The sequence below is a fragment of the Bos grunniens genome, chromosome 8 (assembly GCF_055505025.1).
Source record: "Bos grunniens cultivar Pamir isolate PY7600 chromosome 8, Bosgru_T2T1.0, whole genome shotgun sequence".
Classification (NCBI taxonomy): domain Eukaryota; kingdom Metazoa; phylum Chordata; class Mammalia; order Artiodactyla; family Bovidae; genus Bos; species Bos grunniens.
Genome location: NC_141172.1, coordinates 84,445,424 through 84,576,027, shown reverse-complemented (window position 1 = coordinate 84,576,027; position 130,604 = coordinate 84,445,424). Strand labels below are relative to the sequence as shown.

At 42.5% G+C, this 130,604-nt stretch overlaps 1 protein-coding gene across 3 annotated transcripts; it reads right to left on the bottom strand.

Moving 5' to 3' along the window:
- Positions 1–13,635: 13,635 nt before the first annotated feature.
- FAM120A (family with sequence similarity 120 member A) lies at positions 13,636–129,467 on the bottom strand. 3 transcript variants are annotated; one of them, XR_015131937.1, is made up of 19 exons: positions 128,773–129,466; positions 105,264–105,510; positions 101,979–102,061; positions 85,621–85,749; positions 84,779–84,875; positions 66,158–66,255; positions 65,641–65,918; positions 55,583–55,670; positions 52,145–52,372; positions 49,465–49,639; positions 39,692–39,941; positions 32,992–33,106; positions 31,595–31,649; positions 27,523–27,732; positions 25,310–25,493; positions 24,586–24,723; positions 22,312–22,453; positions 21,913–22,009; positions 13,636–15,550 (listed from the first exon to the last, which is right to left on the bottom strand). XR_015131937.1 is itself a non-coding variant. In XM_086315631.1 (18 exons), exons 1-18 carry the CDS (start codon positions 129,244–129,246, stop codon positions 15,239–15,241), a joined length of 3,345 nt encoding a protein of 1,114 aa, XP_086171757.1. In that variant the 5' UTR covers positions 129,247–129,464; the 3' UTR covers positions 13,636–15,238. The 3 variants fall into 3 exon arrangements, 1 of the variants encoding a protein (XP_086171757.1); XM_086315631.1 differs by lacking the exon at positions 31,595–31,649 and having other exon boundaries at positions 128,773–129,464; XR_015131938.1 differs by lacking the exons at positions 31,595–31,649; positions 49,465–49,639 and having other exon boundaries at positions 128,773–129,467.
- Between the last annotated feature and the right edge of the window lie 1,137 nt (positions 129,468–130,604).

Below are 130,604 nucleotides of genomic sequence, written 5' to 3'. Positions count from 1 at the left end.
CAGAAGCATGCCGGCACGAGTCAGCTCTGTGAAGAGGAAGAGGTTACCTGGTATTTGAGCTGCCCAGGAGCCCTGGTGGGAGCCCCCAGGCCTGGGAGACCTAACGCACAGGAAGGACATTAGGCCCCAGGCCTCCTGTCTGTGTCCCAAACTGCTGAGTTCTGCTGGTGGCAACAAGGATATAGGAAGACGAGAAACAAGGATATAGGAGGAGAGGACTGCCATGTTGCTCTGGGCTAGTGGTCATCCATCTCACCTATGATGGTCAGGGTCTTTGGCGGGTGGAGGGTGAGGGGTTCAGGCCCTGGCTCTGAGGAATCTTTTCCCAAGGCATTCTATAGCAGACTGTCCCCGGCCTGCTACCCAGCTGCTGTATACTTTGGGGATCCGAGATCATTTCAGGATGCTAGAGCAGAGCTGGCTCCTAATTCAAAGTAAGGAACCTGTCTGTGCTCCCTCACTCTCTTGGCCTTCCCCATCCTCTCTGTATGGTGCTAGGAGATGCAGGCTGCCACAAGCATAGAATTCCAGATTTGGGGCAGGAAACGGTCCAGCTCACTTCACAGAAGCATCCCTGACAGGTACCCTACCAAGGCCTACAGCTCCTAAGAGTCACTTACTCCACTTGTAGGCAGCTCAGTTGAAGCCCTCTCTTCTGTTGAGTCAAAATCTGCCTTCACATTGTTGCCCAGCTTCCCTCTACAGATGGCCCCTCAACTGCAGCCTGAGCAATGCCCAGAGCTGGGCCTTAGCTGGGAGGGACTAGGTGAGAGTGGGGAAAAGAAGCTGGAGAAAGGGGAAGTAAGGAGAAAGGAATTATCTCCCCCCCACACACATACACACACACTCTTACACATTGGTGAGCTGCCCAGGATCTGGACTACCTTCTTATCTGAATTCCAGCTGTTATCCTCCCTTCCAGAGTCCTTCCTTCTGATCCTTCTGATGACGGCCTGGATGGCCCTGGAAAGGGAGTAACTATTAAGCATTGTCCACAATTAACACCCTGATGTGAATTGGTGCAAGTAAACAGTGCTCAGCCAGTAGATCAAAGTCTGCAAGGAAGCCCGAAGAGCCTGGCCTGGGCACTGCTGAGTTACCTTCTCCCATGGCACTGAATGGGCTTCCCTGGTGGTTCAAGTGGTAAAGAATCTGCCTGCAATGCAGGAGACCTAGGTTTAATTCCTGGGTCAGGAAGATGCCCTGGAGAAGGGAATGGCTACTCACGCCAGTATTCTTGCCTGGAGAATCCCATGGACAGAGGAGCCTGGTGGGCTACAGTCTATGGGGTCACAAAGAGTCAGACACGACTGAAGGACGAACAGTTTCACTATTTTTCACTTTTCATGTCAGTACTGAAGCACTTAAACCAGCAATATCCCCATTCCCCCCACTTGTCATCTATTAGAGCCAGAAACTTCTGGAGACCAACTTGACTGTGGTCCAGGGGAAGCCAACCTGACTGTGGGCAGTCCTCATCTCTAACAGTTCCATTTCCTACTTTACAAATAATGATAATAGGTACCCAGCATTTATCAAATGCTTACCAGGTACAGTACACTGTGTTTAGTTCTTCAGACATGGACCAGAACTCACCCAGCTGCTTGTAAAGCACTTAGCATATCCCCTGGGTAGTGATTATTACAAACTCAGCACTCACATTGACACCTTAGGTGTGACTGCTGCCACTTTAGAGATAGGTATATAAACAGGTGTTGTAGAGAGGGTACAGGGCTTCCCTGGTGGCTCAGATGGTAAAGAATCTGCCTGCAATGCAGAAGACAGGGGTTTGATCCTTGGATTGGGAAGATCCTCTGGAGGAGAAAATGGCAACCCACTCCCATATGCTTGCCTGGAAAATCCCATGGACAGAGGAGCCTGGCAGGTTACAGTCCATGCAGTCGCAGAGTCAGACACAACTGAGCAACTAATAGACATGGTATAGTATTGATGCCATTTTCTGAAAGTGAAAACTGAGGCTCAGAGCAGTTGAATGGAGAAAGTCACCTGACTAGTGAGAGGAAGGAGCAAGCCAGGAGCCCAGACTTCTCCAGGGCTTGAGCCTGCACTGCCACCCCTTGGTCGCCTCCCAGGGCACCCCGAGCACATGCAGTAGGCGTGGGAGCCCGTCCTCCGCCCCCAATCATTCACCACCGACCTCTGGGATGGCTCTGGCCACCCCACCCCACCCATCTCCACCCCCTGCCCTCCAGCACTGCCCTGTCTACATCCATAACCTCTTGTATCTGGAAGTGTCTATTGAGATACTTTCCTATTACTCAAAGCACTTCCAAGGCTGCCTGCCAATTATGGGTCCCAGACTCTTCTTCTCTTTGGAAGAGACTTTCTCCCTATGACTTCTCTCTTATCCTCTGTCAGAAAGCCTGCCTTATCTTTGTGTCCTCCCTCTCTGTCATTTATTTCAAAATATATTTATGTCAACATATATTGAACACCTGCTGTATGCTGAGCAGTGTTGTAGCCATAGAGCACTTAGCAGCCCCAAGTGTTGTGAAGCTCATATGGCAGTAAAGGGAAACAGCAACACATATAGTGGGCTGGGCACCACAGTGCCCTATGGAAACTGGCACAGTGTCAGGGCTGGGCAGAGGCAGAGAGCTTCTGAGGTGACTTGAAAGCAGAGGCCTAGAAGTGGTGAGTTAGGGAAGGAAAACAAAGGGAACTTAGATGGAAGGACCTAGGAAAAAATGGGAGGTGACCTTGGTATTCTTCCACCCTAAGATCAGTGGCCCTCCATGTGGTCTGCCCCTTGCCTCAACACGCATTCCCCCAAGTTTGCCCCATTCCTCACGGCACATCACCCGTGAGTCTGTGCAAGCGTCCAAGACTTCACGACTCACCCCTGCCATACTGTAGGGGCGAGGGGGTGGGCTGCCAAACTACATGGCCCACGCACTGCCCCTCCACCCCGGCGCTCTGGTGAAGCACGACTGCAGTGCTGCATGCTCTGCAGAAAGCATCCGAGGACAAGACGTGCTTTATTCACCTTATTAGCCAGTGGAAAAGCAGCATCTTCCAGTATGTGTTTATTCATTCACCTACTACTCAACAAAGTGTACCGCATGCAGGTGCAGGATTTTCCACTGTGGTAATGTACATAACATAAAATTGACCATTTTAACCATTTTTCAGTGGACAGTTCTGTTGCATTAAGTATACTTACAATATTGTGCAGCCATCAACCTTATCCATCTCTACAACCATTCTCATCTTTCCAAAGTGAAATTCTGACCCTAACTCCCCAATACCCCTTACCTCCAGCCCCTGGTAACTACCATTCTACTTTCTGTCTTTATGAATTTAATTACTCTAGGGACTTCATATGTGGCATCATTATTTGTCCTTTTGTGATGCTTATTTCACTGAGCAGAATGTCCTCAAAGTTTATCCATGGCATAGCATATGTCAAAATTTCCTTCCTTTTTAAGACTTTAAGATACTTCGTTGTATGGATATGCCACATTTGGTTTATTTGCTCACTGTCGTTAGACACAGGTTGTCCCGACCGTTTGGCTAAGAGCACGGGTATACAAATATCTGTTCAAGTCCCTGCTTTCACTTCTGTTGTGTGTATACCCAGAAGTGAAATTGCTGAATCATGTGGTGATTCTATTTTTAACTTTTTAAGGAACCACCATACTGTTTTTTCACAGCAGCTACAGCATTTTAAATTTCCACCAACAGTGCACAAGTGTTCTAATTTCTCCACATCTTCATCAGCATATTGTTCCTGATTTGGGTTTTACTTGTTTGTTTGTTTCTATTTTTTATAGCCATCCTAATGTGTGGGAACTGGTGTCTCATTGTGGGTTTTTTTTTTTGAAGTACATTTTTTTCTATTTTGATTGATTTCTCAATGTATAGTCCAATATAATACCAATTTTTAATGGCAAAAATTTAGTTCCACTGAAACTCCATGATCACTGTGGTCTTGATTTACATTTCCCTAATGATTAGTGATATTGAGTATCTTTTTATGTGCTTAGTGGCTATATATATATATTATTTGGAAAAATGTCTATTCTAATCCTTCATTTTTGATTTGAGTTGGTTGCTTTTTGCTAAGTTGCAGAAGATTTTTTAATATATTCTGGATATTAATTGCCTATCAGATATATGATTTGCAATTATCTTCTCCCATCCTGTGCACTTTAAGTTTTTAATTTTGATGAAGCCCAATTCATCTATTTTTTGTTGTTCTGTTGCCTATGCATTTGATGTCATATCCAAAAAATCTTTGCTAAATTCAATATCATGAAGCTTTCCTCCATATGTTTTCATCTAAGAGTGTTGTAGTTTTACATGGATGGACCTTGAAAGAATTGTCCTTAGTAAAATAAGTCAGAGAAAGACAAACACTGTATGTTATTACTCACATATGCAATCTAAAAAATAAACTAAGAATATAAAAAAGAAAAAAAGTATTGTAGTTCTTAAGTATAGGACTTTGGTCCATTTTCAATTAATTTTTGTATAGGACATGTGAAGTAAGCGTTCATCTTAATTCTTTGATATGTGAATATCCAGTTTTCCCAGCACCATTTGTTGAAAGGGCTGTCCTTTCCCCGCTGAATGGTCATCACACCCTTGTCAAAAATCATTTGAGCATATGAACCAGGGTTTATTTCTGGGTTCTCTATTGTATTTCATTGGTTTGTGTATCTTTATGCCGGTACCACATTGTTTTGGTTAGTATGGCTCAGTATTAAGCTTTGAAATTTGGTAGGATGAGACCTCCAACTTGGCTTTTCTTTTTCAAGCTTGTTTTATCTTTTCTGGGCCCCATGCAATTCCATATTAATTTGAGGATTGTGTGTTAGTCACTCAGCTGTGTCCAACTCTTTGTGATCCCATTGACTGTAGCCTGCCTGGTTCCTCTGTCCATGGGATTCTCTAGGCAAGAATACTGGAGTGGATTGCCATTTTTCTTCTCCAGGGGACCTTCCCAACCCAGGGATTGAAGCCAGGTCTCCTACATTGCAGGCAGATTCTTTACCATCTGAGCCATGAGGATTGGCCTCTCCTTTCTGCACAAGGGCTATTGTAATTTTGACAAGGGTTACATTGCATCTGTAGAACACTTTGGGTAGTATTGACATCTTAACAACAGTAAGTCTTCTGATCCATGAACATGGGATGTCTTTTTAAATTGCTTTCAGCAATGTTTTATCATTTTCAGTGTATAAGTGTTTTGTCTCCTTGGCTAAGTTTATTCCTAGGTATTTTATTTGTTGGATGCTATTGTAAGTGGAGTTGTGTTTCCAATTTCCTTTTTGGATTGTGCTTTCTTAGTATATAGAAACAAACTAATTTTTGGTATTGATTCAGTATGTTCTGGAGAAGGCAATGGCACCCCACTCCAGTACTCTTGCCTGGAGAATCCCATAGACGGAGGAGCCTGGTAGGCTGCAGTCCATGAGGTCGCTGGGAGTCGGACACGACTGAGCGACTTCACTTTTACTTTTATGCATTGGAGAAGGAAATGGCAACCCACTCCAGTGTTCTTGCCTGGAGTATCCCAGGGATGGCGGAGCCTGGTGGGCTGCCTTCTATGGGGTCGCACAGAGTCAGACACGACTGAAGTGACGTAGCAGCAGTATGTTCTATGTTTGCTGAGTTTGTTTTTTAATTCTGTTATTTGTAGAATCCTCAGAGTTCTTAAATATTGATGATTTTACATGACATAAGATCATATTATCTATGAACAGAAATAATTTTACATCTTCCTTTCTAATTTGAATGCTTTTTATTTTTCTTTCTTTCTTTTTGCCCAGTTACTCTGGCTAAAACTTCCAATAGCACATTGGATAGAACTGATGAAAGTGGACATCTTTCCCTTGTTGCTGATCTCAGGGGAAAAGTTTTTTAATTTTTTAGTCTTTCACCATTTGTAGGTGAAAGTATGAGTATGATGTTTGGTTTGGGCTTTTCATGTATGGCCTTTACTATATTGAAGAAGTTTCTTTCTATTCTTAGTCTGTAGATTTTTTTGTGTGTTTGTTTATTTATTTATTTTTGTTTTGTTTTGTGTCAAATGCTTTTTCCTGGCATCAGTTGAGATCATCATATGGTTGTTTTTCTCCCCTTCATTCTGTTAATGTGGTCTGTATTACACTGATTTTTTAATATTGAGTTTAAGGATATTGAACCATCCTTACATCCTGGGAATAAATCCTATTTGGTTAGGGTGTATGATCCTTTTAACATGCTGTTGAGTTTGGTTTTCTAGTAGTTTGTTGAGGATTCTCCATCCTCAACATATGTTTATAAAGAATATTGTTTTGTAATCTTCTTGCAGAATCTTTGGCTTTTGTCAGGGTAATCCTGACTTCACAGAAAGGATTAGGAAATATTCCCTCCTCTTCAGTTTTTGGGAAGACTTTAAGAAGGATTGATGTTAATTTTCCTTAAATGTATGATAGAATTCAGTGAAGCTAAATTATGAGTTTTTCTTTAGTTCTATTCAGATGTTCTATTTCTTCATGATTCAATTTGGGTAGGCTGTGTGTTCCTAGGAATTTGTTCATTTAATCTAGATTATCCAATGTGTTGGCAAACAACTAGTGCATATGTTATAGTAATGGACAAGGCATACACCATCCCTACCTCCAAGGAGCTCATATGCCAGAGCAAGAAACAGACATGTAATAGATGTCATGGGGAGATGTCAGAAAGGAGACACTAATTCAAGGTTGGGTGTGTGCTTTTGTTAGTGGATGAGTTCATGTGATGAATGCAAAGAAAGTTCTAAGAGCAGGCTCTTCTTGGACTACCTAGACCTTGGTGATCTAAACGAAAAGCAGTTGAAATGAACAGTAAGCCATGGGAACTTTGGAAGCCTTCTGGGTTTTTCTGACAGGTATGAAAGTGTGCCTTTTCATACTGTTCATGGTGTTCTCAGATATGCAGATGACACCACCCTTATGGCAGAAAGTGAAGAAGAACTAAAGAGCCTCTTGATGAAAGTGAAAGAGGAGAGTGAAAAAGTTGGCTTAAAGTTCAACATTCAGAAAACTAAGATCCTGGCATCTGGCCCCATCACTTCATGGCAAATAAATGGGGAAACAGTGGAAACAGTGACAGACTTTATTTTGGGGGGCTCCAAAATCACTGCAGTGGTGACTGCAGCCATGAAATTAAAAGACGCTTACTCCTTGGAAGGAAAGTTGTGACCAACCTAGACAGCATATTAAAAAGCAGAAGCATTACTTTGTCAACAAAGGTCTGTCTAGTCAAGGCTATGGTTTTTCCAGTAGTCATGTATGGATGTGAGAGTGAGAATTGTAAAGAAAGCTGAGCACCAAAGAATTGATGCTTTTGAACTATGGTGTTGGAGAAGACTCTTGAGAGTCCCTTGGACAGCAAGGAGATCCAACCAGTCCATCCCAAAGGAGATCAGTCCTGAGTGTTCATTGGAAGGACTGATATTGAAGCTGAAACTCCAATACTTTGGCCACCTGATGCAAAGAGCTGACTTATTTGAAAAGACCCTGATGCTGGGGAAGATTGAAGGCGGGAGGAGAAGGGGATGACAGAGGATGAGATGGTTGGATGGCATCACTGACTCAATGGACATGAGTTTGGGTAAACTCCAGGAGTTGGTGATGGACAGGGAAGCCTGGCATGCTGCAGTCCCTGGGGTTGCAAAGAGTTGGACACAACTGAGCAACTGAACTGAACTAGTGAAAGAGTGGCCTTCTTTTTGTCCATCTCTAGGATGGTCCAGTGATGTTTGGAAGTTGTGAGTTTGTAGATCAAGGTCCCTCAGCTGGGTGACCATATAATTTACTATCCAAAAATGTGCTGGTAATAAAGCACCAGAACAGGCACAAACAAGGCTATTCTGGTCAAACTGGGACCAAGGTGGCCCTCCTATAGCCCACACTTGAGTTAGTCAGGTCTGCAGAAATGGACATGCAAAAATGCCAAGAGGTGGTGTGAACAGGTCTGGCCAGGTCTACCATGGGTGCCAGTGCCTGCCAGGCACAGTAGGCTAAGGCCAGCCAGGATACCCACCCTGAAGCAGCTCAAGCTCATCTGGGTAATTCCCACCTGGCTTCCACATCATTCCTCAGAGGACTCCCTGATACCCTCCTCCATCATAGTTAAGTTCCTACTTTCCTCTGCATTTTCCTTCATAGAGTGTATTATCATTGCTATTGCATTTCCACATGGGTTTAATTTTTCATTGCATTTCCATGTGATTGTCCACTCAGAGGAAGTGACAGAGCATGGAGATGTCTCTATTCTACTCATGGCTGAGCCTTCAAGCAGCCAGATGACCAACAGATGGATAAAGACTCCAGTAAAGATCCAGGAATCTCTCTAAGCAAGAAAGACCTAAGATCTTCAGCCTGAATTTAGCCTCTGCCTGCCTGAGAGGCAGGGCCATAGTTCTTGCTACCAGGCAGGTTCATTCCAAGTGGAACCATTTACACTCAGCTCTGACTGGGCCATTTCCCGTCACTGTTCTGGGTGTCAAGAAAAAAGAAATACATGCATCCAGAGCTAAGTCACACCCAGCTAAGGGTCTGGGATGGTGGTGTTCCCCCCATGGTTTCAGAGACCCTTGGACAGAGCACAGTTTGCACTTACCAGGACAGCAGCATGCAGAGTATATCAGCTTCCTGGGGCTTCCTTGTCAAGGTACAACACTGGGTGACTTAGGACCACTGAAATGTATTGTCTCAGGGTTCCAGAGGCCAGAAGTCTGGGATCAAGGTGCCAACAAGGCCATGCTGCCTCTGAAGGCCCCAGGAAGGGTCTGTTCTAGGCTTCCCTCCAGCTTCTGGTAGTTTCTTGGCTTTTGGTAGCATCAGTCCAGTCTTCATATCATCATTTTGTTCCTTTGTGGGTGTCAGTTTCTGTGTCCAAATTTCCCCTTTTTATAGAGACAACAGATTTGTTGGGTTAGGACCCACCCCACTCCAGGATGACATCATCCTAACCTAACTAATTACATTAACAACACCCCTATTTCCAAATAATGTCCCACTCCGAGGGACCGGGGTTTAGGGCTCCAACATATGAAACTTGGGGGGACACAGTCCAGCCCATAGCACAGGGTAAAGCATCTAGGGCAGAGCTATTTTAGCTTTGTGTACAGGTCCACTGGTCACCTGTGGCCCAGGCTGTCTACAGCAGCCAACAGGACAAGGAGCATAGAACAAGCATTCAATAGTCTGGGCCCACATGGGGAGGGCAAAGACAGGGCTCCAGGCAAAGTGGCCTCTGCAAGGGTCACTCTACCAAGTGGGGATGAAGGAGTAAATGACTACATAAATTTAGTAATTCTCAGGAAATTTTGAGGGTAGAATAAGTTCCCTGGAAGTGAGAGCTACATCAGGAAAGAACTGGCACCCAGTGTACACACAGACTCTCTCTGAGGCCAAGTATGAGAGGAAGAGTGAGGAGGGAGGTGTCTGAAACTCCCTTTGTCCTTACAGGTGATTGTATGGATAAGGTACAAAATAGTGAATTCTTAACATTCTTGCCTTGGCCTGGCATTTTAGAATCATAAAAGAGCCAGGACATTAGACATTCTTTTGCAATTAGAAAATGGTAAACTGAGGGCACAGTAAACCTAAGAAGGTATATATTACCCTTGCTGGCAATCAAAGCAATGCAGATGAAAACCAGAAACCCATCTTCTGCTTCATTCTAGCAAAGAGTCAGGGTCTGGCCAACACCAAGGACCAAGACAACCTGCCCTCACTTGCCACCTTAGGCAGTCCTTTTGGTAAAATGCTAATCACCTGTAGGGTTTGCATGCCTCCCAGGCTGTGACCACCTGGAGACTGGTCACAACCTCAGAAGGGCCACCAGCATGCCCAGAACCCTCACCCTGCAGCGCTGCTCTTCCCCCTCACTCATGGATCCTCTGCATCCATTACTTCCTTCCCTGGGCCCAAGCCTGACTGCATTCTCCACAAACCATTAACCTTCTCATTCCTCATCCCAGAGGTCCTCCCTGCCATATAACCATCACCCCATTTTATTTTCCTCATCTTCTCTATCATAATAATGTCATAATAATGTAAAAATCTGTACACATGTATACTTCCCCCAGTCCCCAGTTGTAAATGCTCTCAAAGGCAGGGCCCTTGCTGCCCTCTTTGAGCCTGCAGGCCTAGGGCAGTACCCAACACAGATCCTCCATCAATACTGGAGGATGCCAAAGTAGAGCCATGTCCAGCCACACTGGACAAACAGATACATCATGGAGCAGCCATCCATGGAACTGTGGGGCTATGGCAGAATATGAAACGTTAGAGAGCCATAAAATTTTTCTAGGTAGGGAGAAAATGTGACAAAATACGTATGATGATTTTATTATTTTCTGTAAAAAAAAATTATACATTGCATGGAAAAAGGAAAGGTAAAGGCTGAAAATTAACAGTTTAGTAATTAACATATTAACAGTATTTTGGCCACCTGATGCAAAGAACTGACTCTGGAAAAGACCCTGATGCTGGGAAAGATTAAAGGCAAAAGGAGAAGGGGGTGGCAGAGGATGAAATGGTTAGATGGCATCACTGACTCATTGGATATGAATCTGAGCAAACTCAGGGAGATAGTGGAGGACAGAGGAGCCTGGAGTGCTGCAGTGCATGGGGGTCGACTTAGCAACTGAAAAACAACAATAAACATATTACTTTGGAAACAAAAAAATCAGTAGAAGCTATTTTTTCAAAAAGAAAGAAAGGGAAAAGTAACCGTCAGTCCAGGAGATTGTGTGGATTGTCCAGGGGTCAATGCCAGGGTCAGAATCCAGCTGCCCAGAGTCCCAGCTTGGCCACCCACAGCTGTTGGCTCTTTGCATATATCCGGATGCCACGCAGGCCGTCCCTGTGACTCTTGATGTGGGACAGTCGGCCAGCCTATCCCCAAGAAAGCATGGGGTCTTCAGTGGCCCTTTGCTTCCTGCGCCTGCCCCTCTCCGTTTTCCAAAACACAGGGTTCTTCTTCAGCTGGGAGGACCTGCTCCAGAGAGGAGAAACGCGGCGCGGGTGGTGGGGAAGGAAGGGTTGCAGTTGTCATGGTGGGGAGCTACCGCTGGCATCTGGGGGCAGAGGCCAGTGGCACTAAGAATACAACCCTCCCCGAAGAGAACCTCGCCAGGCATTTGCAATGGACACTGTATTAAAAGTGCTCCGGGTACAAAGTCAGGGGAGCCGTATAGCGAGTCCTCCCTGGAACTGTCTTTCTGTAAAACGGAAGCCCTCCCTGCTCCCCAGTGTCTCTCTCAAAAAACGAGGACTAGCAAGGACGGGGGACCGGGAGAGGGGGTGGCGGGGGGGCTGTACAGTAGCCCTTGGTACTGTGGAACAGAGCACGATACGAACGCAGAGGAGCTCAAATCCAAGTCCCTGAGGAATTGTGGGGCCAGCACGACTGACCAGACAAGAGTCAGGGAGAAGTGTGGGTGTTTCCTTTATTTCCTCCAAATCTCAGAGCCACAGTCTGTAGGAGCAGAGGGTTAACGGTACACCCATCACGACCAGGGCTTGCCTGGAACAGATTAGCTGAGGACAGTGCCTGGTCAGCCCCGGGGATCGGGGACCAGGGACCGCGGTCCGTCTCACAGAAGCGCAGAGCCCCTGGCTATAGAGAACGCGGTGCCGGCGCCCAGCCCCAGGACAGGCGGGGTTTTCTGCGACCGATCGGGTTCCAGGAACGAACTTGAGTGCTGACCGTGTGTGGAACCCCGGCCCAACCCTCGCGGTCCCCGAGGATCCTGTCGGCGCTCTGAGCGCGGATTTCGGTCCCAGTGCACGCTGTGTAAATACCGAACCGGCCCTCGCAGGCTTCTAGCGGTCGCCTCGGGCCTCGCCTAGGGAGCTCCAAAGGCTCGCACCGGAACGTGGGCCTTAAACTCGGGCGAGGTGCGCGCGCAGTCAGCACAGGCCAAGAACCCGCCGACCCTGCCAAGGCCCCGCCCCGCCCCGCCCCACGCACGGCCCCGCCCCGCTGCACGCAAGGCCGGAAGCGCGCATCCCGGGATCGTCTTCCTCTGACTAGGAGGGCGGGCGGGGCCCTGAGGCGGCCCGCCCTTCTCCGCCCCGGGGTTCCGCGCGGTAGGTCCAGAGCGCGCGCCTGCAGTCCCTGTATTTTTGATACCGAGTCTTCTAACATCGCTCCTCCTCCCCACTGCTCCTACTCTCCCTTGCGGCTCCTCCCCTCGTGCCCACCCGGTGGAGACGGGGACGCAGCCCCACCTCCCCGCCAGGCCCGAAGAAAAGATTCCGGAGGAGCCGGGAAGAGGGGACTCAGACCACCGGGGTGTCTGCAAGGCTCCGAACATAGGCTCGGACGGGCACAGACTCAGATCCCTTTCCAGCGTTCACTAGCAGTGTGGCCTCCAATAAGTTAAAAATCGTCTTTGGTGGTGATAATGTCATACTGATAGCACTGTTGTGAACATTAAAGAATCTGGGAAGAAAAAAAAACACCCAAAAACCTAGAGTAGTGCTTCTAAAAAGCATGTCCTGTTTTAGTGTCATCATTTAAGATATAACCTGAGAGGTTTGCAATGGATGTTCACAAGGACCAATAATATGTATTAAATGCCTGCCATTCGGTGCTAAGCACTCAGAACTCGATGGTGTAAAAACATATGGAGAAATAAAAGAAGGGACAAATTTGCCACTCACAATTCCAAATGATTTACTAGATAACTCAAGCATGACTTCCCACTCTGAGGGTTGAAACACGGTGGCTCTTTCAAAGAGTACAGTACAGAAAGGAGTGCCTGCCTGCTCAGTCGCGTCTGACTCTTTGTGACCCCATGGACTGTAGCCCGCCGGGATCCTCTGTCCATGGGACTCTCCAGGCAAGAATACTGGAATGGGTTTGCCATGCCCTCCTTCCTCCAGGAGATCTTCCCCACCCAGGGATCGAACTGGCATTTCTTAAGTCTCCTGCATTGGCAGGCGGGTTCTTTACCCCCAGGGCCACCTGGGAAACCCATGGAAAGGAGATGGGGCTGGTCAACTTTACAGTGAGGAGACCTGACAACACTAACTCAGTCAGTTGATTAAGGTCACCATCAATGGTGATAAGGAATGCTAATTTTACATAGTCTAACCCCAGTCCATTCATGAAAAAAAAAAAATCAGACAAATAACAGTAAAGGTACATTTGACAAAATATCTTACTACTCCTCAAGGCTGTCACAAGGTCACCAAAAACAAAGTCTGAAACCCTGTCACAATGAAGAGCCTAAGGAGACATGGCAGCTAAATGTAATGTGGTAGAACAAAAAACGTGCATTAAGTAAAAACTAAACAAATACAGTATGGATTTGGCTTTTTAAAAAGTGGTTTAATCAAGATCAAATGTATTTCTTCCTTGGGCTTTTTAAAAAAAAACATTTAAATTTCTATTTCTAAGGCTGCTCTATCAAAGAATGTCTTTTTTGTAATTATGAAATTCAGGCATCAGCATCAACATAACTTGCACTTTGACAACACATGTTCCTTTAGAGCAAGACATGGAATGGGCAAAATACTTCTAAATTTTGGTTAATTGACTAAGCTCTTTAGTAGCTGTTTCAATTGGCATTAAACCTCAGTAAAATGGATGTTCTTACAAAGAATTTAAAGCCACACCATCTTTATACTAAAAGAATAAAGATTTTTATTAAGCAATTGTAAGTTGCATTCAATAGCCTTCAGATACACCACACCACAACCCATCTACAATCAGTCAAACCCAACAGCAGTTCATTCTTGCACAATCCATGAGTTAGGGCAAAACTCCCTTCAACTTACAGTAAGATCCTACTCAGGTCTTGCGGGCAGGGATTGGGGAATTACATCTCATTTCTGATCACTAATGTGTGATGAAGAGCATCAGGAGAATTATATGAAAACGAATAAGAAGTGATTCTGATTTCAAAGTACATTGTTTGGAAACATTAACAAAAACATCAAAATGATATAAGTATACCTGCTTCTACTAAATTCTTGATGGGAAAGTTCTCAAGAACAAGCAATTTGTTTCCTGCTACAGAAGGGGGGGTTGTTTTTTTTTGTGTTTTTTCTTTTAAAGATCAAAGGGATTTTTTTTGTTTTTCACAGAATTTCATATTTTGCTAATATGAAGGCATAAAACAGCAACAAAGAACAATAATGCATACAGCAGTGAATACACCAGGGTAATGTTGATATTTGAAACAGCTAGATAATTTGGGGGGTTTTAGAATAAATGCAACAGAGGTCAATAATCACAAAATTTTAAGGTTAGAGCAAGATCAGTCAATGACTAAACAGAGTTAACATCTTTTATAGGACTATTACTGATTATTAGCATTTTTGTTTTGCAAATGGGCACATACTGGTAAGAATGGAAGAAAGGACAATAACATGCATAATATTAACTACACACTTTAAAAATTATGAACCATGCAGAAGTTTAGCTCAAGTAAGTAGCACTAATGGTCTACATCCGATTCAAAACCACATAGTTCATTGATCACAGATGCATGGTATTAAGTCACGAAAAGTTTCAGAACACATTGTGTTGATTTTGAAAGGTCATTTGCATCTTCTATGATTTCAACTTTATCTCCATTTAACTTGCTTGTAAAGTATGTATGATGTACTGTATATTTAAAATCAGCAGAACGGCAATATTACTCTATAATTTTTTGTTTTGATAGTTGCACTTTTTTTCTTAACACAAAAGAACCACATCAACAGTGATGAATTTTAAGTAAGAAAGAAAAACTGTGGTTGTGCCTTATTTCTTTCATAATCATAAAATCAAAGCCTTAGACAAAGCTTTCTTGTGAACAGTAATGCAAAATCAAAGATAATGGCATACATATGGTGCCAAATGCTAAAAATGATATTTTAAGCTATATATACTTAAAGACTGCCAAAATTTGTTTTCTTTATAGTTCAAGAAACACAACTATAGGCTTTTGTCATTAACCAGTTTAAACTTTGTGTGTACTTCATTTTAAGTGTGGGAGTCAAATGCTCTTCATTTTCTTTCTCTCTTTTTGTTTTATTGTAGCATTTTGACTACAACTGGTTAAAACTAAAAATGTGTTGTTTAAATCTCTGATATCAAAGAGGGATCCGAATTTCCAAAGTCCTCATTTTTCTCTTACGGAAAGGAAAAAATGTACATAACTGTAGGCTCTCTTTCTCTCCAGATATTCCTAAATCCTTACCCTTCCAGCATCCTTCACCCTCTATAAAAAATAAGTTTACTCTTCTTTCTTTAAGACAGCTGCCTCCAGAGCATCAGCTCTACGGCAACCACTGTCTGTACTTAGTGCATTTAAGTGAGGATTTGTATTGCACGTCTTAGAGTCATTGTTCAAGGCACTTTCCGAGTGGCTGGGGGCCCTGGTGTCGCCCGCGCTCCCGTTCATCTGGGGAGCCGGCTTCTCCTCAGCCACCGCTCCGTTTTCAGCCAGGGACCCGTCTGAAGACATAGCGGAGGATTTAGATTCCCCGGATCTCGACTTCAGTTCTTTGGCCACTTCTTCTGCTGAAGCAGCATAGGGAGGCTTGCCCTATTAAAAATGAAAGACAGCAAGCAATAAGGCAGTGTTTGATAAACAGCGGGAGGGAGGAGACACCAACTGAGGCCTGGTAACTCACTGCAGATTCAAGAATAGAATGCAGTGAACGTGTGGCTGTGTCCCTCATTGTACGTACTCTCTACCCTATGCGTGTTATACACTATAATATACTCTATGCACTCTATTATATACTCCATATATTCTCTATACAGTTGACCCTTGATCAACATGGATTTGAACTGCCCAAGTCCACCATTATATGGATTTTTTTTCAGTTGATACGTACTATAGCCCTAAATGAATCTGCAAATGTGGAACTGTGGACATGGAAGAAAGGCTGACTATAAAGTTCTTTGAGGATTTTTGACTGCATGTTGTCCAAGGGTCAACTTCATAGTCCATATACACTCTGTAATACATATACATTCTATATTACATACTCTGTATCTGCTCTTCATTCTATTATATACTCTCTCCACTCTGCAGTCTATATACAGAGTAGAACTGGCGGTACCTATCACCCTTGCTTCTAGAGACACCCTCTTGTACACCAGGGTTATCATGTTTCCCAGCTGGGGCCATTTTCACACAGTGTCTTCTCATTTTAGTTTTGAATCCTGCAGTTCAGAAATACTCATGTAAACTTTTCTAGAAGTCAATACTTCTGTCATTCTCTAGGAACCTTGAGGAAAGTAATTAATATAAAAATACAGGAGGGCCAAAAGGGAAGAAAAATAATACTGACGATTTCAAGTACATGCTTTCAAATCTCAAAGCCCTCACTCTCTTAAGGAAAAAGTCCACTTCCCAGACTAAACACGTACGTGGTGCAGTATGCCAGTGGTGATGAAGCAGTTCCCTCACAGATGCCTGCTACAGGAAATGCTTCAAGGGGCCTGCTTATTAGGGAGCCGCCGTATAGTTATGAAGGATGCAGGAAGACTAAGAAGGAACGATAGCCTGTAGCTGTTTGGAAACAGACACTCCCTCTCTCTACAGCAAATTCTTCCCGTAAGCCCAGAACACCGCAAGGAGTCGCCCACCACTATAAGCACCACGAGCAGGGGGCAGCCCTGCCTCTTGTCCCACTGACACAGCCTCTCAGAACTGCCCCATCAGGATGGCAAGAACAGAGACAGGAAGGCCAGCGACTCAGGAAACAAGGTGCCAGTTATCATCTGTCCTTCTCAAGGGGCAAGAGTACTACTTTCACTTAAAAATGAGCAACAGGAAGTACCACAGTGAATTCACACATTATACCAATAAAAGATGGAACAGCATCCCCAAGGACAATGAAATACGTCAGAATGGCACGCCAGTAAATGATTCAGACTTCTTCCTCTGATTTTGAAACAGGCTATGACAGGACAGGATGAACAGGAACACATATTAACCCAGGAAAAGCCATCAAGTGAGGTGAAAACCTTAGGGAAGAATTAAAAATAAAAGAAAAAATAATTCCAGAAAGGAACACTAAACTAAAAGAAACACCACTAAGTAAACATCATATAATACCTGAAGGTTAAAGAAGAAAATTTTTAAAATCAGAGACAAAGAAAGGGAAATGCAGATCAAACTCACAATGAGATCCCATTTTACACCCACGAGGACGGCTAAACTCAGTAACAGAGAGTAGCAAGTGTTGCCATGGATGTATATAGTATTGGGATCTTCATACACTGGTAACAGGAATGGAAAATGCACTCACTTTGAAAATTTTGTGGCGCCTCAAATGCTTAAACACAGAGTTACCATATGACTAAGAAATTCACTTTTACATATATACTCAAGAGAACTGAAAATGTGTCCATACAAAAACTTGCACGTAAAGACTACAATTAACAGTGCTCTATTATATATTTAAAAGTTGCTGAGAATATCTTCAAGGATACATTCCCATCACAAGAAACGAAATCTGTAATTATGTGCAGTGATGGATGTTAACTAGACTTTGGTGATCATTTTGTAAATACAAGTATCAAATCATAATGTTGTATAAATGAAACTGATATAATATTGTGTCAATTATATCTCATTAAAACTTTGGGGGAGGACACAAAATATATGTGTTCTGTATATATGTGTTCATAGGACTGAAGCGACTTGGCAGCAGCAGCAGCAGCAGCATTATTCATAATAGCAAAAAAGTGGAAACAATCTAAACGTCCATCAACTGATGAACAAGTAAACAAAATGTAGTATTATCTAGACAGTGGCGCATCACTCACAATAATAAAGAATGGAGTCCTGGACTGGGGCACAGCAGGTGCATTTGTACAGAGGGCAAGTCCAGACAGAAAGCAGATCATCAGAGTCTATGAGGCTGGGGTGTGACTGCTCATGAGTAAAGTTTCTTTTGGGGTTCTTTTGGGGTGATAAATGTTCTGGAATTAGTGGTGATTGCTGTATGACCTCGAGAATACACTGAATTGTACACTTTAAACAGATGAACTGCATTAGTATATGAGTCACATCTTGAGACAAAAAGGAATCGAGAGTATGCCAAACAATGAAGACAGAGAACCAGAGATGAAAAGAAACCAAAGCAAAAGAACTGAAATGAAAAACAAGTAATTCAAGAAAATTTTCTGGGGAAAAAAAAAAAAAATTGAAATTATGCCTGGAAAGAAAGTATTGCATATTGAGTGCAATGACCCAAGAATGACCAGCACTAAACTTCAGCGAAAAAAAATGAAAACTGGGGTTGTGGCAGGGGTGGGGTGGGGGAGAAAACAATTTAGGCATTTAGGTCTAAACAGCAAATGACTTCAAAGGGAAAGACAATTCAATTATTATTAGTCTTTATTAGTCATAAAGCAAAGCTTTATGACAGAAGAAAATCATATAACATGTGTAAAGTCTCTTGAGAAGATGTAAACCAATATTTCTGATTACTGGGAAAATAAACTACTTTCAAATTACTGTTATCCTAAGTCCTCCCTAGGAACTCACTAAAGAAAAGAGCCTCAGAGGGACAAAATGGACCAGCAGCCTCAAGGCTTATGGGGCACAGGACATAGTTATCTACAGACCCTGGACAAATGTAGCTGAAAGGATAATGTACCCTGGACAATGTAGACAGTAGTAGCATAGCTTCTTTTTAAAATGTGAGAATGGTGGGGGAAAAGGGGAAAGCATATACCAACACTTTAACTGTCTCCTGTGATTGTGCTAGTGATAGAAGTATTAGCTATTCCTCAAGGTAAGAGAAACCCAAGTAAGACGGTAGGCACTGAGAGAGGGGATCAGAGGGCAGACTGACTGAAACCACAATCACAGACAACTAGCCAATCTGATCACATGGACCACAGCCTTGTCGAACTCAGTGAAACTAATCCATGCCCGTGGGGCCACCCAAAATGGATGGGTCATGGTGGAGAGGTCTGACAGAATGTGGTCCACTGGAGAAGGGAATGGCAAACCACTTCAGTATTCTTGCCTTGAGAACCCCATGAACAGTATGAAAGGCAAAAAGATAGAATACTGAAAGATGAACTCCCCAGGTCGGTAGGCGCCCAATATGCTACTGGAGATCAGTGGAGAAATAACTCCAGAAAGAATCAAGGGATGGAGCCAAAGAATTGTGGGCAGGAGGAGAAGGGGATGACGGAGGATGAGTTGGTTGGATGGCATCACCGACTCGATGGACATGGGTTTGGGTGGACTCCAGGAGTTGGTGATGGACAGAGAGGCCTGGCGTGCTGCGGTTCATGATGTAGCAAAGAGTGACACGACTGAGCAACTGAACTGAACTGAACAGACTGTGTATGCAATGTGGGATGAAATAAATGAGGAGCTACGGGATGTTCTAATTTAATCATTCTCTGGGTTCTTAGGAACCAAGATTCTCAGGAGGGAAGAAAGGACACACTGACATAAATAGTAAACGTTAAGTCAAATTCCTGAAATTCTGAATTTGCATTAGAAGAGTCAATTTAATTGGGGTGGGCAGGAACAGCAGATTATATGTATATATGTTTGCATGTGCATTATACATGAGTGTGCATGGGTACACCTCTTCCCTCTAGATCTGTTCATAGGAAAAGCCCAGAAATGGTGACTTGGTCTAGAAGAAAGAACATACAGATTTAACAGAGATGAGACTAAATACAAGCCTTATAGTCTTCAGTTTAAACTGAAAACATCAGTGTGAATTCAAGAGAATCCTACCTTTAAAAAATATAATAAAAAGCATATCGTTTGTGTGTGTGTTTATATATATAAAGAAATAGGACTGTGTGTGTCTATGTACACAGAACACTAGGAACTGTGACTGACACTATGGCCACTTATGTCCATCAGGGAGTGCTCTTACTGTGGTCTTGAAATGCTGTTTCTCACTAAAGAAACCAAGAAACAAAGAGAAATGACTGTCACTGGTTTGCTGGGCTGGGTGATACACCAGACAGGAAGTTACTGAAGACTAGAGGTCACAGCAAAGGGTCCCAGTGGCCAAGGACAGGTGAGTTGAGCTACAGAACCATGTGTTCATCTATAGCTTTCCTGAAGGGCTGTAACACTGAGGCACCAAATGGAAAGCGAAGGGAAGCATTTCTTTATAAAAATATCCCAATAAAGAAAAACAAATGATGGAATGAGAGTCTCTTCATTTTTCAATCTGCAGTACATAAATGGATCAACAGGTTCTAACACATAAAAAACGATAAGCAGACAGGAAAGCACGCGACTCCACTGCAGTCTTGCCACAGGGACAAACCGAAGGACAATGAAGCATCCAGATCCAGCTACGAGTGGGCAAGAAAGGTCAGAGTCACACAAGGAACAGCACCGTGAGTGTGCACTCAGCAAAAGCCAGGATTCTGAAGGTGACATAGCCTGAGTTGTGCTTCAGTTGATAAATGAAGGAAAAAGGGAGGGAGGGAAACCTGGGGATTCAGAGAGACTTAGAAGACATAGCAAACTAAAGAAAACGAATACAATTCATCAAGCGTCTAGGAAGGCACATACGAGTGGTAAAAAACCAGAAAGTGACAAGGGAGAAATAAGTGTAAAACTCCAAGGTCGTGGTTATGTTGTGCAGAGGGAGGCAGGAGGTTAGTGTTGTGACTGGGCCTGTGAGGCTCTTGGAAAGAGCTGGGAAAATGCTACTCATCACATGGGTGATGGCTCCATGGCTATTTGCCTTATATCTCATTTAACTACATTTTGATATAGTTTTTTTTTTATATCTAGGTGTGTGTGGTTTTTTTGGTATCTAGGTTTTATAATGAAAATGAAAGTGCTTAAGCATTATAGGGATACATATTTCCCACTACTAGCTCAGGAAAGGCCCTTGTACCCACCAAGGATGACTGTAATGAAAAACCAGAGGCATTTTATAGGACAAGCTCCAGGCTGGAGAAGTAAGAAAGAAGTTCTCCTCCTTCTCATCTACCCGCTAAGAGACTGAGAGTACCTCTGGCTCAAAAGAGCATTTTGATGAAGGCTGAGGACGGTCAGGGCGGGACAACAGGGGAGCCGGAATGAGCTGAGGACCTCCCCCTTGCTGGATGCTGCACGGCAAACAGGGGCTGCCTGGATCTGTTTTCAGGCAAGAGACTGTTTCTGTACTTGACTTATTTGATGTATTTCATCAAAATACAGAAGCTATCAAGATGCTAAGATCACCTGGCAAAGGCAGAAGTTTTATTTTCTCTTGGCCAACTATTTCCAAATAAGGATTATTAATTAATAAATGAGTCACACAAGTGTACTCCTCTTAATGTTTACAAGGATGCTATGAGAAAAAAATTGTGTACTTTAATTAAAGCCATAATTCAATAAATGAGACAACGTAATACAGTGTTAAGGTTGACTGGTCTTTTTAAAACATCATTCTCAAGGGGAAATGCATCAGAATCCAGGTCCTAAAATGGAGTATCCAAAGCGGAAGAAAGTTCTAGCTCTTTCATGAAGACAGACAGTCTGTGACTTTATTTTCTCATGAGCTGATCCTTTCATGGAAGAACTAGTCAAGATGGTGCAGGAGGAAAAAAAAATGCACTGTTCTAGCACTTACAAAGTCACAACTTCTTTTTAAATCCTAAATGTGATTCACCTAAATGATGGTTTATAATATAGATAGCATTAACAGCTTCTGGATTATTCTCAGCTAAATTCCCAGGTACAGCACGCGAACACGAGCTCACACGCTTTACCCAACACGATGCTAAAACGGTCTGGGTTTGCGGGAAGGTGGGTTTGAGGGAAGGTACATTTGAAAACCACCAGGTGCCACTATTGGGTCAGAAGCCTTCCAGCGCCCCCCTCTCTGGTCAGGGGCCCTGAAACACTGGCCGGGCAGAGCAGGCGCCCAGAACTGAGCTGGCACTAGCACTGCATGGTGCTATTACCTGAATCGCACCCTGGTTTTTATAGCCTCTGCCATAGTACCTTCCACCTCTTCCAAATGTTCGGATCACTGGAGTGGAAATAACGCCTCTTGGACGCCTAAACACATAAAAGAGAACAAAAGCAAACAGACTTGTATCTCTTAAAGATAACATTTAAAATAATATCAAATGGATTTAAAGGTGTCTAGTCTATGCTATAGGAAGCACAGACTTTAATTTCTGGATAATTCTTTAACAATGGTTTACATAATTACATACTGTTGTATATAATGGAATCCTACATAACCAATAAAAATATATTTAATGATATAAAGATGTTACCAGTAAGCTTATAATTAAAGTAACAGGTAAGAGGTTGGTTTTATTTACACAAATACATTTTCATGGTTCAGAACTCACCCTCTTGCTGGTCCTCCAACAGAAACTACCTGCAGGGGGAAAGGCCCACGGCCGCCTCGGCCCCGTCTGCTCCCAGCCCAGTGGCCAACCACGGTGCCAGCTATTTCTAGCTTCCCTCCCTGAGAAGGTATAGGTTGGATTCCTGCACAAAAGTAGATGAAAAAAATCTTGACAATCACAGAAATAGCAAAGAGAAACAAGTAAGCAATTTCTTTTCAAATGTGGTTTCTACTTCATATGAAGCCCTTTCTCTTCCTTTCTAAAGACTTCTTGTTTATTATGTGAACTATCTTTGCAGACAGTTTGATTTTAATGATTTTAAGTTGTCATTAAAAATATATCTGAAAGTAAGACAACTGTGTTGGCTACTGGAAGAAATCACAACTGAAATTAAGTTATGGCTGAAAAATGAGTACAGCTATTAGGAAGAAACAGATCCAATAAAGTACTGGGTATACATGGCACACCTTCCACATTATCAAGATAGAAATCTGCAAATTCAAATGTTTTTCTCTTTGGGTAATTACTTAGACTTTACTACCTTAACAAAACATTACAGAAATTAATCAGTAAAGCTAGCCTGTTAAGTCTCATTGTGTTATTAAATGATAATTTCCCTAGGCAGGGTTACAAATATTCCTTGTATTCACTAACTTCTATTAATTACTGGTAGCCTGAATATTCCAAAGTCTTCTAACTTACCTAAGAAAATGCTTAGACAATTAATTGATACCAAAATTTCTGATAAAAACAAAACAAAACAGAACCTCAAGCATCTTCTTTTTTGGGAGATGGAAAGGATTATAATAAATTCTCCATCATCCGGATGTTAGCCATGATCATTAACAGCTAGGTAGCGCTGTCCAACAAAACCTACAAATAAGTCTTACATTTTCTAGTAGCCACATTAAAAAAGTAAGAACACATAAAGTAAATATTAATAACATATTTTATTTAACCCAATATACCCAAAATAACATGTAATCAATATAAAAAACTACTAATGAGACATTATGCATTCTTTCTATGTTAAGTCTGTAAAATTAGGTGCGCGCTTAGGACACAGCTCAGTTTGGATGAGCCACAGTTCAAGTGCTTGAAGGCCACATGTGGCCAGCGGCTACCATACTGGACAGTGGAGATCTGAATTCCAGACACAATTTGGTAAAAGTTAGGAAGCACGTTCCTACTGTCATTTCAGACTAAACCACTGACAGAGCAGTGTTCACAGTCAGGACTCCTCCCCACCCCCCCAACAGTATTTTATCACAACTGCAGGCCAGCATGAGTTTCCAGGCAAGGGTTGCAAAAAGCTGAAGCTGATTGTAAAGCAGAGAACACACATTACTGCGCATTGTGTGATGCGCAGTAACAGGAGGAAAGCACCCTGGAAAGCCAGGAGAACTAAGGGGAGGCAGGAGCAGGCATGCAAGTACAGCAGAAGAAAAGTGGCTTCCACAGCTACAGAGAGAGGGCAGCGTTCACCCAGAAGAGTATTACTATTACAAAAGATGTCTCTAGTAGCTTCTGTAAGAACCCAAGTAACTCAACTGGAAAAATATTTCTGATCAAGAAAGGCTTGCCTATCCTAAAAGTTCTTCAAAACTGTATTTGAGTAATCCTGTAACACTGACTTGACAGTCAGGTTTAGATTTGCAGTCCCAAAATGTGGCATTTATGACAAAGTTACAAGTCATGGGCTTCAAAGTACAGCAAAATCACGAGATAATATTTCAAAACTCAATGTTCAGACTTTTTCTCACCCTCACAAGCCTAATATGAATGAGAAGAGAAGCAATGGAAATTTAAACCAGACTCTTTTATTAGACTTTTCTTCACTAATATTTCTCTGAAAAAAACTATGAAAAACTCTTTTATGCCAAGAACTGTACAATGCCCTTAGATTCTTCTATACAAGCATGATCCTCTTTAACTAGAGAGGGCTGTTAGAGAACACGAAAGCAAAAAAACGTCCCTGGGAATGAATGGGCAACCTGTCTATCACAGGAGGCAATGATTAGGAGGCAGGTGCACAGAAGGGCTGTGTGTGGACACACTGGTCCCGCTGGAAGACAGAGGTGGGTCAGAGCAAAGCTGCCGCAGAGACCCGGGGGGAGGCAGAGGCTGGCAGATGAGCAGCAGCAAATACCAGAGTGGGGGCCTATCAGAAAGGACTTGGTGCTGGAGTCAGGACAGACAAGGAGGAAGAAGAGCCAGAAGGAGCGGGAAGCTGCTGGTGGAAAAAAGCTCTAGGAGGAGTTGTGGCATAATTACCGCCCTGTGACTTGCTAGTCCTGCTGCTGTCACTGCCTGAGAAGGCTCCACAGTGTCCTGTTGCTGTCGCCACTCGGAAGGCACGGTAAGCGCCTGTCGCTACAGTTTCCCCATAGGGGCTTCCAAAGCCACAGACTCCTGTGGGACCCGGGTGGAGAGAGACGGGAGAAGCCATGAGGAACTGGGTTCAGGGAAAGCCACCAGTGGGCTTTCAGGCAGAGAGACCCCCGTGCCCTTCAGTTGTTCTTACACCATTAGCTGCCAGGGAAGAGCCTCCTGACTCTTCTGTTCACAAGCAACACAGGAAAGTCACCTTGCCTGCTCTTTGAGGAGCCTCTGGAGACCAAACACTATTGCTATGGGCTCTGCCACAGGCTTGGGAGGCAGCCTTAGTGGAGGACAGCTCCGCTGACCCCACAACATGAGAAAATCTTAAACCACAAATGTCAGCAGAGTTTTTGGCTACACTGACCAATTTAAAAATCATATCTCTGCAATAGCTTCTGCTCCCACTCCCTTTCCCATACGTAATCTCTTCCAGGATCAAGTTTATTCCTTTCTAATGTGAAGAGCTGTTGCTGCAAACTTCATAACTAAGGCTGAGAATTATTTACAAGGTCTCAACACAGCAGGATACAGCTCACTGAGAAGGCCTGCATGTTATGTATGTGTGTCTGTCTCCCCACACTAGCAAGTCCGTACCTACAGTGGTGGACACACTCACCTGCAAAGCCCCGCCCTCGGCCCTGGGCCGGGGGGACGGGCCCGAAGTGCCGTGGGTACACAGAGGTGGGGTAGAAAGGCAGCGCCGCTGGCGGTGGGAAGGGGAGTGGGTGGCTCTGCCGGGAGAAGTTCAGCCCTTCCAGGATGCTTTGTCGCATCTTTTCTACCTTGGCAGCTTGCTCGGCCTGGAAGTCAAGGACTGGCATGTGAAAACTTCATTCACAAATTCAATTCAATTGAATTGGAATGAACAGGAAGAAATAAGACATGCTGACCACTATGCTACGCCTACATGTGTGTTAACCACTTAGTCATGTCCTACTCTTTGTGACCTCATGGACTGTAGCCCGCCAGGCTCCTCTGTCTGTGCTTATTTACCCATAAATAACACAGCCACAATCTGCTCAGTGAATGCAATGTTACTGTTGTTGTTGTAGTATAGTCGGTAAGTCCTGTCTGACTCTGTGACCCCATGGACTATGGCCCACCAGGCTCCTCTGTGCGTGGGATTTTCCAGGCAAGAGTAACTGGAGTGGCTTGCCATTTCCTTCTCCAGAGGATCTTCCTGACCCAGAGATCAAACCTGTATCTCCTACATCTCCTGCATTGTCAGGCAGATTCTTTACCACTGAGCTACCAGGGAAGGCCACAGAATGCAAACATGACCACAAAAGCAAAAAAAAAAAAAAGATACTTTATCTCATAATCTTATAAAACAAGAATTTAAATTTCTACCTTCTCAACATATTTTTAGATGAGAACCACTTAGTATTAACTGAAAACAAATTTGGTTCTCAAAATCAATGACTAAGTCCAGACAAGTCATGCTCGCAGCCTTCCTTCCGCTCATGCACCAGGGAGTAGACGATGCCGAGTTCACGTCTTTAAATTTTACTTTCCTAACCAATTCAATTTTAGGTCAAACATTCACTTTACAGAAAAGGAACTGAGGCAAAGAGTAGTAGATGCTTCTTAAGAGATGCCTGGAGCTCTCTAATAGAGAAAGGACAATAGACCAATTGACCTGTCCATGGGGCTACCAGTGAGGTAGCCTGCACAAATGTGAGCAATACAACTTGTGTGTGTCAAATTATACTGCAAAAAAACACTGAGTGTCTTTTGTTGATAAATACATAAATATGTATGTGCTAAGTCGCTATACCAGCAACAAATCTTTAATCAGAGAACCTGAAAATCTGCTTACTCTGTAAATTTGTCTTTAAACTGAGCTGAACTTAAGCAGCATGTGGAAGAATACATGTTTTGTAGTCTAAGGTTAAAAAGCAAAAAGCTTGCAGCATATGTGAACTTCTTTTATATACAAAGGGACAAGATAACCCGATGACCTACTTCACTTTATTTTTAAATTAGAACTGTAACAAGTACAGTCAATCCTGACTATTCATGAGTTCCACATCTGTAAACTCAGCCACTTGCTAAAATTTATTTATAAACTCAAAATCAGTACTCCTAGCATTTTCACAGTCATCTGAAGACATTCACTGAGTGGAATAAAGCTTGAGTTGCCACCTAAGGTTAAAGAAAGCACAGCACTTCCTTCATGCTTCAGTCTTTATACTGTAAACATGTGTCCAGTCACCATCTCCTTAGTGCCACAATTTTGTGTTTTTGTGAATGATTTTGCTGTTAGAATAGCACAGTGCTGAGTATTGGCTAGTGTTCCCAAGTGCCAGGCTGTGATGTGCCGTACAGACAAAATGCGTGTGTTAGTTAAATGAGCTTTGTTGAAGCTGAGTTATAACGTTGCCAGTCATAAGTTCAATGTGAGTGAGTTAACAATGTATATGCATTAAGAAGTATTTAAACAGAAATATACATAAGACAAGGTTATTGTCTTATTGACTGACTGATGAAGACGATGCAACAGAAGGCTTGCAGGACCCTAACCCTGTATTTTCCCTAAGTGCAAAAATTCAGTATTTGCTAATTCAGTGTTCAAGGTGAATTCATACAGTACAATTACTGTGAATAATGAGAACCAAGTGTATGTTCTGGGCTCAGCTCATATGGGCACTGAATTGACATTTAGTTACACACTGGGCTGGCTCAATCTAAATTAAATTCTTGTTGCATGGGCTCATTACAAATTCAGTAGGAAAGACAACAGATTAGCTAGTGAACATTATTTCGTTCTGGTTAGAAGGGGCCACCCCCTCCTCCCTGCCCCACCCAGCCTGCTTTCCTGCAACTGACCTGACCATCACAGAGGTCGATGAGTGGGGTCTTTTCCCGGCTTGCTTTGAGGAGTTTGGACTGGAAGAGCTTCCCATCAAAATACATCCAAGGACAGCAGTGTTCCCAGGGTACTGGCTGGCCACATGCGTCGTTTGCAAACAGGGCCATGTCCACGCCACTCATGAAGAGAGCTGACAGCTGAATGCCTCGGGGGTCGAGGTTCTCAATCTTTAAATGGAAAAGAATTATTTCTATGGAGTAAGAGTACTACAGCATCCAACTCTTGCAATGTCTGACTATAACTCTCCATGGGTCATAAGGACACCCCTCAACCAAATGCCCCTAAGTAGCTCTATCACTATCTTACAGTGACTTAACACTGACCTGTCTGAACAGAAAGACTTTTTATGTTATTTAACAAATTTAAGTTTAAGAGGCTGTTTTATAAACATACTGAAATATTTCAATTTGAAATTTGTAAAGAGTTATACAAGTGTAAATCAATACTGTGTTTAAGGTGGACACATGACAAAGTAACAAATCATTAATGGTCTCCTTAGCAGTTAAGAAGCCCACAATTCATTTATGAAATAAAATTTTATACTGCAGATTCTAAACACTGGTAATATATTAACAGAAATGTGGTAAAAAGGAATATTCTATTAAGATTCTGCATTTTTAAAGTAGTTATCTTAAAAAAATTATTTGGAAAGAAATTACTTGGTATAATTTCATTCTAAAGCTTATATTTTATGTCTATTTTATATGTTAATGTTTTAGATAGCAACTTATTAATGAGACTGTCAAAATGTTTTAGGAGAAATGGATAGCTTATAAATGAAAGAACACAACAGCAAAAACACTGTATCTGAACCATGCAGACTATCAGAGTCTAGAGACTTGCATTTCTGGGTTCTTTTCCCTCAAGTCATTGGTGCTGTGAGCCTTCCTTTGTACACATAGCCCTTTCTTCTAGCATCTAATGCACAGGACAAGAACCACTGACAAATACAGTCAACTCTTGATTATCTGTGAAGGACCTAGTTTGTGGATTATCCAGGACTGAGTTTTAACTGTCCTGATGTCTGTCTTCCCACCATGCATGTTTATTTTCTAAGGTTATGGTATCTTGCGAATGCAGTCTTTATGCGTACCAAACTAAGCAATGCCTAACTGTGGCAGGTAAACGAGCTTTTCATTAAAGAGAAAAAAGATGACTCCGGTGCCAAACACTAATGAACTTAGGATTATCTGATGTTTTGTGCTGTCGTTGTCAACATTCCCCATTATCAGCTAACACCATATTTTTCAACTTAAAAAAAACCCAAAACAACACAAAAAACAAAACTTGAAGTCAATGCAGTGAAGAACTTCCTGAACCTGAAGAAGTCTGTCCCTCCCAGCCCACGCCTGCTGGCTTCTGCTTGTCCAATGTAGTGCTGGAAAGAGTAACTAATAAGCATATTCAGTTGAGGGCATGTGGGTTCGGGATGATAGATGAATTTTTACATTTATGAGCAGAAAGCGGGGCGGGCACAAAATGGAAATAAAAAAAGTCACCTAACTTACTTAGATCCCTACTGATCCTGCCTCTCTCTGCACTGCAGAAAGGAAGTGGAAATCCCTTTCTTCTGAGTCTCGAGGCAGAGAAAGAGTTTCTCCTTCCTAAACACTGACGCTGTGGGAAAGTGTCACAGCAGCGATGCCAGCCTGAGCTTGGGGGCTACCCGTGCAGCACCCATCTCCTGGCCTCTCTGCAGGGATGATGGCAACCAGGCCTCTAGCCACTCTCTTGCTGCCAGTCCACAGTCTTCTAGGCCGGGAAGGGAGGGCCTGGTCAAGGCGGAGGGGAAGGCAACGGTGATGCTGATGCTGCTCTGAAGAAAACAAAGTGGCAGCAGCGTCCTTCGGGGAAATTCGATGCTACCGTCATTTCTTAGTGACTGGTGGCGCGGGCCATATCTACCCTCAGGCCTCACTTAACTAACAGGGCTCAAACCCACTTTGGCAGATGCCCATCTGAGTGCTGAGGCTAAGAAATAAGAGCCAGAACACAGAGGCACCTCAGTTAAAACAAGTAACTTCCCAGTGAGCTGATGGGAGGAATGGCTAAGTCTACCTTATCCACACACATATATATTTATTTTAAATGACTTTATCATTACTTAATGAACTATGTTTTTATGGGTTTAAGAAATGATTTTCAAGTCAATTAGTTTTAGAAATAGCAGCTATTAATTTAATAAAGGAAAGTTCTTAGAAACTGTCTAAATAAAGTGAATAAAATCTCAATTACTCTATGATTTCACTTGATTCAAAAAAATTTTAGTTATTTTACATGGTACTTTATACTTCATTCCCTAAATGTTAATTGTACATATAACACTATCTAATATTTATGGGGCACTTACTAAATATGTATCTGATACCGCACTAAGTATTTTTTCATATATTATTTCATTAACATCTCAACAACTGTATGTGTGATACTGCTGTTAGAACTCCATTTCATGGATGGAGAAACTGAGTCACAGAGAGCTCAAGGTCACAAAATTGATAACTGGTAGCACCAGAATCTGAACTCTTGATCATAGAAATGGCTGTAATATTCACATTTTAACCTCATTCTCTTATACCACAGAAGATAAAATATTCACCATTATTCAAAGTTCCTTAACTAGAAAAATAGTGACAAGATTTTGTAATCTTATAGGAAACACAAATATGGAACGTATCTCCAGCCAATTAGTTGAAGAACCAAATTCCAGTGAGGTTTACTTTGTCCAACTTCTAATTACTGGGCAACAGACTCTTACTTTGATTTGGCATATTTACCTATATGCACAACAATTCTTACAGGTATCACAGACATGCTGCACGTCCCTAATACTGTCTTTAAAGCTCTTCATTTTCCATCTTTTAATGCTGCACTTGGCATGTGAAACTGTTAAAAGAATTTAAGGCAATTATAGGGATGTCAAGAGCAAGGGAGAAAGAAACTGGATAAATATTAAAACTGTACAAAGATCTTTCTCTTCATCCTTTACCCGCCCTCCTTCAAATACAGCATCAGTGCTGACTTTACCTTAGTCTTTATGTTTGTGCTGGTAACCTAGGAGAGGTGCCAAAAAATAAAAAATAACAGGGAAAAAGTGAGGGCTGTTAATCACTGAGCCACGCAGAACACTCATCAATTGTTCAGGGTTGTGGCGGGAGGACAGAGAATGGACAAGATGAAACTCTTGCAAATTCATTTAAACCAATGGTTTCAACATCTTTTCCCAAACCTCCCATCAGAATAGCCATCAAGAGGGCAAACTGTCAAAATTAGGTCTTTCCCTTCTGTTCTCCTCTTTATTCTCAAAGCACATGATGGGCAAAAATGGGAGAAGAAAAACAGGATCTGGGCAATCCACAAACTGGATAATGGCCTCTAAAACAACAACAAAAATCAAGAGTTGACTATATCCTAAGCAGGAAAACGGTGTTTTATAGAAAAGCACTGTCACTGCTTTTGAAATATCAAAACAACTTTAACGGTTAAGTGAAAAAGCCATTTTGAAATTTACTTTTCTATCACTGAATTTTGGGACTCTCAGTCTCTGCATAGGGATTTTTGTTCATTTAAATAATGATTAGTTCTCAATCTGATAACTGAGAGGATCACTGATCTTAAAAAACAAAACACCCCAACTATTTCTCCCCCCAATGAACACTGTTATTTTCCCTTCCAGCTCTCTCAGGATTTATGGTGCTCGTGAATGAAGCACTAATGATGCAGGCTGTCCTTGGTGAAAGGAGCACAGACCTCCAGACCAGCAAGACCCAAAGGGACAGTGGTGGGCTTGAAGTAACTGCACATAAAATGGGTCTTTCTAAACACAGCTCTAGAAATGCCTGGCTTTAGATGAAGAATCAGGAGAAAATCATGAAAGCACTAAGACCTCAAAAGAACCAAAATGAAAGCTTAGAGTGTGACTATCTTTCAAAAGTTATATCCTATGTGTTGATCCAAAAATGAAAAGGATATGGGAGAAGATGAACTTTGAGTAAAAGCAAGTTGATGGTGAATAAGGCTTGGTGGGCATACCTGATACCTGGCGGTCTGATTTTCAGAACTGGGATGTCAATACTGATGTAATAATCTAAATAAGAGAAACAGGAAGTAGAGGTAGAGGGATGGCACCACACTCTAGTCAAAGTATTTACCACACCCCTGAGCACAGTCTGCTGATGAAGACGGTGGTGATGGCACCACTCTAGGACACAGGACGAGGGGCCTGCACTTAGTGCCAGCCTCTCAGGGGACACCCGGCCAAATATTCTACAACGAAAACTTAAACTCAGAACCATTAAAAAAATTTCTCTCTAAACTACAAAGTAAAGAATATAATTTGAGGTAGACTCGCCTAAGTTTGGTTGTCTTTAGTTTAGCTTGTTTCAAAGTCATCAGAAGCCTAAGGTGATCACAAATGACATGGGGTCCACACGGTTGAGGGCCAACACTGGATTACTGAATTTAACTCAATAATTTAGGGGCAACCACAGATTTATTGAGCCCCAACAGTAGAATACTGAAAACCCATCAAATGAGCCTAAAATTCTTCTGCAGGGTAAGAACGCCTTCATAAAGAATGGTAAAAAGATCTAAAAGTGAAGGCAATTTTGTCAAAAGAGATTACTTGATTACAAATCAAATTTTGTAAAAAAACAAACAAAAAACACAAACCACAACAAAAAAAAATCAAACCAATGGCAAAGAAAAAACCAAAACCCTGTACATTAAAAAGAAAAGGCAGATCCACTAATTTAGCTAACTCTGAAGTCTTGAACTTTCTAAAATTTAGTGTAGAAATTAGAAAGCAAGTACAGCCATGTGGACATAGTGACTAATAAAAGTGCACTGAAAAGATAAGCACACCAAAAAACCAGGTGACAAAATGGACAAAATTAATACTGTCAAAACAATCAAAGGAAAAAAAAAAAGAATACTAGAAGGGAAAATTAAAAGGAATACGATGTTAAATGCTGACTAGAAGGGCACAGGAATGATGACATAATATTGTTCTTCAAGTGGTTTTTTAAAAGGGATTTATAATACCAGGAGGGCAAAGACTATTTTTTTTTTTTTTTTTTAGAGAAAACGAATGTTGTATTTAGGAATAATAGAACGAAATAAGAAAAAGACTCCTGGCCAGATGTTAGTAAACTCTTAGGACCAAGCCCTCCCAGGGTTTGGGATCCCCACCTGAAATAAAAGGCAAGTTTACTTCCTGATGTGAAAAACAAGAATAAATACCCACTGGTAAACAAGGGAAAAATCTTTATCACACAAAAGTAGACTTGACTGTTTCTATAACCCTTTTGCCCTGAGGCTCTTAAGTTCACGTCATTAGTATTACTAGTTTAGTGCACTGAGTGACTGCTTGGTGAGCCATGGCTCCAAAATAAGACCTCCCAAAACAAAGAATGAGGTTTGTAGATTACCTTGAGCTCCTGCAGCTGATCAGGCTCATAGAGTTTGGGGGACAGCGCCTGAGCCAGGAAGGCATCCAGCTCCTGGCGACGCAGTATCCGTGCTCCAGGCCACTGCACCATATACCTACAGGGGGTGGACAGAGAGGGTCTGGTGTCAGGATGGAGCAGTCACCAGTCACACGCACAACCTGGTGGTCGGCTTCTAGGGAGAGTCAGGATGACACAAACCAAGGAGGCCTCTACGGACTTCTTAGCCAGCTTCTCTAGTTTCACTGGATGATGCCAGTTACAAATGGAAACCTAATCATTAGCTGGGCTGATCAGAATGTTTGATTCTGCAATAATTAACAATAGCATACTAAATAAGAACACACTGCAAACCAGCTGGTAATTTTTTTTTTAGTATATAACTTATATATTTTTCTGAGGGGTTTAAACTCTGAAAATATATGTTAAGCACCAATTTATATGATTTATCTATTTTAATTCAATACACAGTACCTGGGAGGTAGGTCCTAAGTCCAAATAAGCAAGATTTACCTCCTGATAAAGAGTTAAGTCTTGTGTAAACTGTCTGCACGGAAGGGGCTCTGGTGGTGGCAGGTGAATGCCCTGCAGTGGAATAGGAAGTGACAGCAGGGGCAATAAAGCTTCAGGCTTCAGAACCGGCACCTGAAGAGCTAGTGCCAGCCATCCCTGGGGTCATGCAGGCGTACTGGGGCCACCCTGGTGTGAGCACCTAAAGGGAAATCAATTTCTAAATCTCCAAACTTCCATTTGTACTATCTGCCTGAGAACTGGCAGGTGTCCATAGTCCCTCTTCTCTACTGATCACTTCCCTTTACTCATCTTGCCGCTCAGCACTGGCCCAGTGACAACCTCCAAAGCACTAGGTAAAGGCACAACCCCAAACAGTATCTGGGTGTGAGAGCGAGGGGCTAGCCAGTAAGAACTTCATCATAAGCCTCACTGCATATCCAATGGTTCCTAAGTCTGTATTCAGCAAACTTGAAGGATGACCTAGTCAAATTGCCAGCTGATACCTCCAAATAACTCCTGGTCATCCCTATGTGATCTCTGGAAAATAGCTTAAGAGGAGTCTGGAGAACTGTGACATACCTAACAAAGCTCTTTTCCAGTACTGTCTGCTGAGAAAGGTTTCTCAGCGCTTAAAATTTAAGTTGACAAAATTAGAATCAGAGTTAGTGCAGAGCCTTCTCTCATTTCGGTAATAATTAATATTCATCCACAGGAATGTAAACATAAAAGGGGAAGGAGGAAGTTCTATCCAAATGATTAAGAGGGGTATTTTCAATAAAAATCCCAATAGAAAAATGAAAGTGCTCACTGGTGCCAGGTGCTAGTATTTGCACACAACCGATTCCTTAAGTGGTCACAGCCACTCTGAGGCAGGAACCATTACTGTCCCATTATAGAGATGGTGAAGTGGAGGCACAGAGCTTATGTACTTCACGGTCAAATTATGCAGTAGAAGCAAAAAGGAAGGTAAACAAACAAGGTAAACAAGGTGGGTGTTAAATCTCTATGGTATTTAGATTTGATCAGATATACTTAAAAGAGTGATGTAGAAGTTTTACTTTATTAAACTGCCAACACTTACAAAGATAAAAATAATACCCTATGTAACTGGTTGAGTGCCAAACATCTTAAACAAAAGTCTTACTGAGTTTTAACCACAATTTGATGCAAGAAACAGCAAATCTGAACAAAGTTTCCCTACTTTTCTCTGAAAAAAATTATTGTGGAAAGATTGTGCTCAATATAAAATGTTCCTTGCCTAAGTATCCATATTTTGCATCCCTTTTATTTTTATTTTTTAAAAACTGTGGTAAAATACACATAATATCTGAGCAGCTAACACTTCAAAATACACATAACAAAAAATCTAGCATTTTAATCACTTTTAGATTGACAGTGCAACGGCATTAGGTATAATCACTGTATTCCAACAGACATCCCCCACCATCCATCACTACAACTCTTTTCATCCCGCAAACACTAATTCCCCTCTTCATCCCCTAGCCCTAAGGCTAGATGTTTCTTTAAATATGACGATTCGGGGAAAGACTGTGTCGTGGACAGGGCGTTTTTCTCAAGTTCCTTCCTGGTTTTCCTGGCAGCAAAGACTCTCGGCACCCAGTTTAGCTGCAACAGAAAGTCTTTGGGGTTAGTGGTGGTTTAGTCGCTAAGCTGTGTCCGACTCTTTGCGACCCCATGCACTGTAGCCCGCCAGGCTCCTCTGTCCATGGGATTTCCCAGGCAAGAATATTGGATGGAGTGGGTGTCCATTTCCTTCCTCACAGGATCTCCCGACCCAGGAGATCAAACCTGGGTCTCCTGCATGGCAGTCAGATTCTTTACCAACTTAGCTACGAGAGAATCCCAATACCTACCATTTCCTCCATCTGACTTTCTATTTACATTTTAACAAAGTTAACCTTTATCTCTTTTTCAATTCAAGTCCTCAGAAGGAACTTCTGTATATAGAAAGAGCATGATGTGCGTTCCTAAAGATATGCATATATACAGACAAACAGCTTAAAGACCACAAAAATGGACGATACCACCGGCACTGCAGTAAACAAAAGCTGACCCTTCGATCTCCTGTGTCCACACTATCCTTATCTGTGCATGACAGTGTTTTCAATCCCTTTATGTTTCTCAGTTTTCTCCAGACACTTTTTCCCATGTCTTCCTCCTGGGCCAGGCTTTACGTTTTCTACCACTGGAGTCTGAGGGTATCTGAGTTCTCCGCTAGTCACCTCTCCTCACACTGCCCTTCAGAAGCACGGAAGCTGGACTAGAAGAGGTCTCCAAGTCACTTGGTGGACAGAACCAACGTGGTCTGCCTCCGACTGGCACAGCTGGGCAGCTGAACCCTGGCTATGTTCCTGGCTATGTTGCAACAACCTGCACTTGTTTGGGGGGCTCAAACCCTCTATCTAATTTATTCCCTCTATCTAATTTATTAAGTTCCTCCAGAAAGTAACTCAGTTTGTCTTCTCAGAAGCTCTCTTGGATAAGGACGTCATCGGTCTGGTCTCAGCTGTCCCCCAGGAAGGCTGCTTTCTGTTTCGTTCTGGATACATACTTGACCCTCACACTGAACCTCTGCTCAGATGCTAGTCCCTCCTTGGTGTCACTACAAGGATTCTAGAGATTTGGCTGTCATTCTTCCCCTTTCTGATTGCTCTATTCATTCATTCATTTATTTATGGCTATGCTGGGTCTTCCCTGCTGCGCACTGGCTCTCTCTAGTTGTGGCTCGCCAGCTTCTCACTGTGTCAGCTTCTCTCCTTGCGGAGTACTGGCTCCAGGGCGCGTAGGCTTCACAAGTTGTGGCACACAGTATCTGCTGTGAATGGGATTAGTTGCCCCAAGGCACGTGGGATCTTCCCAGACCAGGGATGGAATCTGTGTCCCTTGCACTGGCAGGGAATTCTTAACCACTGGATCACCAGTGAAGTCCTGACTGCTCTTGCAATGTCACATTTGGAACATATGTAACATATAGGTACTGACATCACTAGTGAAAGCATAGAGAAGATCACCACCTCCTGCCCCAAAGGCAGAAGTTGAACCTCATCACGAAAGAACATCAGCAAATCTTGACTGAGAAAAAGTCTACCCAGAGATTGACAAATTGCACCCAGGGGCTGGCTGGCTGTTTTTAAACACAATTTCCTAGAGCAGCCACACCCATTAGCTCACATGTTGTCTAAAAGACATAATCTCCAGATCCCTGATCTATAAAACACACCAGTGTTTACTCTTCAGAAACATCTCTGCATCAACCCAAAGAAACCTGAGAAATCTGGAGGAGACAAGGCACCTGAATGCAAGAACAAGGCAAGATTTTGTTGCTAATAAAGGATGTTACTGAGATAAAAAGAAAAATCTGAGTATCTGTAGATGAGATGTATCAGTATTTTTCTGATTTTGAGGATGTCTTTAAAAAAAAAAGAAAAGAAAGAAACAAAGAGCTTAGGGATAAGGGTGGTGTCATACTCACAGCTTCCATTCAAGGGATTCAGGACAAACAGCCAGGAGAAGAGAAAGCCACTGCAGTAAAAATTTAATATGTTGGGAAACTGGGTGAAAAATAGCCACCAAATCTTTGTACTAATTTTGCAATTTCAAGTTTAAAATTATGTTAAAGAAAAAAAAAGATTAAGGAAGGGAAGAGCCTTTGGGATGACAGCCTGGCCTTGTGGCTGCTGACATTTGCCCAGCTCAGCCATCAAGGCCAAGGGTCACGCTGTGTGGCCTCCAACAGGGCCTTACCATCTCGGGGACACAGAAGCTGCCCTTTGGTGCCTCTCCCCCAACCTCAGCAGACTGCTGTCACACAGCTGCAATTTCTCCAGAGAAAGACCACTGGGCCCATTGGCCCTAGACTATAGCCTGTCCTTGGCAAGCCCTTGGAGAGACACACCAACCCTCTTACTCATCTGCACCTGCCCCTGCCCCCACCCCCATGCCCTTCATCGCACATTCTTAGCAGGCCATACCCATCAATCAAACAGGCCGTACAGGGTATACTCCTTTACCTACTTGTCCCTGTGGCCCAAAACACTCACGAAGGTAGAACAAATTCTCTTCACAGAGATGGACCAACCCATTTACTGATGTCCTGACCCCAAATCCTGAGACTTGTGCCACAAGCCACTCTCTCTCATCTCTTCCCAACCAGGCCCTCCTCCTCAGGATCTGAAACTCTGTGAGTCTTACCAAGTGGGAAACTCCACGGCTTCAAGCCCACGCTGCACACAACAGTCTCTGCACAACCAAGCATGTCTTCTGGCTTCTACCCAAGTAGCAAGTATGAGGGAACCTGTGCTGTACTCATGGTACTCATGTACTCTTGACACCACAGAGATGAGCATGGGAGGAGGCTCAATCAAACTCAAGATTACTAGTTGCATTTGTTAACCTTTTCAAGTTCTAAAATGAGTATGATTTTTATAAACAACCACAAAACAAACAAATAAATGGGAGCCAGGACAATCCTGAAATCATGACTTTCCAAAGGCCATCTGAACAGTGCCTAAAAGAGGCACAGCTATTTCTGGAGTAATGGCCAAGGAAGTCATGAGGACTGAGCCAAAGACTGGGGTCTGATCACTGTCCAGTCTGCACTTGCTAGGTATCCCAGTACCCCATGAGGTCCAGTGAATGAACAGACAAGACGTGAAGGCACCACAATCCCAAGCATCATGAAACACTATGAGCACCGTGCAAGCATCAACAGAGGCTGTCCCCCAGTAACATATGGGTGCTTCTGGCCAAGGGGCAACCGAACAAGCCTCAAGTGCCACACACATCGTTCTTACTCAGGGCCCAATGGGACCTTCAAGTCAGGCATACAGTAGACAGTTAGCTGTCTACCCAACACATGAAATGCCACACATGATTTTAAACTTGGAAGAGAGAAACACAAAGTAACCAAATTCACTACTGCTATTTAATCTTCCAGTAACCCAAAGTCTTAATGTTTTGGCTAATATAAAATGAATTCCATAGAGGAAATCAGAAGATTCTAAAACCAAAATGAAAAAATTAGTCTCTCCCACTAGGCTAATCCTCAATGGAGATAAAGATAAGAAACTGATATACCACGCTATACTGTTGTTGTTGTTCAGTTGTTAAGCCATGTCTGACTTTTTTGCAACCCCACAGACCATATCCTGCCAAGGCGCCTCTGTCCAGGGAACTTTCCAGGCAAAAATACTGGTCTGGATTGAGATTTCCTACTCCAAGGGGTCCTCCTGACCCACGGACTGAACCTGCATTGTGGCTCCTGCACTGGCAGGGATTCTTTACCCCTGGCACCACCTGGGAAGCTCAACAGCATTGCTTTTGCACTGGCCGGGAGCTGAACCCGGGCCTCCCGTGCAGCAGAATTCTACCACTGAACTACTCCAAACACCAACAGTCTCCACACAGGCGTTTGTGGCCCACTGACTGATAAGAGTCTGGAAAAACACAGTGCACATATCTGGGTTTTTAACCTTCTCTTCAAGGCAGGAGTCAGCCCCTTAGAGACAGCAGGTTCCAGGGCAGGGCAGACACAGGACAAACCTGGGCATCCTGTGGTGCTAGAAAGCAAGGACATGCTGGAGGGTCAGGGGGGACAAAGGACATAGAAGCCACTTAACAAGCTCCCAAGGCCTGAGCTGGAACAAACTGAACAACCAAATAACAAGGCTGTATCAGGTTATAACCCTAGAAAGAGAGATAACCACAAGTCCATACTGATCTACATATGATTAAATAAATGAAGGAGGAAGAAGAGACACATTTTACCAAAGAAAAATTACTAATATATAAACATATAATACAGTCCCCCAATAGTCATCAAAAGCTTTAACATTTAAAGGATAAACTATGTTTAAAATCATTATGATATCTACATAAAATATAGGTTCATCAAATGTTACCTATTCTATAAACACACTATATAGCATCAACTCAAACTCATGTTGTATTTACATGACCTATATTTCTATAATATAGAAAATATTAGATGGGAACAAATTCAACTGACAACCTGATTCATCTGGAATAACCCCAGGTGAATCTGGGGTACTGAACTGTAACTTCATACAGTGCACTTCTTTGAGAGGCATTTGTACAAGCCCCTGCTGGAGAACGTGCAGTGGCTGAAGAGGCGGCCAGTGGCACCTACCGTAGGACGCAGCACAGCACCGTGAGATGAGTGGGCACACTGGCTGGGTTGAGCATGGCTGGTGTGTCTGACCTCATGCAGGCCAGGAAGGCCCTCATTCTGCGGTTCTTGTCCTCCACCGCCTTCCCCAGCCACAGCCTCTTCAGATTGGGGCAGGTCCATTCCCTGAAGGCAAGAGCTTCCACCAATTCCGGGGTTTGCGGCGATTTCCCTTTGTAAGCTGCCCACTCTTTAATGATCACTGGTGAAACTACAGAAAGGAAAATGAGAGAACCATTTATGCCCTATCTTAGCTACTTTAAGCCTAATTACAGTATGTTACACTTCTTGTGTAACAATGCATTCTCTCATTAGTAAGCCATCAGTCATCAATCCTCAACTCTAAAATATTTTGTTTTCTACTCTATGCACTTCAGAGACTCATTCAGAATTTCAGTCAGACCATCAATAAATTTCTTCTCAAAGATTCCCCATAAAACTAGTATGTATAAATCAAGGATGTTAGACAAAATTTGCTTTAATATTATAAATTCATTAATAGTTTTAGTAATAACAATGGGTACAACTTACACATATTTTGCGATCATCACAGAAATCAAGGAAAATCCAATTTAGATAGCTGATCTTTTTCTCCATGTTTTTACTAATTAGATCTGAGAAATAACTTGCACTTGGCAGCCACTTTACTTAAGCATCTCCTACTATATAACAAGTATAACTGTTAAACTCCATAAATAACCTTTTATCCACAGTAGTTTTACCACTATTAGCAGGAATTAACTCTGGAAACAGAAACATGCATATTTCCCCACAAAATTCCCAAATAATTTAAGGGAAAAACGGTGATGGGGAAAGGAGAGCAATAGAGATAAAGCACACTGCACAGAAGTATGTTAAAACTTCTCCCCAAAGTGGATTGATAGAAACAGTCAGATGGTAAAACGTGGGCGTGCATTTTGTAACAAATAGCTTACTCTGGTCAATAAACATGAGAGCTGAAGCAGGGCCACATGGAGACCCCATCCTCCCCTCACATGGCTGACAGCAGGTACAGAAGCCAGGATGGTGCTGATTCTAATGCAATCTTGGATACGTCAATTCTATCCAAATAACCATACCCCCTTCCTGGGCTCATTTTCCTTAAAGTAACACCTGAGGCAAACTGAAGACTATGAAGAAGCCAAATCCCGACAAAATTAAATGATTAACTGGCTCATCTCCAGCTCCACACCAAGTCTAGACAATCATCTCTTTCAAGGTCATGAAGAATTTTAGGAGTTAGATACGTGGATAGGCACGATTGTTAGCAACAGGAAAAGCAAGCTTTGCACAATCAACCCCAGTCAAGTCAGATGGTAGTGTGCTGCAGAGGAGCGCCATGACCAGCCATTCTGCAGGGACCCCAACTCCCAGAAGCAGGCTGCTTGAGCAGGGGTGCAAAATCAAGACAGTTTCTGAAAATTCTTTTACAAAAATGTAACTGTTTTGTCATTGAGGGAATCCCTTTAATTCACATTTGAATATCTTAGTGTTTAAATGTTTAAAAAAAATTCTAAACTTAAAAGGTTTAAAGTCCATCAAGTCAAAACAGAAAGACACATGTATATATAAATACACGCATCTTTAAATGTATCTATTTTAGGTACCAGCCACACACTCATATGGTCCCTGCTGTCCAGCAGACCCTGTCCTTGGACTCACAATCTAAGCCGCCCACCCCATTCCTGCTGAACTCCAGTGCACATAGCTCCACAGATTGCCACCTGTGTGCAGAGGGCAGGCGCCACCACCACAGTGGCCTCCTAGGGGCAGCACACCCCACCTCCCTTTGTTCCAACTACATTCACAGAGGCTGGCACACTGTCAGCCCCAAGAAAACAAGTGAAAGGAGGTAACAAGATAAGCCATTAACCAGTACACTGTGTTTCCATTAAGTCAGTCCACAAAGTTTATTTTCATGCCCCCCCCCCACAGTAAAAATGAATAAATCTATTTCTCCCATGTAGCATCTTCATTTTGGTGACAAAGATTTATTTAATGGGACTAATTATATTTTATCTTTGGTTTTTAATCTGGGTTAATAACCTAGTTATCTAAGGTCTCTCATGTTCTTTCCCCAAAATAGACACACACACACATGTGTGTGTGCAAACAAAGCTTAAGCTTACTGTATCTTAAAAAACTCAGTTTATAATGCCAGGGTCTCCTTTGAGTTTTCTCAACAGAAGCATTCTTATTAAAACTATCTTCATCTAGTTATATCTTTCCCCTTTGTCATCTCTGCTCTTGCTTCTCTTTAATAATTTTTAGCAATTGTTTTATTATATTGTTTTCATTCTAGAAATAAATTTTTGGTTGAGGATTTTCATTCTCAAGGTCAAAAGGCTTAGACCTGTATATGCTTTATGCTTCAAACCCTACACTAAAGTTAAGTGGAGGTCAGAGATGCCAACAGTCCCTTCACAAGTTCTCCTGAGTGTTCCCTGAAGCTGCCTTAGACAGCTGTTTACACTAGTTGGGGCTCCGGGTGTGCCTGAATTTACCTGGCCTGATGCTGTGTGCTCAGATCCTATTCAGCCTGCAAAGGCTGCAGATGAGCACACACCTGTGCCTGAGAACTGCCACCTCACGCTCACCTGACCATCCCTCCCACGTCCTGGTAAAAGGACTTCCCCAGTACAGGCAGGCGACACTGGAGCTGCAAAGAAGTATTAGATATAATAGCTTCCTCTTATATTCTAAGCATTTTTGTTGCTATCTGCACTATTCATGACTAGAATGTTCAAGTCTAATTTGGGAAATACATGTTCTCAGAGAAAATAAATGTGCAGTAACAAAAAAGCTTTGTTCCGAAAGCAAAGATGCCCTGATTTGCTTTATTTTTCACATGTATCTGTTTTTAAACTGAATACTTGGAGATCTTTTGTGTACACCACCACTTAAGCGCTGTGGAATCTTTGGCCAATCGCCCAACAGATATTTATTGAGCACCTACTATGTAGTGGGTGGGGCAGGAAAGGCATCCAGGGCTCAGACGTCAACCACCATGTGTCTGTGTGAAAATAAGGGTCTTCCTAAATTCTGAGGCCTGGGTCCCTCACTTACCTTGCCCCAGCCCAGCCCTAGAACCAGGCATTGAAACAAGGGGGGCCAACAACTCACTCTGTAGCACAGTCCAGTTGAAATGCAAAGACACCCTGCACCTCTGTTATGTGCTTACAACTATGTGAGGTCAACTTATATTTATAGGCTTGTAACATTAGATTAATTAAAGGTCAGTGTTTTATAAATTAATGAATTCCAAGGGACATCCCATTTTCAGGTAGACACACAACAGCAGCCTCTGTGTTATAAGTTCATCCAACGGGGTGGCTGATGCACACAGGGTACCTTCTCTCCCTCTGGCTCTGCGATTCTTCCCAAGTTGCTGCTGCCCACTGTTTTACTCCCTGAGCTCTCCTGAAGCTCACAGGAATAAGCTGATGCAAAGCAGCCAGCTAATAGCAAGTAATCTGGGCTCTTATCATTTTTGCAAAAAAAAAAAAACAAAACTAGTTATACAGGGATTATCCAAGTGGTATGGAACAGCTGGATTATGGAAACACGCTGCGTGCAGACAAGAGTACTGGGGTATAAAACCTTCTCTGTGAAGGCACCATTTTAGAAAGACATGTTCGTGCCTCCTTGTTAAAACAAGAATAAGAGAATCCCAGAGGTCAGCTAATCTAGCTACTGTCCATGAATAAATCTTCTGTGTATCACCATCAATAAAAATTTATCCTGTCTTTTCTACTGACAGGAAAAACTCATGATTTCAAGTGGACTACTTTGAAAAATCTGAACATCAGGTTGTCTTCCCTACCTGAAACTAAACTGAATTTTCACACTGGCAAAAAGCAACTCCAGGGTACCAGTTTGCTGTTATTACCAACGGCTAAATTTATAACACAGTTTCTTTGCTGGAAGCACCTCTTCAAAATACAATTTCGAGACATAAAACACTGCTGAAGACTTAAGCTGTTAGTAAAAACCCAATGTTTTCCATCAGTCGTTAATTTTCTTCTATTTTCACATTTATACATATGACAACCAGCCATCTCAGGAATCTGTTATAATACTGATTTGGGGATCCATCCCAGGCCAGGAATAATGAACATGTTTCATTTTGTAAGCCTATTTCAACTGACTGGTAGTAGCTGCCCACAGTGCCATACAATGAATTATGTCTCTAAGCTCACTCCAGAGCACCATGAGCAGTGAGAGTTATGGCACGCACACAGTGTGGTTAGAAGGTAAGGAAAAAGGTGGATACAAACAACTCCCAAGGCTATGGCCAACTGGACCTTTGGTCTGTGTCTGTGCAGTGTGTATTTGGGGAGGAGCCACTGTTTTACTCCCTGAGCTCTCCTGGAGTTACAGAAAACATACACACACAATAAATAAAAACAAAACTTCAACTCCTTCACATCAGAGTTTTATCAGAAATGGGGAAATGGGCGCAATGACAGCTGGTCTATCCTCCTTATGGGAAAACTGCCGGTTAACTTCCAAGCAGCTCTGTGTGCAGGCTGGGGGTCCAACTAGCCCCTCATTTCCTCATGCTGACACATGTGTGAGTATCCTCCATGATTCTGAAAAGTAAAAGACTATGAATTTTCTCCCTAAACTTTTTATATCTGAGGCTGGGAGTATCTTACTGTCCACAAACATATACATGCTCAGTAGGCCACAGGGCATGTGGAACACAGTGTCACATGGTGTTACAGACGCTTGCTAAACCACTTACGTCATTCCTACTGTTCTAGAAACTCCGAAGTTCAAGGACATAAACATTAATCCAAAAGAGTACCATCAAACAACTCCTGCCACACAACACTGCTTTTCCCACAGATGTCTCTTGAGCTCAGCCACTCAAAGTTCTGTGAGGGAAAAGCAGTTTGCTAATGCTACGCCTGAAAAGCTTTGAGGAATAAAAAAATTCAGATTAATATACAAACAGTCTTCACAGAATCGTAAGAAAAATGTTTACGACAACCAATTTTCACACATATGAAAACAGCACACTAATTAATATTTGTCATGTTAAAGTATTGTTTTATAATATGATTCACAATAAACAAATTTATTTTCAATCAGCAATCCCAATGACTTGGCACTAACAAAATTTCTAAAGCAAACTGGATCAGTGGTGGTGGGGGAATCAATGTGTTCCTTTTGGCTTTTCTTGACAGTTTAGAAAGAAGAGAGTAAATATAGGGAAATACAAATGCAGTATTTTGTGATTAGTAGCTCAGTCATGTTTGTTTCTTTGCAATCCATTGGACTGTACCCGCCAGGCTCCCCTGTCCATGGGATGTTTCAGGCAAGAATACTGGAGTGGTTGCCATTTCCTTCTCCAAGGGATCTTCCTGATCCAGGGATCAAATCAGCATCCCCTGTCTCTTGCAGGGAGATTCTTTACCTGCTGAGCGATCAGGGAAGCCCTAAATGTAGTATAAGTATAGTAAATATAAGCATAGTATATAAACTTGTTATTTGGGGGTGGGGAGGACAACACCATATTGCTTGTGGGATCTTAATTCCCGGACTAGGGGTCAAACCCTTGCCCCCTGCAGTGGAGACCTAACCACTGGACTGCCAAGGAATTCCCAAGCCTGCTTTTTTCTCTTCAACTATAGCTGAGGTGACTGATCATCCTGTAGTCTTTATAGAACCAGATCCCTTTCTTCTGGTCCTTCCCCTTCATCACTGGGGAGTACCTGGGTGGCTGAGGAACATCCCCCGGGAGAAGAAAAGTCACTACGGTACTAAAGGTCAGAGCTGCTTCCAGGGCAGAAGTGCCTGTGAGGAGCAGCCACGCCACCTGGATCTCACGCACACAGGCCTGGAGGCCAGGGCCAGCTCAGACCAGGTGCCTGGCTCCAGGCCCAGCCCCTATTCCAGCAGCTGCAGAGATGGCTAGCTCCCTGGGCCCATCTCTCCCCAGAGAAACTGCCACCATCACCATTTAGCCCATATGGGTGAGACTGTTTGTGCTGGGTCAACAGTCTGCTGCTTGAGCCACTGGTAGGACCGTGAATTCCACAATAGTGACTTCAGTAGCATTCTCCCACAATAAAACAAGTATTCTTATTACTCTCCTAAAAGCAAAATAACAGAACCTTGGAATGGACAGGGAAGAACAGAAAAATAAACTGCCAGCATATAATTCAATATGATTTTCAAAGGCTGAAATTTTTTTTCCCCTTAAGTTTGTATTTCTTCTAAATTACTTTTGGAACTGTCAAATGACAATAAGTTGAATGTTTCATATCATCTAAACTTAATTTTTTAATAATTTATTCTTCAACAGGAGGAAAATTGCTTTACAATGTTGTGTTGGTTTCTGCCATACAACAACGCAATTCAGTCATAATTGTGCATATATCGCCTCCCACCTGAGCCCTCCTCACCCCCCTCACCCCACCCCGCTGGGTCATTGCAGAGAGCCAGGCTGGGCTCCCTTCGTTACACAGCACCTTCTCACCACCTATCTATTTTACACATGATAGAGCATATATGTCGATGCTACTTTCTCCATTTGTCCCACTCTCTCCTTTTCCCACTGTGTCCACAAGTCCATTTTCTCTAAATGGCTGTGATTTTTTTTAAGGATTCGATTGTAGATATCCTACTTTAGCCATATTTCTAAAAATGAAACTTTGGTAAGTCATATGAATATTCATTGTAGATTATGAACATTTTATCATATGCCTGAATCAAGAGAAATAATTCCAAATGGATACATGTCCTACATCTAATGAGAGCTAAGTATTTTTGAACAACCCTATAGGCTTCAATATGCCCTTTGACTAGTTCTGACAACAAAGCCCTCTTGGGAAAATTCTTGACTGTCACAGTGACCACACCAAGAACATGCATCTGTATGCACAGCATTTTGAAGCCATGTTAGATCAAAACCCTCACATTCAGAAGTAGCTCCATCACCCACCTGAGTAGGAGGGTTTACCTGGAACCCACACAGCTCCGATCTGGCTACCAAAGTGGAAGGCAAAGGCAGCAGGCACGTGGAGAACAAATCTGTCCCGAGGACCTCATCGTGCACTTTCATGTGCCAAGTGCCACTGACTTCAAAATTCATCTACATACGGTCTATGAATAAATGTAGGTCAAATCTTATCAACCAAGAACTCCTGAGAAACTGCTCCAGGTTAGCCTCTTTGGCATTATCAGACATTGTTCTTTTCCCATCTCATCCAAATCATAAAGAAGCTACAATATTCTCTCCATAAAATAGTCACTTAGTAGATGTTTCAGGTATGGAAACCTAAACCAGTGGCACTGTAAGAGTCAGTGTTTTCCACCGGCCAAAAGTAACAGAGCAACGACAAACAACTGTGTGCCATCCTTGAAAAGAAGTCAGCAGAGTGGGGAGGGGAGCAGAGGCAGGAGGAAAGGAAAAAGACATGCCTGCCAAATTCTCTTTGAAGTTGCGGTTTTCTCCCACTCACCCACCCTTCCCCCATCCACCTCACAGCGGAACACTTTCCTCCTTTCTTTTCTATTCCCTGTGCCTCCCAGCCTCCAAATGAGGTCAAGACACGTCCATCCAGAGTCTCGAAGAGCTCATTTGAGTCCCCTCAGGCTTTACCACCCTTCTCCTTCCCTTGGGCATGCCATTCCCCATGCCCTCCAGCCCTAGCCAGAACTGGCCTGCCATAGGCAGGCTGACGTAGTCATTTCTCTGTGAGGGCTGCATTGGGCCCTATGGTGTGGTTTGTACATTCAGCTCTTTACCACAATTTGCCTCCCTCTTGCTTATGCTTAGAGGATGCTAGTCTATTTAGTCAATACTCTCCCCTGGCTTCTGTTTCCCCTATTGTCTAAAAGGCCAGCCTCTCCCAGGCCAGTAAGACACCTGTATCAACTGGGTACAATTAACTGATGAGGGAGTGGAGCATGCGGGGTGCTGTCAGCTGTGTGTTTCACAGTGTTTTAAAGGCACAGACTGGCAGCAGGGCAAAGGAGACCAAGACTCTTACTTCCCAAGAGCACCTAGCACCTGCAGCTCACCTGCGACACAGAGAACTCCCTGAAACAGGCGAGGGATGCACAGTGCCCACTGCTGACGACATGAACACAGCACACCAGCCATATGCAGGCTGCTCTATGAAGCTATGGATACTGCCAAGGGGAGCCCAACCTAGGACATACCTGAGGGTATTCAGGTTTTGAGCACTGAAAACTCTTGAGGATTTTCTGCATAAAGATAACTGTGTTTCTGGAACACACAAGCAAATGAAGAACAGCCTTTCACCATGAAAGCCAATATGGTGTTACGGGGCTAAGGACACAGCAGCAAGTAGGGCCGCATGGGACCCTGTAGCACTCAGCATTCCAGGACCAACAGAGACCCCAGAGGCTACAGGGACTAAGGTGCTCAGGGCTGGTGGTGAACTGGAGGTCACAGCTGTGGGGCCAGGGTGGCCTGGGTGGGCCAGCACAGAAAGCTCACCAATCCTGTGCAAAGTTAAAAAGGTCTTCTTTTCTGAGCAAATAAATCACACAGTGGGAGAAAAGGATGAGGATTTGTACTCCTGGAATGTACTGGGCCTTTGAAGAGTGTCCACTGACACACTCGGTGTTTCACATGGTGCCTCTGGCCTGATCAAGGTGGTAGAAACATCAGCTAGAGGAGGCCCTGTGGAGCCGGCATCACCTTCTCCAGCTACAGTCACACAAACAGCTCAGCAGCCACACTAGGTATGACTATCTTCAAGTAAGGGAAGTGACAGATGGCTTCATTCTAAAGGCTTACAGAATCACAGTTTTGTCACAGTAATAGAAACAGAAAACAAGAATCTATAGAACTGTTTAGATAAAATTGCTAGACCCTCTCTAGTTTTGAGTTCCAAAGGTAAGATCTACGCCCATACTTGTCCTTGAGCTCAGCTTCACCCGTCACCAGGGCTGCAGTGACCTGCCATACAAGCAGGTGATCTGTCACCAAATATCCTCAGTTTAGAGGAAGACTTAGTAATCTACAATTTCCACACTTCATAATGCTCTTATTTTAGACTGCACATTTGGGGAAACATTTTTGTATTTCCTACTAAATATACAGTGACTTTTATCTTCCCTACATTAGTAGATAAAATCACCTAGAACAGAAAGGCATGATTTTCTCCTCCAGAATCACATTGGCCCACTGAAGATGGAAATACTTTGACCTCAACTTTTGCCCAAATTTCAAACAACAGTTTCTGTCTTCCCACTTCCCCCTCCACCCCTAGAATCGATCAGCTGGAGGCCTCTAAGGGAAATCATTACAAGTCCCCTCTTGGCCTCAGGGATGTGTGCAGCAACTGCACAGAAGCAGCCCAGTGGACAGCTGGTGGGACCTCCCCAGGAACACTGATCTCTGCAAAGAGGGAACCACATCTCGTGGACACCACAGCAGAAACTGCTGTCAATCTGCCCAGGACATGTTAACCACGAGGATGGCGACCGTCAGGACTGTTTCCAGATCAATGTTCAGTTTGAAGCGCAAACCTGTTGTTTTATCATTTTAGTGAATAAACACCACTGCTGGGATGTTACTGAGGAAAACAACCTGTGGCTTGTCCTCCTTTCGTAAGAGCCCCGATGGAGCCCATCTCCTTTATGTGGGGACTCTCAAGGTGAACTCAGTCACGATTCTTCTAAGGCTTTAAAAATGCACAAGAGATTACGAGGTACCGAGGAAAACAAACAATGGATTTTACAGTACATACATTCTGGTGGAAGTCTGTTCTTTCTAAAAGCAAGTCTCTCAGTTTTCTTTCTGCTTTCTGCCAAGCTAAACAGGACTCCGTAAACATACTGACGAACTGGCCTATAGAGCAGGGCGGCGGGAGGCAGGTCTTTGCTGGCTTCATCTTCAATAGAAACAGCAATTTTGATTTCACCCTTTGCATGGAAGAAAGCAGAATAATATTGCACATTTTTCATGTTGAATTTACAATAAACTCACAGAAATATACTGTATTATCTCCAGTTAATGAAATTGCAATTCTATTCCAAATCAATTGCTTAACAAGTTGCCTATATCAAGATGTTTAGGGAGAGTTCATTTAGCAGGTTTAGTCAAAATATATGCTCAAAGAGTCAAAATAAAACCTACATTGTTTTATTTTTAACCTGGAACAACAACAACAAGAACAAAAACCATGTAAATGCTTCCAAAGTCTTCCAAAAAATCTAGGTCAGTAACACCAGACAACAAATAGCATAGAAAATGCTGAGAACTGGCAAATTTTATGAGTCAAGATGGTCATATGTAATATAATTCGTAATTTTCAATGACCTATATGAAATCCAAGAAAAGAGCACCCTAAAAATAAAATGGTCACAAATTTTCTTTACCAAGCTCTTTCATAAAAAATTATCATATACAAAAAAACCTACCTAAGAGAACTCTTTTAAGTGGTATTCGTTTTTAAAGTGTTCAGCATGTATCAAGCCTCTGCCCCAGTGCATCAAGTAACTCAACAGACGAGTCCCACTGAATGAGACAGCCACCAGGGGCTGGAAATGAAGGAAGCCCTGTTCTGTTCCTCCCCACCCCCACTCCTCTCCGCCAACACAGCAGGGGCTTCCTTGTGGCTCCAGGAGACAAATGACTCTGTGACCGCCTGCACCTGAGATCAGTCCAAACATTCTGTGGTCCATGTTATCAAGGCACATCTCAAGAGACTTCACAAGGAATTTAATTATGCATATTCTTAATATAAGAATATATTTATGACCCCAATGTTTAGTAAATTTATTGATATGTACTCTTTTAATCATGTCATAACATTTATTCTTTCTTTCACATGAATTTAATTTAGAACTGATCTTTTCCCTTATCAGAATCTTCATACGTATTAATCTAATAGGTACACATGTGGTTAACACTCATCTAGTGAGTATTTACTCTCCCAAATTATGAGGCTTTGACGATTCTCTACATTCTCACTTGAAGCTTGAATTCACAGCAAATGTCTCAGCCTGGAAAATTTAACACCAGAGCCACTCAGCTCGCAGGAAACAGCACACATTTCAGTCTAAACTTTTCCCAAATATACTGAAAAATTTTAGGTGACACCTTAAAATCTGAAGATAGTCAAGTTCACTTTTCTCAACCACAGTCATTTCCTCAGTCTTTGCCCTTGAAATCAGGGAGTACTAAAGAGGAGGACAGGCAGTTTTGCATCACTCAGACTGATTTAACCAAAAGTCCCTAAGTCAGACCCACAAGCATGGCAGGGCACAAACAGCAGGGAGTCCAGGGACCTCATATCCCAAACAACCCCAGAGTGAAAGGGCACAACCTTCCCAAAGCTTGAGTCCCTTTAAACTTAGCAAAATCCTTTTCCCGCAAGAGTAACCCTCACTTACCCTTATAATCTATGTTGGACCTGAAAGATAAAATTTTTACTTTATAACCATAATCTGAGAAGTGATACCACACATGCATACCCATATCAAATAACAGATGAGACTTGGAGGCAATTACAATTCAAAAATACATTAAAGGGCCCAAATGATAGCACTCATCTTACTGTCCTTTATTTTATAAAATATAAAATTAAGCAGTCAAATTAGTCAATTAACGGTTAAAAGTGCAGCTCGAGAGTGCTGTGGAATGGAAGTCACTTGTAATTACTGACTCCATTCTATAAACCATACATGGACTGTAGAAAATAAGAAAAAAGCTTGATTATATATGGTGGTACATATACAGATGAAAACATGATAAAATACACATAGTAACGAACCAATGTTACACCAGAAATCTGGTCACCAAGTTAAATTGTGCATCTATGATTATAAATATGACAAGTCACTGAGGAAATTTAAATAAACACAGATCTATTCAAAACACCAAGATTCAGAAACAATTAATGCCACACTGTATATCTATTTAAGCATACATTTAGGAAGATACTAATAAAGTGACGAAGCCCCATATTCCATTGTTTGCTGTAAGTACTCAATGAGGTAGGGGAATAAGTCAAAGTATGAAGTGCTATCAGCCACTCAGAAGTTGGGAGCTTCTAGGACAGATGATAAACCAGATATAGTATGTGACATCACAATTAAACTTGACACTATAGCAAAAACATGTAGGAAGTTTTGAAATCAGAAATACAAATAAAATTACAAACCAGAGAATAACATGAAGTGCCATTAATTAGAAGCTTCATAAATAATTTTGTGTGAAACTGACGAGAAAAATAAGACTTTCCCCAAGTTCTAATTTTATTGTGATTATAAATATCCATCTTTTTTCTCCAAGTTTAGAAAGGGGAAAATGAACTTCACTTCAAATACCTTGTAAGATAAAAAGCAGTTCCAAAAGGAACAAGGATACACCCCACAAGAGTGACCACTGTGAGAAGAAGGCCACACGACAGCCCCAGGGCATACCTTCGTCAGCACGTGGAAGATGTAGGGGTACATCAGCCCCTTCTTGTGCCGGTGCTCGGCCACTCTCAGCACCTCGGGCGCGACAGGAGGCAGGGGTGGGGTGGTGATGTCCATGTGGTTCCTGGTGGGCATGGACAGGAGGCACGGAATTGGCTGAACAGTGCCAATCTGGTTCCCCTTTCCTTCAGCAAGCTGGCTGCCAGAAGAGGCAGTGGACGAACCTTCTGCCTGCAGAGCAACGGGCAAGCGGAGAAAATGGGTTTGTGTCACATTCCCATTCCTTTAACCTGTCTGTTCAACTGTAACACAGAGAGATGTGATTAACAACTTCAAGGAGGACAAGAGCTGTGACCCACTCCTCCTTGAACAGAGGAAGTGTGAATGGACGCCCACTGTGCCTGTGTCAGGGATGGGAACCCAGAGAACTGCCACAGCTTCCGCTGGGTGACCCCACTCATGGCTCCTCCCTTGGGATCCCCATGAGATGAACAGCCTTCTGTAGTTGCTAACCCAAGTTCCATCTGGCTCCTTCATGTGACCAACTCTTGTGATTCTGCTTTCCTGGGAGACCCTTCCTCAACTCAATGGGTAGCATCCTCTCTACAGATGAAAAAACTAAATCTCCAAGAGGGGATATCTCTTGTCTGTGGTAATAAGACCAGTAACTAGTGAACTGGGACTAAAACTAGATCTCAGTCAGGTCTGCTCCTCACCACCACCACAGTTCTTATTTAAAGAAGAAATATAAACCAATCCTCAAGTATTCTCTTAGGGTACTTAAAGTCCCAAATTAAGTATACACAGGGAACTGCCTGCCAAAAATTAAAACCAAAGAACAAGCTAAAACCATTAAAACTGATGAGTCAGATCTACATAAACTGACACAGAAATATGTGCATGGTAAATTATTAGGCGAAAAACATCCACTCTGTACAACCAATCACCAAAATACAGAATATATGTACATGAATGGACGCCAAATGACTAGCTCAGTGCTGAAGGGAGATTCTCAGTTTCTCTTTACAAATTTTAGCAAAGTCCTAATTGTTAACCAAAAGTGAAAGTGAAGTCACTCAGTCGTGTCCACCTCTTTGCGACCCCATGGACTGTAGCCTACCAGGCTTCTCCGTCCATGGGATTTTCCAGGCAAGAGTACTGGAGTGGGTTGCCATTTCTTCTCCAGGGGATCTTCCTGACCCAGGGATCAAACCCAGGTCTCCCGCATTGGAGGCACATGCTTTACCCTCTGAGCCACCATTGTTTACCAAGAGCAAGTATTATTTTTGCAGCAAACTTTTTTCCTCACAACAAATCCTAGAAATAATAATTGCTCACTGCTTCTGCGGCACCTTAAAAAATATACAAAGAAAGGCAATGCCAAAGAATGTTCTAACTACTGTACAACTGCACTCATTTCACATGTTAACAAGACTATGCTCAAAAATCTTAAAGCTAGGCTTCAGCAGTACGTGAACTGAGAACTTCCAGATGTACAAGTTGGATTTAGAAAAGGCAGAGAAACCAGAGATCAAATTGCCAACATCTGCTGGATCACAGAAAAAGCAAGGAATTTCAAAAAAACATCTACTTCTGCTTCACTGACTATGCTAAAGCTTTGACTGTGTGGATCTCAACAAACGGTTGGAAATTCTTAAAGAGATAGGAATCCCATACCACTTTACCTGTCTCTGAGAAGCCTATATGAGGGACAAGAAGTAACAGAACTGGACATGGAACAACAGATTGGTTCAAAATTGGGAAAGGAGTACATTAAGGCTGTGTATTATGCCCTGCATATTTAACTTCTATGCACAGTATCTCATGGGAAATGCCGGGCTGGATGACTCACAAGCTAGAATCAAGGCTGCCAGGAGAAATAAAACAACCTCAGATATGCAGATGATACCACTTTAATGGCAGAAAGTGAAGAGGAACTCAAGAACCTCTTGATGAAGGTGAAAGAGGTGAGTGAAAAAGCTGGCTTAAAATTTAGCATTCAAAAAACTAAGACCATGTCATCTGGTCCCACCACTTCATAGCAAATAGATGGGGAAAAAAATGGAAACAGTGGCAGATTTTATTTTCTTGGGCTCTCCAAACCACTGCAGCCATGAAATTAAAAGACACTTGCTCCCTGGAAAGAAAATTATGACAAACTTAGACAGCGTATTAAAAAGCAAAGACATTACTATACCAACAAAGGTCCATCTAGTCAAAGCCATGGTTTTTCCAGTAGTCATGTATGGATGTGAGAGTTGGACCATAAAGAAGGCTGAGTGCTGAAGAATTGACTCTTTTTAACTGTGTTGTTGGAGAAGACTCTTGAGAGTCACTTGGACCTCAAGTAGATCCAACCAGTCCATCTTAGAGGAAGTCAATCCTGAATATTCATTGGAAGGACTGATGCTGGAGCTGAAGCTCCAATACTTTGACCACCTGATGTGAACAGCTGACTCACTGGAAAAGACTTGATGCTGGGAAAGACTGAGGGCAGGAGGAGAAGGGGATGACAGCAGATGAGATGGTTGGATGGCATCACTAAACTCAATGGACATGAGTTTGAGCAAACTCCAGAAGATAGTAAAGGATAGGGAAGCCTGGCGTGCTGCAGTTCATGTGGTTACAAGAAGTCAGACACAACTTAAGAGAATGAACAACAATAACAACAAAAAATATTGATTTTTCTGTTCTGAAACAAAATGTATTCTTTTAGTGGTATGCATTGAGTGCTTAATTTCATCCTTTAAAATACAAAGTGCCAAAATTAGCCTTAAGAAGAATAATCCATGGATAACTCAACGAAAGTTTTCTACGCTTTCTGTTCCATAGCATGTAGACATAAACAACTGAAAACGCTTTGGAGTATGAATCCAGAAAACATCTCTGTTATTTATTTTCAGGATAATCATTCAACAGTGAGAATATTTCAGAGTTTTAAACATATTTCTAACATTCCATTATCCTGTATAAAAACAAGCCCTCTTCCAGCCAGAGACCAGCTCATCCTAGGTGACCAAAGGTGGAGACAGATGTGGCTTTGTAAGTTTAAAATATTCATCTAGAGATGAACATTAACAAGTAGAAATAGAAAAAAGGGGGGGTGGAATAAAATTTAGTTTATTTTTATTTTTTCATTTTTAATGTGTACATCAACAAAACTTTTCTCACCTAATCACCACAAAACCCTACAAGAAATGAGGGCTCTGAAAGGCTATGTAGTGAGCAGAGAGAAGAGGATCTCTATTAGGTCACCACCCTGCTCTGGGAGAGAGAGCAAACGGGGGGTAGCCCAGCCCTTCCCCGCTCACCCTTGCCAATGTATTACTCATAAATAACATGAGTAAAAAAAGAGAGAAAGAATTTCACTTTAAATCAATCCCTGGCACTACATGCTGAGACAATGAGAATTTGAAAGAATAAAAGGCACAGACTTACTACCTTTGTTTGGTCTCCTGGGTCTCCCCGTGCTTGAGGTTCTGAATGGCTTCCTGTCTTCTCCCAGCCAATCTTGTTCCCACTGATATGGCTGAACATAAAATGAACAAAAATACCAATTAGTGTTGACCACTTCCCACATGTACTCATGATGATAAGAAGGGCCTGCCCTGAGCCTACAAACCAAGGATACCTTATGCTTTACTGATCCCACTTTGTGAAACAACCTATGTCCAGAGAAAATCCTATCACAAGAACACTTTCCACCTACTTCAACAGTAACTACCCACTGGCGAAGAGAAATCAAGCACCTAACCTATGCCTCATGGCTCGGCTTAAAGATGGTCTAGGATGTGCTAGTGCTGCGGGTATACAGGAAACAAATGCAAGGCTTGCCTTTGGGAGCTCAGTCATCTTGGAGAAATAAGACATCACATTCAATTGACAATGATCAGGCAGTAGAAGATTAAATGTTATCCGGGTCAAGTGTTACTCATAATTTATAAATAAATATAAAGTATTATATGCCAATGACAATTCATGGGGGGCATTCCTATTCATGGTAGGGAGCATGGGAGCTAAGGCTAGCGATAACTCACTCAGAGGTGTGTGCCTTGCAGGCCTAAGGAGAGGCAATGGATTTGTGAGTGCAGAGAACAAGAAGTTACCTGAATCTTACTTGAGGAATGATGTTCTTTGGTAAAGTAAAAGTGGGAGAAAAAGATGCAGAAGATTACAATGTATCTTAAAATACCAGAATGAAGTATTTTTCAATCAGTATTCTTAAAAACTGTGGGTTGTGACCAATTAGAAGCCTGAGAAAACAATGTAGGGGATTTAACAAGCATTATTTTTTTTTTAAAAGAAAACGGGGACTTTCCTGGTGGACCAGCAACTAAGACTCCTCACTTTCACTGGAGGGGGCATGGGTTTGATCCCTGGTCAGGGAACTAAGGTTCCACCTGCTGGAGGGGACAGAGAAACAGAATAGACTGGATGCAGCAAATGTGATATGAATCAAGTTATTTCAAAAACTCTTTTTCCATTTGTATATTTGGGGCCACAATGTAAAAGCAAATTTACTTTGGTACCCGGGCAAACTTTGTGAAAAGAGTATCCTGGAGGGAGTGGGGAATCTAGAGGGGCTCGAGTAGGGACGAGCTGCTGACAATCATGGGGATCACCTGAGCCACTACACACATCCGCCTTCGCCTGCCCCTCTCCCTGCAGTGCTCCAAGCCAAAATTATCTTCTAAAACCAGTGCTGGCCACAAGACATGCCAACACAGAGAGCTTTTATTTGGCTTGCCTTATCTGACTCATGTGACAGAAATTTTAAAACCTGGTAATTCCATCTTCCAATCAACTTCATTTTAGTTTTTTAAAAAAAAAAAAGCCATTGCAAAAAGAGGAGAGTGAGACTGACCCATCTTAAACCAAGAATCATGTCCAATGTTGTGATATTTTGGAGTCTCATTCCTTGATGTGAGTCACCCCAATACCTCCACATCAAACAAGGTTATCCAGCATCCAGGCTCCTAGTCTTCAGTGAAGACTCAGAGAAACCATTGCTCTGCCCAAGTTCGCTACTCATGTGTACAATCTCAGGCTACAACTTTGCAAAACCAGAGGAAACTCTAGTGATGAGAAGGCATAAAAACAAATACAAGTATTCTAAGAGCATAGTGATCCATCCTATTTGAAATCCAAGAGAAGAGCAGCTACTACATGAGTGAGCAGATAAGAAGCTGGACAAACTGATTAGTCAATCCATTATTCATTGAGTATCTACTGGTCAGGACATGTTATGTGATAACTGTGCCAAGACCTGTGAAATAGGGAATTAGAAGGTATATAATCTTGTCATATACATGTCCAAAGTGAGTATTTCAAGCAAAGGGGAGGAAAGGTAAGTAGCTCTGAAGTGATTTATTTAGAAGGTGGTATAAATAAAGTTGTTTAAAAAGTCAATAACATTTATTGTGTGAAATTTTAGAATATATTACTTGACACATGTTTTATACAGAAATATAACATTTATTACCTACAATTTTATATATTTAAGGATATCCCATCTACAAAATGCACACATGAACAGCTTAATGAATGTCTACAAACACACCACATAAGCAACACAGGACTGACATTCCAGAATCCCCTTCTTGACCTGCTCCTCAGACTTCCTCAAGGGTAACAGTTATTCTGACTTCTAACAGCAAAGACTGCTTTTACACACCATATACACAGAATCATGCATTTGTACACTTTTTATGTCCAGGAGTTTTGGCTCAACAGTATGATTGCAGTGCTGGTTCTGTCTCAGGGCCACGTGCACTCAGTGCTGTGGAGGCACACCACAGCTGGGCCTACAGTCCAATCCTACAGGAGATCCCCTCCCCAGAAGCATTTAGTGTTTTCTGTTGTTCTTCGGTTGGCCTTTTGGGAGGAAATGCAGTGAATCTCAGCACAGTCTACCCTGCACTTCTCTGATAATAATGAAGATGAGCACCTTCCCATGTGTGTGTGCCTGTTCAAGCATTCAGTAAGCGGACAATGTGCAGAATGCTCTCAAGGACTTACAGGAAGCCATCATCTGTTTTGGATACAGGTTCTCGGTCAGGTGCATGGACTGCAATTATCTTCCATGTCCTGCTGGACTAACACCCCTCCCTCTCTATGACAAATTTAAGCTTTTATAAGTGATGCCCTGATGCGAAGAGGTAACTAATTGGAAAAGTCCCTGATGCTGGGAAAGACTGAGGGCAGAAGGAGAAGAGGGCACCAGAGGATGAGATGGCTGGATGGCATCATTGATGCAATGGACATGAACTGGGGCAATCTCCAGAAGATGGTGGGGGACAAGGAGGCCTAGTGTGCTACAGGGGTCGCCAAGAGTTGGACACGACTGGGTGACTGAACAACTGCCACATGTGATGCCTTGTTTTGTACAAGTTGGCTGCGACTGGGTGCAGCCTTTTCTAACCACCCTGTGCTCGCTATTCTCGTTTCTGTGTTTCATGGTATGTATCACATTCAGCACTAATGTCTGTCTATATCACTCAGTCATGAACTCTACAAAGATAATAAAACCATACAGTCACGACAGAACAGGTGTGCAATAGCTGAATGACTAAATCACGTAACTGTAGCCTAAATGGATATGGCAAAAAAGGAGTAAAATTTTATATGGATACACTGTAGTGGGGAGATCATGCCATGTGACGAACATGGAAGCTTGTCCCACTTAAGATCACGTACAATTTTTATTTATAAATCTTAGTTTTGTTTTATAAACTAAACTAAAAAGTTACCCAACTAAAAAGTTATCATAACCTAAATGTTTGCAAGATCTTTTAATACTGTACTATAAAATCTAAAATTCTGCCTGAAAAACATTCTTGACAGTGGCTAATTTTATACAGTTCAGAATACTTCAATAGGATAATTATATTACTTTATAACTTAAGAAAAGTTATTTGATGCAACAAATGCCGTGCTTTGAACAACAAGATGGATTAGAAATTTCTGGATATTTGTATATTCAGTTAGGTTCCATTTTGCACAATGGCTCCCACCTTATAATCACACTTGGAACTGCTAATGGTGTCATAAGTTTCATCAGCTTTGCCCTGAGAAAACCTGCTCAGACCCAGGCAGGCCACAGGGAAGTGGACGGGGCAGGGCAGGAAGCCTGCATGTGTTCTGGATTTGAATTTTCCTGCTCAGCCAAACGCACAACTCTCTGTGGGTAAACTTCAGGTTCAGGGATCCATTCACAGCCACAGCAACAATGACTGGATTCAAACCTAGACCCACCATTCCAGACACTACCCCATGCTATTACCAGAAAGCCATGAAATGCATTTATGATGCAGCAGGCAATCAACAGAAAAGAACTACCTTCATACCCAGACAGGTGGCAAGGAGGAAGGCCAACACCACACAGAACTCGCCAGGATGAGAATCTGTGGATTCTCAACAGGTGATGCAAAGCCTCACTTCACTCCAGGACACGTGGGACTTTTTCTGCACTAAAGCTGGTTGAAAGCAGCCAACTGTCCTAACCACTGAATTCTCTCAAACACATTTTTTTTTAGTTAGCAGGTTGGTGATGCTAGGATGGAAGTAGACTGGTGTCCATATTTATACCAAGTGTCTGACCCATCACAGTGACTTCTCACTCACGCACAGCTGTCCTGGGTGTGGTTTGCTCTTGTGGAACAGAAAAGGAAGATAGCATTGACCACAAGCTGACTTATTTGTCAACAAAAAAGGAAGAAAAGGCAAATAAAACCAAAAGGGGGGACTTCCCAGGGGTTAAGCATCTGCCTGTCAACGCAGGGGACACAGGTTTGATCCTTGGGCTGGAAACTAAGATCCCACATGTGGTGGAGCAACTGAGCCCATGTGCCACAACTACTGAGCCTGCGCTCTGGAGTCCTTGAGCCGCAACTACTGAGGCCTGAGTGCTCTAGATCCCTGCTCTGCAACAAGAAAATCCCTGCAACGAGAAGCCCACACATTGCAACTAGAGAGTAGCCCCCACCTGCCTCAACTACCCACATGACAAAGAGCTAGTACAGCCAAAAATTAATTAATTAATTTAAGAAAAACAAAAGGGAAGAAGTAAAACATGAGCAAGATCAAATCCTCAGTAGCACTATCTAGTGTATGTGGATAAGGTTATAGATATGGTTAAACCATGTGAAAGTTTCAACAAATGCACATACATTTTCATTTTCATCTGCTCCCTATCCCAAGAACGGAAGGGAGATTTGACCGACAGCCTGCTCTCCATTCAACAGACCCCCCAAGAGTTCTGATTGCCAGGTGTTCCTATTACAGAGGGTGAAGACTTGAGCTCCCTGATAAGGGAAGCCACAAGAGTATCACATACATAAATATCCTTTCTAGGTACATCTCCCTATGCCCCAAATTAAGCTAGGGTCACACACATTCAGATTCTTTCAGAAGTACTTGTCTCATTCTTATGCAGCAGTCAAGATGGAGCTCTTGTCCCAGACGCTCCTCTTATGGGTTTGTCAGAGGACTTCTCATGGCTTTTCCCACCCAAGTGAATGTTCAGAAACACCCGAGTCAGATGAGCTCGACATAAAATGCCTACATGGGTCAGTAAGTGGCTAGAACTTACACAGACCCTCCACCTAGGATGGCAAAGATAATAATTAATTCTAACCAAACATAAATATAATTCAGAATAGCTTTTCTCAAAAGATATTATGTGTTGCTGCTGCTGCTGCTGCTAAGTCGCTTCAGTCGTGTCCAACTCTGTGTGACCCCATAGACGGCAGCCCACCAGGCTTTATAAGTGTAACCTGGTACTAAAAAAAAAAACCCTCAAAATATAAATGTAAAGTAGCCATTTGTCTGACACAACAGTGTAACAATCTGAAAGGGAAACTGAAGCTTATTTAGCCTATCTGGGACTGGGTACCCTAGGGCCAGGGTAAAATGTAACTGTCTTTGCAAACAGTTTCCCTGGAAAGGAAGCCTGACAGGACTTCAATCCCAGCTCCGCATAAAAGGCCTGCGTGGGTCAGTGAGTGGCTAGAACTTAGACAGACCCTCCACCTTTGATGGCAAAGATAATAAGTATTTTCAACCAAGCACAAAAGTAATTCAGAATAGTTTTTCTCAGCAGATATTAGAAATGTAGAACACCAATACCACTCAAAGGAAAAAAGATGCATTAGAAGAAGCATGTTTCCTGGGACACTAGATGAAGGGTGCTAAATGAAATTCTTTAGGTATTTACATTAAGAATGAAGTAAATGTTTTGGTATTTTATTGCCTCCATGGTTATTTTTTAAATAATAGTGATAGCTAAAACTTACTCTGGTCACTCATCAACTAATTTAAACCATGTACAACCCAAAGACCTCCTAGTCACACTGGGAGCACTGGGCCCATGGAGCTTCAGGCCACACTACCACAAGTGGCAACTGGTACCTGGCAAGACGAACCACAGGAGGCTGGGGGACTGGGTCCTGACAGCTCTGGGTCTCTGCAATGGTCAGCAGTCCCTCGGGCACTGACAGCAACCTTTTATAGGTTACACAAAGACCAAGGACATGCCAGGAAAGCCCAAATCTCATGCCACACCAACTCCACCAATGTCCCCCTCTGAGCTTTATCTTCAAAAACCAGTGTGGGACTTTCCTGCTGGTCCAGTAGCTAAGACTCCATGCTCCCAGTGCAGGGGGCCCTGGTTCGATCCCTGGTCAGGGGATCGCGTACCACAACGAGTCTGCATGCTGCAGCTAAAGATCAAAGATCCTGCCTGTTACAACTAAGACTTGGCACAGGAAAACAAATAAGTACACAAAGATAAATATTAAAGGAAAAAAAAAATATTTGCCAATTTCATAGGTTAAAAAAAGGTACCTCGTTAGGTTTTAAGTTACCTTCCTTTTTCTTTTCTTTAAATCAAAGTAAACAACATACTTTTATGTTACTGACTATCTGTTTCCTCTGTGAATCCCATGTTTATATTCTTTTTAATTTGTAGGAAGCTGGGTGTTTTGGCGGGGGGGGGGGGGGGGGAGGAAAGGCTTCTTTGGGGGCTAATTCTAGGGTGGGGTATTTTGGGGAGGCATACTCTTATATAACAGTCCCCATTACCTGTCCACACCATCTTTAAAAAAAAAAAGCCATTGCTTTTCCATTGGGGAAATGAGGTCACTTATTGTGTAATCTTCCACGTTCAAGATTATTTCCCAGTACCATGGGGAATATGGTGGAAATGCCTGAGGGAATCAAACAGGAAAGGGCACACCCAGCCAGGGGCAGTTCAGGCCTCCCTCCTCTCTGCTGTACAACTCAGTGTCTTACGGAAGGGCAGTTACAAATGCTTCTACAGTCAATCTGCAGAAGCTGGTACAAACAGTGGCACTTCACTTAAACTGTACAGTAATCTCCCAGCCAAATGGCCTGCTGACCCAGACACGTGTCTGAAACTCTGGGATCTTTACAGCCCCAGGATCATTCCAAGCAAATACTGGATGCTTTGTCACACTTAGAACTCAAGACTCCACACCAACCAGCCTTCATCTCACTTGACATCGCAACCACACTGGCTTCCCCTTCCTCCACCCTGCATTCTCGTCCAGCTTTCTCCCCACTGTCATGGCTCAAATCCTGCCTCACTGGAAGCACGCTCATCCAGGCCCACTCATCTGGTGCTTGCTTCACATGCTCATCACTTGGGTGCTGCCTACCACCATGCTCACTGATAGACAGCAAGTGCTCAAGTGTTGCTTGGCTAAATGAACTGATGATTTCTTTCCCTCAAGACCATCCTAAGAGCACCATGTAGACCCAGGAAATCCACCCTAAGTCCAAAGAAAAGGTAAACCAAATCTTAACTGACTTACTGCCCCTACTTAGCTTCTAAACTAGGAAAGGAATCCTCTGTCCTCTGCATGGCCTTAAAAGTGCACACACAACTTATTCAACCAGAATCCTCACCCTGAAATAATGAACACTGTCCTTCTTAGCAAGAAAGGGGTGCCCATAATCAGGGTTGATCCCAGGTCCTACTCTGCCTGGCTTATGACCCTGAACCTCTGGTACAAGTTCCTATCCCCTTTTCCTTCTGTCCTTCCTCTCAGTTTTAACATGTCTACCTATTGTGTGTTGTTCACTCAGGCATGTCTGATTCTTTGTGACCCCATGGACTGTAGCCCGCTAGGCTCCTCTGTCCACGGAATTCTCCAGACAAGAATACTGGAGTGGGTTGCCATTCCCTTCTCCAGGGGATCTTCCCAACGCAGGGACTGAACCTGAGTCTTCCACACTGCAGGCAGATTCTTCACTGTCTCAGCTACGTCTACTTCTTATTTGTTATAATAAATGGAAAAACAGATTCAAAGAAATGAAAACATTCCTAAAGCACATAACTTGATCCAATCTCAGCAATCTTTCAATTCCAGATTGTGGACGTGCTCTGCCTTTTCTACCGCAATTCACACCATGAGAGGGTGAGACGCCCACGCTACTCCCACATATGGAGATCTTACAGAGGCACTTCCAGAAAAACGCAATAAGAATGCCCTCAGTTGGGGAAACAGACAGTTAAGTGCTACAGAGCTTAGAGGTAAGAGAGACAACTAAGACTGAGAAAAAGCTCCAGGAAAGGCAACTGATCAGAACCTTTAGGAACAGGCCAGAGTTGAGTATGCACAAAAAAAAGGGAGTCACTCTCAATCTTATTCACTCAAGTTCAATTCATTTCCTAACAGGGCAGTTTGCCAAATTAAGTAGGTAACTCACATTACCTCTGCAACCCCAACCATAGGAACAGGATCAACACTGGACCTCCCCAGACCAGGGCCTTTCCTTGCTCACCATGCTTGTCATCTGCACAGGACTCTGAGCCACAAAGAGTGGCTCTGTGTTTTATTTCTACCTGTTTTTCAGAGTCTAGAAAGAATTTGCTCTTGTTGCTTAGTCACTCAGTTGTGTCTGACTCTTCTGCAATCCCATGGACTGCAGCCTATCACGCTACTCTGTCCATGGGACTTTACAGGGAAGAACCTGGAAGTGGGTTGCCATTTCTTCTCCAGGGGATTTTCCCAACCCAGGGATCAAACCTGCATCTCCTGCACGCAGGCAGATTCTTTACCGTTGTATACTATAGATACTTTGGTCTTGATGACGTGAGTCAATTTTTAAAAGAAAACTTATAGTTCCTTAGAGAGTGAAAGGGCTCCTGAGGCATATATCAGCTGTTCTCAAACGTTCTGCGCTAAAGAGTCACGTGGTCTCATTTACACATGCAGATTTCTAAGCCCCAACATAGCAATTCTTATTCAGTAGGTCTTCAATGTTACCTTCCTAGAAGGTTAATTTAAAAGTCTGAATAATAAATTACAACGTTTTGCTTTATTTTTAGAATTTTAGGACTGCACATACAGCAAGTAAACATTTGGGCACTTTATGCTTCTCTGTTTCACAAGAGCATACATCCCTGGATGGCAGCAAACTCCTCAGGAACTGCCCATTTGGGGACTTAGTGGTGACTAAGTGGTGACTTAGTGACCTCCCTGCTGGGGAGGTCAGCAGACTTAGTGCCCATTTTACAGATGGAGAGAAAGAGTGCAAAAGAGGAAAAATCTCTGGCTTCAGGTGGCACACCCATAAGAACTTGCAGGAAGACTGGAAATTGTGTCTCAATTTTTTTCAGCAGAAACTCACACAGCAATAACTAGCCTTGGGCATCTACTATGAATCAGAGTTCAAACCGAGGAAAAGAGATGCAGATGCAGAGAGAAAGACTGTTCCTTTCCTTTCTTCTTTCTCTTTTTGAACCAGGTTTCTTAGAAACATAAGGTTATGTAAGGGGAGGAGGAGGACTATGGATTTCAAGACTTTCTCCATCAGATTCTAACAAATATTTGAAAATTCATTTATTCAGGGACACACATTACTTAAAATATTCCTCTCTACAGGGAGAATTTCAGCCTGGGTCTGGCAGCTTTCTACGATTTTGGTTAGGTGAACAGTGTTATGTCAAGAATAGTCCTATGATCTGGGGAGTTGGGATTCAAGTTATTGAATTCAGAACAAAAGGAAATTCTGATTCCCCTTCAACCCAGCAGCCAAGAGACTGAAAACCATAGAAGTCTAATTTAAAATGCTTTCTGAGGGTGGGAGTAGGGAAATCACAGCCCAAAGAGAGTCAGGTAGAACTTGATCAGATAACTTTACCATATTTGGTGGTCACACAAACTAATTTCCCTAAAATTACACCCAAAAAAGAGGGGAACCCAAGAATTTGGGCTGGCATAGTACACACTTTCAACCTTGGAAGGCCATAGGAAATGTCTAATCTTTTCTCTTGGTCTGAGGAATCCCAGTCAAGCAAAGAGTAACTGTCACCGACCTACAACAAACAGCATCTTTGAACACAACCATCAGTGCCATGGGCCGGCCAGCCAACCAGCCAGAAGGCAGCTTCTCTGGGGACTACAAGCTACTTAAGTAGCCTAAGGCAGCTGCTACACTTTCAGGAAGCACCAGCTACTCCATACACCACTCACTTTGCAGCTCCTCCACTGCCTTCATCATTGTCTGAAGATGATGACGTAGAAGAACCAGGAAAGTATGCTGAGTCCACGTGATTGGGACTGCCGCTTGGAGCTGGGTTGATTGGGGAGGACCGTTCATACAGTGGGGTATGTTTTCCTTCATGAGGAATGTTACTGTAGTTCTGCTCAGTCAGATTCTTTCCGCTGGTTTCCAAGGTGAGAGCCGGCTCAGCGAGGTTGTACGGGTGTGGACCCTGGCCCGGAGCACCTGGGCTGGGCACCTGGGGGGCCTTAAACAGAGCATACAAATCACGTGTGCACACATACTGCATGGCCCAGAACACATTAACATAACCCGGTCTTGGCTAAATTTTAATTCAACAAACTCTGGCACCTGCTTCACATATTATGAGTATTAAGAAATTATCTTAGCATTCATTAAGATTTGATTCATATGTAGCTTTCAAGGCAGCTGTCCCCCACGCCAAGGCTGAGCAGACCAGCTGCGGATGGACAGGAAAGGCCTTACCACAGGCTTTGCTTGCAGAGAGGTCTGTGGAATGTTGAGCATCTGGGGGGGGACATACGGTGGCACTATCCCAGGCATTCCAAACGGATTTGGTCTGGCTGTTTCATCAATACGGAAAGAAAACAATAAACAACTGTGAGCAGGACATTCCCCAAGACACAGCACAGCTAACACACATTGCCATCTGACTTACACCTCCAGGTACAAGCACGTCACTGGCCCCGCTTCCCGGAAACCTTTAGAAATTCATGCTTAATATTAAAAAATATTTAATCTTATGATGATCAATTTCATACACTAGAGCTAGATTTCTAACTTTCAAGAATTTTCACTTACTATCTGACTGTGTTTCTGTTTAGGTTCATTTCCTTGAATGCCTGGTTTGACTCTGTCTGTAACCTAACAGATGTTCTCATTCTCTGCTCATTGCTGACAAAGCTGGAAGCCCTGTAGTACTCTAGGTTCAAAAGGAATAAAAGGACACAGCACTTCCCCTACCGTATGTGAGGCAACAGAATTCTTCAATTTAAACTAAAATTAAGTTTTAAGCCACTAGCACACTTTTAAGTATAAAAAGTGAAATGTGGTAGTTGCTATATATATTCCTGTTATTGTTTTTTTTTCATTGTTAAGGAAACCATGATCAAGTTACACATGCATTACACGGCAGTGCAGAGTCAGTAACTTGGGATTTTGTGCTTCCTTAGATGACTTTATAAACCTGGTGTTTGTTCTTCATTATCCTCATTCTAACTTAAAAAATTGAAGCACAGAATGGAAAACATGTAGAGAACTAGCCTCAAACACAGCGTTAGGCAGGATTGGGTCCCCTATCAGCTTAAAGACATGACATAAAGCAATCAACGCAGTCCAAGGTCCAGAAAACCTCAGGTCCACAACATTCGGTCTCCTGGCAGATCTGAGGAGAGGAGGGGCCAGCATGAGCAAGGCCGGCAGGCCAATGGCCTGAGCATGCAGTGACAGGGGATTAGTGTGGCCCTTGTGCTAAATACACTTCAAAATATCATGGTTTACTGATGTGATAAAAATGAGGAGACTCCTCAGGGTTTAGTGGGGTGCCTGACAAGATAGCCTATGAGGGAAAGCACGGATACTACAAGACCCGAGGGTGGCATCAGGACTCAGACTGCATTAGACACAGAAAACACACCCTGAGAGAACACATGATAGACACTACTGAAACCCCCACGGCCACACGATCTCATTAGGTTTCATTTACAAACAGAACAAGACCAACTCTAGAGTTACCACAACGCAAATGCCATTTGGCAAAGGAAGAGTGCTTTTCTTACCTCAAAATCCAAGTGACACCAGGTGAAAAATAACCCACCCACAAATCACAATTTATCAAGAAAAATAAACACACATTTAATTAATAAAAAAAATAACTTGCTATGCAGTGGCTAAGTCACGTCTGACTCTTTATGACCCCATGAACTACAGCACACAGGCTTCCCTGTCCTTCACTATCTTCTGGAGTTTGCCCAAACTCATGTCCATTGAGTCAGTGATGCCATCCAACCATCTCATCCTCTGCCACCCCCTTCTCCTCCTGCCCTCAGTCTTTCCCAGCATCAGGGTCTTTTCCAATGAGTTCGCTCTTCACATCAGGTGACCAAAATATTGGAGCTTCAGCTTCAGCATGAGTCCTTTCAATGAATATTCAGGGTTAATTTCCTTTAGGATTTACTGGTTTGATTTCCTTGCTGTCCAAGGGACTCTTAAGAGTCTTCTCCAGCACCACAGTTCAAAAGCATCAATTTTGGGCACCTAGCCTTCCTCATGGTCCAACTCTCACATCCATACATGACTACTGGAAAAACCATAGCTTTGACTAGACGGATCTTTGTTGGTAAAGTAATGTCTCTCCTTTTTAATAAGCTGTCTAGGTTTGTCATAGTTTTCCTTCCGAGGAGCAAGTGTCTTTTAATTTCACGGCTGCAGTCACCATCCGCAGTGATTTTGGAGCCCAAGAAAATAAAATCTGTCACTGTTTCCATTTTTTCCCCATCTATTTGCCATGACGTGATGGGACCAGATGCCATGATCTTAGTTTTTTGAATGCTGAGTTTTAAGCTAGCTTTTTCCCTCTCTTCTTTCATCTTCATCAAGAGGTTCTTGAGTTCCTCTTCGCTTTCTGCCATTAAAGTGGTATCACCTGCATATCTGAGATTGTTGATATTTCTCCCAATGATCCTGATTGCACCTTGTGATTCATCCAGCCTGGCATTTCACATGATGTACTCTGTATACAAGTCAAATAAGCAGGGTGACAATAAATGCCTCCATGTACTCCTTTCCCAATTTTGAACCAATCCATTGTTCCAGGTAAAGTTCTAACTGTTGCTTCTTTACGTGCATTCAGGTTTCCCAGGAGACAGGTAAGGTGGTCTGGTATTCCCATCTCTCTAAGAGTTTTCCACATTTTGTTGTGATCCACACAGGCAAAGGTTTTGGCATAATCAATGAAGCAGAAGTAGATGTTTTTCTAGAATCCTCTAGCTTTTTCTATGATACAATGGATGTTAGCAATTTGATCCCTGGTTCTTCTGCCTTTTCTAAATCCCCCTTACACGTATGGAAGTTCTCAGTTCACATACTGCTGAAGCCTAGCTTAAAGGATTCTGAGCATTACCTTGCTAGCATGTGAAATGAGCACAATTGTACAGTAGTTTGAGCATTCTTTGGCATTGCCATTCTTTGGGATTGGAATGAAAACTGACCTTTTCTAGTACTGTGGCCACTGCTGAGTTTTCCAAATTTGCTGCCATATTGAGTGCAGCAGTTTACCAGCATCATCTTTTAGGATTTGAAATAGGTCAACTGGAAATCCATCACCTCTACTAGCTTTGTTTGTAGCAATGCTTCCTAAGCCCACTTGACTTCACACTCCAGGATGTCTGGCTCTAGAGTAGTGACCACACCATCACTGCTATCTGGGTCATTAGGACCTTTTAAATACAGTTCTATGTATTCTTTCCATCTCTTTTTCATCTCATCTCCTTCGGTTAGGTCCTTGTAGTTTCTGCCCTTTATTGTGCCTATCTTTGCATGAAATTTTCCCTTGGTATCTCTAATTTTCTTGTAGAAATCTCTAGTCTTTTCCCATTCTATTGTTTCCCTCTATTTCTTTGTATTGTTCACTGAAGAAGGCTTTCTTATCTCTCCTTGCTATTCTCTGGAACTCTGCATTCAGTTGGGTATATCTTTCCCTTTCTCACTTTGCCTTCCTTTTTCTTTGGGACGGTTTTGGTCACTCCTCCTGTACAATGTTAACCTCCATCCATAGTTTTTCAGGCACACTGTCTATCAGATCTAATCCTTTGAATCTATTTGTCATTTACACTGTATAATCATAAGGGATCTGTTTTAGGTCATACCTGAATGGCCTAGTGGTTTTTCCCTACTTTCTTCAATCTAAGGCTGAATTTTGCAAAAAAAAAGAGCTGATGATCTGAGCCACAGTCAGCTCCAGGTCTTGTTTTTGACTGTATAGAGTTTGTCCATCTTTGGCTGCAAACAATATAATCAATCTGATTTCAGTACTGACCATCTGGTAATGTACATGTGATAGCCACCCGCCCCCCCAAATAATAACATGCCCCAAATGCACCCTCTCGTTCACTGAAAGAACACTGGGAGCACTGAGGCCTGGGCCATTGCTCACTTCTTACTACCCTAGAGAGTCAGGAGCCTCAGAAGTCATGATCTGTTGGAAGATCCCATCTCCTAGTTCCTGGAGCTCAAGTTGGAAATGCCACAATTCTCTGATCCCAGCTCGCACGGACAGAAACGGTGGCCCAGCTTCCACCTTTTGCTGAACAGAGACAGCTGCAGGACAAACCGCTGGGAATTGTGACATTGGTACATGCGCATATGGGCCTGTTGGCCCATCTACACACATGTCCACATGCTCACATACAGGCAAATGTTCACCTCACACACACATGAACACATACATTCACCACACATACATGCACATTTTCGTGCACTCGCACACACAAGGAGACACTCATGATCAAACAGTTAAGTCCACAAGTTAACAAACCTCCATGTATGAGATACATGATGCTCTAACTGTTAAAGTCCCTTAACTGGTGATCGTGAATTTTAGCCAGATTTTGGGTGAGAGTATTAGGAAATTCATTCAAGCTCTAATACTATAAGTTAAATCACTGTAAAAAGTCTAGTTTACAATCCCTTATAGCTGACCTGCCATACTTAACTTCCAAGTAATAAGAATGAGAGACTGGACCCTTCAATTATGCAGCATTTTACAAGTGAAGATGAACACTTATGTTTCACTCTATTTTTGACCATCATATGCTACAAACTTCCTGAAAGCACACACCTTCCCTAAAAAAAATGAAAGAGAGAAAGAAACCCTCCAATATAAACATACACAATTATAACTTAAAAGCAAAGATTCCCAAGGAGAGAATATTTTCTAAAGTCATATTTCAATCACTGACCTAAAACAAACTTTGGAGAACCCACAGAACTAGTTACTCTTCTGTCATAACCTAGTCTATTAAGTGAATTAATTTGTCTACATTTCTCTGATGGCTGCAGAAATGCCTGATACGCAAGGGCCTGCCTCTGCGTATTGCATGCCTTCTTGTAAATCAGTTCTTGTTCTCAATGCCCTCATGCAGCTAAGCAGAATCATTGTCTGTCTTCTGTGTGACAAGGCGTCTTTCTCAAAATTGACACCAGTGCACAGAGCGGAGATTAACATCACCAGTTCTCATTCTCCTCCTTTCACAAATACTTACTAAAAGAGGTAGACTTTTGTTCAAGTATGCAGAATGCAGACAGATGAAAGGAGAAAAAAGTGTTCAATTACTACATGAAAAATATTTTCTTAATTAAAAAATATATAAATATCAATACAGTATACTAATGCATATATATGGAATTTAGAAAGATGGTAACAATAACCCTGAATGTGAGACAGCAAAAGAGACACAGATGTACAGAACAGTCTTTTGGACTCTGTGGGAGAGGGAGGGGGGGATGATTTGGGAGAATGGCATTGAAACATGTATAATATCATATAAGAAATGAATCGCCAGTCCAGGTTTGATGCAGGATACAGGATGCTTGGGGCTGGTGCACTGGGATGACCTAGAGGGATGGTATGGGGAGGGAGGTGGGAAGGGGGTTCAGGATTGGGAACACGTGTACACCCATGGCGGATTCATGTTGATGTATGGCAAAACCAATACAATATTGTAAAAAAAAAAAAATGTAAATATTAAATACTTGAGAATAAGAGAAAGAAAGCATGCATTGCAGCCCTTTCAATTGTTCTGAGTTAGCTTAGAACTCTCATACATAGGATACGTTGTGCAGTATCCACTCTCTTGAATTACTCACTGTGCCTGTATGAAGCTAACCAGTTTTTCTCTAGATTAAAGTAAGATTTATTCATCTATTACTAGGCATGTTACTGTGATGATGTTACATTAAATAAACAACAGTAACAAAGTAATATTCTAAAAATATTTGAGATGGGTGCTGATACATGATTTTCAAGTGATACACAAAAAACATAGCTTTGAAAAATTAAAGATGAAATAAATCAGTATATTCCCTACCACCAACTAGCTTTCAGTGCCTGTAAAAAACAATGTGAAATTTTCAAACTATGGTAACCATTTTGACACATTTATTCAATACTAATATTCTACAGAAGTTAAGGCACAAAGTTATACGAAGGAGAATTTTACATAATTTGTTTTCATCCTTGGGCTTCCCTGGTGGCTCAGACAGTAAAAATCCACCTGCAATGCAAGAGACCTGGGTTCAATCCCTGTGGTTTGGGAAGATCCCCTGGAGAAGGAAATGATAACAAATTTCTTCTGTCCCTGAGTTTAAACAACATGTGCATGGACCTCAAAGGATACATCATGATTCAAATTCACTTGTTACCCGAGTCTTACAGAGCAGTGACACGTTTATCCCAAATTTTACTCAAATCTATTAAATTCCAGGAGTTTTACCTGGAGAATCCCATGGACAAGAGGAGTCTGATGGGCTACAGTCCATGGGGTCACAAAGAGTCAGACATGACTGAGCAACTAACACCACTCCCAAATGAGTGAGTTCTGAAGGCAAGTTCGGGAAAGGGACAGTGGGAACCAATAAGACACTGGTATGGCCTATGAAGCCTGGTAGTTCTGGCTGGATTGAAGACCAGGCGTGAGGGCTCAGCCAAGGGAGTCATGGGGCTTTTTGGGAAGGGGGAGACAGAAATCATCCCGGGCTTTTAGAAGACTGAACTTAGTTTCCACTCAGTACCAACTCCCAAGAGCTCAGAGCTGGGGCAGCTGATGCCAGCCTAGAGCATCAGCTGGCAAGACCACACAGTTAAAGTCAGAGGTCACCGTTCAGGAGAGAAGCCCCCACAGTGGAAGATTAAGTATGGGGCCAAGAAAAGTAAGATCATGAATAAAGAAATAGGTACCTGAAAGAATTATAAGCAATGAAAAACAACCTGGGGAAGCACATTTCAGGTCAACATAAAGATCTTTCTGAGAACAAGAGCAGTTCATCAGTGACGACACTGCTTTGAGTGCTTAACTGCTGTAACAATATTCCATGGTCGGGAGGTAGCCTGGTGCTTATACAGAATTCCTGGCTATCCAAATTTCTTCTGTCCCTAAGTTTAAATAGTATGTGCATGGACCTCAAAGGATACAGCATGATTCAAATTCATGTGTTACCTCAGTCTTACAGAGCAGTGACAAGTTTATCACAAATTTTACTCAAATCTATTAAATTCCTGGGTTCACTTAATCAGGTTTGAATCATAGGCATTAAACAGCAAAATCTCATCTAGCCACCTACAGTTTATGGTAAATCAAGACAAAGCAGTTTCTGTCCATCTGTGAATTCTAAAAAGCACAACCTCAAAGAAAAGTCTCAAGGCCTTTATTCGGAAGTCACTGATAAACTGCACTGGCCGCCCCCTTCTGTCACTGAATACTGAGAAGCTATCCACAGACCTAATGACAAGCTGTGTCCACCTCAGGAAGACACCTGTGCAGTCTTTTAAACCAGACAACAACTAAAAGGAGACATATTCAGTTCTTCCAAAATGACTGATTTTCAGGGTTTTTTTTTTTTTAATGACCTCTCAATAAACCACAAGATCAGCCAGCCTATAGCACTTCATACCACATCAACTGAAATAAACTCACTAAGAACTGAATGAAAGGTCACAGGAATGAACTGAGAGACTCCCATGACCTGCATGAGAATTAACGAGAAAGGAGGAAAAAGAATAAACGGACTTTCTATTTAACATGATAGCATGTTAGCTGTCTCTCTGGCAGCATCTAGTCTGTCAGACCCCTGGGGGCTTGACATCAATGCCATTTGCATTAGCTTTAACAAGATACAAATTGAGAAAGATGAGCATGCACACATCTCAAAAAAAAGAAGGGCAAATACAGAATGGCAGATACAATAGAGCATTTAATTAACAATCAAAACACTATGATTTATTATTCCATATATGAGGTAAAGAAATATAAAAAGCTTAAGAGGGGGACATAACTTTTAGAAAAGCCTAATGTATTTCTTTGAAGACATCTGTTCCACCTGATTAGTGGGTACCCTAATGCTCATGATACTATACTATCCTCTGTATTTTTTAGTTACATTTAAAGCTTTCCATGGTAAGAAAATTTAAGCAAAAATACTGGAAAAAGTGTGTTTAGTAAACAAAGTTTTAAAGAATGAATATTATATAACTTTGTAAAGAACGCCAAATTTCAGGAGCTTATTATTGAAGTATAGCAACAGTATAATGTCAAATACTTGGTGACAATAAAAAGAATTTTTTTAATGATCACTGTAACAGTAAAAAAAAAAAAAAAACCCTTAATATTCTAGATGATGACCACATGACATGGTTAAGTAGATTACATACAGCACATCCCTACTGTGAAACATTAGACAAGCTTTAAAAATACTAAGGCAGGAAAAAAAAAAACCTACTACGAAAGCAAACCTTTGTGAAGTCACAACCAAGTCCCAAAGGTACACTGTTGGTGGGAACAAGGCAAATTGCCTTATATGGATCCTGTGGCCTGGCTATAGCCAGCGCTTGCAGCAGGAGGCCCTGCCTAGTGAGCCTGGGTGCATGGGCAATGGCAGCAGGTGGATGAGGTCCTGAGGGCAATGTTACCTGGCGTGCAGTGGCAGTGGCAGCTGAGGAGCTCAACAGAGCCACAGGAGCAATGCCATCACCCTCTATTCTGGTCAGGTCACACTATGCACTCTGTACAGCTACTGTGTCCTGCAGTGGACCTGAACGGGTGACCCTGAGACCTGAAGACCTAAGAGACTCTTCTCATCAGCCAAGGAAGCCCAGCAGGCACCATATCTTTCTTCACAGACTGTTTTCATGTTCAGGGGGGACATTTCCTGACCATTCCCTCCATGCTGAGAGTGCACGTTGTCGGGGAGGTAGAGCTATATTTTCAAGAAGATTGTCAACACAACCTAGAAAGCCCGGCAACAAACAACGGAACAGTTTGCTGAGCACCGTGCAGACTGTGCATCCACAGGAAGCCACCTTCTCAAGACATCAGAAAGTGATGCCTTCCGGCAAAGTCATGGTCCAGAATGACAACCCACTGAATGGTTCTTATTTTTCCCTTACACTGGAACTTGCACCTTTCTGAGCCCCAGTCCCAAGAGCTGGGGTCCAGGAGCACCAACTACAGTGTCTAATTATTCCTGTTAAGACAGGAGGCATTTATGTTCTTCTGTAGATGGGTTACCAGTGGTTGGAACTGAAGTTTGCCATTCAGCATTTTGTAAGTCAGGATCTTCTGACCCAGTCTGGAAGAATGTGGCCAACCTTGAGGGCATGTCAGGACACAGGCTGGTGCAGGCCCCTGACCTGGGCAAGCCTGTCCAGATAAAATGCCCATGGGGCCTCTCTACCAGCACCTACGAAGTTTCTATAGCCAGAGGTCCTTTCTTTGGGGACACTATAGAATGTGTTCTTTGCTCTAGTGGTGATAGCTCCTATTTCAATATGGTTCTCTTTGCACAATTCTCTATTATTTGCACATGCACTGCTGCCCTGACGGATCCCTTGGTCTCCACCAGACGCCCACATCTGTGCTCCAAGGGACCCAGGGCCACAATCCCCTCCCAACTTCCATCTCCCTTCACAGCCCCCCTCTCAGATTTCATCATCCACCTAAAAGTTTAAGTATGTTCAAACCTCCCTCCCATTTCAAGTCCTTTATGGAAACAATTCAGGTAGATTTGGGGGACTGGTGCTGGCCACCTACCCTACCCTCTTCCATATTTTACAGTATAGAAGAAGGTGCAAAGCTAAAACACTATTTTTCCTAGGATCCCTCACACCTTGCTGAGAACCAGGCAGCCACATGTACCTGCACAGGGTCTGGGAGCTCTGAGTGCCACGGGTACCTCCTCCTCCCCTCTTCTGACAACTGTTCTTGCCACAGCTCCTCTGGCTATTGCACTGCTCTCCCTGTGTCCCCAGCTCCACCCCCTGTCCCTGACCTGAGGCACACTATCTCAAGACCTCCCTACAGAGTACCCTCCACAAAAAACTTCCCCAAGGAATCCCACCCATTTCCATGGCTCTAATTAGTACTCAGGGCACAGACACAATAAAGAAAAGCAAAGAGACCATTAATACAAAATTCACAGTGCTGGAGTACAGGGGAATGTGTCCAGGGAGAGACAAGGATAGGACTCTGATACTAGTAATACTCCACTGATGTCTGTTTTATTTACTGTACAAATATATTGTGCGTATGATAGTTTCAAAATAATTTTAAGTTTTTACGGTAAAAAAGCCTTCAATGAGTTTTCATGGTCCAAAGAGTAAGTCTCAAGTCTAAGGTCCTACATGGCCACTGCACTCCTGCCCGACAAGCACCACCACTGCTCCTCCCCTCGCTTTCCTGTGTTCCAACTACATTGTTTCTTCTACATCCTGGCCTCCACCTCAGAACCTTTACACATTCTGTCTCCTCTGTATATATTCTTCCTCTCTATCGTAATTTTGCTAAATTTCTACTTTACACGCAAACCTCACCTAAACATTAATTTAATTGAACAGAACCAAACACTGGTTTAATCAAGTATTGTTTTAACCAGGTTGGTATTCCTTGACTGTCTTGTTATATTCCTGTATGACTCCTCCTCTCAGCCATCTAAAAGGGCAACAATGACATATGTCCTGTCTACTACCTTGTTCAACACTCAGCACAGTGCCTGGTAGGAAGTCAACATATCAAGGAGCTCATCTACTCTTTTTTAAAAAATTAATAGACTATTTTTTGAGGAATTATACTTTATAGAAAACATAAGCAGAAAGTACACACCTTGCATTACTATGGTACATTTGTTACAACTCATGATCCAATATTGATGCAGCACACCAGGCCTCCCTGTCCATCACCAGCTTCTGGACTTTACCCAAACTCATGTCCATTGAGTCAGTGATGCCATCCAACCATGTCATCCTCTGTCGTCCCCTTCTCCTCTCACCTTCAATCTTTCCCAGCATCAGGGTCTTTTCCGGTGAGTCAGCTCTTCATATCAGGTGGCCAAAGTATTGGAGTTTCAGCTTCAGCATCAGTCCTTCCAATGAATATTCAGGACTGATTTCCTTTAGGATGGACTGGTTGGATCTCCCTGCTGTCCAAGGGACTCTCTCTTGAGAGACCTGTCTTCTTGAGACTCTTGTCTTCTCCAACACCAACAGTTCAAAAGCATCAATTCTTGGGCGCTCAGCTTTCTTTATAGTCCAACTCTCACATCCATACATGACTACTGGGAAAACCATAGCCTTGACTAGACAGACCTTTGTTGGCAAAGCAATGTCTCTGCTTTTTATTTACTTATTTATTTTTTAACTGTTGAACTTAAATTCTCCTTAATGTGCCTTTTTTTAAATATAAATTTATTTATTTTAATTGGAGGCTAATTACTTTACAATATTGTATTGGTTTTGCTTTTTAATATGCTGTCTAGGTTGGTCATAACTTTTCTTCCAAAGAGTAAGCGTCTTTTAATTTCATGGCTGCAGTCACCATCTGCAGTGATTTAGGAGCCCAAGAAAATAAAGCCTGTCACTGTTTCCCCATCTATCTGCCATGAAGTGATGGGACCAGATGCAATGATCTTCGTTTTCTGAATGTTGAGCTTTAAGCCAACTTTTTCATTCTCCTCTTTCACTTTCACCAAGAGGCTCTTTAGTTCTTCTTTGCTTTTCTGCCATAAGGGTGGTGTCATCTGCATATCTGAGGTTACTGATATTTCTCCTGGCCATCCTGATTCCAGCCTGTGCTTCATTCAGCCCAGCGTTTCTCATGATGTACTCTGCATATAAGTTAAATAAGCAGGGTGACAATATATAGCCTTGACATACTCCTTTTCCTATCTGGAACCAGTCTGTTGTTCCATGTCCAGTTCTAACTGTTGCTTCCTGCCCTGCATACAGACTTCTTAAGAGGCAGGTCAGGTGGTATGGTCTTCCTAATTCTTGAAGAATTTTCCAGTTTGTTGTGATCCACACAGTCAAAGGCTTTGGCATAGTCAATAAAGCAGAAATAGATGTTTTTCTGGAACTCTTGAGCTTTTTCGATGATCCAACGGATGTTGGCAATTTGATCTTTGGTTCCTCTGCCTTTTCTAAATCCAGCTTGAACATCTGGAAGTTCACGGTTCATGTACTGTTGAAGCCTGGCTTGGATACATTACTATTAACTAAAGTCTATAGTTTACATTAGGATTTCCTGTTTGTGGTGTGCATTCTGTAAGTTTGGACAAATTTACAATGACATAAACCCAGCATTACATTTTCACTGCTCTAAAAACTCCACGCTTTGCCTATTCACTCCTCTCTCATCCTCCAACCCTGGAACCCCTGACTATCTTACTGTGTCCATAGCTTTGTCTTTCCCAGAATGTCACAGTTGGAATCAAACAGTATATAGCCTTTCAGATTAGCTTCTTTCAATGTATATTTAAGGTTTTTCCATGTCTTTTCGTGGCTAAGTAGCCAATCTCTTTTCAGCACTAGGTAACAGTCCATTGTCTGGATGTGGCAATTTACTTATCCATTCACCTAGTTAAGGATATCCTAATTACTTCCATGTCTTGGCAACTATGAATAAAGCTGCTATAAACATTCACGTGCAGGTTTCTGTGTGAACATCAGTATTCAACTCCTTTGGGTAAAATCCACGCAGCAGGATTACTGGATCTTATGGTAAGAGTATGTTCAGGTTTGTAAGAAACTGCAACCATGTCTTCAGAGTGGCTGTACCTTCGTATTGTATTCCTACCAGCAAGGAGTGAGGATTTCTGTGTCCCACGTCCTCACCAGCATTTGGTGGTGACAGTGTGTGGACTGTGGCTACTCTAGTAGTGTGCAGTGGCAGCTCATCTGTTTTTCACCAGGAAGGCCATGAGGACACACTGCACGCTTTTGCTGACACAGCGGGCCTGTGTCAATTGCATGGCTTTTAACAAATAGACAAGGATTGGCTGATGCCTACAGAATCCATATGCACGGACCTGAGGTGGCTTCTAATATCTCTGTGTTATTTGTTATTCTTAAATTCTGCCAATGATTCTGGAGCACAGCTAAGGTTTAAGAGCTACTTGTTCAATCAGGGAGCCAAATACTACTGACAACTCAATTTTGACATATGTTATTTGTGCTTACATGTAGACTGAGGGTTCTCTGGCGATGGTGGGCATTAAATACAATGATGGAAAGAGAAAAAGTATACTCATCTCTAGATCCCCAATTCCCAACACAGTGTTTCTGATACAGTAAATGATTTAAAATTAATATTAATCTCACCTGTAACTTACTTTAAAAATCTACCTGGTAGATATAATTCATAAATATATATAATAAATACAGATGGGTATTATATATATCCATTATTGTATATATCCATAATCTATAATATATAATTTCTGGGAGTCCACAGTATAAATACAGTACGGACTGGAAAAAGAAAGGGACGATACACTATGCAGACGAGGCCTCCCAGCAATGGGACAGGGAGCATGTGCACTTCCTTCTATAAATTCCACACCATCCAATAACGGTATGGAGGTCTGAGGTTTTTTTCCTCAATCCTGCAGAAAACTAACTAGACTCAGAAGGAAAAGCATGGAAGACACAGCAGGCACCTCCCAATGCCAGTCCACATGGATCTGGCCAGGAAGGTTTTTCTTTTGAAAATACAGAATCCTGAAGCCAATTAAGATTCTGAAAACTATTCTGTGCTAGAACCTAAAATTCTAGCCAGATTAAGAACTCAGGGTAGAATCAACTCTCCCCATTTTTATTCTCAGTAGTCATACTCCTGAGCTTCTACAGCGATTCTGTAACATTTTTTCCCAAAACTCTACACATATTCTAGTTTCTAAAATGATTAAATAGAGACAGGTTCTAATGAACAAGAAAGTTATGTTCTGCTATTGGTTGTTCGAAATTCTGAATGTGTTTTCTTGTAGAATAACATAACGAACTATGATTTGAAAAGACCACTTACGATCAACCTACTGCTTTTAGGAATATTTTTTGTGGAAAATATGTCTTAGGTGCTCATGTGGGATGCCAAGAAAATATTTCCCTAACTCAAGAAAGCATTTCCCTAACTCTTCTAGGCTTCTGATTTCCATTTTAGTCATCACTCTCCATTTAGTGGATCCCTGCAAAGAAAAAGAAAAGCAGGAAGGCAAAATGGTTTTTGCCTTCTGACGAGGCTTTACAAATAGCTGAAGACAGAAGGGAGAAAGGGAAAGTTACATCCAACTAAACGCAGAGTTTCAAAGAATAGTAAGGAGAGACAAGAAGCCTTCTTCAATGAACAGTGCACAAAAATAGAGGAAAATAACAGAAGGGAAAAGATGAGAAATCTCTTCAGGAAAACTGGAAATATCAAAGGAATATTTCACCCAAAGATGGGCACAATAAAGGACAGAAATGGTAGAGACCTAGTAGACGCTGAAGAGATCAAGAGATGAAAGGAATACATGGAAGAACTGTACAAAAAAAGATCTTAATGAACTGGATAACTCTGATGGTGTGGTCTGTCACCCACAGCCAGACATTCTGGAGTGTGAAGTTAAGGGGGTCTTGGGAAGCACTGCTGTCAATAAAGCTGATGGATGTGATGGAATTCCAGTAGAGCTATTCAACACCCTAAAGGATGATGCTATCAACGTGTTGCACTCAATATGTCAGCAAATCTAGAAGACCAGCAGTGACCACAGAACTGGAAAAGGTCAATCTTCATCCCAATTCCCAAGAAGCGTAGTACTAATGTTCAAACCATCAGACAATCGCACTCATCTCCCATGCTAGTAAAGTGAAAGAGCAAAGTCACTCAGTCCTGTTTGATTCTTTGCAACCCCATGAACAGCTGATGAAGTTCTGGAGTGGGTAGCCTTTCCCTTCTCCAGGGGATCTTTCCAACCCAGGGACTGAACCCATGTCTCCCACATTGCAGGTGGATTCTTTACCAGCTAGCCACCAGGGAAGTCCCATACTAGTGAGGTCATGCTTAAAATCTTGCATCCTAGGCTTTAGCATTACACGAACAATGAACTTTCAGAAGTCCAAGCTGGGTTTAGAAAAGGCAGAGGAACCAGAGATCAAATTATCAACATCTGCTGTATCACAGAAAAAAGCAAGGGAATACCAGAAAAGCATCTACCTAAAGCCTTTGACTGTGTAGCTCATAACAAACTGTGGAAAACTCTTAAAGAGATGGGAATACCAGACCATCTTACCTGTCTCGTGAGAAATCTGTATGTGGGTCAAGAAGCAAGTTAAAATTCTGTATGGAACAAACTGATTGGTTCATGATTGAGAAAGGAGTACAACAGGGCTGTCTGCTGTCACTCTATTTATTTAACCTGAGCACATCATGAGAAATGCCGGGCTGTATGAGTTAGAAGCTGGAATCTAGATAGGCAGGAGAAGCACCAATAACCTTAGATATGCGGATGATACCACTCCAACAACAGAAAGCGAACTGGAACTAAAGACTCTCTTGTGAGGAAGAAGGAGAAGAGTGAAAAAGCCGGCTTAAAACTAAATATTTCAAAAACTAAGATCCTGGCCCCATTACTTCATGGCAAACAGAAGGGTAAAAGGTGAAAGTAGTGACAGATTTCCTTTTTGTGGACTGTAAAATCACTGCAGATGGTGACTGCAGCCATGAAACCAGAAGACTGCTTCTTGGCAGGAAAGCTATGACAAACCTTAGACAGTGTGTTGAAAGTAAGGACATCACTTTGCCGACATAGTTCATACATAGTCAAGGTTATGGTTTTTCCAGCGGTCATGTACGATTGTGAGAGCTGGACCATAAAGAAGGCAGAGCACCAGAGAATTGATGCCTTCAAACTGTGGTGCTGGAGAAGACTCCTGAGAGTCCCCTGGACAGCAAAGAGATCAAACCAGTTAATCTTAAGGGAAATCAACCCTGAAAACTCATTGGAAGGACTGATGCTGAAGCTGAAGCTCCAGGATTCTGGTCACCTGATACAAACAGCCGACTCACTGGAAAAGTTCCTGATGCTGGGAAAGATTGAGGGCAGAAGGAAGAGAAGGCATCAGAAGATGAGACAGCTGGATGGCATCATCGATGCAATGGACATGAACTTAGGTAAACTTCAGGAGATGGTGAAGAACAGGGAGGCCTGGTATGCAAAGAGTCGGTGACTAAACAACAACAGCAGCAGCACATATAGACAAAAATCAGTGAGCACTATTTCAGATACTTTTGCTTCTTTATACTTATTAGGAAAAAAAAATAGTGATTTTTACATCTATCTGTTTCTGCTGGTTCTACTTGAAATAAACCTTGCTTCCCAATCTTGCCTCACCCTCTCTCAATTTCAGTATATGGTCATATACTGAACTCTACACTGTCCCAAACCATCTGTGCCTGTGCTTTGTTAAGTCCCTTGCTGTACGATTAAGATCATTGCAATAGTCAGAAGCAATAGGAAATGCTTTATAGAAGGATGTTGTAGGTGGTTATCACCTACATTAACCTGCTTGAAAACATCACTCTAAATATCCCTAGTTCTTTACCAATCACACCACTGTTCTCCATAAACCACTGAGTGAAAGTGAAAGAGAATTCTAAGAGTATTAACTTCTTTTATAAAATACTTACCCCATAATGTCCTTTGATGATTTAATAAGAACACGAAAGCACTTTATAGAACAGTAAATATTTTTAAGAAACTCAAATTTAAACCTAATTTAAAATTCATCTTCCTCTTCAGAACATCTTCCAAACTGTTATCAGCTCAGGTCAATGCCAAATGTTAAGTCAATCTATCCTGTCTCTATCCTTCTCCCACCTATTTTCCTTCAGGAAGGGATTAGAGTAAATGCTCTAATCCCAACCACACGTGCATGCTGTCACTTCAGTCGTATCCAATTCTGCACAACCCCATGGACTGTAGCCCACCAGGCTCCTCTGTCCATTGGATTCTCCAGGCAAGAATACTGGAGTGGGTTGCCATTTCCTCCTCCAGCGGATATTTCCAACCCAGGGTCAAATCTGAGTTTCCTGTATCTCTTGCACTGGAGGCAGATTCTTTACCAAAATAAGCCAGCTGGGAAGCCTGGTCCCAAGTATATTATAATGAATGTTTAAAGTACAACTGTCAAATGAGGAGTAGAACATCACTACAGATACATGAGGTACCAAGTACGTCTTTGTGTTAACTTCTTTCAGGCTATCTGATCATTCAACATTCAGAGCTTTTGCCAGGCATCCTTCCTACAAGAGTAAAAATGACAGTATCTGCTTGTAACAAGCACTCCTTAAAGCACTTTACCTATACTTACCCTTTTAATATTAACATAAGTATCCCATTTTAATAAAACAGGAAAAACGAAGCCAGGAGGCAATGGAAAAGAGATGTCACAACCTGGCATCAGTAGCCCGGCCACTCACCTGTCTCAACAGCATCTATTCCTGTGCCAGCAGTAAAACCCAGCCACCACCATCTGCCCCTGTTATATCTCACCTTAACTGAGGAGACACGTGGTATCGAGTCCCCCTGCTCAGCACTCCCTGTCTGCCTTTCCAAGAGTCACCTTAAGTTGCATCTAATCATTTCACTCTCCTGATTCAACAGCTCTTCATGGATTAAGTCATTTGGGCAAATACTTCCCCACTCTTGTAAAGGATGAAGGTGGCAGTTGAGACCCTGGGGTTGTCCATCCCTGGACCCCTGACACTCTTAGGGGTTGGGAGGGCGTGTCTGAGGAGATGTGCAGAGGATCATTTGACAGGATGGCCTTGTGGAGCCAAGAAAGGTGACCGTGAAGCCTGGACAACAGAAATGGGAATGCCCCGGGCACAGGAAGTCAGAGAGAGAGCTCTAGGTCCACAGCCAGTGCCAAGACCCCACAGCAGGAGCCAGTGTAGGACATTTCACATAGGGAAGAAGGCAGGGCCTGAGGGTGAGGGGCAGAGGCCAGCAAGAGAAGCAGCTTGGTGTGGGGGGAGGAAGCAGGTATGCAGCTGGGAGTTTGTTACAAGCATGAGAGGAATGGAATAGGCTGACTGACATTTTTAAACACTACTCTAACTGCTGGGAAGAAAAGAAGTGGCTAAGGACAGGGGGGTGGGTATCCCATGACAGGGAACTGGGTCATCAGATGAAATGCCTGTACCCTCCTTGATCACACAGCATATTCACTTGTCCATAGTCACAATCCATATGCACTTGTTGTTACCCATGCACAGAGACTGCCATCAGGAGCCAGCACTTACCTGTATCCGTATCGTGCCCCCCGCCCCCGCCAACCACATACACAGCACAGTCACACTGTGCTTAAACAGGTGAGTGAATACTATCATGCAGAGGACACTGTTAGGAACATTTTCAACCGCAGGGTTAATATGAAGTCAGTTACATCCCTCTGACAGTCTCATTACATAAAACAAGCACAACTGAAACAACAGGTGGCAGGATGATTTCTCATAGCTTTACTGATCTGGACCCTAAAAAATGCAATCTGACTTAGGAAGGAGGTTGGTACTTAGGGTTAGTGCTTTACAACCTCCCATGAGATATTTACTATCAAGCAGCCTTCAGGCAGTTTACAATTGTTTTTAATTCCCCAATTTCAACTCTCTGAGAGAAATCTGATCTTTTGCCAAAAAAGGCAACAAGGAGGAGACATCAATCCACTGCACGGAAGGCACCTAAAGATCGGTGGGTCTTCTGTGTCCCTGGCGCACTCTATAAGACCACACCTCACAAACACAGATTTAAGCATCACCATTACTGCCAGCCTTAGTCCTTATGGCTGCATCCTTTTTTCTTCCAATCTCTTAAGTCTCATAAGTTTGCTCTTGCTTTTCAACACTTCCAGGAATTACTACTGAGTCTGCCCAGAAGTTCTGCTAGTACTTATTTGTATAATGATAGAAATCTTATTTCAAAACAATAAACTCACAAGATTATTGGCTGAATATTTAAATCTCTTCGGTTACTGCATGGTTAGCATCACAGAGGCCCCGAATTACTTACCTAAGTAATGTGGTGGGTGAAATGCCATAGGCTTGCTAGTTGCTGAGTAATATCCAATTGCTCTCTTAAATCGAATAACTTTGTCATCTGTTCTAGACTGAAACAAATGCACGAAAACCTTTGTAAATTAGTATGCCACTGGTCATGTGTATATTAATATAATTCAACACACGTATAAGTCTGTAGCCTTTAAAGCTAGATGAGAGTTTAGAATATACATTAAAACCGTTAAGGAAAATCAACAGATTATCATTAAAGAAACAAGTTAATTCTCTTAGAACACTGTACTTATCAGAGTCTGACATGGCACTCAGGAGACCTGAGTTCTGGGATGCAGTCCTCCAACTTTCCCTTGGCAAGGTCTCTGATGCTACCTGCAAAGGTTTCACTTTCCATCTCTAGCAAAGTGGAGGTACAATTTTAGCTCTTCAGAGAGCAAACAGGAAGTCACACAAACTTCATCGCTTCTACTAAAGTCCAACCTCCCTTGAATTTCTTACTTTCCAAAAAAGGAAGAAGAAATCCCTGACCATCACCTGGAGGGATGGACAAATCAGAGATCCACATATTTTGTTTGCCCATTTGACACATCTGTCTCAGTAGAAATCCCACTGAATTATGATGGAGGATCTAGGAGCAGCAGAGGCCTTACCATTTGTCTACCTCTGTGCAGGCTGGAGGGGAGGCTGGAGAAGCTAGGAGAGGGGCCAGCCCTCCTGGCTGGCACCAAGGCCTGACAGCTGGAAGCACTCCTGGGTATGGCTGGTGTGTGCCTCTCAAGACCCTTCCAAATTCAGCACACACCAGAGCACAAAGCATTACCCAAGAGCTTGCATTTCTACCTGAGAATGCTGGAAAACATCTTTAGCTATGGCATCCAAGTCCGAGGTATCCTGGATGTTGCGGACATAGTCAGCCACAGCCTTGATCACCACATCGCACGGTGGCAAGACCAGCTGGTGGGCCCGGACCTAAGAAAACAAGCACACGTGTCAATTCACTAATTCCAAACACGGGGCCCAGAAACTATAAGTAATGCTTTCCTTAGAAGGGCCTGCTTATCATCAATTTGTAAGTTCTTGTCCCTAAGACTTTGAAAGTCTGAGGGTTAAGCCCTGGATCTCCCTTTCAATTGAAATACAACTCAGCGGCTTCAACCTGACTATGTTAAAAAGCATCTGACAGCCTTTCATCACTTCAGAGATCTCTGCAACCTGCTCACGTGAGCACAACACAGACGCCCTGGGCCACAGGTGCCTCTCATTTTTCAACACCAGCCAGCTGGAGGCTATGCAGCCCCAAGCTCCCCAGTCCACTAAAAGAGCCAAGGTCAGCTTGGAATGGATGGAAAACAGTATCCCTGAGTGCTGAGGGACACATCTGGTGAAAGACACATGGAATAAAGTTTAGGAATATTTTACACTTGACACCAGGAAATGGTAAGTAAGAAAATTTTTTTTAAAAAAGGTTTCTTTTGGACTTTTTCATGAAAACTTAAAAAAAAAAATACATGAAAGATCTTCTTAGAAACAAAGATGAATCACACATGAACTATGTTTATGAAATTTTTTTTAATTTAATGATAGCATGAAATGATGTTTTATGTCCTATTTAGTCACAAAGATCATAAAGATAAATAAGATGGCAAAAACTTCTAAAGGCCATTGTTATAGTTTCAGAGCTGTGCACTCCTGCCCACCACACCTATAAATGTGGTACATTACACAGCAGGAGGGAAGACGTGGGCAGACTGGTAACCTCAGGCCAGGCTGTTCCCCTGGATGATGCAGATGGGCCCAGAGTCATCACAGGATCCTCTAATGTAGAAAGGAAGGCAGAGGAGCAGGTTTCATACATGAGGGAGTGCAGGACTCTACTGGCCATTGACAGCTTTGATGATGAAGGAAGGGCCATGAGCCACAGAATACAGCCCCTACAGAAGCTAAAAAGGCAGGAAACACTCTCCCTGGAGCCTCCAGAAGAAACATGGCCCTCTCACACCTTGCTTTTAGCCCAGTGAGACCCACTTTGGTTGTGATCTCTGTAAGATTATTAACTCTGTGATATTTTAAGACATCAAACATAAATAATAGAGGGAAAAATGAAAGAAAAAACAAATGAAGAAAATCAGAGAAACTCAAACAGAATGGAAGAACCTCTAAAAAATACTTACACTATTACGGTATCACACAAATTTTCAGACGCATAAAAGCATACTCAATTTCGTTTTGGAAAAGCAATCTTTTTTTTTAAATAATGTTTTCCATGTTTGAAAAATGTTAGCTGCTCTGTCTCCTAGAGAATGGTTTCTTTCCTTGTTCTGGTCAGTGTTTGATAAAGGTCATCATAATGAACTCCAGGGAACTAGTAAGATGTCCATGGCTGCAGACCATAAGCACGTTCCTAGAAACCCAATTCCCCCTCTGTAGAATGAAAATCTATTGACATACACATGCTCCACGGTGAAGAGGTCCCTGGAACAGCACATTCCAGTCAGTCTGGGAGAAATGGAAGCTCTGTCCACTCCCTGTCTTTGGGGTGTTTAACAGTCCCACAGCCAGGGCAGGGAGGAGGGCCAGGTGCTGGCGGCCCCAGGAATGAGAAGCCAGAAGAGAAACCCTGAGCCCTCCTACCATCAACATTTCACTCTCAGTGAGCACAGACTACAGGGAAGGGGACAGCCTGCAACGGCCACCAGACTTGAGGCCCCTGGGCGACCCCTTCTCTGGGCCACAACCTTCTGTCTCTGACCACGGTTTGAGGCTAGTTGGCCACAGAACACCCCTTGGCAGTCTGAAAGTCTATGGTTACCTCATTATGCTGCACAAAGTTCTGGAAAAGCCAGCCATTGCAGAGAGAGTTTATACAGAGAACAAATGACAATTCACATAGTGGGAACAAGAGTTTATTAGAAATAAAAATGTCCACAATATGAAAATGGCTTTTCTCCAGGAGGTGGGAGCTAATGGTATGGTGCAGGCAGCCTCTCCCAAGGGATGCACAACAGACTGGGCAGGCGCACACTGCCCCCTCCCACCTCAAACGAAAAGGACAGTCTGTCGCTTTTGTTCCTATGGATCTCCTTGGCTTCTCTACCCCTACCTTCTACAACACGAAGGCTATATAATCCTTGAAGTGAACAGATCCTGTCATTAGAGGGCCCCTGAATCCTTCTGAGCGGCTAATTTAACACCACCGTCAACTATATCCTTTATAATTTCCTTTGGAACAGACTCTTCGCTCACACCTCACCCCCTCCTCGTTCGCCCAGCTTCATTCCCAATCCAGCCCTCCAAATCTAGCTCAGGGTGAGCAGCCACGTCTTCCTTTGAGACTGTTGGTGCTACTGCTCCCAAACTATCTCTTGACTGCTTTTTAAATGCAACTCAGTATGAACACAGTTCAGTTCAGTCGCTCAGTCGTGTCCGACTCTTTGCGACCCCATGGACTGCAGCACACCAGGCCTCCCAGTCCATTACCAACTCCCGGAATCCACCCAAACCCATTTCCATTGAGTCAGTGATGCCATCTAACCATCTCACCCTCTGTCATCCCCTTCTCCTTCTGCCCTCAACCTTACCAGCATCAGGGTCTTTTCCAGTGAGTCAGCTCTTCGCATGAGGTGGCCAAAGTATTGGAGTTTCAGCTTCAACATCAGTCCTTCCAATGAACACCCAGGACTGATCTCCTTCAGGATGGACTGGTTGGACCTCCTTGCAGTCCAAGGGACTCTCAGGAGTCTTCTCCAACACCACAGTTCAAAAGCGTCAATTCTTCGGCGCTCAGCTTTCTTCACAGTCCAACTCTCACATCCATACATGACCACAGGAAAAACCATAGCTTTGACTAGATGGACCTTTGTTGGCAAAGTAATGTCTCTGCTTTTTAATATGCTATCTAGGTTGGTCACAACCTTCCTTCCAAAGAGTAAGCGTCTTTTAATTTCATGGCTGCAATCACCATCTGCAGTGATTTTGGAACCCAGAAAAACAAAGTCAGCCACTGTTTCCACTGTTTCCCCATCTATTTGCCATGAAGTGATGGGACCAGATGCCATGATCTTAGTTTTATGAAGTTGAGCTTTAAGCCAACTTTTTCACTCTCTTCTTTCACTTTCATCAAGACACTCTTTAGTTCTTCTTCACTTTATGCCATAAGGGTGGTGTCATCTGCATATCTGAGATTATTGATATTTCTCCCAGCAATCTTGATTCCAGCTTGTGCTTCATCCAGCCCAGCATTTCTCATGATGTACTCTACTGCTGCTGCTAAGTCACTTCAGTCCTGTCTGACCCTGCACAACCCCACAGATGGCAGCCCACCAGGCTCTGCCGTCCCTGGGATTCTCCAGGCAAGAGCAGTGGAGTGGGTTGCCATTGCCTTCTCTGGATGTACTCTGCATATAAGTTAAATAAGCAGGGTGACAATATGCAGCCTTGATGTACTCCTTTTCCTATTTGGAACCAATCTGTTGTTCCATGTCCAGTTCTAACTGTTGCTTCCTGACCTGCATACAGGTTTCTCAACAGCCAGGTCAGGTGATCTGGTATTCCCATCTCTTTCAGACTTTTCCACAGTTTATTGTAACCCGCACAGTCAATAAAGTAGAAATAGATGTTTTACTGGTACTCTTGCTTAACATCATTGCTGAAGCAGAAAAACCTGACCCACTTCACTGCCATTTGGAAAACAGCAACGTGGAAATGATTTCGGCAATTTTGCCAAATTTTGGCAATTTTCAGGAAGAAAACTAGAAACCTGATTTGATCAACATTCACTTGTGAGTAAGGCATTGTTTTAGAAACGAGAACATGGAGCAGCTCCCCAGTACTCGACTTCAAGAAGCTCACATTCTTATTGGAGAAAAAAATGCTGACCAAACTCCAAAAGAGACCTCAGAGGAGAGCCTGGAGGAAAATCATGGCCCAGCTGAGGAGGTAGAAAGGTTTCTGCATCATCTGTGATTCTCAAAGTGTAGCCCTGAGATCCAACTGAGTGCAGCCTTGGTGCCCCAAGACCAATGAAGAGAGTTATGTGAGGGGGCTAAGGCAGTTTGTTATAATAAGCCCTCTAACCATTGCATCAATGAACACACCCTGAAGCCTAGTAGTTTCTAGAAGAGTCAAGAGTAAGGAAAACATTTAAACACTATAATCATTAAGTAACTACCAGTGGCTATGTCTTGAGATTCTTAAAAAGTTATGACATGAATCAATATCTTATACATGTGTGCATGCTAGGTCGCGTCAGTCATGTCTGACTCTGTGATCCTATGGACCATAGCCGACCAGGCTTCTCTGTCCATGGGCTTCTCCAGGCAAGAACACTAGAGTGGATGACATGCCCTCCTCTACAGGATCTTCCTGACCAAAGCATCGAACCCCCGTCTCTTTCGTGTCCTGCGTTGGCAAGCAGGTTCTTTACCACTAGCACCATCAAGCTTGAAAAGGATGCTAAAATGCAATTAATCACACACCATGCTAAATGAGAGCTCTGCACGTGGAAACTGTTATGCAGACATACTGAAGACTTCAACAGATTTGAGTTTAAAGTGTTAACTGTAAACAAAGAAAAGTTCCATCACATTTTGTAAGCAAGGGTCCCCGGAGGCTCTGATGGAAAGGCGGGCAGGCTCGGGCTCCCTCCTGCAGAAGTGTCTGCATCCAGCTGGGGCTGGAAGGTCCTGTGACTGAGTTCCTCTGGACTGTATGCCACACACTGCTCTCGGCAGGCATTGCTTCATTTAATCCACAAATCAGTGCTGTGAGGTACACTCTTAAATGTACTTCCCATTTGACAGAAGCTCATTAAGGCACCCATGGGAGCCAACAAGGTGAGCAGCTGGGCCACTACCTGACCCGCAGACTGCACACTTGACCACCACACTCTGGCCTAGTCGTCTTCTAAATTATGCCTCTTTTAGCATTAAATGTCCTTTTCTGTAAAATAATGGTCGATAGTGAGCTTCTTGTTCTTCTAACATTCTTATTTAGAAAAATTAGAAGTTGGCAACACAACAGTAGCCCTCCCAACTCCTCCCCCCCCCCACCCCGCCAAGAGATCCATGAAATCCAAACTCCTGTTGATGAAAGGAGCTACGGAAAGACTGTCAACAGGGGAGGTATGAGATCAGGCCTGGTGTCAGACACATGGAGGATGGGCATGAAGGCAAAGGAACAGAGAAGGGAACATTAGCGGCTCCTGCTCAAACTCAAGCAGCAATAACACAGTGGGTAGAGAAGGACAGGATGAGCAAGCTGGGAAAGGTCAGAGGAGTTAGACCCGGAGAGGGGAAGAATCAAATATAATTCCCAATTTCTAACCTGATGACTACAGGGACAGTGGTATCACTAGCTGAAAAACATACCACAGGAAGACAAAACCATTCAGGCAGGGTGATGACATTTTTAGAAACATGAAATTTGGTGCACAGGTGGAGTGCCCAAGTGGAGATGACTTAGTGGACAGTAGGATACACCCTGCAGTTCAAGGAAGAGGTCTCACTGGAAGAAGTACACTGGAGAATCATCAACACAGAGATGGTACTTATAACCTTAAAGGCAAATGAGACATGCCAGAAAGAAAGTGTGAGGATTACAGCAAGGTACAGATGGACCCTAGGGAATACACATGCACTCAAGGGAAGCCAGCTTACAGGAGAGTCAAGGAAAGGATGCAGAAATAAGGAATACAGAATGAAATTGGGGTCTGGGAATCAAGGCAGGAATTTCCCAGAGAACAGGTGAAGAGAATAGGATGACTGACACTGTCAAATGCTCCAAAGAGGTTGAAAATCATTTGACAAATCATTTGTCAAATCCACAGCCTTGGACAAAAACCCACCTGTGTCTGCTAGAAATAGGTGGGGAGGGGCACAGCGGGCAGTGAGGGTGGGTTAAGCTATTGGGGACACAATGGAAGACTGCCCTTGGAAGATTCGAGGATGAAAAAAGAGAGTTAGGAGAACACGGAAGACTAGACCACATTTACAAACTAAGGATCAAGGACCAAAAGAGGGAGCGTCTACATAGGAGCAAGGAGTTGACCGGATGAGGCAAGGAAGGGCTCCCTGGATGCATTCAGTGACATGGGCTCAAGAATGTCAGGACAGTCTAGTCTCAGGCTGGAAAAGGGAAGTAAAGTGAGCCTGGATGAAGAAGAAGGCAAACGGGGGAACGAGAAGCTGAGGACTCTCTTCATCCTTAGATAAAGGACCTCTCTGTAAGAGAAAGCACTGTGAAAGTGAAGAGAGGTCCGAAGACATGATGAGTGTTTAAGATAAATATTAAGGAGAATAAAAAGATTAACTGTTGATATTGATAGCTTGGGTTGCCATTTCCTTCTCCAATTAGTGAAGCCACTACCACAATTATGAAATACAATTTTTCCATCACCTCAGTTTCCTGTTCCCCTTCCCATCATAGCCCTAGGCAGCCACTAACCTGCTATCTATCACTATACTTTTGCCTTTTCTAGGATTTTACATAAAACCAATCTATTTCCTTTGTTTTCGACTCTTCACTTAAGATAATGCTTTAAGATTCATACATACTGTAAGAGATTAGTTGGTCCCTTTCTCTGCTCTCAGCATCTCATTGTGACTGTGCCACAATTCATTCCCCCATTCGCCAGCTGAACTGCTGCCTAGTGTCTTTGAGATGACAATAGATAAAGCTGCCCGGAGACTCAGACTGAACCATTTGTGTGAACAGAGGACTTCATTCCTTATGAGTAAATGTCTAGCAGTGGGATTGCTGGGTTATATGGCAGGTGTATGTTTAACTTTGTAAGAAACTTTGTCAGACCATTTGTGACCATTCTGGATTCTGCTTCCCAACAGCCACATCTCAGAGCTGCAGGTGCTGACATGTACTGACACTTATCATCTGTCTCCTTAATTTCGCCCATTCTAGTGGTTAGTAATGCAGCTCATGGTGGTTTTAATCTGCATTACCTAATGGCATGGAGCATCTCCTTGTGTGCTTATTGAATATTCTGTAAAATGTCTGTTCAAAATTTTGCCTGTCTTTTTCTTTGTTGTTGGGTTGTGTATCTCATTATTGTATTGTTCTTTATATATTCTGAATACAAGTCCTCTGGTAAGAATTACATTGTGCAAATAGCACAATGTAATTCTATCTCCATTCACTGTTGTTGCTTGCTTCTCATTCTTTTAACTAAGAAGTCTCTAACTCCAGGTCATAAAGATCTTCTCTTATATCTTCTTCTAGAATAATTTTTATATTTTTAATTTTTGCAAATGAATATCCAGCTATTATAAAGACTAACCCCTTCTGCATTTAGTTACTTATGGACTTCTGGTGAAGGTAACTAACGACGTATATACAGGTTTATTTCTGAACTTGCTCTGTTCCACTGATCTATTTGACACCTTTATGTCAGTACTACACTGAGTTGATTATTATAGCTTTAAAGTCATACTGAAATTAGGTAATGCTAAGTCCTTCAAATTTGTTCTTCCTTTTCAACATCTTTGTTGCTTTTCTAGGTCCTTTGCAGTTCCACATAAATTTTAAAACCTGCTTTTCAATTTCCACTTTAAAACAAAGCTTGATTGGATTTTGATGTAAAAGTGAAAGTGAAGTGAAAATCATTCAGTCGTGTCTGACTTTTTGCAACCCCATGGACTATACAGTCCACAGAATTCTCCAGGTCAGAATACTGGAGTGGGTAGCTGTTCCCTTCTCCAGGCTGGATTTTGATGAGGATGTAGTAAATCTATATAACAACAGTCTTTTGAACCATAAACACATACATTCCCTCATTTATTTAGATCCTTCTTTAACTTAGATCATAAATTTGCAGTGGCATCCATCAGCTGTGTGGTTCTCGAGATATTCTCTAGATAGTATTATCCAGGGTGGAGAAGTCTGCTGGGTGGTTGAGATGGAAGAAGGAACAACAGAAGGGTGATGCTGGTACACCTGGCTCGAGATGACCCATCAAGAGGTCCAGGCCAGCTGGGGAAGAAAGAAACAATGAGTAAATGGGCAGACAACCCCAGGGTGGGTGAAAGAGTGAAGTGTCAGCTTGTGAGAATAGTAAAGATAGAAGCAACAGAGACAAAAGGATAGTAAGTGTAAGATAAGAATCAGAACTCTTCTGGGAGAAGACCCAGTGTATGACTCGGCATAGAAGGCTGCAGTATAGTAGACACCGCTGGAGACAAAGAAGGAATATGCAGCCAAGCTATCTGTGGGCAAACTCTAGTACATGACCGTGCCTCAGTCTCTGAAGAGTTATCAAAGGACACCATCATGAAAGTGAAAAGACAACCCACAAAAAGTGAGAAAGTGTTTGCAAATTATGTATCTGATAAGAGACTTACATTTCAGAATATATTAAAAAAAAAAAAACAAACCAACTCATATACCTCAATAATAAAAAAATTTTTTCAATGGACAAAAGATATAAATAGATATTTATCCAAAGAAGGTATACAAATGGCCAGTGAGCAAAGGAAAAGGTGTTCAACATCATTAGTCATCAGAGAAATGCAAATCAAAACCATATCACATCCACTATGACAATTAGAAATAAAACAGACAACAACAAGTGTTGGTGAGGACATGGAAAAGTCAGAACCCTCACACATCGCTGGTAGGTGTGAACAGTATAGCTGCTGTGGAAAACAGTGGGGTAGTACCTCAAAAAGTTAAGCATATTATTACTAGATGACCAGCAATTCCAGTCCGAGGTATACACCCGAGAGAAATGAAAACATGTCTATACAAATACTTGTACCTGAATATTCACAGCAGCATTACAATAGCCAAAATGTGGCTAACAATCTGAATGTCCATTGACTGATGAACAGATTGAATGTGGTAGGTATACCCACACAACAGACTGTTATTTGGCCATTAAAAAAAAAATGAAGTACTGATACATGCAACAATGTGACTGAACCTTGGGGGGAAAAAAAATACTCAATGAAAGAGGCCAGACACAAGAGGTTATATAATTCCACTTACATGAAATGTCCAGAAGAGGCAAATCCATAGAGAAAAAAGGAGACTAGTGCTTGTCAAGGGGTGGAGGAGGGAGAGAAGCAGGAAGTGACTGCTAGCAGGTGAGGTACTGGGTTTCTTTTTGGGGAATGAAAGTATTTTAAAATTAGACAGTGAAGATAGATGCATAAACTTTGTGAAAGCTAAAAACTGCTGAATTATACATTTTGCATACATGCTCTATCACTCAGTCATGCCCAACTTTTTGCAACCTCATGGACTGTAGCCCGCTGCTGCTGCTAGGCTCCTCTATTGATGGAATTTTTCAGGCAAGAATACTGGATTGCTATTTCCTTCTCCAGGGGATCTTCCCACCCCAGGGATTGAACCCACGTCTCTTGCATCTCTTGCATTGGCAGGTGGATTCTTTACCACTGAGCCACCTTGGAAGCCCTGAATTGTATTTTAAAGGAGTAAATTTTATGACATGTGATTGTATCTCAATAAAACTGTTATAAAAAGAAAATTTTTAAAAACATTCTAATCAGGAATGGCAGTTTGGAAGTAAATTGCCAGCAAATCCCAGTTTTGTCACATGTTCCTGGCCCCAGATTGCGCTAGTATCAAGAAAAGTGACCTCTTTGGTTGAGTTGCCTAGAAGTGCCCAGGGCAGAGACCACTGGCAAGGTGAGGGGTATAGGTGCACGCACCCAAGACACAGGGTCAGGAAGCTGCCAACTGAGCCACATTTTCAGAAGAAGTGATCTCTTCTGTTAGAGAGATGGAGACGACCTCTTTAGGAACAATGCTGAGGTTCTGGACCCAGAGGGGAGAAAATACACTTGAAAGTGTCTTCACACATTTTAAAAACCTGAGGATATGTCACTTAATTAACATACGACTAGAAGATCCCAGGTCATGAGAAGAAACAGAAACCAAAAGTACTCCAGTAAGCTTCCTTTTGTTTAACTTACCCTACCACTCACCACCGCAGGCATGAGAAGTCAGCCACTACGAACACTGTATCTTTCAGACGGCTTTTGGACCATGAATCTCTCTCTCCTCCTGACCAGGTTACGCATTTCTGCTCACTCAGGAAGAGTTCTGCGGGCAGGCACAGTCCCTACAGAAAGGAGCTAAGCTAAAAGTAACCCTGCAACTAGGAAACACAGACTCCTCCCATGACTCTGTCCCTCTTTCCCAGCAAAATGACTTCTGTCCGAAGACAGAAAAGCTATTGAGTCCCAGTGATCCCAGAAGATTCCCTGGAACACCAAGCTTTCCATCTTTACTCTAAAAGCAAATGGGAACAGGTAAAGAAGCTCAGATAAGATACAAATAAGCAAACATCTTTTGAGTTCAGTCTCGTATTTTCCATCTAACGATTCCTTATATAAATTTTAAATGAGCAAAGAATAAAACTTCTTACCTAAGTTTCCACGACCTAAAAGCTTACACCCCAGCACCATGAACCTGGGCGCTGAAATTTCATAGACTGTTAATAATGTGCAGCTCACTGAATGCATGACAGTGTAATAATAATATTAGTAGGGTGTACATTTTAAAACAATTTTAGAGTACAAATATCAATCTGTTAAAAGTGGTTCTCTTCCAAGAGTGAAATTATAAATAGCTCTCATTTCCACACTGCATAATGGTTGAGTTTTTCAAGCTTTTGGGCCCCTAACAATATTTTCTCTAGAGCCCCCAAAGTCCTTGGGTTTTAGGAAGTACTTTTTAGCTCTTATGATACAATGACTTTTTGAGGAAAAAAAGGTATGAGTTAACTTCAATTAACACTAATATACAAGCAGGAATTCCTTCTTTAGAATGTCCTATAGTGCCCATGCTGCCACCTCTTGCAATGCCTTAAAAGGTAGAACTCTTAAAATAAATGAAGCCCATCTTTCTCTTCATGCACAATTTATATTCAACTTTCTTTCAAAAAAGATTCCAGAAAGTCCGATCACCAACCTCACTCTAGTAAAGTTGCACAGTATGTTAGATATACCATAAAACTTCAAAAGGCCTGAAATCATGCTGCTCTTCTCTCTGGAAGCTGGCTCCATGATGTGAAACCCAGAGAGGGGCCATGCGGAGTGGAGATGAAAATCACTGCTTGGCTGGACACTGGTCAGCAGGTGCTACCCACAGAGCCCCTTCCGGGAAACCAAGAGAGAAGAGATCCTTCAAGTCCTGGCTTCATTCTGAGGGCCCACTGCAAGCCGTGTCATTTGCCATGACTTGGAGAATGCTGGGGTTGTGTGGCCTGCACGATGAGACATGACGGCTCTTCTGTCCACCTCCACATTCCTGGGGACCCTGACATGCTACTCTCCCAGAACCAGACTCCCTCCTCCCCAGGGTCAAACGCCACATCTTGTCCCTAAAGACATTTGTAAAAAGGATTACTCAGTGACTTTGGGTGGCAGACAGTAAGATGTAAACATATAGAGATAACTTTTAGTAAAAGTCTAAGTAAATTGAAAACAAAACGTTCCTGAGGTGACCTGCTAGAGTGCCGTGGTATACAGCTGCCTCAGGGAAAGATACTGCTGGTAAAGGAAGGTGACTAAAAAGTAAATCCTAAGGCAGAGGTATAAGCACTAAAGACTGTTTAAATGAGAAAGAGACACGCACAAGAGCTAGGACTCAGATTTTGAGAAGAGCCAGAAGCAAGCAAGAAGTTTTCAAGGAGACATTTTAACTGGACGCACACAGGGAGGAGTTCAAGAGAAACCAGCACCTGCCTGGCCTGTGGCTGATGGGCAGAGCTGGGCTGGGGCAGTGGGGTGGTGATGGTGGCGTGGGCAGTTGTGTCCAGGGGAAGGTCTCCTCTGCCCACTTGCCACAACTGGGGAAGTGGTATAGAGAGATCAAAATAGAACCTGAAGAGCTATACAGGAGAACAACACTTGTAGGAGATCTAAGGAGAGGAAAGGTGAGCACAAAACTTGTAAAGGGAAATGACAAAAGGACTCTGGGGCAGGAAATACTTGGGGGTCATGAATGACTGACAGGGATAAAAGTCAAAATACATGAAACTGAATATGAAGTTTGGGAACACAAAAAGCATCAAAATGAATACAAAGACCTGCAACTTATGATTAACTTAGGAAAACACTTTCAGTTAAAAAATTCAATGCCAAACCCAAATAAAAAGTTCCATAACTTTCAAGGACTCAAAATCATAAAACCATTTTTAAAAATTCAAAAAAGCACATATAAAAAAGGCCCTCATTTGGCACATGCTTATGGCCAGGAGGTGCTCCTAAGCAGAGCTGATCACCTAACATCCCAGAGGACTCCCACTCCTGCTTCTAGAATGTGATGTGACTTAAAATGGGCTCCTGCTGTCCTGAAAACAAACGAAATATACTTTACTTCCAAAACAAAGAAACTTTACTCCCAAAACTAAGAAACTAGAAGTTCTTAACATGTAAACAAGTATTAAAAAGCTTAAAAACTTGACTGGCTGCCTTAACTTCCTCTTTTCTACTGCCCTAACTTGATTTTTAGGTTTTTAAGTATGTTTAGTATTGCATGCCTACTCTAATGAGCACTATCCCTGATTAATAAGACAGCACAAAACAGAATTCTGCTCCCTTCCTAGCCTTCTCTGTGGGGATCGCCTCATGATCCAACTGCCTCAGCTGTTCATCACCAGCCACTCCAGGTTCTGCTTGTGCTTCTGAATCCAGAGCCCCAGCCATGCTCTCCTATTGGCCCAACCAGCACTGTGGATGGTGATGGCAAAATGTTGACAGGGATAAGATTATGACATTACACATTAAGGGGGGAGTTGAATTTATTAGATAATAAGTTCATATAACACCAACCCTCTGTGAATAATAAACTAGTAGATATGAACTCAGTGAAACACTTCGGCAAAATAAAGTAGGAGAAAAGGAATGCTTGAAATCGGGGAAGCAAAATCAAGTATCCTTAAAAACTGTATACAACATACTCTGTTGAAAAGGAATAAAAATCATAAGAAAGTTTTATAATCAACAACTAACCAAATTTTCAAAAGATGTAGTTAATTTTATTACTGGGAAAAAGAAGCAACTGAAAAAGCAGATGGGTACACACAATTCTGAACAGTAGTAACGTTCATGAGGGAAAAAACCATATTCAATATCCCACAGTCTAGTTACACAGAGTGAGGTCAGAAAAACAAATATCACATATTCATGCATATATATGAAATCTAGAAAAATGGCACTGATGAACCTATCTGCAAGGCAAAAGCAGAGACACAGACAGAGAACAGGCATGTGGACGCAGTGGGGGGAGGAGCGGGCAGGAGGGATTGAGAGTAGCACTGAAACACATATGTTACCATCTGTAAAAGAGAGAGTGGGAAGCCGCTGAGTTATACAGGGGGCTCGACATTGTGCTCTGTGACAGCCTAGAGGGATGGGATGGGATGGGGTCGCGGGTGGCTGGGAGGTTTGAGAGGGAGAGGACATATGTATGCTTATGGTTGATTCACGTTTTTGCATGGCAGAAGCTGACACAACATTATAAAGCAATACTCCAATTAAAAAGAAAAAAAAAAATCCCAGTTTTTGTTAAAATGATACTACACACAAAAAACTATATAAAAGGTCAAAACACAAAAGTTTTGCAATTTTTTAACTCAAAGCCAGACGTTTCACTTTTCGTAATGTCACTTTAAAAAATCCTACAACTTATCAAATCATTGAAAAATTATGTTGCACTGCTTTGCTATTATGCTATAAAAATACCTAGCTAATATTTAAAATACACATGTTGACAGTGCAAAAACTTTGATTTTTTAAAAAACCCACAAGTGGATAGGAATCTGCTGCCAATGCAGAGGACATGGGTTTGATCTCTGGTTCGGGAAGATTCCACGTGCCCAAAGGCAACAAAGCCCATGTGCCACAACTACTGAGCCCACGGCCTCAACTACTGAAGCCTATGCGCCTAGACCCTGTGCTCCACAGCGAGAGAGGCCACTACAGCGAGAAGCCTGCACACCGCAACGAAGAACAGCTCCCGCTCGCCGCAACTAGAGAAAGCCTCCGCTCACCACAACTAGAGAAAGCCTGTGCACAGCAACGAAGACCCAACACAGCCAAAAATATGAGTAATTTTAAAATACACACATACACAAACAATCCTACAAACAACTTCCAGAGAAAACAGAAAAATGTCAATGTGGACTTATATTAAATGACATTAATTTAGTTGATATGATAACAGTAATATAATTAAGAGATTACCCTTATTTTTAGGTGGTGGTGTTGATATAAACCAAGATATTCCCAGGTGGCTCAGTGCTAAAGAACCTGCCTGCCAATTCAGAAGATGCTAGTTCAATCCTTGGGTCGGGAAGATCCCCTGGAGTAAGAAATGGCAACTCAATCCAGTATTCTTGTCTGGAAAATTTCATGGACAGAGAAGCCTGGCAGGCTACAGTCCACAGGATCACAAATAGTTGGATACGATGGAGCAGTAGCAGCAGCAGATATAAACCAAAGTTTTCACAAATAAAGTGTTATGATGTCTGCAACTTCCTTCCAAATAGTTGAGTTAAAAAACAAACACACAGATACAAATATACTTTACAGCAAACTGTTAACAACAGGTGAACCAAGGTGATGGATATATGAATAGATATTTTCTATTTCAACTTTTTATATATTTTTATTAACAAACTTAGGAAAAGTACGTGATAATGATGCTTGTGACCTATCAGTGGATTGAGTTGGTTTTCCAATAATGCTTCAAACAGTTCCTCACTTCTAACCTCTGACACACTAAATAAGGCGAGTTCAATTTAAACATATGTATACAGTCTGGGGATCCTGGAAGCCTCTCACTCACCCCTGCTACTCAAAACAATACAAACCTTATAAAAAACAAGCTTTCATTTTGTATCAACTTATAAAAGCATACTGTTTAATAAGCTAATGAGCATAATACTTCTGAGTCTACCTGATTTCAGACTCTACTTTTCTCATTCTGCAAGTCATTAATGGTATCACCAGGAGCTTGGAATCAAGTTTACAAATTGCAGTACTTTGTAAATGAAAACACACATGAAGAACATTCTGGCCAAGAGCAAATAGAGAGCTGTTTTCCTTCAGGTGGGGGGAAAAAAAAAGGCAAAAGAAAACAAGTAATCTCAAACAAAAGGAGAAAAACTGACCTTCCAACAGAAGCTGAAAAGCCCCATACCAAGAACTGTTAGGATAAAAAGGAAAACATCAGGGCCCATCAATAAGAAATGGAAAAAATAGGGTTCTAGGCACCAAGGAACAAGATGAAAGAGGCAAGAGAGGAATGTCACCTGAATTCCAAGTATCACAGTTTGCTGTAAGCTAAACACTGAAAATCCTATTTGGAGGACAATTCTGGCAATAGGAAAACACGCATTCGGAAACCACTCCATGCAACCTCCCCATTAGCACAAGGAACTGAGGCCCAGGCTGCCGGCCAGTCTAGGTTCAGAATTCCCAACTCCCTATGTAATCAGTGGCAGCTATGACCACAACGCTGACAGCAGAGAACACCACACCAATTTACCCAGCAAAGGGAATTCGGAAAATCACAGGAAGCCGCTCACAAATACAAGTTCCCTAGTGACTCACAGCATTCCACTACTATGCTCACATCACACTGTAAACCCTCCCACGTTAGAAAATCAAAGTTAAGTGCTTCTTCTTGGATGTTCATTACTTCCACAAACAGGAAGGGGAGAAAAATAAGAAAATAAATATCGACGAAACAGTACAAATAGACCATTTTTCTAATGAACTTGGGTCTCCTCAATCACTCAAAAAGCGTTAAAACTATAGATTTTTACAATATTAGAAAATCAGTAAGAAAATTATGAAATTTATCAAACTCTGCTAAGATATTGATCCATAACAGATGATATTATCTATTGAAAAAATAATATTTGTAAGAAAAGAAAATACGTAAAAACTTTAGCTAAGAAATTTACACCTATCATGAAGAATTCATCTAAGGAAATTTTAAAAAACATTTATATATATTTCCCTAAAATGTAAGTGCTGGGAACAATATAAGGTAGGTTCTTTGTTTTTTTTTAAGGCAGCACAGATTCTGAAGTTAGGCAGAAGCATGATATTGCTAATTTTGTGGTATATTTCCTTCTACAATAAAGAAACATTACTTACAGTATGAAAGTAAAAGGAAAAGCAACAAATGTTGGAAATAAAATGAATTTGTACCTTAAGTGAAGCTAGTGGATGTTCTGGACCAAGTAAACTCCAATGAAAGGAAGCCAGATCTTCATCAGGTAGAATGTGATTTCCTAAAATACAAACAGGGATACCACAAAAGCCATTACTGACACAGGGGAAACTTAATATCACTGCATGTTATAACCTGTAGATTATCTTTGTTAGTTTTAGACTTTGCAATATAACTCCTTAGGACCACCTCATTTAATACACCGCACAGAACTTCCACACAGACATTGAGAATATTTCTTCATCTTTTAACACAAAACATACAGCAGACCAATCTCTTGAAGCTGCTTCAAGTACATTTCCATTATAGGCTTAACAGCATTCAAACTGAATAAACTGCATAAAAACCTAAGTAACTCCCCAGCACAGTATTAAGGTCAATCTGACAATGCCAGATGCCAAATACCAATCTGATACAAGTTTTCATGTGTTTATGAGAGACTATGGCTCAAACTGCATTCTGTGAAGTAGGTTCGACAGCAGATGCAGAATCTACACAGTTATAAAACCTAAGGTTAAGTGACAATGCTTGCAGTTTGTGACACGGATCAACACCCTCCTCCTCAAATTTCTAGCACCACCCACAAAATAGATGTACAAAGCACGGACTGCACTACCCCCAAGAAGTGTCCGTCAGCTCTCTGCATATCCCCGGGGCTATGTCACAGGTAAGAACTATATTCAGCTGAGGAACTACATTTTTTGGGGTAAACATTTTCCCTTCAATATAATGCTTGGATGCCTGATATACTAACATATTTGTTAGTTGTTTCGATACAATTTAAAAGCAATAATTTCCTAAATAATTCTGTGATTTATATATTATGATTTAGTTACCTCCACACTAAGCAGATGCATTACTGAGCTGCTAGCAGAAGGCAAGACAAGGTGAGCACGTCTCAGCATTGCTACTTCTAATACGCTAGACACAGAACATGACACAGGCTTGCCGAACTGTCACGACATCCACGAGAGCAGAGCCACGCCCAAACCATCAATCACTGAGTTCTGTACTGCCTTTCTCTGCTCAAAGACAGTGCAGAACATCAGTGTGAAGTATAAAGCATCTGAGATTTGTTTTTGAAGCCACTATCTGAAAAAATATTAAGCCAATTCCAACATCAAGTATAGTCTGTTAAAACTTGGGCCACAGACTTAAATGAGTATTTCACTCAACTTTTCTAAAACAAAACATCTTATATTGCTATGCTTTCTATTACAAAAAGGAGAAATTATACTTTCTATTTTAAAAAAAGGAAAAATAATATTTCTCATATGAGGACACTGAAATTTTCACACAAAATCTAAACTAAAATGCTCTAAAAATGCTCACCCAATTAAGAGTTTATAATTCGCCTAAATTTTTTGAAGAAATTTCAAGCCTTAAATTAATTCATTACTAAATTATTCACAATGTTATTATTTTTCATTTCTTTTAATATTTCATAAACTATTAGTTGGTATTATCTCCCAAGAAATTTATTCAATGTTTCTTAAATAAGATAAACAAATGCCCTTCCCAGGGTAGCTAAGGTATCCATATTCTAAAAGTATGCAATATTCCCATTCATTTAAAGTCAATTAACATGCCCAAGTCAATGGGTATAACATTTAAGCAAATACGAAACTTTTCATGTGTCCATCCACTTCATCACTTTTTAACATTTGAGGAAATATCCCTTTATATTTTAATATCTGAAAACATAAAAGTACTATATGCATTTAGAAATTAGGTTTTAATCCTCTGAATCCCAAGTCACAAGAGTTCAGTAAGAAAATGGACAGAAAATAGCCAAGTACTAACTTAAAGACATGTATTTGAGATTGGATCCAAATAAAGACAACTTGTAAAATCAGAATTTTTTTTTATTAATTTGTAGTTACACAATTTGAAATGTTATCACCAAATTACATATGAAAAATTATGGCTCCCTCACTATAATTTCTAGTTGTATAAAACTCTTTTGGAATGTTTATTGAAAAATCTGCTAATTAGAAATTTCTAAAAGAACCCACAATATAGTCCCCCTTGTAAGCACAACCAGATCCTGTTGCTAAGCATTGCAGAATAAAAACAGAGAGTGCAGTAAGATCTCACTTTTTATTAAGACCACACATCTCTCAAAGAGGGCCTGAGTACTCCCAAACAGCTCTCAATCTCATCACTGAAGTTCTTGGGTTTTACTCACAGAAGGGTTTTGCTCAGAACACACTTCACATTTTTAACAAACTCTCAGCAAACTAGAGCCAGATACTCAAGTAGCTAAGAGACATGCACAAGAAAGGGAAGCTGACAGAAAAGATAGAAATAACTATAAACTACAGACATAAAGTGATAAATGGATTACCTATTACCAAGTTGGACTTCCCTGATGGCTTACCAAGTTACTTTAAAGAGAAAAATTTATATATAAAATCTTAGTTAAAACAAGATTTCATCCCTTCTAGATATTCAGCATAAAGAATTTCTCCAAGGGAGTTTTTAAAGATATTTATACATTTACTTGGAGAAGGCAATGGCACCCCACTCCAGTACCCTTGCCTGGAAAATCCCATGGGCGGAGGAGCCTGGTAGGCTGCAGTCCATGGGGTCGCTAAGAGTCAGACACGACTGAGTGACTTCACTTTCACTTTTCACTTTCATGCATTGGAGAAGGAAATGGCAACCCACTCCAGTGTTCTTGCCTGGAGAATCCCAGGGATGGGGGAGCCTGGTGGGCTGCTGTCTGTGGGGTCACACAGAGTCAGACACGACTGAAGCGACTTAGCAGCATTCATTTACTTAAGATGCAGCCTTTGGAAACAAAGGTAGGATAGTTTATTTCTGTTGTTTTCCTTTTAAAGTAGTGAGAATCCTGAAAACAAGGGGAACACAGAACAGTGCTAACTTCACAGCAAATTTTCTTCTGTAATTTGTGTCAAAGGTTTAAATCTTTTTCACAGTGAGAACATATTAGCATTTGTGATTTTTAAATGTTATTTCCCCGAAACTTTAAGAGCATTTTATCCCCAAAGTTAGTTTATTGGCCTAGACAAAACAATACATAAACAAACACTTAAGAACAAAAGAAGCACATACATTATCAGCAAAAAATAATGAGTAAAGAATGTTACTGAAGAGAAGCCCATTCCCTGGTTTTCTAAAATTTAAGACACAATCCAAAATATTCTAGCACCGAAATTAAAAAAAAAAAAAAAAAATCAGTATGTTCCTGATACACAGAACTTGTTCACAAAATGAGAGAGCTTTACACTGCCACTTACCTAACAGAGCGGCAAAGATAGGGAAGCGGTTTGGGTTCAGGTCCAGCTGCTTGGCAACCTCATGCATCAGGTACTGGCTCGTGGTGAGACTCTTCCCATTCCGGCTCAGTTTTAGGGCGTGGGCACTGAAGTAGTAGGGGATGTTGCACAGTGCATAATCAGAGTCGTATGCAACCAAGCCATGGAAGCCGTTTTCTCTGCAGAAACCGATCACTTCTTGATGATGGTCCTCAATGCTCTGTGCAACCTGTGCAAGTAAGAAGAGCACTTCATCAGAGGCCAGTACCACTGCAACATGCGCTCTATATGCAGACATATTTGTACAGAATCTGCAACTGCCAGATATGGAAGATATGCAAGAGAGCCAAATAGTCAAAACTGCCATAATAAAGTATGAGGCACATTGCTCAAATAAGAATTTCAGTAAGAAACATCTCTGGTCAGTAACTTATGATCCCAACCATACCGCAGATTAATTTTCAATTCTTACCAAATTTGAAGATCACCCCATTTAAAATTATACAACACCAGGTGGCCCCTGCGACAGTATTTTAAAAGAAGGGGATCGGGGGGAGAAGGGGAAGACAGAGGAGGAAAATGAAGTGAGAAAGAAGGAGACAAAGGGAGAAGTCAGACACTCTCAGTGAAACCAAAATAATTTCTTCAAAGAAGATCACAGCAAATAGGTGAAATGATCAGAAGGATTTTCTAAACAAAAATAAAAGCCAAGTATTATCCATCACCTATCTGTCTACTAGTTAATATAGATCCTGAAGCATTGAGCATATGGGACAATAACAATGAACATGTGTTCAGTTCAGTTCAGTCGTGTCTGACTCTTTGTGACCGCACTGACTGCAGAACGCCAGGCTTCCCTGTCTATCATCAATTCCTGGAGCTTGCTCAAACTCATTTCCATTGAGTTGGTGATGCCATCCAACCATGTTATCCTCTGTCGACCCCTTCTTCTCCTGCCTTCAATCTTTACCAGCATCAGGGTCTTTTCCAAAGAGTCAGTTCTTCCCATCACATGGCCAAAGTACTAGAGCTTCAGCTTCAGCATCAGTTCTTCCACTGAATATTCAGTACTGATTTTCTTTAGGACTGACTTGTTTGATCTCCTTGCAATCCAAGGGACTCCCAAGAGTCTCCTCCAACACCACAGTTCAAAAGCATCAATTCTTCAGCACTCAGCTTTCTTTATGGTCCAATTCTCACATTTCTTTGCCGACAAAGGTCTGTCTAGTCAAAGCTATGGTTTTTTCAGTAGTCATGTATGGATGTGAGAGTACAAAAAACTATAATTTAAAAAATTCTAAAATTAGGCCAGCTGCATCTAGAAATGATAATCTTCGAGTCCATGCTCTCTACCTCAAATCACTTTATTATGTAGAATTTTATATTTACAGCAATGTCTTAAGGCATTTAAAAATCACCAGTGATTCCTGTTTTCCAGACATCTTTAACATTAAGTCTGCACAATCTCCTAAGAGGTTTTTGAAATGAAAAGAGATTGTAAGTACCATTCCCTTGCTCCACTCCCCTCACAGATCTAGAAAAGGCAGCATGGTTCCTTGCTTCATAGAATCAGATATCCTGTAAAGGAGATTATGGTTACATAGTTGCTAAGTCATGTCCAGCCTCTTTTTGACCCCATGGACTATACAGCCTTTCAGGCTCCTCTGTCAAGGGGATTTCCCAGGCAAGAATATTGGAGTGGGTAGCCATTCCCTTCTCCAGGGAATCTTCCCGACCCAGGGATCGAACCTGTGTCTCCTCCTTTGGCAGGCAGATTCTTTACCAATGAGCCACCAGATGGGGCAGAATTAAAGGTATGAGTTGAGTCAGTGTATAATGTATGTTTTGCAAGAGAGTTTATTAACCTATTCTTCTGGGAAACTGAGGCTAAGAGCAGTTCAGAACCTAGCTCTGCCCAGCTCTAGGACGAGAGCAGTCCAGAGACATCCTCTCTGAGCACCCTTTGTCTACATGCCTCACAGCATATTACCTCATTACCCTCATAATAACCCTACAAGGGGAAAGGAGCCAGCCCTGTGTGGTCACTCAGAAGGGTGTTCAACAGCAGGGGAAGAGCAAGTGTACTGGCTCAGACGTGAGTGTGGTATCTGCAGCCCCATCCTAGTGACCCAGGGGTAAGCAGCAGATGATGGAGTCACAGCAGGCAGGACAGGTCTATGGCAGGTTTTCAAGGAAGGCTACTGGCAATGCAAAACAACAGGCAATACATTTCCAGAGCTGCAAAGCACTCATACTCTTTGATGCTGCAGTAATCTTACTCCAGGAAATACAGCCTAAGAAACCAACCTATCAGATAAAAAAAATGCTGGGAGCATAAAAAGGATGAAGGTAGCCTTCTATGGGAAAAATAATATTAAGGAGCTAGGCAAAGACAGAAACTACACAATGTTGTGAAGAAACTTGAGAAAAGCTTGGAACAAAATATTAAACAAAATCATTTCAGAACACAATATTCGGTACATACAACCACAAAGGAATAAGCAAAAACTGACACGGTGGTTCAGGGTGGTGCAATTATGCTTTTTTAAAGAAAAAAACTTTTTTTCAAAGAAAAAGGCCACCTCTATGCCACTGCCCTGGGGTCAAATATTCCTCCTTTCATATCCATCGCTCACCAGACAAGGCATACAACTTGCTCATCTGTGTATCAAGGGTCTAGGTTGGTGCCTGGCATACAGTAAAAACTACTTAAGAAATGAAAAACTCTGGGGGTTCCAGTTCAGAGGCCCCCAGTCTTTAAATTATTTATAAAGGTTAATAGGATAAACTCTAATCAGTAGAAACCAACATCCATCAGAGCCTTATAGAGTAGTTTCATCTATCTGGAGAGAGTGGGATGTAGCACTTTTCACAGTCATTTCCTTCTTCTACAGACTCTTTCCCAAACACAATTCCCTGTTCATTCTGAACACTTGATTTCAGACTGGCATTAAAAAGTGAGGTAAATGAACTATTAATAATTCACTACAAGACTAATTTGCAAGTGATTAAAAATATCTTTTTTCTTTTTTACTTTTTATTTTGTATTGGGCTATAGCCAATTAACAATGTTGTGACAGTTTCAGGTGAACAGCTAAGGGACTCAGTCATACATACACAGGTATCCATTCTCCCCCAAACTCCTCTCCCATCCAGGCTGCCAGATAACATCAATCAGAGTTCCATGTGCTATACAGTAGGACCTCGTTGGTTATCCATTTTAAATACAGCAGTGTATACTGGTCCACCCCAAACTCCCTAAGTATCTTTTACCCCATCCTCCTCCTTCACCCTAAAACCATAAATTTGTTCTCTAAGTCTGTGAATCTGTTTCTGTTTTATAAGTTCACTTGATTAAATATCTTAATCCTCTCCCAAAGCACATCTAACATGAAACAAATAGTTGTCTGCTAGAATTAATCCCCTAAAACAAAAGATAAAGGAGCCTGCTCAGTCATGTCTGACTCTTTGCAACCCCACAGACTGAAGCCCTCCAGGCTCCTCTATCCATAGAATTCTCTAGCCATTACCTTCTCAAGGGGATCTTCACAACCCAGGGATCAAACCCAGGTCTCCTGCATTGCAGGAGAATTCTTTACCGTCTGGGCCACCAGGGAAGGCCGATTAATCTCCTAAAACAAAAGATAAAGAAATCCCACCCTTAAGAAAACACAGACTTCAAATCTAAAGCAAGGTATATAACTGAATCACTTTGCCGTACACCAGAAACTAACACAACACTGTAAAGCAAGTGAAAGTTGCTCAGTCTTGTCTGACTCTGCCACCCCATGGACTATACAGTCCATGGAATTCTCCAGGCCAGAATACTGGAGTGGGTAGCCTATCCCTTCTCCAGCAGATCGTCCCGACCCAGGAACCAAACCAGGATCTCCTGCACTGCAGGCGGATTCTTTACCAACTGAGCTATCAGGGAAGCAAATCAACTGTACTTCAATAAATAATAAACATAATAAAGCAAGGTCAAGCAATCTGTGCCCTTTGTTCATCTTTCATCCTGTTCATCTTTCCTATTTCAAGTACCGTGAGTGATGGGGAGGAAAACCAAAAAGTCCAAGTTCCGGTTCTGGCTTGATGCCCAACCTATCTGGTGAGGAAGGTAAAATTCATGAATCTTCAAGGTTCTTTCACCTTCTAAAATTCTAGTATTCTTCCCTACTAGTTAACATCTATTATGCCTTTATCTGAGGAAAGGCTACATGGCATTAAGAGCCACAGGGTAACAGAAATGCAAACTTTCCTAGTGGCTCAGTGGTAAAGAATCTGCCTGCCAATGCAGAAGATGCAGGTTCGATCCCCAGGTCAGGAAGATCCCCTGGAGTAGGAAATAGTAACCCACTCCAGTATTCTAGATGGGATAATCCCACAGAAAGAGGAGCCTGGCAGGCTACAGTCCATGGGGTTGCAAAGTGTCAGACGTGACTGAGTACAGAACATTAAACATAAAATCCTTTTCAGTAAAGGAACAATGAAGTATGGTCTAACAGTTACTCAATTAGGAAAATAAAAGCCTCACAGAACACCTAAATGAAAGAGTCTGGTTGATGAATACAACATGACTCTACATTTGTACAAGCGCACATCACTGTACACCTCATACACGGAATAAACTTTAATATGCACAATGTAAAAAAAATTAGCCAGCAGTCAGGAACGCTAGGCCCGATGCAAACTGACAAATGTACTGAACTGTACTGTAAACTGTCTGTCACAGTGGTGCCGGTGAACAACTCTGCAACCATTTTCACATGTGTCAGGTTGGGGTAAAGGAATGGGAGATGATCTGGGTATCTCCCTGTCAGAGAACGGGGTTACAAATGTGCAAAGGGAGGAGGCTAGCATGCTCCTATGGTGTTGGGCTAGCCATGGAGAGATCCACAGATGACAACACAGTCACAGAAATCATCAGAGGTAAGCATGTGCACGTGGGCTGGTCTATAAACACACACATACATCTCCTATCTGTCAGCAGGGAGCCAAGAAGCAGTCACTCCAGGAGAAAGAACATCTATGCTCCAATCGGGTTTCTAAATACCATTCTCCACTAAAAGGGACCAGAGCCTTTGGGAAAAAAGTGGGTAACGCCAGGGCAGAGAAGTCCAAGATAAGCCTGGGACATCTACCTTGTGGTGCCAGGAAGGAAGGTAGTGATCACAAAACAAAGGACAGGGTATGTCAGCGGCACACAAAAGCCCACCTGAAAGATGCCCAATGATCAAAGCTGAAACAATCTGTGCTACAAAACAAATAACGTAGTGCTGGGTATAACCAAAGTGTACAATGAACACGTGAGTCGATACTGATACAAATACATGAAATAAAAGAGACAACTCTTCCCCCAGAAGAATTCAAATAGTAATGTAAAACCCCTTCCCAACAGGTGCCATTTAACCCCACCCCTCCCTTGAATGTATGCTGCACTTTATGACAGCCTCCAAAGAACCAAACCAGCAAAGGGGACAACAGACGTGACACCGAGCAGATGCCTGTAAATACCACTGTACAGGCACTGCGTCCTTGCAGCATTCTCCCCAGATCACAAGAACACATCGGACAGCTCAAACTGCAGGCCAGCCTACAAAATGCCTGATCAATTCTCCCGAAATGTTGAGGTCACACAGAGACTAGCAGAAGCCAGAGGTCACTAAGGGAGACAAGATGCCTAAAGGCAACAGGGAATCCAAAACGGATACGGGTGGAAAATGGAAGATATCTGAATGAAATACATAATGCAGTTAATGGTACACTTGTTGTTGTTCAGTCACTCAGTCATGTCTGACTCTTTGTGACCTCATGAACTGTAGCACGCCAGGCTTCCCTGTCCTTCACCATTTCCCAGCGTTTGCTCAAACTCATGTCCATTGAGTTGATGATGCCATCGAACCATCTCCTCCATTGCCCTCTTCTCCTGCCCTCCATCTTTGCCAGCATCAGGGTCTTTTCCAATCAGATGGCTCTTCACATCAGGTGGTCAAAATATTAGAGCTTCTGCATCAGGCCTTCCAAAGAATATTTAAGGTTGATTTCCTTTAAGATTGACTGGTTTGATCTCCTTGCAGTCCAAGGGGCTCTCAAGTTTCTTCTCCAGCACCACAATAAGAAAGCATCAATTCTTCAGTGCTCAGCCTTCATGGTCCAACTCTCACATCCATACATGACTACTGGAAAAACCATAGCTTTGACTATACAGACCTTTGTTGGCAAAGCGATGTCTCTGATTTTTAATACACTGTCTAGGTCTGTCATAGGTTTTCTTCCAAGGAACAAGCATCTTTTAACTTCATGGCTGCAGTGACCATCCACAGTGATTTTTGAGCCCAAGAAAATACAATCTGCCACTGTTTCTACTTTTTCCCCATCTATTTGCCATGAAGGGATGGGACCAGATGCCATGATCTTGGTTTTTTGAATGTTGAGTTTTAAGCCAGCTTTCTCACTCTTCTCTTTCACCCTCATCAAGAGGGTCTTTAGTTCCTTTTTGCTTTCTGCCATTAGCAATGGTATCATCTGCATATCTGAGGTACCAATGTTAATTTTTTTAGTTTTAATACTTTTAAACTATTAACTAGGATGTTAACATGTATGGAAGTTGAGTGAAGGACATTTAGGAACTCTCTGTACCATTTTTGTAACTCTTCTATAAACCAAAATTATTCCCAAGTAAGTTTATTTTTAAAAGAAAAAAAAAAAGTCTGCAAGACACTGGGAGACTGTTTTAAACTATTTCATCAGGGGAACAAAGCACTGAATGGCATGAAAGGCAAAGTCTCCAAGAGTCTATCATATGAAAACATAACTCTGGGTCCCCAGACAGTCCAACTGAGGGAGGTAGGAAAGCCCAACGCAGATGGCATAAACCTATGAATGGATGGATAAAATCCAACAACCAAGAATACCTGTAAGAGGTCCAGTGAACAACTCTTCAAGACTCACATCAAAGAGCCTGGTAAAGAATCTGGGGCAGAGAATTGGATGGGATGAAAAGAAGACTCAATGCAAGGTGTGGGTGAAGATAGGAAAATGCCTGGGTTGTATCAAAACAAAGCCTGAGAGGCAGTTATTTAATTAAAAATAAAAATTAAATTCTAGAGACTAAGCTTCTGAGAATCAGGGTCTAACAGGTATCTGTTGTTCTTTCTGCTCTGAGTGTGTCTCTATTCTGGTCCGAACATCTCCCTCTCCCGTTTCCCGTCTTATCTGCTCTATCCCTGTCCCTCTGTCTGTCTCTCCAATTCCCTAGCCTTCCAGCTCCTGGCTCAGACTGGGCACATGATGTTTAATGAACACGCTGTGTCTAGTTCTTAATTCTTATTTTAGAAATGAGTAAAAACTATCAAATACAATTGGGAAGATTATTTCAATTTGAATTCCCAAAGAGTATAAAATAAGCTAAAAAATTAAGCCCTGAGACCTACCTACTTCCAGGTGATAAAGAAGGGGTTAAGGCCTCCTGTCAGAGTGAGCCAGACTTGGAATTATGCATACCTTCTTACAGAAAACCCCAGGCTAGGAACCAAAGACCACCCACCACCTTAAAAGGCACTAGGCCTTGACTGATCTTTGCCATGGCTGCCATCACCACTGCATCAAAATGCGACTCCAGATCAAGGGTGTGAAACCCTGGAGCTCCTGTGTACACAGCATAGAGCAGTCAGTGTTGACTTCTGATACGTGTTTTGGTATCACAACCAGGCTGGGAACCACCAAACATCTCACCTCACCTCTCCACCCAGAAACACGGCGTCACCAAGAAACACAGTGTATACAAGATCTTCAGTAGAAGATCTTCATGTTCAAGATCTTCAGTAGTTGGCAAAGCGCCCTATATTTGGTCCCAATGAAGTACTTCATATTTAGCTAGGGGTAACTTTATGCTACTATATTTTTGCCACAGAATCTTAGGTAAATCTTTTTATCTCAACAGTTTTAATTTTCATTATTAAAAAGGCAGATATATCAAAAATTCACTATTTTTTACAAAGAATAATGACTAAAGAATTCTCAAGCTACTTTGCAAATGTATTTATTTATTAATGCTGAAAGCAGCTATGGGGAAAGTCCAGTAAGAATGAAAAAGTAACACTGTTCCTTACTCCTAATCTCCAGTGAAGAAGCACTTGTACAGTGAGGTTTTGTATCTCTGGCACCAGGTAGGTGAACTCCACTACCTACTTCCTGTACTTCCATCTCTTCATCTGTAAAAATAATAGTACTCCCCTACCTTAGAGGGTAGCCGTGATGATTAAATGAGTTACTACACATAAACAGCTCAGAATCATTCACAAACAATAAGCACTCAACAAATGTCAGCTACTATTTACTTTTAGTAAGCTCTGTGAGAAAGGATCTGCTTCTTCATGCTTTTCATGCAGGACCTAAGTTCTTAGATTTTCTAACACAAAGGAAAAAATACCCTATGTCGTTCTTTAGAATAATTTTCAGCTCAGGGGATAATGTGACACATCCTCCAACCAACTGCCAGATTTAAAAGATGTAACTTAACCTGAACAGAAGAGGATATAAGTTGAGCTAAATTCTGAGGGGGGAAAAAAAAAATCAGGCTCTGACCTTTATCCAAAGAATTCTAGACGCTAGGTTTTAGATGCATAAGACTTATTCAGGCTATTTACTACCTACTCAAGTAGAGCTGTTTCAAGCAGACCCAGTTTCCCCCTCAGTCAGTCTCTCCCATCAGAAGTTTCCATAAGCCTCTTATCCTTATCCAGAGGTCAGACAGAATGAAAACCACAATCACAGAAAACTAACCAAACTTGTCACATGGACCACAGCCTTGTCTAATTCAATGAAACTATGAGCCATGCCATGTAGGGCCACCCAAGACGGACGGATCATGGTGGAGAGTTCTGACAAAACATAGTCCACTGGAGAAGGGAATGGAAAAGCACTTCAGTTATCTTGCCTTGAGAAACCCATGAACACCATGAAAAAGCAAAAAGATAGGACACTGAAAGATGAACTCCCCAGGTCAGTAGGTGCCCAATATGCTACTGGAGAAGAGTGGAGAGATAACTCCAGAAAGAATGAAGAGATGGAGCCAAAGCAAAAACAACACCCAGTTGTAGATTTGACTTAGGAACCTGGAATGTTAGGTCCATGAATCAAGGTAAGTTAGAAGTGGTCAAGCAGGAGACAGCAAGAGTGAATATCGACATTTTAGGAATCAGTGAACTAAAGTGGATGGAAATGGGTGAATTTACCTCACATGACCATTATATCTACAGCTGTGGACAAGAATCCCTTAGAAGGAAAGGAGTAGCCCTCGCAGTCAACAGAAGAGTCCAAAATGCAGTACTCAGAATGGTTGCAATCTCAAAAATGAAAGAATGATCTCAGTTCATTTCCAAGGCAAACCATTCAACAAAACAGAAATCCAGGTCTATGCCCCAAACACTAATGCTGAAGAAGATGAAGTTGAACAATTCTATGAAGACTTACAAGACCTTCTAGAACTAACACCCAAAAAAGATGTCCTTTTTATTATACAGGACTGGAATGTAAAAGTAGGAAGTCAAGAGATACCTGGAGTAACAGGCAAATTTGGCCTTGGAGTACAGAATGAAGCAGGGCAAAGGCTATCAGAGTTTTACCAAGGGAACGCAGTGATCAGAGCAAACACCCTCTTCCAACAACACAAGAGAAGACTACACATGGACAACACCAGATGGTCAATACCGAAATCAGACTGATTATATTCTTTGCAGCCAAAGATGAAGAATCTCTATACAGTCAGCAAAGACAAGACTGGGAGCTGACTGTGGCTCAGATCATGAACTCCTTATTACGAAATTCAGACTTAAATCAAAGAAAGTAGGTAAAACCACTAGACCATTCAGGTTTGACCTAAATCAAACCCCTTATGACTATACAGTGGAAGTGACAAATTGATTCAAGGGATTAGATCTGATAGAGTGCATGAAGAACTAAGGATGAAGGTTTGTGAAACCATACACAAGGCAGGGATCAAGAACATCCCTAAGAAAAAGAAATGCAAAAGGCAAAACGGCTGTCAGGAGGCCTTACATATGGCTGAGAAAAAAAGAGAAGTTAAAGGCAAAGGAGATACCCATTTAAACGAAAGATATATCCATTTGAATGAAGAGTTCCAAAGAATAGCAAGGAGAGATAAGAAAGCCTTCCTCAGTGATGTATTCAAAGAAATAGAGAAAAACAATAGAGCTGAAAGACTAGAGATCTCTTCAAGAAAATTAGATACCAAAGGAATATTTCATGCAAAGTAGGGCACAAATAAAGGACGAAATGGTATGGACCTAACAGAAGCAAGACAGATTAAGAAGAGGTGGCAAGAATACACAGAAGATCTATACAAAAAAAGATCTTCACGACCCAGATAACCACGATGGTGTGATCACTCACTAGAGCCAGACATCCTGGAGTGTGAAGTCAAGTGGGCCTTAGGAAGCATCACTACAAACAAAGCTGGTGGAAGTGATGGAATTCCAGTTGAGCTATTTCAAATCCTAAAAGATGATGCTGTGAAAGCGCTGCACTCAATATGCCAGCAAATTTGGAAAACTCAGCAGTGGCCACAGGACTGGAAAAGGTCAGTTTTCACTCCAATCCCAAAGAAAAGCAATGCCAAAAAATGTTCAAACTACTGCACAATTGCACTCATCTCACATGCTAGGAAAGTAATGCTCAAAATTCTCTAAGACAGGCTTCAACAGTATGTGAACTGAGAACTTCCAGATGCTCAAGCTGGATTTAGAAAAGGCAGAGGAACCAGAGGTCAAAATGCCAACATCCGCTGGATCATTGAAAAAGCATGAGAGTTCCAAAAAAACATCTACTTCTGCTTTGACTATGCCAAAGCCTTTGACTGTGTGGATCACAACAAACTGTGGAAAATTCTGAAAGAGATGGGAATACCAGACCACCTGACCTGCCTCTTGAGAAATCTGTATGCAGGTCAAGAAGCAACAGTTAGAACTGGACATGGAACAACAGACTGGTTCCAAATCGGGAAAGGAGTACATCAAGGCTGCATACTGTCACCCTGCTTATTTAACTTATATGCAGAGTACATCATGCGAAATGCCGGACTGGATGAAGCACAGTCTGGAATCAAGATTGCCGGGAGAAATATCAATAACCTCAGATATGCAGATGACACCACGCTTATGGCAGAAAGTGAAGAAAAACTAAGGAACGTCTGGATGAAAGTGAAAGAGGAGAGTGAAAAAGTTGGCTTAAAATTCAGCATTCAGAAAACTAAGATCATGGCATCTGGTCCCACCACTTCATGGCAAATAGATGGGGAAACAATGGAAACAGTGAGAGATTTTATTTTCTTGGGCTCCAAAATCACTGCAGATGGTGACTGAAGCCACGAAATTAAAAGATACTTGCTCCTTGGAAGAAAAGCTATGACCAACCTAGACAGCATATTAAAAAGCAGAGACATTACTTTGCCAATAAAGGTTCGTCTAGTCAAAGCTATGGTTTTTCCAGTAGTCATGTATGGATGTGAGAGTTGGACTATAAAGAAAGCTGAGCACCTAAGAACTGATGCTTTTGAACTGTGGTGTTGGAGAAGACTCGAGAGTCCCTTGGACTGCAAGGAGATCATACCAGTCTATCCTAAAGGAAATCAGTCCTGAATATTCATTGGAAGGACTGATACTGAAGCTGAAGCTCCAGTACTTTGGCCACCTGATGGGAAGAACTGACTCACTGGAAAAGACCCTGATTCTGGGAAAGATTGAAGGCAGAGAAGGGGTCAACAGAGGATGAGATGGTTGGATGGCATCACCAACTCGATAGACGTGAGTCTGAGTAAACTCCGGGAGTTGGTGATGGACAGGGAAGCCTAGCATTCTGCAGTCCATGTGGTCACAATGAGTCAGACACAACTGAGTGACTGAACTAAACAAGTTGAGCTGAAAAGTGAGAACATGAAAGTCAGTGCCAATTTGGTGGAAGATTTTACTGTTGTTTAAAGAGCAATTTCAGTGTCATGACATACATTAGCAATGTTTCTAAAAGTAAATCTCTCCTCCTCAGGAAATCTGAAATTGTAGCTGAACAAAGTTTTTTACCTTATACAGCTCTTGGTTATTCTATAAGAATTGTTTACAGTGGTCTTAAAAGCAAGGAAAAGCAATTTCTTTTAAAATAAGGGAGTAGCACATGAAAAGATTCTCAACTTCATTAGTCATAGGGAAATGTATATCAAAACCACAAAGAGATATGATTTCACACCAATTAAGATGGCTACTATAAAAAAAAGACAAGTAAGCAAGTGTTGGCGAGTATTTGGAAAAACCTGAATCCTCACACACTGCTGGTGGAAATGTGAAATGATGCAGTTGCTAAGGAAAACGGTAAAACACATCTCAAAATATAAAATCATCATATGAACCAGCAATTCCATTTGTGGGCATATACTCAAAAGAAATGAAGGCAAGGATTCAAACAGATATTTGCACCCCCATTTTCACAGCAATGTTATTCATGATAGCCAAGAGGTAGAAGCAACCTAAGTGTCCACTGACAGATGAACAGATAAGCAAAATGGGTCTATCCACACAACACATTACTATTCAGCCTCAATAAGGAAGGAAATCCTGACAAATGCTACAATACAATGAACCTCAAGGACATTATGCTCAGTGAAATAAATGCAGTTAAAAAAATTAATTCTGTGTGATCTACTCACATGAGGTAGTCAGATTCATGGAAACAAGAAAGTAAAACGGTGGCTGCCAGAGGCTGGCAGAGGGGAACGGGGAGTTAGTGCTCAACGAGCACAGTTTCACTTGGGAGAGACGAGGAAGTTCTGAAGATTGACGGCAGTGACGACTGCATGACAGTGTGGAAGTGGTTCCGCATCCACTGATACGGAGGGCTGACTGCACTCACTGCACTATGTCACTGCACATCAGGGACTTGAGCATCTCTGGATTTTGGTATCTGAGGGGGATCCTGGAATCAGTCATCTGCATATACGCAAGGGAAGTTTGTACTTAATTCCATTTAAAAATAGTTAAGATGGTAAAACTTTTGCTATGTACATAGCTTATCACAATTTAAACAATAAAAATATATAATGATAAAAAGAGAGTGGCACCCCATCTCCCTGTCTTCTCAGGAAACCTAGGCACTTGGTGCCAAGACATAACTTCCTACTTGTCAAAAGAGAAGTTTTATCTTTCCTCTGAGTAATGACAATATATATGTAACATATGATATCTGCCAGCTTACATAAAAGGGTGAGATTTCTTCTTTGCAATCTCTTTAGCATGTTGTCTGTGATGCAACTGCAATCTGGTTCAATGCTTATTCAAAATAAAACTCTTTTCTTTCTCTGCTTAAAAAAAAATTAGAGTAAATGTCATAAAAGAAATGCAAGTTAAACTTCATAAATTTTTAAAATAAAAAATAAAATGATAAAAGGAATGTAGAAATACCAACATCATTTGTATTCAGTGTTTATTCAGCCTGCTATATTAATCTAATGATTCTGTTAACTCCTAGCAATACTATTCTTTTTAAAAATCCAGTTTCAGAACATCAAAATTCAAGTTTTGGAATTTAGAAAAATGAATCTCAGATTGATGCAATCTATTTTACGGGGGTGACACCTGCAAACTCTTTTATTTAAAAATTTTATAGCTCACATAAGTACACAGGCATGGTTCACAGGAGTGAAGGTGAAAGTCACTCAGTCATGTCCAACTCTTTGCAATCCCATGTATGAGAATCCGCCAGGCTCCTCTGTCCTTGGAATTCTCCAGGCAAGCATACTGGAGTGGGGAGCCATTCCCTTCTCCAGGGCAATCCTCCCAACTTAGGGATCGAACCCAGGTCTCCTAAACTGCAGGCAGATTCTTTACTGTCTGAGCCACGAGGGAAGCCCCCACATAAGTACAGGAGATTGAAAACCCATGGAGCCTATGCTTATCCAAGCAGTCAAGTGAGGCCCTCCTTGTCTGGACTGGCTGGCACTCCTGCTCATGGAGATGAACAGTACATTCCAGAGCCATGAAAACTCAACCCTCCAGTAATATCCCTTTCAGTATATCTCCCCACAATACTTAGCCTAATATCAACAGGGTAGCTTCGATTTTTCCAAGGAAATAAATTTATTCCAGAGACAAGTGGGAGGCAAGTAACCAGGGTACAAAAGAAACACGCTTCTAGATCACAGATCCTTAATTTTACAGATTCACCATCACCTTTGCAGATAAATCAGTGTGCCAAATTCAACTCTACACTAGTTCTAAGATGCCTAGAAACAAGGTTTGATAGAAGTCACGTATAAGAAGGGAGAAATGATGGCTAACTTCAACCAATTACCCTAAGCAGTCACCCCTTTTATTCTTCAACACGACTCCTAAATTAAGCAGCATAAAGGGTTTACTCAAAGATAAAGCCTCTGCACCAGGTAACCAAGCTGAGACTACTTACCTATGGAAATGACAAGACTCTGGGTTTGAATACAAACTTTCTACCATCTTTCTGCTAACACTGTCTCGCAAAGGGGACTGCGTAACGGTGGTCATTCATCAAAGGACTTTCTAGAGAAAATGTTGTTGTTAGGCAGACTCTTTGGGAAAACATAAACATAAGTTAAAAACAAACAATGTCAGCTATACAGAGACATTTGCAGGATTTTAGAGTATTTCTATCTGAACTCTGATTAATACATTTAATTGTTCTATTTATAAAATTCTTCCTATAAATCCATTGGAAAATTAACTTTCCAAATCCTAAAGCATCACTTTCCTAGGGTAAGGGTTGAGAAAATAGGTAATGGAAATAAAAAGGGACAAACTTCCAGTTATAGTTGACCCTGAACAACCAGAAGGGAGGTGTTTATGGGCACCAATTCTCCACACAGTCAAAAATCTGTGTATAACTTTATAGTTAGTCCTCCATTCGTGGTTCTGCATCCACTGATTCAACCAACCACAGATTTGGTTGTAGGACTGTAATATTTACTATTGAGGAAAAATCCACATATATGTGGAGCTGCACCGTTCAAACTTGTGCTCTTCAAGGGTCATCTCTATTTGGAGGAGGGCACGGCAACACACTCCAGTATTGTTGCCTGGAGAATCCACATGAACAGAGGAGCCTGGCGGGCTACATACAGTCCATGGGGTTGCAAAGAGTCGGACACCACTGAGAGACTAAGCAGAGTATACTTGAAAGTTGCTGAGAAGGCTTAAAAATTCTCATCATAAGAAAAAAAAAGAATAACTATGTATGGTGATGAATGTTAACTAGACTTACCGGGGTGATCATTTCAAAATATATAAAAATAACGAATCATTATGCTGTGCACCTGAAACTAATATAATGCTGAATGCCCACTACATCTCAACTTTTTAAAAAAGTAACTCCTCTTCATATTACAAGGCATTTATTCCTGTGGTCAATTTCATACTAAGACTGGAATGTGTAGTATGTTTTAATTAATTCCTGTCCACTGTATGAATTCTCACTGTATAAAACAAAATGTGGGTCTAAAAATATATTAGAGAGAAGGTACGTATATTTATGTATCTTATTTAGAAAACTAAGTTGCAACTCTTTTTAATTACTTCTCTTCCTGTTTCAAACACTTTATGGCTTCACTAAGGCCCAAAGCCTAGAATTCTCTGACTTGTTATCACCAGGATTTCCTAGTACTGGCACTGCTGATATTTGGGAATGGGCAATTCTTTAGTGCGGGGCTGAACTGTGCATTGTAGAACATTTAGCAGCATTCCTAGCCTGCAGCTGAAATGCCTTCAGTTGTGACAATCAAAAATGTCTCTACCCACTGTCAAAACCACCAGTCCTCAGCCCCAGTTGAGAACCACTCACTACTCTTCACTGACTAAACAGACTGTCCTATGGCATCCAAGAAAGTTCCAAACACTGACTGGGGAAAAGGAGCCCCAGCTTCCATTAAACGCCTTAAAGAATTCCATTTGTTTCTGTTATATTCACTCCTTCATGCCTGGCCTATAACAGGCACTCAATATTTGCTAAAGGGAGAGTGAATCATCATTGGGAACAAGTCAGAAAAGAGAGTATAAGAAATTTAAGGTGAGAAAATAAATCTTACTTAATGGCCATTGATCCAGGTTTTAAAAGAAAATAATTACATTCGTCTGCCTATATAAATAGAACAAGGCAAATATATGATTAACAAGCTGAATGCCTATACTAAACATAAAGGAGGAGTAAAATTAGTCCCCAGTCTCAAGTAGCTTATAGTTAGTGGGAGAGATACATACACAGGTAGCTATAATAAAGCTTTTGAGATGGGCTTTGTGGTAGAAGTAAAATTCTAACAAGCAAAAGTGGGGTAGACAAGAGGGAGCAACATCAGTCAGGAAACAGTGAACAGTCTGGTTGGGAGCATTTTAAAAGTATAATAGAAGAACTGTGAATGTGACAGAAGGTAGAATGGACTCAGACTGCAGGAGGGTCTAAAAGCCTAAATAGTAAGTTTGGATTACGGGTTCCGTTCTAGTCACTGCCAGGAGTGACTCACCCGACGACCCTGCAGGCTGCTCTGACACTGTGTACAAGAGGAGTTCCCCTGTTGACACCAGGCGTGGGGGCCCAGTCAGATCCAGAGGCGATCCAGAGACCACCCACAGTAAAGACACACTTTAATATAATGATACTTACCCTTAGTATATGTCTTGTATTCTACTTTTTATTCTATTTTATTCTGTGTCAACTTTTTAAATGCCAATAAACACCCAATAATTCGGTTTTACAACCCACCAGCACGTTTGCAAGGACTTATGCCTTTTCGGTAAATTTGGTGAGTTCACATGTTGGGGATACTAGAAACGAGGAAGAAAAGTGTGAGAGGCTGCTGGGCTAGAACTGACGTGTCATACTGCAGGGAGTGGAGGATGGAATGATAAAAATGCCAAAGATGATTCTAGGGTGGTTAAGTGTAACTTTGAAGTGGGTAACCATGAGGTTCAAACCAGTTAGGGCTAAAAGTGAAACCAGAACAGACTGGGAGAAGGAAAAATTGTGGAAAGTGAAAAAAGAATGAAGGATACATCAGTAGTGCTCAGGTTGGCGGGGCGGGGGAGCATGCAGTTTGAAGTCTTATCATTCTTCCTGATAATCATGGGGAACAAACTCCAGGGTAGCTAAAGTGAAATTACAACAGTCACTAGAGGTGAGTAATCTGAGGCCAGATGAGAGATGAAAATAATCAGTTTGTGTGCTGAATTGGATATTGTAGAAATAATCTCCAAGTATATAAAACTAGCTAAACTAGCTGCTCATGTCTTTAAGAACAGTAAAAGGGTGCACTGGAATCTCTCAAAAGCTGAAAAAGTACGTGCATAGTTTCGTTTTTAGTCGCTAAGTCGTTTCCAACTCTTTTGAGACCCCCATGGACTGTAACCTGCCAGGCTCCTCTGTCCATGGGATTTCCCAGGCAAGAATACTGGGGTGGGTTGCCATGTCCTTCTCCAGAGGATCTTCCCAACCCAGGGATTGAACCCACAATTCTTTGCCACTGAGCCATCAGGGAAGCCCTCTCTGTTATATACTCTTCTCATAAACCCCAATATTATCTCTTTTGAGGCTGATACTATGCACATATAGACTTCCCTGGTGGCTCGGTGGTAAAGAATCCTCCTGCAGTGCAGGAGATGTGGGTTCAATCCCTGGGTTGGGAAGATCCCCTGGAGAAGGAAACGGCAACTCATTCCAGGAAATGGAAGTGCTTTGATAAACAAAAAGGGTTCAGCAAGGCAGAAGGGAAGAGGCAGTGGGCTTTGATAAGTCTAACTTTAATCGTAAAAAAGGCCAGAAGCGGGGTGCAGGGGGGGGTTTAGAAATGGGTGGTAATTGTTGATAAATATCAGTGCTTAAAGTCACAAATCGGTGTCTTAAGAGCTGAATCTAGCCTGGAGTACATTTTGCTTGGCTCAAAGGTGTTTTTTTAAATGGGATGATTTCAAATAAAAATCTGGACTTCTGACTTCCTTGAAAAATCTCAAGGTCTGGCAAAGTTACCTCCATAGTTTTGTAAGGCTTTTAAAATGTGCACACTCTTGGACCCACCAAGCATATGTATCATACCATTTGTAGGAGATGGATAAATTATGGAACACCATGGCATTAAAAAGAATCAGAACTGTAAGTACAGACAGCAAAAGACTGTTTATATACTTATAAAGAAAGCAAAATTGCTGAATAATGTAGCGATCACATTAACGTTAAAACTAAAACTACTATGATAATATATGATATATAGAATATACATAGGGAGCTGCTGTGGAAAACAGTATGGTGATTCCTTGAGACATAGAAATACCAAATGACCCAGCAATCCCACTCCTGGGTCCATATCCCAAAGGACTGAAAACAGGGACTCCCAAAAGATTTTTGCACAACCGTGTTCACAGGAGCACTATTCATCAGTGCTATTCACTTGGCTATTTCACAATAGCCCAAGGGGAAAGTAACCCAAGAATCCATGACGTAAATGTGGTTCATCCACACAACAGAGACAGAAAAAAGGAAGGAACTTCTGACCCAGTGTTATAATATGGATGAACCTTGAAGACATTAGGCTAAATGAAATAAACCAGTCACCAAACTGGCACACTTGAAGAAAATAGGTAATTTTAAATGAGTATTTTAAATGGATGGCTGGTTTGACTTATAATGTGGTCAACTTAGAGTTCTAAGTATTCCCTGATCAATTCAGTTCAGTTCATTTCAGTCGCTCAGTCATGTCCAACTTTCTGCGACCCCATGAATCGCAGCACACCAGGCCTCCCTGTCCATCACCAACTCCCAGAGTTCACTCAGACTCACATCCATCGAGTCAGTGATGCCATCCAGCCATCTCATCCTCTGTCGTCCCCTTCTCCTCTTGCCCCCAATCCCTCCCAGCATCAGAGTCTTTTCCAATGAGTCAACTCTTCGCATTAGGTGGCCAAAGTACTGGAGTTTCAGCTTCAGCATCATTCCTTCCAAAGAAATCCCAGGGCTGATCTCCTTCAGAATGGACTGGTTGGATCTCCTTGCAGTCCAAGGGACTCTCAAGAGTCTTCTCCAACACCACAGTTCAAAAGCATCAATTCTTTGGCACTCAGCTTTCTTCACAGTCCAACTCTCACAGCCATACATGACCACAGGAAAAACCATAGCCTTGACTAGACGGACCTTTGTTGGCAAAGTAATGTCTCTGCTTTTGAATACGCTATCTAGGTTGGTCATAACTTTCCTTCCAAGGAGTAAGCGTCTTTTAATTTCATGGCTGCAGTCACCATCTGTAGTGATTTTGGAGCCCCAAAAAATAAAGTCTGACACTGTTTCCCCTGTTTCCCCGTCTATTTCCCGTGAAGTGATGGGACCGGATGCCATGATCTTAGTTTTCTGAATGTTGAGCTTAGTGATCTTTAAGAATAAAAGTATATTGCTAGTTTTCAGTGTCTCCTGGATAGAAACTGTGCTATCTAGCAAAAGCATTTTTGCTATCAGATCTGACCTGAGAGTGAACTGCAGGTAGGCACACCCCTATAGCATTCTTACACAATGAAACTGAACTTTGACTTCAGCACACTACTTCCCTCTTAAAGAGGTTACTGGTTACCTTGCCCCAGACACTGCTCAATCAGCAATCCCATTTCTTGCCATATAAAATTAGCAACAAAACACTGAGGGCTAAAAGAGACAGCACCATGAGAGAGAACCTAGCATGGAACTGGACCCCTACAGAGTAGTCCCTCTACCCCCATCAAGGACACAAAGAAAGAGCATCACCACAAGATCTCAGGCCACAGCCTAATCTCACATTCTTCCAGTGACTTAAAACACCAACTTGGCTTTACGAGAGATCTCAGTGAATATACAAGGACTTCATTATAAACCTGCACACCAACACCACCACAAGTCTTGAGGAAGAAACATTTAGGAAAGTTCCAGGAACTTAATGCCACCAAGATTTTTAAGTAAACATCAGTCCTCACTAAGTTTCAAAGGTTATGATGACTCAAGGCACACAAGAGGAAATGCTCCTCGTAACGAACAGAAGCCAAATTCAGGCCAGGCAGTTTAATGACCTGAACAAAATTAGCTGATGTGTGGGCCAACTTCTAATGGTTAAAGAAATACAATTATTACTCTAGTGAAGACATACTCCTCTAAGCCAAAAAAGATTTCTCAAAGCAAAGCTGACAGGAAATTAAGCCTTTCTGCCAGTTTACAGAACCCTGGAGGTCAATACAATGGTAGATTTTTATAAGAAAAATGCTTCATATGCCCAACATTATATACAGTAAGATGCTTGTGTAAATTGCTTTGCCAATTTTTACTTAACCTTTTTTCATTTAAAAAAAAATTATACAACAAAATTAACTTTAATTTACTTTTGATGTATAGTTCTACAATTTTAAAACCATGCTACCACCACAACCATCAGGCTACAGAACAGTTCCATCACCTCAAAAAGCTCTCCCTTGTTGTCCCTTTATATTCACATCTTCGTGTAACCTGTCATCTGGTCCCCATTTACAGCCTTATCTGCAAGAGAACGTCATACAGATAGAATCATACCTTTTGAGCCTGGCTTCCTTGTGTGTATCAGTAGTTTCTCCCTTTTTACTGCTAAGTAGTACTGCACGGTACCATCACTTAACTATTTACCTCTTAAAGGATATTTGCTTGCTTCCAGTTTGAGCTATTATGAACAAAACTACTACGAACAATCAAGTATAGTTTTTCTGTGAATAATAGTTTCATTAGGAAAACACCCAGGAGTACAACTGCTGGATCATTATGGTAAACCTATCTTATAAGAAACTAAGGGAGCTATCTTTCAGGGTGGCATACCATCTTGCATTCCCACCAGCCATGTGGGACGATTCCAGTTGCTCAGCATTCTTGCCAGCATTCTGGCATTGCCGGAATTACTTATTTTAGCCATTCTAACAAGTATGTAGTGATATGCCATCATGGTTTTAATTCACTTAACCATTTTAATAGGCATTTTTCTAAAAAACAGTATATGCTGTTTCACTTCCTTAGAAAATGCTGAACATACATTTTCCCCCAAACCATCCTCATGGAGTAAACCATACTACCCCTCAGGGGCTACTGAAGTACATAGGGTTGTTTCATTTGTTTCTAAAGATGCCTCAGAATTACGTGTGCTTTTTATAGCATTTTCTATCTTCTCCCTTGTAAAGTGTCACTTCTTGCTATTAATGGTGCGCTTGCCTATGGCAGACTTTCCTCTGCAGCCTTTTCTCAAGCTGACTTTAGAAACAGGTAACTAAGTTTATCAGAATTACATCTGAAAAGGAGAGGGCAGTCTACAAGGGAGAGTAGTTGATTCTTCAATGAGGAAACAGAAAGCTTTTTTTTTTTCTTTTCAGATCACTATACCAAAACTTCCTGACCTCTCATTTGGCTGCTGAGAAATTTTTAGCAGCTAAATTTCTTAGGCATTTTCCAAAAAGGTGAGCCTGCCTGGTAAGTGTACACCAGGGAATTAATTGAGTCACTACTATATTAAACTGTAAAATTAACATTATATTGTGATTCTATATCAGGAATTCAAAGTTTATCTAAAGCAAAGTGATTATACACTCAATTATATCTTGAGTCCAGAAACCTAAATGGAAGTAATGATCTTAATTCTAGTTTCTTACTCAAAATTCTAAGCACCTAGCAGGTGAGACATTTATAGGGGCGCAAAGACAAATATCAAGAAATTTTACAACTAAAAAAGTAGATAGCAGTTCTTTCAAAAGATAGAGACCATGTTCAAACACTGAATCTTATCCTAAGTAAAATTTATGATGTTCCTTGGAAAGCCATTTGACTAAAAAGCTCATCGTCTTTTCAGTAGTAAGTAGTTTCCATCTTTGTACAAGACAAAAGTGTTAACACTCAAAGCATCTTCTGGAGGTGGATCACACCGGGGAATTACACTGTCTTACTTCTCAGAGAGCCCTGGCTCCAGGGCAGATAATGCCAACAGCAGTCCCTTGCTCTCACCCGATCTTCCCCAGGGACGCAGGCTAGGTCTCTGCCATATTCACAGACCAATAGCAGCTTTTCCAGCAGCCTCGACCCGCAGACTTAGAAACCCTGTCACCAATTGCATTAGGATCGGGGTGGGACTTCCGCTATCACTTTAGGCTTAACCACCACCATCTCAGCACAGGCAAGAGCAGTCAGGAAGTTCGAATTTCACAAACTTTGGGATCAAACACAGTTCAAGCAGAAATAAAGGAATAATAAGCACATTGGAAGGCAGAGTGGCCAAACTCAGAAAAATAAAACGAAGAATTTAAGAACTGTAAACGAAGAACGATGAAAAACGAAGCAATCAACACTCAAGTCAAGGGTCACTGGTTTGCATGTTATCTCTGCCCTAGCTGCTAGGTCCTGAAGCACTCCTTGGCCTGAGTTCAGGGAGGAGCCCTCTGCCAAAAGGAGAGCAGAATGCTGGACAGCCAAAGCTCTGATTACCTGAGTGCACAGCCCAAAGTGGTGGAGTTCTTACCGTGCAGAGAGAAATAAATCCTGGAAACTCTGATTCACTGACTTTGCCTGATCCTGGACCACTCCTTTCACATGAGACACACAGAACCAAAGACTTTTTCACGCAGACTAAATCGTAGCACCGACAATATTCCATCATGTCAATCATGTCAAACTATGATTCTTTGAAATCCAACACACAAAAACCCGACAATTTCTCTAAAAACTGTTACCTTACTGGGAACCTGGACCTAGCCTTGCGTTCTCAAGAGAAAACCAACTCCACAGACCTTGCCCAGGTCGAACCGGGGTGACAGCAGTAGGCAGTGGCTGGAGACCCCTTCCTGTCGCCATCTAGTTCACTTGCTCCCACAAAAAACCTGTTGCTGTTCAAGCCTTCCAAAATCGAAAAAGGCGTCTCGTAAAAGTTCAGGTTAGTAATATGCCTGCTTCAAAGTGTGGAGGAATACTCGGGATCTCCGCGAGTGGCACTGCACCTTCCAAGCTTGCAGCTATCCGCTGGTCCTACGGTTCTCGGCCGGCCTGGTGCAGTCGAGGTTCCCAGACCCCGGGCACCCGGCAGCCGGCCGGGCTCCAGGCGGCGCGTCCATTTTGCAGCAGGTCAGACCTGGAGGAGAGAGGCGCCTGCGGTCCCCCGCGCCCAGACCCCCAAACCCGACCCAGCTCCAACTTCAGACCCTGGCCTGCCCAGAGCCCAGACCCCAACCGAATTCCAGACTCCGACCCAGGCCTGGACCCTGGCCCCAGACCCCAAACCCGGACTCAGGCCCAGACCCCTGGCCCATCCCTGGTCCCCCAAACTCTAGTCTAACCCCGACCCACCCTCCCTTAAATTCAAGCGACCCCTTAAATTCACGTAGACCTACGCCCGGCCCCAGTCTCCAACCCCGCCCCCGGCCCACGCGGACCCCAGTTCGCCTGCCCGCCCGGCTGGCCGCACCTTGACGTGGAAGCGGATGAGCGCCAGGCGGATGCAGTGCGCCATGCAGACGGGCGGCAGGAACCAGACCTTGGGCGGCGGGGTGCCCTTGTTCTGGACATGGCTGACGATCTGCTGCGCCGTCTGGCGCTCGTTGCCCTGCCGCTTGACCCACTCGTGCAGCCGCGCCTTCTCAAGCGCGCCGTTGAAGAAGACGAAGAGCTCGATGTTGCCGCCGAAGCAGGCCTTGGCTAGCGCGGCCAGGTAGCCGAGCATGTGGTTCCACTGGCCGCCGCTCACCCAGTCGGTGTAGAAGCCGCCGTAGAGGCGATGCAGGCAGTTGTCGGCGTCCACCAGCAGGCGCAGCGGCGTGTGCGGGGGCCGCTGCCGCCCGCCGCCCACCAGGCTGCCCCGGGCCAGCTTCTGCAGCTCCACCGGCACCACGGCGCTCGGGCAGTGCTTCTCGATGTAGTCTTGGAAGCCCTGCACGCCCATGGCGGCGGCGGCGGCGGGCGCGGGGCGGCGGGGCGGCGGGGCCGGGGGCGGCGGGGCCGTGGCGCGGGCCGGGGCCGGGGCGGCGGGCTCTAGGGGGGGCCGGGCCGAGCCGCGGGCGCGCTCATGGCCGCTGCGGCCGCCATGTGCTGCCGCCTCCCAGGGCCATGGCGGGGAGGGACCTGCGCCGTGCGCCGCTCCAGGCCCAGGCCAAGCTGAGGCGGCCTCGCGCGGGCGGGCGGGCAGGCAGCGGCGGGGCGGGGCGGCGCCAGCTGACGTACGCGGGCCGGCGGAAGGGGCGGAAGAGGCGGTGCTGCGAACTGAGGGGCCGGTAACCAGAAGAGGGGCCGATTCCCGGCGGCGCAGCACTCGGACTCCGGCTTCGAACTTCGGTCCCAGCCTTGGCAGAGTCCGCGAGGCCCAGCCCAGGGAAAGGAGCCCTTGGGCCCAAGGGACGCAGCTGTGCCTGCGCGAGTTCCCAGGAGATGTCGGGGCGGTAGCTTCATCTCGTCCCCTTCCTGGTATCCCAGAGCTGGTCACCGAGGACCACATCCCGGCTCCAGGATCTGGCCACCCCGGGACGGCCTTATCCCCGGAAGCCGGTCAGGCAGCCCTGTCCCCGTCCACTATCGGAGCCGGTCACCTCAAGGAGGCCGCGTTCGGACCTACGGATCTGGTTACCCTGAAAGAAGCCTCATCCCGGAAGTCAGTCACCCTAAGGAAGCCCCATCTTCTTCTCGGGTCCCGTTATTCCGAAGAGGCCCTGTTTCGTTCCCAAGGACCGGTCACCCAGAGGAGGCCCCTTCCTGTCCCTGTGCCCGGTCACCCCCGAGAAGGCCTTATTCTCGGGAGTCGGCCACCTGAGGAGTCCCAAGTTCCATCCCCTGGAGCTGGTTCACCCTGAAGAGGCCTCAACCCAATCTTGGGATCTCGTCAACTCGGGGAGGCAGCGTTCGTTTTGAGAGCCAGTCATCTGAGAAGGCCTAATGCCTGGGGTCTGATCACCCCAAAGAGATCCCGTCCTGGTCCCACAGGGCCAGTCATCCCGAGGTGGGACCAGTGCTCTGGCCGAGGCGGCTGCAGAGGGAAAGGTGGTCAGGACCTGGAAGTCCGGATGTAACTAGGGGGAGGAGTGAGCAGAAGTCCCAAACGGAGAAAGGAATCAGTTTCTGCGCTGTGTGCCCAAGTGTAGTTACCGGGTTTTAGAAATGATCAACCGCTCTCTCACCTTAATTGCATCGGTATCTTTAACTTGGGAAATAACTCTCCAGAGTTTCGGTTGTTCACAAGGAGTAGGGTGGTAATTCTGAGGAAGTTGGAAAAGTGGCAGATTGACCCTACTGCCTGCTGGGTTTACTGCT

Coding starts and splice junctions, on each gene's coding strand:
- FAM120A (XM_086315631.1), bottom strand. CDS start 129,246: ATGGGCGTGCAGGGCTTCCAAGACTACATCGAGAAGCACTGCCCGAGC. Junction 66,256..84,778: donor TCACCCACCACATTACTTAG/GTAAGTAATTCG, acceptor TTGATGAAACAG/CCAGACCAAATCCGTTTGGA. Junction 22,010..22,311: donor GTTGGAGGACCAGCAAGAGG/GTGAGTTCTGAA, acceptor TTATGTGTTTAG/GCGTCCAAGAGGCGTTATTT.